The sequence below is a fragment of the Artemia sp. Qi Xiang Cuo genome, chromosome 20 (assembly GCF_049724085.1).
Source record: "Artemia sp. Qi Xiang Cuo chromosome 20, ASM4972408v1, whole genome shotgun sequence".
NCBI lineage: Eukaryota > Metazoa > Arthropoda > Branchiopoda > Anostraca > Artemiidae > Artemia > Artemia sp. Qi Xiang Cuo.
Window position 1 is genome coordinate 4,054,379 of NC_142813.1, and position 144,179 is coordinate 4,198,557.

At 35.6% G+C, this 144,179-nt stretch overlaps 3 protein-coding genes, 2 non-coding genes and 1 pseudogene across 5 annotated transcripts in view; 5 read left to right on the top strand and 1 right to left on the bottom strand.

Moving 5' to 3' along the window:
• The first annotated feature begins 9,893 nt into the window (after window positions 1–9,893).
• LOC148939780 (uncharacterized) lies at window positions 9,894–24,263 on the top strand. The gene is made up of 3 exons (XM_089105952.1): window positions 9,894–10,051; window positions 14,426–15,451; window positions 19,760–24,263. Exons 1-3 carry the CDS (start codon window positions 9,974–9,976, stop codon window positions 19,874–19,876), a joined length of 1,221 nt encoding a protein of 406 aa, XP_088962078.1. The 5' UTR covers window positions 9,894–9,973; the 3' UTR covers window positions 19,877–24,263.
• A 10,884-nt stretch (window positions 24,264–35,147) lies between these two features.
• On the top strand, window positions 35,148–116,417 carry SCOT (Succinyl-CoA:3-ketoacid CoA transferase). The gene is made up of 11 exons (XM_089106450.1): window positions 35,148–35,252; window positions 46,938–47,046; window positions 61,618–61,826; window positions 68,096–68,177; window positions 72,153–72,345; window positions 74,985–75,153; window positions 83,844–83,958; window positions 90,418–90,572; window positions 101,858–101,995; window positions 108,839–109,009; window positions 112,113–116,417. The coding sequence occupies exons 1-11, from the start codon at window positions 35,199–35,201 to the stop codon at window positions 112,260–112,262; spliced, it is 1,545 nt and encodes a 514-aa protein (XP_088962576.1). The 5' UTR covers window positions 35,148–35,198; the 3' UTR covers window positions 112,263–116,417.
• TRNAY-GUA (transfer RNA tyrosine (anticodon GUA)) lies at window positions 78,136–78,221 on the top strand. Its single transcript is given in 2 exon segments — window positions 78,136–78,172; window positions 78,186–78,221. It is a non-coding gene; the product is annotated as a tRNA-Tyr (tRNA).
• On the bottom strand, window positions 88,433–88,518 carry TRNAY-GUA (transfer RNA tyrosine (anticodon GUA)). Its single transcript is given in 2 exon segments — window positions 88,433–88,468; window positions 88,482–88,518. It is a non-coding gene; the product is annotated as a tRNA-Tyr (tRNA).
• A 9,109-nt stretch (window positions 116,418–125,526) lies between the features above and the next one.
• Window positions 125,527–125,997, top strand: LOC148939784 (protein cornichon pseudogene; annotated as a pseudogene).
• A 10,959-nt stretch (window positions 125,998–136,956) lies between these two features.
• Window positions 136,957–144,179, top strand: part of LOC148939785 (uncharacterized) — a 26,383-nt gene continuing 19,160 nt past the window's right edge. The window contains exons 1-2 of the mRNA XM_089105725.1: window positions 136,957–137,114; window positions 140,040–141,047. Of these exons, the coding sequence (XP_088961851.1) occupies window positions 137,001–137,114; window positions 140,040–141,047 (1,122 nt within the window). The 5' untranslated portion in view covers window positions 136,957–137,000. The remainder of the gene's footprint in view (window positions 137,115–140,039; window positions 141,048–144,179) is intronic.

Sequence of the window (144,179 nt, forward strand, 5' to 3'; positions counted from 1 at the left end):
CAGCATATCAGAAAATCCTACTATAAAGGTTTAAAGTTCCTATCTACAAAAATGTGGAATTTCGTATTTTTCGCCAGAAGAAAGATCACGGATAAATGTTTTTTTGTTGTTGTTTTTTTTCCAGGGGTAATTGTATCGATCCAGTAGTCCTGGAATATCGCTGGAGGGCTCATTCGAACGGAAATTAAAAGTTCTAAGGCCCTTTTTAAGTGATCAAAAGAATGGGAGGGCAAATTGGCCCCTTCCCACGCTCATTTTTCCCCAAAAGTCATCCAATCAAAATTTTTAGATAGCCATTTTGTTCAGCATAGTCGAAAATCTAATTAATATGTCTTTGAGGAAGACTAAATCCCCCACTGTTCCCGGGGGAAGGGCTGCAATTTATAAGCTTTGCCCATTGTTTACATGTATAGTATTGGTTATTGGGAAGTATACAGGCGTTTTCAGGAGGATTGTTCTTCTAGTGGGGGGGGGGGGGTCGGGGTCAGAGTAGGGGTTACGGGGGAGGATCTTTCCATGAAGGATATTTCCTTGGGGGGAGGGATATTTCTATGAAGGGGGCGCCAGATTTCCCAGCATTATTTGAAGAACGATCAGAAATTAAATAAAAAAACAAGTTTTTTTCAACTGAAAGTAAGAAGGAACATTAAAACTTAAAACAAACAGAGGTTAAAACGAGGTAGTAAATACTTCGCTCTTTGCGCTAAAGTTTTTTTAGTACTTTCAAAAGAGCTATGTATTCTAATTAACCGGCCTTTGTGATTCAGGGGTTTGTGATTCGAACAAAACTCGAACTTCAGTGTAAAGAGCGAGTTATTGACTGGGGAGCGAACTCCCTAATATACATAATAAAAACATACGAATATAGAAATTCGTTAAGTAAGTTAATTCGTAAGTTACGTCAGAACAAAATTTCGAGAAAACCAATTAGCCAAAAAAAGAAAAATTAATATACAAATTTCGTTTTAATTATTCATGTACGGTGAGCCAAAATCAAAGCTGCATTAATTCAAAAACGTTACGAAATTAAATAAAAAAAAACAAGTATTTTTTAACTGAAAGTAAGGAGCAACATTAAAACTTAAAAAGAACTGAAATTATTCCGTATATGAAAGGGGCTGTCCCCTCCTCAACGCCTAGCTCTTTACGCTAAAGTTTGACTCTGTCTCACAGCTTTACTTTTTAACAAACAACAAAAGTACGAAGAACAATAGGGAAATCTTTTTGCAAGATAGTGGAGATAGTTTTGAAAAAGTTTTAATTTTTGGTTTTATTGGTTGCATGTTGTTGTGAGTCTTTTATCTTTTATATATTTTTGTCTTGCCGAAAACGGCCTTGGACATAGGGCCAAAATATTCATTCAAATTATCTCCACTGTTTTGCCAAAAGATTTCCCTTATTGTTCTTCGTACTTTTGTTGTTTGTTATGGAAAGTCAGTGTGGTCTTCGTCGCTATTTTTTTACTTTTTAAAACAATAAAAAACTTTAGCGTAAAGAGCGAGACGTTAAGGAGGGGACAGCCCCTTTAATATAGGGATTAATTTCTGTTCGTTTTAAGTTTTAATGTCGCTTCTTGCTTTCAGTTAAAAAAATTTCAGTTAAAAAAACTTTGTATTAGTTAATCCAGGTAGAAACCAAGGTATCGCGTTTCGTGCACTTGCTTCACTGGCTCCTTCGCAAACAAAATTTTTCCATTAATATCCTGGCACTCACCTACTCTTGAATATAATATAAAACTAGTTTTCACATTATTAACAGAGAGTAAGCTTAAACTAGTAAAACCATGAAAACTTTTTAAGACGTGATTAACCTTCAGAGTTAAACTGTGTAACCACCGACTAGAAAATTTTAATGTAATGACATTAGATAATGAGGTGAGACACAAGCCTGGCAGATACAACATCGTTGTATCAATATGTACCAAATACAGTAGAGGACCAAACACCGAGCCTTGTGGGACTCCATAAGCCACAGGAAATAGGGCAGAAGCGACATCATCAATCACAACATTAATAAACCTACCATTCTAGAGGATATTTCTAGAGGAATTTTGCCCCTTTCTAGACAATTATTTACGAAATCAACGAGGTGAATAGCACCGAAAAACAAACTGTGTCTCACTTAATAGGCCATGCTTTGTAAGATGACCATAAAGGCGTTGGTGGACCACATTCTCAAGTATCTTGGAGAACAACGGCAATATTGATATTGGTCTCCAGTTACCCATATCTGACTTCAAACCTCCTTTGAACAGAGGTATTACTTTAGCTTTTTTCAAGGCATCTGGGAAGGTGTCTGTTGCCAGGAATATGTTAATAATTTGAAGCAAGGAAGTAAGAAGAAACATCATTATAGCTTTAAATGTCCTTAGATTTACACCATCAATCCCAGCAGAATTTGATTTAAACAGACGTGCCATTAATGTCAATACATGGAGAATGGCTGCAATTTTTTCTTCTCATGAATTCATTAATAACCTGCCACGTTGCCTTAGTATCACCCTTGTGCTCACTGAACTTTTCACTAAAATACCTCCTTTTAGCATGGCGTCGCAGAAAGTTTACTCTGTTTCCTCCCTTTCTGAAATCCTCGAAGTCAGTCGGGTCCTGAGTATTTAGAGCTTGTTCGTATAGCAGATTTCGTTTATTTCTCTCACTTTTGATTTGGTCAATTATCCATGGCTTTCGTGGTTCATCCTTCTTCTGTCAGACAGCTCGTAAGAGACACGTTTTGTCATAAGTTGGCTTTAAAATAGACATAAACTTATTGTAACCAAGGGAAGAATCATCAGTTATTTCCAACACAGTGTCCCAGCTGAGATAGCTCAGTTCCTCGGCAAATTTATTCAGGACTTAATTTATTCAGTGGACTTAATTAAATTTATTCAGTGACTTAATGTACGGGTTGGAACACAAGCTACGGGGTAAGGATCATTTGAAATTATATAATTAAAAAGATAAAAATTATCAGCTGTAAGTTTTCCGTAAAGCGCTAGTTTTCTGTAATCTTACAAACACAGGGGAATGTCCCCAGTTGATTTATTTGCATTAGTTTTATTGATATATGTTAGACAGGCTGTGAAGTAATAACTTTTGTTCATTTTAATTTTCAACTTCGCTCTTTACTTCCCTCGGAAAAACTTCGTTTTTTTAAAAATTAATTCTTTAGTAAGACAGACCCTTTTATTAAACCAGCAAAAACTATCTAAGGAGCAAAAACTATCTAAATTGAGCGAAACTTACACAGACTGAATTAATATTTACTGACGAAATTATCGACATAATCAATGAGCCTTACATATGATATATTTTACTGTCAGATGAGTAAAACTCTTTTCTTTTAGATTCACTGCCATAGTATGTTTAACATATGGTATAACATTAATGATCTCGAAAATAGTTGGTAATATATTTTGACTCGGTTGAACGAATAAAATTCAAACCACTTTCAAAAGACCATTTTTCAATCATAAGTGAGTCTGTACCCATTTCTATGAGCCAAATTCTAATTTAATCCCATAGCTCTCAGCATAGATTGCACACCCCCTTCCTTAAGGAGGGGGTATTATCAGCCATGAATACGCATTCAAGGCAATCATTTTTGGGTGACGAGGAGGAAGGGTACGAACATTAAAAATAAAATATTGGCAAATTTCGAGAAACATATAAAGAATTCTAGAATGTTATGAACTCACTGGATTGAGCTCCCCGTTCCTTTTCCTGACACCGCTGATTTATTAAATTTTAGATATTTCAAATCCGATACAGAATGGCAATTAAAACAAAGATCTGGAAAAACGGGATACACCCAAGGGTGGTTTAAACGGGGGTACTCTCCGGCTAAAGAAACTAAAGAAACGTCTAGGGAGCCTCACCCAAAAATGACCAGTGAAATTTGTTCATTTTGGTTCTAAGAGGCCTAAAAATTGGAAATTAGGGGGGGGGGAGTAACTGACCAACTCACATATTTTTAAAAATAAACAAAACAATACTTTAAAATAATATATTTTTCATAGAAAAGTTTAGTTCAAAGATTGTCGAAATATTCAATAAATATGCCTCGGGGGATGGCATGACCCTAGCCTGGGTAAAGAGTCGTAAATAATACAAATCTCCAATTGTCCATGAATAGGTTATATGATGCTATTGACTATTGGCCTCCGGGCCAATATGATATTGGCCCGGAACTTTCAGGGATATTTATCAGGGTAAAAATAATCAAACAGTTCTCTTGTGGGAGAGGGGGATAGGGGGCCCAGAAGTGAATTTGTTTAAAGCTTACACACGTAACTCTTGGGGTGAAGACAAGTCTAATGTACAAATATTTGTCCAAAACACGTCCCCCTCCCCCTAAGAAGATGGAGTAAAATCTCAAACTATGTTTAAATCCTTTGTGATAGAAGGTTCACAGAAATTCGCAAAAAATACCATGTATTTTGGTTACATATACTGTATCTGTCAGCCGTAATGAAACTAACCGACATTAGTATAAAACATAAGTTTAAAATATAACTGATTCAGAATTACATATGTTTTAATTCTCTGAATCTTATCAAAGCAAAGGCGGAAGCTAGCCTCTTTGACCTTCTTGGATTCGGTTCATTAGCGTTCAATGATATAACATTTGGACAAAGGTCAACCACATTTGGTGAATTGAACTTTACTCTGTCAGATTTTAATAAATTATCATAGATAGAGTTCAGGCCAAATTTACCTGTATCCCGATTCAGAGCAATATTCTTGAATAAGATTTTCTTTATTTCAAGAGTTTTACAGAAAATTTTTGCTTTAAACCCCGATCGCTAACAATAAAAGAGACATTATCGAACAAAATAAAACGGCCTGGAGAATTGAAAATGTGTTCTGAAAGGGCTGAAGTAAAATCTTCAGACTTAGAATCTTGCTTTAAAGGTGAAGAAATAGAATCTTTATGTTGTAATAATCTCATTTCCATACTCTGGTTAGTACGTCCCACATATGAGCTTCAGCAAGTACGTGGGATCTGATAAACCCCACTTTGTTGCCCCAATGAAGTTAGATCCTTCCCAGAATTTAGAAAACTACCCAAAGTATTATTATTCTTTAAAGCTACCCTTAGATCGTTGGTTTGTAAAATTCTTTTAAGTTTGTCACTTAGCTCGGGTACATATGGTAAGGTACAAAAAACATCCTTCTCCCGAGTTGTCTCAAAGAATTCTTTAGAAATCTCCATAAGCCTTTTTATTCTTTTTTAAAAAGTCTGGCTAATTAACGACTCTGGATACATTTTGCTTATTAGTATTTTCCTTAGAAGAGACCACTCCTCCTCAAAAAATTTTGGAGAGCAAATATTAAAGATCCGGTCAGTTAAAGAAATGATCAAACCAATTTTTACTTGGCGAGCGTGACCGGAACTATAAGACAAAAATATGTTGTTATTTGTCGGTTTTCAGTAAATTTTGAAATCCAGACTATTTTGATTTTTCAAAAGAAGAACATCAAGAAAAGGGAGTTCCCCATTCTCTTCCAATTCAACAGTAAAGTTTAAAAGTAAGAAAATGGCCCCCAAAAGTCTATTTCTTTTCTCTATTAACGCAAATTTTTTACGTTTGAGCCTTTGGAAAAAGTAGATCCCAATGAAAAAGGAAAAATAAAGAAAAATAAATATTAAATCTCTTCAGAGCTAGCCCGAAAAAGGGACAGAAAAGGCCAATAAATCTTTTGGCCCGGCCACTTTTTCTAAAAGGATGATTGTGAAAACTTGACAAGGGGTGCTATCGAATAAAATTTTAAGTTCTATTGCCCCTTTACAGGACCAAAAATGACTGGAAAGGAGCCAAACTGTCTAACATACCCTTTTCTGCTACCTCTACCTACCTACACTACCACTACCTATAAAATTGCAAGAAAATCTTTAGCTATTCCTTTTGTTCAGAAACATTGAAAGGTTTACTAATTACAGGAATAATTTTGGTTTGGGGTCGTCTTAAATTCAAATTTCTACAGATTCAGCTTACGATATTTTTGCAACGATGGGCAATCTCTAAGCTTCCATTTAAGTCAAATTAAGTTAAAGCATATTGAAGCATATCTATTTAAATTTAAAGCTCTCGTTGAAGCAAATCAAAACTAAACCACATTTCGAGAAAAAATCATTTTTGAACATACCTACGATTTACAATGTTGATCGTAAAATATAACGCAGAAATACGTCACAACCTATTCTTTGACGTCACAAATTGAAATGAACTACTTTCTTGAACTACTTGATTTTTTGTTTACATTAATCTCCCCTTTACCCTGCCTATACGTAGGTTTAATGCTGATCGGGGACAATTTATGGCTTTCCAAAAAATGATTTTGGAAAAATTTTTTTTAGCTCCATGGCACCATGTTTTCCAACATATTTTATCTTGTGCTAGGCTCCCTTTGGCCCATGAAATTACGGCTTCAAGCTCCAAACTTATCAGGGGAAAAAAATTTAAAAAATGTGTGCCCCTAGCACCCTCTTTCTCCTAACAAAATGCGTAGTCCCCTTAGCCCAGGCGACGATCCTTAAAGGTTACAAGCAAATCGACAAAAAAATTCCCCCTTTTAACCCCGTTTTTGGAGGGTAGGAACGCGCTTATGGGCTGAAATTTTTCTTGAAAATTCGGGTCATTTGGCACCAGGTATTACGGTTATTTTTTTAATCTGTTCAGAGAAAACATTTAGTTGGCCTTTTTTGGGCCGACTTCTTAGGCAAACTATTATTTTCTTTTTTTGTGAGTTGACATTTGACCTAGGAGTAATTTCTAATATAAGCATCAGGGCTATCAAAAAACTATTTTTGATGGGAAGGACTATTTTTTGAATGGCTATTTCTTCTTTTTTTCAAGGGGGGGGATCTTCTTTCTATTAATATAGACCGAACTGTAGTTCCAGAAGAAAAGTCATTATTAAATCTTGCTTTTCCTTATGGAGAAACTCTTCATGATACAAGACACTTCATTATCCATAGTCTCAAAGAAAAATCAGAAAGACATATGGAGTACTTGCCCAAGTCAGAGGGCAGTTGGTCCGACATGCACTAAGCAGCCTTTATAACGCTTTCTTTGGCCCACATTTGTTTTTGGCCCCTGTTTGGTGTTTTTTTCTCCAGTCGAGAAAAAAGATCCATTTGTTCCTTGAACCTTTTCTGGCTCTATTTTTGGGGGACCATGTGCCTAAACTCCCTTTTTTATGGTATGCTCCTGTTGGCCTAGGTACTTATGATGGCTGCAAGTTTCAGACTGACCGGAGAAAACAAGATTTTTTTTCTGTCCCTTTTCTGAGCCAAATCCCAGAAAAAGGGGGCGTTCCCCTTATCCAGGGTAACGATTCTTAGAAGTGTCAAACTAAATCAGGAATAAAGTTTCTTAGTCCTTTTTGGGTCACAATTTTTAGGGATACTTTTATCCCATAAAAGAATTTTCTTGTAAATTAGGGTCAATTTGGCCAGGGACTCTCAGTTTTAACTTCAAGCCTTCCGCATCAATGAAATTAAAATTTCAGAGGAACTAAATTTATTTTCCTGTCGTTTTGTGAATCAGGGCTCCATTGATCCAAGGAATTTTAAATAGAAACTTAAATTCAATCGACAAATATAGTTTTCGGGATTCCATGCACCCAATTTAAATATTTCTTTTGTGCTTAAGGTCTAATTTGCACCACGAATTTATCGAAGTTTTCAGTTTTTCGGAGAAAAAAAATATTTGAAATTTTCTTGGGAAGAGAAAGCTTGGCCCTTCTCATCTCGAAGCAATAGGTCCCTTTGCCTTTTCTCTTTTTACTTTATTCAACGGGGTCTCTTGATCCGACTATTTTAGGATATACGAGTAAGTTATAAATCCACCAGAAAAGCATGTTTTAGATGCTTTTTGGCCCAAATTTCCGGAAGCCGTGTCCCCAAATAATTTATTATACATTAAGTTGCCTTTGGCTCGTGGACTTAAAGCTAATATTTTCAGACTGATCAGGGCCAGCGACTTTTTCCGCCCATTTCCAGGTCCCCAAGCACCTTCTTTTTACCAAACAGAATTGTCGGTCCCCTTATCCTTGGAATCGGTTCTCAAAATCTTTTAACAACCCCCAAACTATCTTTTTTACGATTTTCCTTGCCAAGAACTGAATTTCTAAGTTTTAACTTGTTATGGGTGAAAAATTTTTTGACCCTCTTTCGGGTCCCGTTAATTGGGAAACAATATTTTTTCTATTTTTACTTCTGCTTAGGGATCTCCTTAGCCCAAGGACATAGGGACCCGAAAAAATTGAAAAAAGTTTCTCGCCCTTTTTTATGCTCTTTTATGGGGAGACCGTACGCCCAAACAATTTTTACTTTTACATTAGGTTTCTCTCGGCCAAAAAGCCTATGGTTACATGTTTTAAACTGATCAGGGACAAACAATTTTTGAGTCCTCCTTAGCATTCCTCCCTCCCGAAAAATGCGTGCTCCCTTTAGTCTAGGGAACGACTCCCGAAAGTTTCGACCCGGTACATAAGCCACTGTAAAATATGTTGTCTTTTTATTATGAAATACATTTAAAAGTAATTGGCAATTTGCATAGTTTACAACCTTTATCCCAGAGGCTATTAGGGTAATGCCCCAGAGGCAAATTTACTGGATCTTCCAACAATTTTTGATCAAAATCGCTTTTTAATATGTGTCTGGTATCGGAGAGGGGGGGGGTTGAGACCTTGACAGCAAAAACAGGCAAGGGAGGAGGACTGATTGCCCTCCAACTACTTTCGACTCTTAAAAATGGTATTAGAAGCTCCAATGTCCAATTAAATTATTATAATAAAAAATTGTAAAATCTCCCCTTTCCTACAAAGTGGCTAGAAAAAAAATGATAATACAAAAAAGGTGCATGCCTCTTTATTTAGGCAGTGCTAAAGCGTTGCTTCTGATTGCATTTGTGATTTGTTCATACCTTTATCTAATTTTCTAATTTATGTTAGCTATTTAAGCTACTCATTTTTCTATTACTCATCTTGCTTTCGTTAAATTTTTATCGGGCATTTTATTTTCATTTCATTTAGATAATAAATGAAAAGGCGGTATACCCAAAAAACTGTTTGAACTTACATACACTCCCTACTTTTAAGGTTTTAAAGATCCTAGAAATGTTTTTCCCATCTTTGAAAATATACCCACTGAACTATAATTTCACCCGAATCTTTATAGGCCCGTCCCCTTGTAAGAAGAAAAGAGGGGTTCAGATTTGTTATTTAATTAAACAAAATAAGCTCATGGCCAGTTCTCCAATTTTTTTTTAAATTAAATTTTTTAATATTGTGAACACTTTTTATACGGTAGGCTGTATGTACGCTGGAATAATTTTTCCGGTTGGGGGGGGGGAGTTGAAGAATGAAAAAATAATTTTAAAAAATGATTAAGAAGCGCCCAGAAATTCAGGAGGGTTTAGGATCTGGAGGAGGTGGCAGCTAGGTGCGTCAAAGCACGAAAATTTAGGGGGAAATGTATTTGTCATAATCTAGGGGTGAAAATTCTTTCAAGTTTTCCCATGATAATACCAAAAATGTTATCCTTCAAAATCGCTCCTGTCCAATTGACGTGCCTAGGACGAACCCTGACACTCTCCTGCGTACGCCCTTGATCCTACGGGGTCATCGGGGCCTAAAAACCTTTCCCCTGAATATATACCCGACAGAAGTAACATATTACGCCTCAACTCTTGGTATAATTGACAGCATGTCAAGTTAATGCTCAAACATCTGTTGAGATCTCACTTATTGCTCCCTAGAGGCTTCATCTTAAACCTTCACTAAAAATAAGTGAAACCTGTTACTTAACTAGAGAAAGCATCACTGCGTTAAAATTATGCGAATTTGTGCGGAAATACATTTTAAATCTTCCGCCAGTTCAAACTGATCATGTCCTTGATGTAGACAAATTTTGATAATCACAGGAATGCTTATACATTGATCAGTGTGGCGGTGTCAGTTCTACAAAAATGCCCGGAATTAAAACAATTCTTGTGATACTAGCTTGTTTGGCTTTATGTGAAGGCTTCTCTCGAAAAAAGAAACCGGTAAGGACCTAAGAATACACTTTGCCTCGTGCAACTAGGGGACTTTGTGTTATCGCGTAGTGTACAATAACTCATCCTCAGAAAGGACTGTATAAAATTCTGAAAACAACTTTAAAAACTCAAAATACTTACTTATATCATTCCTAAGGTGCTTCACTTTACTATACCCAGTGGCGGATCAAGGGGGCGAGGGGGGCACCCCCTGGCGTAGTCTAAAGTAGTGTAATTTACTTAATTAAACCGAGTTTGCGTTAACTAAACTTGCTCTTAACGCTAGTTTATCGGATCAACCTATGTTGTTCCTCTCACCCTAAAAATATTTTATCGGATCAGCCTATTTTGCGACCCCCCCCCCTAAAAAAATCCTGGATCCTCCCCTGACTATACCCCCTCCCTTAATATGCATATATATAGCTCAATTTTCATTCATTTTTTCGTACGTCACCTTTCTTCAAATAAATTTAAGGTCAAAGAAGCAGTGTCGATACTTTTGGATTTGGGAGGTTTTGGATATATAATTGCACACAGGGCCGAATCCAGGATTTTTTTTGGGGGGGGGGGGAGGGTGGTACAAATAACTTTTGAAAACGCAGGAAATTTTTTTTTAGTCATTTATGTTATGTTTTTGCGAGTCGGACACAAATTTGGGGGGGGGTTCGAACCCCCTAACCCCACTGCATATGGCCTTGTTTTCACACTAGAAGGTGTTGGGGGAAGGTGTTGGTAATGTAAAGTGAAGTGCTCTTAGAATTGATATAAGTAAGTACTTTATATATTTTTTGTAATCTGTTTCCGAAATTGTATGGAGTTTCCTTCTGAGAGGGTGGGTATTGTCACTAGTAGCCTACCCGGTCTTTTCATGTAGTTTGTACTATTTACTTCTTTCGAGGATTTTGATTAACTCTCCCCTCGATAACTGAGGCCTCTAAAACAAATTTCTACATGAGAGTGTGTATAAGTGGGCCAGTTTTGGAGGTGAATTTGGTCCAATGCCATGAAGGCCACATAGGTTCCTAGGGAAGAAAAAGGCTGGGGTGGTGGCTAGTTGCCATAGAATCGTCCCTAACTTTTAAAAAGAGCAGTAGAACTTTAAATTTCGAGTGAACACGTCCTCTCCCAAATTCTTGTAGTCACCCCTTCCAAGGCAAAAAATAGATTCATGCAAGGCCCTATCCAGGGGGGTGGGTTAGGGGGTTGGAAATCCCCCACCCCAAAATATTTGTCCAACTCGTAAAAACGTAACAAAATGATTATAAACAAATTTTTAATGCGTTTTTTCGAAGTTTTTTTGTAAACTCCTCTCCGAAAAATATCCTTTTATACCCCCCACGCCCCGAAAAAAATCCTGGATACTGCCCTGAATCCTTGGGAGACATATGGCTCTATACTGTATTTCACGACACACGACTATTATGGCAACACTGATTTTGGCAAATTAATATATTGTACCTTCAATGTTAAATGTGGTCTGTCTTTGTGTTACAGGCCATTACGCAGAAATCTTGAGTTCAAGCTTTTGCACACAAATGGAATTTCTTTGGGGGAAGGGGGTATAAATAAAAATCAAAGAAATAAAATTGAATTATAGGGATAATCTGTGAGATTACTCATAAAAATCATGAAATTTCTGTTGGGGAGGAGGTGAGGCACTGGCCCAACAGTCTTCCTTGCGTGTGTGTTTGCTTGAATACTCAAAACGGCGCTCCTTATCAGTGGTGCCAATTCATGACATAGTGGGGGAAGTTGTATTTTCAAAGTCTATGGGGAACAATTTTTTCAAGGAAATTGCGCAAAAGTTGCATTTGTCAGGGAAAGTACCAAAACTAAAGCTATTTCTCAAAATCTAAGGCGGGGAGGTAAAACATTGGGGGGAGGCAATTGCTACCCCCAATTTGTGCCACTGCTCCTTTTTAATGTGTTTCACTGAACCATTTATTGGTCAGTACATTTTTATGATTAAGAAACCATATTAAAAGGTATGCATGCATACAGAATGGTAGAGATCTTTTGTCTTTACTGCACTTCATGAACTATTATCTTCATTTGACGGTAAGTGAAATGCAACGAGCCTCACAGCTTAACACCCGTGAACAAAATTCTACCTTACCCACCTATGGGTGTCCGATAAATGTTTGGTAAGATACTTTATTCCCGTGAAACTTCATTTTATTTCGGAATTAAACATAATTGAAACTTTTCATATTCAGGCTTCTAAGTGCATAGGGCTAACGCCTAGTTCCCTTCCCCTTCTCCTTCCCCCTTTGGGCAAGCTTATTTCGCGGTTTCGAAAAAAGTGAATGTCATATTTAGTGTAAAGTGTTAAATTATTTTAAAGAGTATCCTCAAAATTGTCTGTTGTGCCCTTTTGGAAGAACTATCATTTGCCAATTCTAAGGTTAAAATAGAATTGTTTAAAAATAAATGTCTATTATACACTTAGAGAAAAGCATGTCTTATTTCCTTGGCACTGTGTAAAGTAGGGGTAGGGGTAGGGGTGAGCCAAAAAAACGACACATTTTATAAAAGTTCAAAACTTCAGAAAGATGCAGAGACAGAAATCGCCCATGGTTTGTAAGGAATATTCCTTAAGAATTTGTCTGGAGTCTGAACTTGCCTGAGGTTCCCCCTGGTAATTAAACATTGAAAATTAAAACCAATCACGTAATGATTTTGACACAGAAAAAAGAGCTAACAAAAATTAATTTGCATTGTGGTGTTGAGGTGTTCTCACCTCAACACCATTAATTAATTTGCATTAAAATTAATTAATTGCATTAATGCACAAAAATTAATTTGCATTGTGGTGCTGAGGTGTTGTCACCTCAACACCATTAATTAATTTGCATTAAAATTAATTAATTGCATTAATGCACAAAAATTAATTTGCATTAAAATTAATTAATTGCATTAATGCACAAAAATTAATTTGCATTGTGGTGTTCTAATAAGTCAAGTAGAAACGATAAATGCCACCTAAATTTTTTTTAATTAAACTAGAGATTCTCGTTGATTGAACTTGATTCAATCTATCCTGACATAATGTAAATATTAGCAAAATAAGCACACATTTTGAATGAGATGGCAACATTTTAATGTCACAAGGATAAAAGAGATTTCTAAGTCTTACTATAAGTTTTCGTAATAATTTAGTAGTTTTTGCAACAATCATGTCTTCCTTCTTAATTGTCTATGTCTTGGTGTTAAAGTGAGTTAAAATCGTATTTAGTAAAAAAAAACTTAGGTTTTCTTGACCTCTAAGAAATCATATCTGGAAGTATATTGACGTCAAAAGCTTTTTACACCAAAGTTCTTTAGGGAAAATCTGAATTACTACTACAAACAATTCACCGCAGGACCTAGCCACCTGAGATCAACAGCTACCTACACTCCTTCTCCATCATAATTTTTTCAAATTCTCCCTCTTTAAAGCCTCAAAGGGAGTTCCCATTTCAATTAAATCTTTATTTACGACATCCTCCCACCTCAACCGCGGAAGACCTGCTTTCCGTTTAACCCTAGACGGGTTGGCCAAAAGGACAATATTTAGCAATCTGTCATCCTTAATCCGCAAAACGTCCACTAGCATCTCAACCTTTCTCTTATTACAGCCCTAAAAAGCAGGATTGAACCACACTTTTCGTACAGCCTACTGTTTTAAATATTTTACGGGCAGTCAGCCGGGTACCCAAAACAATCCGTCAATAATTTCCCTGTAAAAAATCTAGCTAATCTTACTCCGTTTTTCGGAGAACCTTGCCCCAAACTTTCCTTGAATGAAAGTAATTTTGTAAAATTTATATACTGAAAGTCACATTTATCGGAATAACCTCCCAGAGTTGAGATACTGATAAGTCGCTTAGATATAGAAAATATAAACATGTTTTAGCATTTCCTTCAGGCTCGCAACGAAGCAGTATTTTGAAAAAAAATCCTGAAAAAAATTATAACTGAAATATACGTAACGTATGAATTTTCATCAATGAATTTCTCTCTCGCAGGACATGCGAGATGTCATCTCCACTGCAGTATGAAACCCCTGCGGGGAGCCGCATAGAAAGACAGTGAAATATCAATTCTTTTAACAAGCATTCCACAATCCTGCTTTCTGTAGCTGCCTCACTTGACAAAGTGATCTGGTGAAAAACGAATCACTGCCCCCTCTACATTTTTTAAATTTTTGACCCTGAATGTAAAGGTAATCATTCAATCAAGTGCATCTACGACGTAATATCAATGAAGGATGTAGCTTTTTCCATTTTTAGACTCTTCTTTTACTATTAACATGTGGGATTCTTTGGTCTACTCTTTGACCCCAAAAAACCCTTTTCCTTGTTACATCTTGACAATCACTTTCTAATGGTAATATTATTTTAGGAGGCTGATCGAAGACAAATATATCGTGAGGATGTCCGGACGAAAATACCACCCCCTCCAGGACCGGTTTTTGATGATGATCCAAATATTGGCACTGACGACGAGTCTGCGTGGTTCGTTGACAAAAACAAAGCACAGATTAATGATGGAGGAGCTAGTGAAGGAGATGACTTCACTCAACTTGTCAAAGACATTTTTGGCAATGATTATGAGGAACAGAAGTCTTATAAACCAGGCTATAAACCTAATTCATATGAAGATTCCTATGAGGAGAAGCCATACAAGGAGGACTTGTATGATGGTCCTCCTCCCTCCTCCTTGTATGATGGTCATGTGAAAGATAGACCGTATAACGAATATAATCAAATTAATTCACAAGAAGAATACAAGTCAGAATACAATGAAAGGCCTTACCAGCCAAAAAGGCCATATGATGGTTACAAAGAAATAGACTCTCAGGAACAATATAGGCCAACGTACGAAAACGAGCCATATCGACCTGACGAGGTGAAATCATATGAGCCATCTTACGATAGTAAACCGTACCGACCAGAGGACGAAAAATCTTACCAACCATCATATAATGATAAGCCATATGAAGATAGCTATGAAGACCAACCAGTTTACCAGGAACAACCTTATAAAGTAGTATACGAAGAACCAAAGCCCTACAAGCCAGATTACAAGCCAACTTATACTGAAAAGCCATATGATGTGTACATAGAGCCATATGAAAGACCTTACGACAAGCCATACGAACAACTGAAATATACACCGGCATTCAAAGAGCCTGTTCTACTCAAACCCAGTGCAGCTTTAAGTCCAGCTGAACACCAAAAAGAGGATTATCATCATATTCATCAGCAACATGGCTATAAAGCACAGTATAAGACTAATAGCATCCCAGGGAAAGCTGGGGATGACTATCCTGACTATACAGCTATACCAAAGACTAGCTATGTTTGTCCTTATGACAAGAGTTATGGTGACAAAGTCCGTTTTGCTGACCCAGAAACGAGATGCCAGGTAAGCCTTAAATAGGCATCTCCAATTCTTCTAATGAGACTAAATAAAAAAAAACTTTTCCGACTGAAAGTAAGGGGCAACATTAAAACTTAAAACGAACAGAAATAATTACGTACATGAAGGAGGTTGTCCCCTCCTCAATACATTACTCTTCGTGCTAAAGTTTTTTTTGTACTTTCTAAAAGCTTTTTATTGTTCTAATTGAACAACCCGTGTGTTCTAGGATTCGCTCTTAAAGAATTGTGACAAAAGTCAAACTTTAGCGTAAAGAGCGAGGTGTTGAGAAGGGGGTAGCCCACCTCATATACGTAATAGTTTCTGTTCGTTTTAAGTTTTTAACGTTGTGCCTTACTTTTAGTTAAAAAAACTTTTGTTTTTCATTTAAGTTCTGATGGTTTTTAAATAATGCCAGGAAATTCGGCTCTCCTCCATGGAAAGTTCCCTCCCCCCACGTAAAATCTCTCCATTGAAAATTCCTCCTACGTTAAATACCCGCCACCAGGAAAATTTCCCCTCCCCTGGACAATTCCATTCTCGTTCAAAATTCACCCCGGAAAACTTCTTTCGGACGATTGAGTAGAATGTTGCTCCCTCGGAAAATTCACCCATGGAGAATTTTCTTCCGTGGACTTCCCCCGCCCCACCACAGAAAAACCACCCTGACAATTCCAGCTCTCTGAAAATCTCCTCTGGAAAATTATCCTTAACATCTATGCATGTAAAATTGAGTTGGCAAAGTGAAAGTAAGAAAAATAAAAAGAATTTTGTATATGAATCCTGGCAAATGCTTCCAGTGTAACATTTCCCCTAGAAATATCATACCCTCAAAGCTTCCTTTCCCGCGGAAAATTATCCCCGTAGAAATTCCCCTTAGCAGAAAATTTACCTCCCTCCCTTTATATACCTCCAAATAACAAATACTATACGTAAACAATGAGCGAAATTCATAACTTGCACATCATTTCCCAGGAGCGAGCTGTGGGGGGTCATGTTATTCCCAAAGGCACAACTGTTTGAACCTTTCAATTGTGCTAAATTTAAAAAGGCTAATTTTGTCACTTAAAAAGGCTACTAGAAACTTAAATTTCCATTTGAAGTATCCCTCTCCCGATATTTTATGACCTTTGGTTTGATACGATCACCTCTGGAGAAAAAATACACATAAACACGCATTCGTGATCTTTCTTCTGCTGAATCTGATGGTGTGATTTGTTATTTAGATTCCTTGAATCTTCAGGGATATTTTTCATCTTTTTCGAAAATAAGGTAAATTTTTTCAGGTTCAGTAACACTTTTGATCAGTAACACTAAATTTTATGAATTTTATTTATTCAGAATCAGCACAATAGGCCAATTCTTTCGATGTATCCAATGATATCAAAATCCCGTTTTTAGAGTTTTGGTTACTATTGAGCCGAGTTGCTCGGCAGTTCGTTACCACGAACTTTTTGATATCACAAGGGAAATTTGTTTTTATGGAACCAAGATCATCAGAATATTTTATCTGGCCAATCCGCCATAGATAATTATAGACGTTGTCCTGTGGAATGGTTTAAAGTAATTTTTATGTACAAAATCATGCAGTAGTCATCAAAGATGCTGATGAACAAAAAAATCCTAACAAAAGTCTTAATTCGCAAATTCCTCCTGCCTCTTTTGAGAAAACTTCTGCGGTTGAAAATAAATTTTTGTGGTTGAAAATAAAAGTGGTATTGAATGGCAACTGCCTGCTTTAATCGTTTTCTATTTACATATGTGTTGAATACTTTCACAAAAGTGGACGACAGTAGTTCCAAAGTAGTTCACAAAAGTAGTTCATTCCTCCTCCTCTTGAAGGAAATGCAGCTTGAAAGAATGGAAATGTATTAAACAAAATTTTGAATTTAGATAGGAAAAAATGTATAAGACTCCGGGTAACACCTGTGTTTTCTTAGGGGTAGGGGGGAACATTTTAGGGAGAACTAAAAACATATAAATGTTTTTACTTTTATAACTTTAATAAATGAAATAATATTAACATTTTGATTAATAAATATCAGTATATGTATATTAAACTGGCAATGAATTTTTATTCTATTTTTTTCTGTTTTTTTTTAGTAGTGCCATAATGGAATTGTTGGTTGTGTTGTTTTGTTAGCCCGTCGGCGGGGGATATTGTTTTGTTTTTGTCTATTTATATTGGAATATGTGTTGGAAGTTGGAGTTGGCCTAACGAACCGAAAGGCACCTTGGCGTTTGTTTTTTGTAAATTAGGTGTAAATAAAATTATACTCCTGAAAAAAAATGCACATTCATTTGTATTTTTTTCGGTAAAGTGCAAATTGTGTTCTGGCCTTGGGAAGGTAGAGGGGTTTTGAGCCCTGCTCATGTTAATTTCTGTTCGTTTTGGGTTTCATTTATTTATCGCTGCTGATTTATGGTAGTTTCACGCTTGGTAGATTATTTGATTTTATTTTTGCTCATTTTTTGTTCAATGGAGTTCTTCACTTTTCTTTGAAAAACTTATTTTGTGGAAAAAGTTTTTTTTAATTAATTTATGTTCCTTTTATATTGACATAATCTTTTCAGAGAAAAAGAAAATAATACTTTAAATCTTTTCGTTTTTTTTAAGACTTTATAGTTTGGCCTGCTATTTGCATGCTGGAGAAAATTTTTCAGCAATTTTTAACAGCATACACCCTTTTAAAATTCTGGACACAAATAGTAGTGTTAAATATAGTTTCATAACTCCTTTAGTTGACCTGAAATAGAAAACTTGATACCATTCGCGAAAAAATCTGTTTACTTTCTTTGATAGCTCGAATACACTTAGGCTATTTTGATTTGGCGAAACTTTAAGAGCTGAAATGACCCTAAAAGTCTGAAAACAATACCGTAAGTCGTTCTTGGGATACTGCTGAGATGCCTTTTCGGGAGTTAGTATTAATAGAATACATTTCCATTTAATCTTAAGGAAACATTTAGTTTTGAAACATAATGGGCGAATGGGAGGGTGAACGTGGGAGGGGGATTAGGTGCCCTCCCATCACTTTCAACTATTGAAAAGGGCACTAACCCTTTCTATTTTCAATCGAATGAGTCCATTTCAAAATTTCTACGACAACTCCTTCGATACGAAGAGCCCTGGTCTAAAAAAAAAATAATAATAATACATTTTACCCACATCGCTCTTTACAGAGCGATGTGGGTATTCTCCAGTTGACAGGAAACTCAAAATAAGGTATAATAGAAAGCGAAGAACTAAGATAAATGTTTACTTTGATTAGTTAGAAGCCGGAAATTTTCACAGAACAGCTTTAAAGCCTATTAAATGGTTTTGGTTACTATGTGCTATCAAGTCATGGACTGTCTTAGAATTACACGGTTTCTGAACATTTGTAGTTTTACGCTTTTCTAACTATTCATAATCCACGTGCTATTTTGTGACATCATTGCAGTTAAGGCCAGATATTGCCTCCCCAGACTATACCCCTCAACAGACCTATACAGAGACACTGTAACAATAGATATAACAGAGATAATTAACGTTAGTAATTTGCGTTTAGCACACTCGGCAATATCGAATAGAATTCTTCAAGGTCTTTCCAGGTACTTCGAACTTTGCAGCACAATTCAGCGAGGAAGAGCTCTCCGCTGCAACAAGCACAATTTTATGCTACCGAGAATAAAGCTTACAAGGTCTCAACACTCTCCAGTTTATAGAAGTATTTCTGTGTGGAATTCAATTAATGAATCTATTAAATCCATAAAATAATTTGGTACACTCCAAAAACGATACCTCTCTCACACAGTATTGAATACTGCATGAGTTAATGTCTCAATTTTTCGTTTGTATCTTATCCTCTCACTCTCCTTCTTTGACTCCACCTCGTCTCAATTCTTTCCTTTCTAATTCTTATGTTATCAGCTCTTCTCTTTTCATTTCATAGTGTGATATAAATCTGTTTACCAATATCTGTGTGACTCGTACAAGCATTGCTTTGAGTCGAAATGTTCATGTTAATTGTTTTGTTTGTTCATTTATTTAAAAATAAAAGGTTGATTGATTGATTGATTGATTGATCATCTTTGATTTGAAGGAAATGAAGTTTTTGTCAAAATTTACATTTTACTTCAGTGCTACAAAAACAAATTCATAAAAACTACGTAGATATGATCAGTAGCTTTTAAAAGAGTCTCCACGACCTTGAAGTAGCCTTTCAGCCTTGGTGGAGGAAAATTATCGTTTATACTTCTCTTACCATGCCTAACTAACATGACGTAACTCACTATCTTTCATACCTGACTAACTGCTACTTCTCTTTTTAGGTCTTCCACGTTTGCCAATATGACCGGATGGAGTCCTTTTTGTGTCCTCTTGGAACAATTTTTGATCAAGAACTGCAGCAATGTGGATGGTGGTACGAAGTGAAGTGCAAATATTAACTATAGTTAATTGTAAAAATAAGGACGCCTTCCAGTGGGCAATTATCATTAATGTTCTTTAAATAATTTCTCGAACCTATGGTGGAACATCGGATTGATGCTCATCTTGGCAAGACTGGCTCCAGAGATCAATCCCCTATGTCGCAAGGCTGAGTGACAGGCTTGCTACTTGTCCTTGTAAATAAGAACCCATAACTGAAACGTCTATTCAACGCCTTATGCATCAGCAATGAGTCTTGAAGATCCTTATCCTTTATTTATTTTTTAGTATATTACTCATTAGCTTCATCATAAGACTACGGATAGTAATAAGAATTTTTATACCCTGAGTAAGTAAAAGGGGCCATCATCTTAGATCATTTAGGACTTACAATTTAAAGAATGGATAAAATTTTAGCTATTTATAATTTGAACTGAATCTAATGCCAAACTAGGCACATATGTGGATAGAGGTACCGAAATCTATAATAAATCTTAATTTCTATGCACTTCTTTTCCAAATGATCAAATAAGATATGTTATTATTGTAGGAATACCCTAAAAACAACGCTGCGAACGAGCCTTGAATCGCTAATTAAGTATGATTACGTATCATAGCTAGTATTACACCAATGTTTGGAACGTACCCCATATGTATCTTATGTTACGTTTGAAAAGACAACTAACAAACCCGGGTGCTTGTACCTTGTTAAAGAGATATTTATAACACACCTTATTGAGTGGAATATGCATAATCAATTTATCAAATCCGCTTTCCTACATCGAATTTAGTTCTCAAGTTAATTAGAAGTTTTAATTTAATTACCTAAATTTTAAATTTTAATTTTATTCAAATTAATTTAATTTTAATTAATTAATTTAAATTGATTAATTTAATTTTTTAATTTTAAAGGTAATTAGAAGTATTAATCTAATGACCTAAATTTTAAATTTTAATTTTATTTAAATTAGTTTAATTTTTAATTAATTAATTTAATAAATTAATTTAAAATTATTTTAAATTTTTAATTTTAAAGGTAATTAGAAGTTTCCCCAAAATGAGTTATACCTCCTTGTCTCCAACGCAATGATCTTTGCACTCTCATGCTTTAGACATCAAATCGTATCTTGAAGACCAGATAAAGACCTTCCTTGAATAAACAACTGCTCATTAACAACAACTGAAAAAAAGCACTTTCAGTTTTCTATCTCTCCAGTAAGATTTATATGGTGAGTTACCACGTCTTCAATTACCTTTTACATGGTGAAATTCCTTTACATGTGGAATTACCAAGTCTTAAATTACCTTTTACATTGTGAATTGCCTTTATATGATGAATTACCTTTTGAATTACTACAGCTGTTCTTATCGAGATGGTGAGTTCTACGAGCCACTGTTTAACGTTTTTTATATGTTAGCGTCTCGAATGTCTTGTCGAAGAACGTCTCGTTCTTTGCAGTTTAACCTGTTTCAGGAAACTAGCTTACACACTGTTGAAGTACTAATGACATCACAGTAAAAAAAAATCCGTCTGGACCTATTTTGCGTCTATTAATACTTGAAAACTGTAATTTTCCACTAATTTTCTATTGTTTTTTTTTAACAATGCAGTTCTTACGGCAGTTTTTATTATTACGCTGCACAGTATTAATATGGATACGAACAGTAGCAAAAAGCCCTATACTCTCCATTTAAGATAATTGAAACACATCTAATATCACACAGGCTAAACCGCTCTTCATGACCTAGTCTTCGCGCACGCGCAATAACAAATGGTTAGCGCATCACGACGAGCTTATGGCAAAGAATGCTCTGACGGTCTGGGAACTTCCCAGATTACGCGCTATGAAATGTGTGTTATGTTTGGAGAAACTTTTTGCTACTGCTCGTATATATATATATATATATATATATATATATATATATATATATATATATATATATATATATATATATATATATATATATATATATACTTATACTGTGGTAGGATGTTAGGATTATGGTCATTGTTAGGATATTAAACCATCAAAATCAACATGTATTCATAATTAGTTAAAAAATTTAACTAATTTAAATTTAACTAATTTTAGCCATAATTAGTTAAATTTTAACAACGCTTTTTGCCGTAAAACTTTCAACATTAATAATCTTTTGACTCCTAAAGCCAACTACACCTTCAAACAAAAACTTCACTTTCTTAACTACATAGTACTATATTTTTTTTAGCTTATCTTTTGCTGATTTTTTGCACGTTTTTTCTTAGATTTGCTGTCCGCTGCTACCAAAAACTCTATCACTGTATGCGGAGGTTTTTTCCACAAGATATTGAATTCAAGAGTTTTCCTAACTTTTTAAATTATATTTTCGTTCTGTCAAATTCATCTCGACAATATCAAATCATTCGATTCCCTTTTCAGTGTCCTTAGCCCTTTTAGAAGTCGCAAGTGTAGAAGCTGTTAAAGGGATGAAATAGCCGAATGGTAAGCGCGCAAGACTTGCAAGCCTGTGCCTCAAAGGGCAGGGGCTCAAGATCTGATGTCACTCATTACTTGGCTTGGAATGGGGGTCAGTGGCGTGGCTCTCTAAATTCCAGCCAGGATCGACTGGAGAAACCTGGGGAAGATAGAAAGAAATAGTATGCGAAAACACAGGACGGCTGTTCCCCAGTAGTACCGCATCCTTTACCTTTTTTTTAAGGCTATTGATAAGAATACCATTTTTACTGGAAATACGCCTTTCCAGAAATCCTTATCTGAAATATAATAGTGTACATATTACATAAACGTATTATAGAAATGGCCACTTCGTTTGATTATTGTTAGTTCATTCTGCTCGTTTAAGTCGTTACGATTGGTAGTTTCTTTTAGATCCAGCTTTTCCGGGTCTTGGAAAGGAAAAATTATACTTTGTGATTTTTTCTTACTTTAAGAGTCAATCTAAAATTACCAAAACTTTGAAAAACTAAAACTTTTTATGACGAATTATCAACTATATCTTGGTAAACTGGTATCAAAAAAACAAAACGCTCTTTGCTTAGAACTTGCCTACTTTAAATTGGAATAAATAAAAGTTCAAATATGGATAAATCCTTTAATTAGACAGTGATATTTCTAAAAAAAAAATACCGTATATTCTAGTCACAGATGCAGTGATGGTCATCAGCAGAAATACTCTGCTGTTTATATACAGTGAAATTATCAGTGTCTATTAAAAGGATTTACCCCTGTCTAAGCTTTTATTTATCGTCATGGAAAAGCAGTGTGGTCTTCGAAATTACATAAGTTAAATTGGAATAAAATTTTCTGTTGCTTTAGAAATAAGAATTTATACCAAAAATTGCTAATTTACATTGGCTACTGAATTGTTGTTATTACAAAAACTATGTTTACTAATTTATGTTTTAGCGCTATGATAGACCGATAGACTTCCAAACGCTTTTTGTTTTTGAGTATTTTGAATATTTGAGTATCAAATAGCATATCACTTTTTGCTTAACTACTACTACTACTACAGCTAACAACTTACCGCACCACCAAGCCGCCTGAGGCCAACACAGCTCCGCACGCTCCTCCTCCATCCCAATATATCCAAAGCCTCCCTTTTAACACCCTTCCAGGAAGTTCCCATTTCCTTTAAATATTTCTTTATGACATCCTCCCACCCCAGACGAGGACGACCTGCTTTCCGTTTAGCCTTAGACGGTTGGCTGAAAAGGACAATCTTCGGCATAATCTTTTCTTAAACTCAGAAAAAAAAATTTTTTTTTCCTTTACTAATGACGGGATTGAACGAGAGGCTTGAGGTAATATCCACTCGGAATTAAAGCAGTTTCCTTCCGGTCAACAAATTTAAATTCCACTCTGAATATTTGTATAGTCTATTCTCAATTTAATTGTGTTCAGACGGTATACTTGCAAATTATAAAACAAGGATGCAGAACAAGTATTTAGTGCAAATTTTATTGCAAACAGTTAGTGGATATTTCAATTTAAATACATAAATGTATTTGTAATTTACCTTTAAAGTAATAGGTTGATATTTTCAACCAAGATAAATAAAGAATTTCAATTTTGTGGGTTAGTGCTACTTTTCCAAAGCTTAATCATTCTCCTAAGAAATTGGTTTAAATTTTACCAGGCAATTTGGTTTAAATTGGATTTTATTTTCCAATTTTGGTTTGAATTGAATATATTATTGTGTTGTTTTATAATGAACTAGAGGTACTGATTTATCAAATGCTATCTATAATTTGTTTTATGAAACCAGGGCATTATATATGATATTTGACGCTGTTTTAGTGTTTGTTTTAAGATTCGACCCTAGTTTTGACAAAAAGATTATTTAATTTGTATATAGTTGCACATTTTTGTGTAATATTTTTGGAAAAATAGATTATATCTTTATTATGAGTCTACTTTTTTAACATTGAATCTGATTTAGGACAGATTAGCTTCAATTAAGAAATACAATGGCTGTTGTCCTTAAGGAATGTTAGTAGGCTGTGATGAGAAATTGTTTTGACTTTTTTTTTTGTCTGAAAAGAAAGGAATTAATTTTTGTGTTACTAATTATTGAATAATTTTTTGTTGAAAGGTGATTAGGAGATACAGCCAACCACAGGACTTTTGTTTTTTTGCGGCTCTTGATATTTTTTTTTTATATAATATAATTATTTTTTTTCTATATATAATTTAATTACGTTCTAAATAACGTATCTGAATCTGAAATCGTCAGTAGAAGTAACAAAATAGGGAAAATCAAAGTATTACTCCCATAACACAGCTACTGCCGATAATCGCAAGGGCTGCCTCTTTAGAATTATTAATCCCTCTAAAATTTATAACACATTCAAGCTTTCTGAAAAAAAATTGGCATTTCCAGCAGTGTGTTTTTATCGGTCTCGCAAGTTTCTATGACCAAGCCTTCAATAAAACGTGTTTGGAGGAAACAACTACTACTAGCAACTCATCGCAGCACCAAGCCGCCTGAGGCCAACACAGCTACGCACACTCCTCCTCCATCGCAATCTATTCAAAGCCTCCCTCTTTGCACCCACCCAGGAAGTTCACATTTCCTTTTATTCTTTCTTTATGACGTCCTCCCACCCGAGACGGGGACGACCTGCTTTCCGTTTAGCCCTAGATGGTCGGCCGAATAGAACAATCTGTCATCCTTCATCCTCACAACGTGTCCTAACCACCTCAACCTTTCTTTCATTATAGACCTAGAAAGCGGTATTGAACAACATTTTTCGTATAGCCTATTGTTTGCAATACAGTCAGTCAGCCAGGTACCCAGAACAATCCTTAAGCAATTTCTCTGGAAAATATCTAGCAAATCTTCATCTGCTTTTCAGAGTGCCCATGCTTCAGAGCCATATTTGACCAATGTCATCACTGTAGCTTCTAAGATTCTAATCTTGGTTTGCAGACTTATCTTCCTATTCTTCCAGACTTTTTTTAACTGTGAAAAAACACACTGAGCCTTGGCTATTCTATTTTTAACATCTTCACTGCTCCCACCATCTTTACTAATAATACTACCAAGGTAAGTGAAGCTGCCCACCTGATCAATCTTTTCAATACCCAACGTCACCTTTTCATCTTCACTTATTCCTAGCCTTAGTGACTTAGTCTTCCTAACATTAATTTTCAAACCAATACTAGCACCCTGAACTCGCAAAACCTCTAAATCTTCATTCATTTTGCTCACACTTTCATCTAGGATGCTTAAATCATCAGCATAATCCAAGTCCAGGAGACTTTTTCCTCCCCATTTGATTCCGTGATCTCCCATTGCCTTTCCTGTGCTCCTTAAAACAAAGTCCATCAAAATAATCCATATAAAGGGGGATACAACACAACCCTGCTTAAATCCTGATTTAATACGAAATCAGCTGCTAACCTCATTTCCTACCTTAACCGCAGCAGTGTTATTCTAGTACATAGCACTAATCACTTTAATGTATTTGTCTGGTATACCATACAAGGATAAGACCTTTACTAAAGCTCCTCTATCAACAGAATCGAACGCTGTTTGAAAACTTAGGCACTTCTCAATTATTAACCTAAGAGTGAAAATTTGGTCAACACATCCTCTACCTTTTTTAAAACCGCACTGTTCTTCTATTAAAACGTTGTCTACGGTATCTCTCATTCCAAAAAATATCATATTACTAAGTAGTTTGTTATCTACAGAGACCAAACGAAAACCTCGATAATTACCACGTTAAGTTTTATCACCTTTTTTATAAAGCGACTTAGTTAATATTTTCCTAATATTGTTTGGGACGTCCCCTTTTTCAAAAATCATATTCATAATCTTCAATAACTTATTTCTAACCTCAGAGCCACCATATTTAAGAAACTCAGTTACTACCCTATCAGCACCTGGAACCTTATTATTCTTTAATCCTTTTAGTAATGTTGCTAATTCCTCCTCACAAAACAAATCTTCCTTCACATCCTAGGTATCACAAACTTTTTTATTTTCCTCTATATTTTTTCCTGAAACTCTATCTCGGTTAAGCAATTTCTCAAAATGTTAGGCCCATTTCGCTTTAGATTTTTCCTTATCGCTAATTGCCACCCCATTCCTATCTTTAACTGGGACAAGTCCGGATTTACTACCACCTCTCAATTTGCTAACTTGCCAGTACAATATTTTACTATTATGCCGTCTAGCTGCATCTTCTAAATCCTCGGCAATTTTATCCATGGCCTCCACTTCACACCTCCTTAGTTCATATTTCAATGCTTTCTCCACTTTCTTTACATTTCTTTTGTTTTCATGCGATCTATCACTCAGATAATTCTTGTATAAGTCCTTTCTCCTTTCTATTAAACATAAAGCTTTTTCACTAATATTCTTAGCTGCAGTCCTAGCTTTCTTCCCTAATACACCTTCAGCAACTTCACAAATTATTTTTCTAAAATTATTCCAACCATCTTCCACATTATCAAATCTTAAACTCTCAAGTTTAGTATTCAACTGTTCCTGGAAAGTTTCTCTCAAATTCTCATCCTGGAGCCTACTAACATCATAACTTCCCGGGAGGCAATTACCCTTCCGATATTTCAGCTTTAAATTAACCCTTGACACTACTAGATGGTGATCTTTACTTTTAACATCAATAACAGCACTCCTATATACCCTAGTATCTTGTATTGATCCTGCCAGTCTTCGGTTTACTATAACACAATCAATAAGGTTTGCTGTCTTACCATCACGTGAATACCATTCTAGCTTATGAGCCATTTTATGACCAAACACCGTATTGGTTATAACTAGATTGTTATGCCTACAAAATTGCAAAAGTCTGTATCCATTACTGTTTTCTTTTCCTACACCAAATTTACCTAAGCTGGGATACCATCTATCCTTATTTCTACAAACCTGGGCGTTAAAATCTCCTAGTAAAAGCACCATATTTCTACCTGGGACCTTGTCTATTTGCTCCTATAACTGTAAGTAAAATTCATCTGAGTCACTAATATCTCCATCAGTCGGTTCTACAGGGGCGCATACTACTATAACTGATACTCTGCACTCTTTAGTCATAAAATGAGCAATTAGCATTCTATTATTAATACCTTCTCAACCTAAACAGGACTTAGCAGCGTCCTTATGAGCCCTACTCCCTCTCTCTGTACCCCATCCTTCGTGCCTGAGTAAATAAATCTATATCATCTACTTTCATGCTTCCTACCCCTGGGATATGAGTTTCTGAAACTCCTAATAAATCCAGTTCAAATCGTCTGAATTCGTCAGTCAAAATGTCGATACAATAGTCATTTTTTAATGTCGTAACATTCCAAGTTCCAATTTTCATGTTCTTTAAATCACTGAAATTTTTTTCGCCTCAGGAAAAGCAATGACCCCGGATACCAGTGCAGGACGGGGGTCACATATCTTCTCAAGTCTACACCGAAGTGCTTCAGCCGGCTTAGAACAGGACAGCAAGAAGTCCCTGGGATCGCCATGAACGGAGGCTTTGTGCAATCCTGGGCCCATCTTGGTCACAACATGGTTTTCAGCACTTGGAAATGCTCTTCTATCAGCAAGAGTCAAAATCCTGCACAGATAATCTTAAGCCTATTTCCTCTGACTTATTACATATTCATGCTTACAAATATTATGCTACTACGGGGAGGCAACCCGTAATAGATAAATTAGCCAGGAAGAGGTTTTTCAGCTCAAAGACGCCCATCACAACATACCAATCCCAGAAGAATTGTCCATTAGTCAGAATCCCGTGCGAATGCTGTGTCGTTTACTAGGCTATAATTTCCTCGAGGGGTGCCACTCCTCAATTGGGAATAGAGTTGACCGCAAGGTCCCCAGTCTTCCAGGTATCCCGAAAGGGTCCATGCAGCCCTTTGTAGAGGTCGTTGTTCATAGATCTGGATCTTACGCCCTGCCATCGTTGTTCTCCTATAGAGGATCCTCCCGTGATGATGTTCTGCGTCACCATGCAATTTAACCCATTGCTGGGAGAAGGTTTGCAACAAAAGCAGCAGTTTTACCGTTTCCTGCCGTGATTTTACAGATGGTGCCACAAATTTCCATTTAATTAAGTAATCAGCATTAAAATAGTGACATGGTATGTAACGAAATCTAAATCCCGGCTGGTAAATGCAGTTGTTTCACGGACTCGTCCGGTGATTTTACGTATCGTATTCGAAACGGATATTTCCGAGAAAAAACGGGAAAATTTCCTGGCAAGATTTGAAAAAGGGTCAGGAATTAAATTGTAATAAAAAAAATCCACTGAAGTGAGGAGCAGTATGAAAACTTAAACTGAACAGGGGAACTGCCCCTCTCTCAGCCCTCGCTCTTGACACTAAAGTGTCACTTTTGGCCCTAATTCCTTAAGAATGACTCCTGAAACACAAGGGTCATCAAATTTGAATGAGAAGTATTTCTAAAGAACTATAAAACTTTAGCGCAAGGAGCGAGGGTCGAGGAAGGGGCGAATCTCCAGCATTTATATTGGGGGGGGGGAAAGAGGGGTCCATATCTGGATAGTCAAAGGGAAATGTATGTATAATATTTTCTTCTCCACATTATTTTGGGGGCAACGGCCCCCCCCCCCAGCCACCCTCAAACGACGCCCCTGAGGAAGAGACCGTTCCTATCATATAATTTCTGTTTGTTTTAATGCTATCCTTATATTCAGGTGAATATCTTAGTAAGTTAATCTGTTTTCAATACATGGTCTGGGGAGTTATTCACTGCTCCAGTTTAAGATCTTGCAATTTCACTTATTGCTTGACAAAATGAATTTCCGTTGAGTTTTTGATTATTACATTAAACCTCATTCTCAGTTTGGTCGGTTTTCAAAAAACACTAAATTAATTGTCAAATTATTCCGAAATCTCGGAAGAATCCAGCTAATATTGGATTTTTATCAAATTCAAAGTTATTGAGAGAAATTTAGTCATTTTTTGAAGAACTGCAGTCACATTATTGAGGATATAATAATGGTATTTTCAAATTTCAGAACATATCAGATAAGGCTTCTTCTTAGAGGTTAATGTAAATTCCAAGAGTATTCAAGAATTTTTGGAAAATTCTGTTTACTGCACATCAAGGAGGCACACTTGTGCCTCTATAAAGAGATGACCCACCACAATGTTAAGCGATTTCCGGTCCTAGCGGTCGCAGAGAGTCAGCGGCGATTGCATTTTGTAGCCCAAGCTCCAACTAAGACAAGTGCAAAATTTAATCCCCCTCCGACTTTATCTTCATGGGTAAAAGTGGGCCGGAAGTTTCAACCCTCCGACCACAGCCCCCCTTTAACGTTTTTCGATTGGGCTGAAATTTAGAGGTTAGGCTTTCCTAGGGCCCGAGAGCTTATCCTTGAAATTTCAGCTCAATCCGATCACTCCTTCCCTGTTTTCCAAAAACCAAATATAGCCACTTAAAGTTCATTTCTCTTTTTTTTTTATTAGCCACGCCTACAGGCTACAGCTGGCACCGGATCCGAGTGAATGAAGACTCATTCGAAGCGTAATTTGACTTGTTAGGGCTTTTTGATATTTTCAGACCGAAAAAATTGTCTCCCGAATTTACATTTACGAAAAACCTCGTTTTCCTATAAGAGCCCATGTTAATTTTTCCCACCACAGCCCCCCTTTAACGTTGTCTGATCGGGCTGAAATCTAGAGGATTAGCTTTACTGGGGCCTGGGAGCTTATCCTTAAAATTTCAGCTCAATCCGATCTCTCCTTCCCTGTTTTCCAAAAACCAAATATCAAGTTTTGTGGGTGTTTGCTTGCGTCAAAAATACATCGCACAGAATAAAAATAATGTAATGTCTCTGTGGTACAGTGGTCGCTATTCCTGACTGTCAGGCGGAAGATCCGAGTTCGATTCTCCGTCAGAGAAATTTTTTTATATATTAAATTTAAAGTTTAAAAAAGAAACTCAGTTTCTTTTTTAAATCCAATCTGTTAAATCCTTCGGCTCAACAGGCGTCTCCAGAAGAATATTACAGTCGGCCTTCAGGTTACAGGTAAGTCTCCACTGCTTTGATAACATGGGGCCTGGGGTGGCTGATAAAAATCTTACTGTGCATTTGATTTGAGTATTCAGGAATTAAAAGCCTTAACAGAAGAATCTTCAAAAGCGGGGGGTTTTGGAGGTGGCAGCCCCCCATCTTTAACTCCTCAAAAGATCAGCTAATAGTTAGTCAAACAATAATAAGAAATAAACTGTACAAAAACGTGCAGAAGTTATTTGAAAAAAAACTACGTTTTCTAAAGAGTTAAAGAAGCTGAGTCACACGTTCGAACCTGAAAATGTACCGGGATGCGGAGGTACTGTTGGGGGGAGGCTGCTCCCCAAAACCTTTTCTTCCATATATGAAAGGGGATGTGCCCTCCTCAACGCCTCGCTCTTTATGCTAAAGTTTTTATTGTTATAAAAAAAGAGTTGTGAGAAATTCAAACTTTAGCTTAAAGAGTAAGGCGTTGAGGAGGGCACAGCCCCTTTCATATACGGAAGCGGGTGTTGGGGGGCAGCAGCCCCCCAACTGCACCTCCTAATCCCTGTACGTTTTAAGGTTCGAACATGTGACTCAGCCTCTTTAACTCTTTAGAAAACGTAGTTTTTTTCAAATAATTCATAAAAAGTACGTAGATATGATCAGTAGCTTTTAAAAGAGTCTCCACGACCTTGAAGTAGCCTTTTAGCCTTGGTGGAAAAATTTATCGTTTATACTTCTCTTACCATGCCTAACTAACCTGACGTAGCTCACTATCTTTCATACCTGACTAACTGCTACTTCTCTTTTTAGGTCTTCCATGTTTGCCAATATGACCGGATGAAGTCCTTTTTGTGTCCTCTTGGAAAAATTTTTGATCAAGAACTGCAGCAATGCGGATGGTGGTACGAAGTAAAGTGCAAATACTGACTATAATTAATTGTAAAAATAAGGACGCCTTCCAGTGGGCAATTATCATTAATGTTCTTTAAATAATTCTCGAACCTATGGTGGAACATCGGATTGATGCTCATCCTGGCAACACGGGGTCCAGAGATCAATCGGTTATGCCGCAAGGCTGAGTGATAGGCTTACTACTTGTCCTTGTAAATAAGAACCAATAACTGAAATGTCTATCCAACGCCTTATGCATCAGCAGTGAGTCTGGAAGATCCATATCCTTTATTTATTTTTTAGTATATTACTCATTAGTTTCATCATAAGACTACGGTTAGTAATAGGCATTTTTATACCCTGAGTAAGTAAAAGGGTCAATCATCTTAGATCATTTAGGACTTACAATTTAAAGAATGGATAACATTTTAGCTACTTATTTGAACTGAAACTAATGCCAAACTAGGCACACATGTGGACAGAGGTACCAAAATTTATAATAAATCTTAATTTCTGGGCAATTCTTATCCAAATGATTAAATAAAATGTGTTATTATTATTGGAATTATTTGAAAAAAACTACGTTTTCTAAAGAGTTAAAGAGGCTGAGTCACAAGTTCGAACCTTAAAACGTACAGGGATTAGGAGGTGCTGTTGGGGGGCTGCCGCCCCCCAAACCCCCGCTTCCGTATATGAAAGGGGCTGTGCCCTCCTCAACGCCTCGCTCTTTACGCTAAAGTTTTTATTGTTTAAAAAAAAGAGTTGTGAGAAAGTCAAACTTTAGCGTAAAGAGCGAGGCGTTGAGGAGGGCACAGCCCCTTTCATATTCAGAAGCGGGGGTTTGGGGGGCGGTAGCCCCCCAACTGCACCTCCTAATCCCTGTACGTTTTAAGGTTCGAACTTGTGACTCAGCCTCTTTAACTCTTTAGAAAACGTAGTTTTTTTTCAAATAATTATTAGTAAAGACGGTGAATGCAGTGAAGATGTTAAAAGTAAAATAGCCAAGGGCCAGGGTGTTTTTTTCACAGTTGAAAAAAGTTTGGAAGAATAGGAAGATCAACCTGCGAAGCAAGATTAAAATATTGGAAGCTACGGTGATGACAGTGGTCAAGTATGTTTTTGAAGAGTGGGTGCTCCGAAAGAAGGAGGAGGATTTGCTAGATGTTTTCCATAGAAATTGTTTACAGGCTGTTTTGCATATCCAACTGACTGACTGTTTTTCAAACAGTAAGCTGCACGAAAAATGTGCAGCAAAAAGCTGCACGAAACTTTCTAAGGATATAATGCGAGAAAAGTCAAAATGGCTAGAGCAAGTTCTGCGAATGAAGGATGACAAGTTGCCAAAGATTGTCCTTGTCGTCCAACCATTTAGAGCCAAACGAAAAGCAGATCGTCCCCGAGTTTGGCGGGAGAATTTCGTAAGGGAAGAATTAAGGGAAATGAGAACTTCTTGGGAGGGTGTAAAAAGGGAGGCTATGAATAGATTAGGATGGAGGAGGAGCGTGCGTTGCCGTGTTGGCCTCAGGCGGCTTGGTGCTGCAGTGAGTTGTTAGTAGCAGTAGTAGTGTTTTAATATTAAACTTTCCATGAATTTGAATTAAATAATCGACTTACTTGAGTAAATAGTTCACCTTCAGGGCGCTGATTCAGTGTACTAAGAGAGCATTTAACAACTAAATGACTATCATCCAATACGGTGTTGAAGAACCTTCGAGTAGGTAACAGTGCTTCAAGGTCAACCAAGAGCTCCAGAAACCTTTCACAGTAGTGCAAAGCTGCTTCGTCTATTCTGCCTTTAAAATTGTGAAAACAATTTAATATAGCTTCAAAAAATGACTCATAATTAAAAATATACAATAATATAAGACACAAAATGGACCATAACATTAAAGTGAAGTCTTAAGGTTAAAGAGAAAACTGGAATTGGGAGAGGGAGAGGGAGAGAGAGAGAGGGTGATAGAGAGGGAGAGAGATAGAACTGCATAAGAAAAGGCTAGAACTGGGAGAAAGATAGAGAAAAAAAGAAGAAAGAGATAGAGAGAATTGAATTGTCTCATGACGAAACATAAACTGTCTACCCTCTTTACAGGATACATTTGTTCTCCTCCCTTTTTTAATTTTGAATGTGAATTTTTGTGATATTGAATTATACAGTATCTTTCAGTACCCACAGTACGATTGTGTTCGTTAGTATCCTTCAGGTGTTCACTCAGCCTACACAATTTAGATATATTTAACTTAATAATATTTCATTTACTTAACTACATTTAACTATAATGCATTCTTAACTTTTAAGGAGAAAAGGTATACATGGTATAAAGCGTTTACGTGGTATTGGTCGGTATAAAGCACACCTTTATACCGAAAGTATTTTAAAGTGTGTCAAAATATTGCCAAATCATTGCTCTCACAGATCTCCCCCCCCACCCCCACTTGAAGAAAATTGTATATAGAAGGATTGACTTTTTTCTTGAACCTGGATTTTCCAAACAGCTGTCGGAACCGAAGCGTGTTTTCATTCGTGTTTGCATTTTGACTTTGGTTTTTAGGCTTTGCACCTAACCTCAGTTTGAAAAGATGTTAGCCTCTTTAAAATATATTTTTTTTTATTTATTTTATTTTCTGCTGCATCAACTATTAAATATATGGCCAAAATTTTCGATTTTGAATTTTGCTTAGTTTTAATTCAGTGTATTATCCTGAAAATTCCTACTTGAGAAAACATTCCCCTTCCAGTTTTACAAGTAATTTTTCTTTTCTTTCTTGTTCCTTTAAGGTTTTCTTAGATACAGGAAGTCTTTACCTTTAAGGTTCGTTCTTACTAATTTTGCAACTTTAAATGAACAAGACCATCTTATGAACTAGGGGACAAGGATCCTTAAATTTAAGCTCCTTAATTCTTTCTTAACTTGAAACTAATCTAAAAAAGAAGTATTTAAAGGCAAGGGTATGGCCCAAAACTGACAAGAATTGCGAATTTCCTGAAACATTCTTCTGACCAACCGGGGGGAAATACTTTTCCCCTATTTCCCTTTCTATGTTCAGATATAGCTCGAAAGCTTTACCGTTTCGCAATGTGACCTGGCACGCGTACAAGAACGTATGCATGAAGCAGCCTCTCGTCAAAGGTATATGCACCATATTAAGCACTATACTCATACTGTGAATACTCTACCATATTCATTACTGCTACACCAAGGGTATATACCACCATATTACGCACCATACTCGTCAAGTATTCATACCTATTACACTAAGGGTATATGCCACCATATTCCGCACCGTACACCATATCATCAAGGGTATATGCACCATATTCATACTATGGATACTACACCATATTCATAACTAATACACCAAGGGTATATTTACATATAAATCAGTAAAGTGCAAATTTTGTTCTGGCCTTGGGAAGGCATAGGGGATTTTGAACCCAACTTATGTTAAGTCAAACGTCAAACTTGGATTAGGAGGTGCAGTTGGGGGGCTGCCGCCCCCTAAACCCCCGCTTCCGTATATGAAAGGGGCTGTGCCCTCCTCAACACCTCGCTCTTTAAGCTAAAGTTTGACTTTCTCACAGCTCTTTTTTTTAAACGATAAAAACTTTAGCGTAAAGAGCGAGGCGTTGAAGAGGGCACAGCCCCTTTCATATAAGGAAGCGGGGGTTTGGGGGGCGGCAGCCCCCCAACTGCACCTCCTAATCCCTGTACGTTTTAAGGTTCGAACTTGTGACTTAACCTCTTTAACTCTTTAGAAAACGTAGTTTTTTTCAAATAATACTGTAAAAAGCCAGCTTTTCGTTTACACTCCCATACTTTTTAAATTTCATAAAAAAGTACGGTATCTTTTTGCCTTTTCAATTATTAATAGATGGCACTTGAGAGAACAGTCAGCTGGACAATATTCAAATTTGGCAAAACTTTTTTTAACCTGAAAACGGGGGAACATTGACTGAAAATATGTTTAAATTTGTTGCAGACGTTTTCATCAAGAATGGGAATGCTCATAATAAGGTTAACAGATTTTCCTAGCAATGTTTTTCCTTCTTATGTCTTTCAGTCCACTTAAAAAAGTTCATTGTCTCCCTGACAGGCTATCCTAGGACACAGAGTTAAGGTTAGATAAACAGTAAAAAATTTGGATAAAGTTTAAGCTTAAGAACACACTTAAAACTTTAAAATTCTGAAACCTGATTTTGAAGGAAACCCTTAAAAACTCTGAAAATGTAGGTGCTATTTATGGGTTGGCCTCTCCATAAAGAAACATTGGTAAACTACTCCTACTACTACTAACAATTCACTGCAGTGCCAAGCCTCCTGAGGCTAACACAGCTATGCATGCTCCTCCTCCATCCCAATCTATTCAAAGCCTCCTCTTTACACCCTCCCAGGAAATTCCCATTTCCTTTAAATCTTTCTTTATGATGTCCTCCCATCCCAGACAAGGACAATCTGCTTTAGCCCTAGACAGTTGGCCAAAAAGGACAATCTTTGGCAATCTGTCATCCTTCATCTGCAGAACCTGGCCTAGCCACCTCAACCTTTCTTTCAATATACCCCCTGAAAGCAGTAGGCTAGCATATTGAACTAAAGTTTTTAGTAATTTTTTTGTTATTCATGTTAGGCCTATTGAGTTATGAATAAAATAAACATACTATTTGATGCCTTTTTTTATGCTCTTTCCAAATATAATAATCATTTTTGTTGGAAATGAATTTTATTCCCACCCTTATATATACCAATTCAGGGTATAGGCTATATTTGCACATTAGGGGGGGATAGGGGAAAGTTTAAACTTACCTCTCATTTACATAAGAAATAAAATTTACCCCCACCCCTTTAATGTGCAAATATATACCCTGAATTGGTATATATATAGTTGTGGGGGTAAAATTCATTTCTGACAAAAATGATTATTATATTTAGAAAGAGCATAAAAAAGGCATTGAGTGGTATATTTATTTTATTCATAAGTCAATAGTATGAATAACAAAAAATTTACAATTTTTTGTATAGCCTACTGATCAAAATACTGTCAGTCAGCCAGTTACCCAGAACAATCCATAAGCAATTTCTCTGGAAAACATCTAGCAAATCTTTGTCTGCTTTTCAGAGCACCTATGCTTCAGAGCCATATTTAACCACTGTCATCACTGTAGCTTCTAATATTCTAATCTTGGTTTGCAGACTTATCTTCCTATTTTTCCAAACTTTTTTTTAACTGTGGAAAAACACCCTGAGCCTTGGCTGTTCTACTTTTAACATTTTCTCTACTCCCACCATCTTCACTAATAATACTACCAAGGTAAGTAAAGTTGCCCACCTGATCAATCTTTTCATTACCCAATGTCACCTTCACTTATTCCTAGCCTTAGTGACAGAGTCTTCTTAACATTAATTTTCAAACCTATTCTAGCACCCCAAACTCGTAAAACCTCTAAAAGCTCATTCATTTTGCTCACACTTTCATCTAGGATGCTTAAATCATCAGCATAATCTAAGTCAAGGAGACTTTTCTCCCCATTTGATTTGATGGTCTCCCATTGCCTTTCCTGTGCTCCTTAAGACAATGTCCATCAAAATGATCTATATAAAGGGGGATAGAACACAACCCTGCTTAATTCCTGGTTTAATACAAAATCGGCTGCTAACCTCCTTTCCTACCTTAACTGCAGCAGTGTTGTTCTTGTACATAGCACTAATCACTTCAATGTATTTATCTGGTATATTGTACAAGGATAAAACCTTTGCGAAAACTCTTATGTCAACAGAATCAAGTGCTTGCTCATAATATATAAAACTGAGGACCAAAGATGTTTGGCAACTCAGGCAGTTCTCAATTATTAACCTAAGAGTGAAAATTTTGTCAACACATCCTCTACCATTTCTGAAACTGCACTGTTCTTTACTTAAAACTTTGCCTACAGCATCTCTCAGTCTTAAAAGTATTTTATTATTAAGTAATTTGCTACCTACAGAGACCAGACTAATGCCTTGATAATTACCACACTCACTCTTATCACCTTTCTTTATAAAGTGGCTTAATTAAGGTTTTCCTAAAATTGTTAGGTACTTCCCCTTTTAAAAAAATCACATTCATTATCTTCAGTAACTTATTTCTAACCTCAGAGCCACCATATTTAAGAAACTCATTTAGCACCCTATCAGCACCTAAAGCCTTATAATTTTTTAATTCCTTTAGTACTGTCGCTTATTCCTCCTTACAGAGAAAATCTTCCCTCACATCAAAGCTATCCCAAACTTTTTCATTTTCCTCTATATCTTTTCCTGCAACTCTATCTTGGTTTAGCAAATTCTCAAAATGTTCTGTCCATCTTTCTTTAACTCTTTCCTTATCACTACTTGTGGCCTATTCCTATCTTTAATTGGGACAAGTCCTGATTAACTACTATTTCTCAATTTATTAACATGCCAGTACAATATTTGACTATTATGCTGTCTAGCTGCATCTTCCAGGTCCTTGGAAATTTTATTTATGGCCTCCACTTCACACCTCCTTAGTTCATATTTTAATGCTTTCTCCACTAACTTTACATTCCTTTTGCTTTTGTATGATCTATCACTCAGATAGTTCTTGTTCAAGTCCTTTCTCCTTTCTATTAAACATAAAGCTTTTTCACTAATACTCTTAGCTGCAGTCCTAGATTTTTCCCCTAAGACAGCTTCAGCAACTTCTAAATTTATTCCAACAATCCTCCACATTATCAAATTTTAAACTGTTAAGTTTAGTATTCAACTGTTCCTGGAAAGTTTCTCTCAAATTCTCATTCTGGGGTATACCAACATCATAACTTCCTGGGATGTAGTTACCCTTCCAAAATTTCAGCTTTAAATTAACCCTAGACATGACTAGATGGTGATCTATACTTTTAACATCAATAACAGCACCCCTATGTACCGTAGTATTTTGTATTGATCCTGCCATTCTTAGGTTTACTATAACATAATCAATAAGTCCTACACCAAATTTACCTAGGCTAGGATACCATCTATCCTTATTTTTACCAACCTGGGGCATTAAAATCTCCTAGTAAAAAAAAAAATCATATTTCTATCTGGGACCCTGTCTATTTGCTCCTGTAAGTGTAAGTAAAATTCATCTGAGTCACTAGTATCTATGTCAGTCAGTTCTACAGGGGCATATACTACTATAAATCTGGCCTTTTTAGTCATAAAATGAGCAATTAGTATTATATTATTAATACCTTCCCAGCCTAAACAAGACTTAGCAGCTTCCTTGTTCATCATGATCCCTACTCCCTGTCTATGTACCCCATCTTTCCTGCCTGAGTAAACAAATTCTATATCACCTAATTTTGTACTTCCTATCCCTGGAATATGAGTTTCTGAAACTCCTAATAAGTCCAGTTTGAATTGTCTGAATTCATCAGTCAATCGTTGATATGATAGTCATTTTTTAATGTTGTAACATTCCAAGTTCCAATTTTCATATTCTTTAAACCATTAAAATTATTTTGGCCTCAGGAAAAGCAATGATTCCAAATATCAGTGCAGGACGGGGATCACATATCTTCTCAAGTCTACACCAAAGTGCTTAAGCCGGCTTAGAACCAGAGAGCAAGAAGTCCCTGGGACCTCTAGTATGAATAGAGGCTTTGTGCAATCCTGGACCCATCTTGGTCCCAACATGGTTTTAAGTAAGCTTGTCAATTTGGTAAATTATTGGTGCCCTTGTCACATTGCCTCCCCCCCCCCCCCCCTAGATTTTGCTCTAGATCTGTCCTTGCCTCATGGGAAGATATTTTGAAGTACCTAACTCCATTCCTTCTCCCTCTAGTGGGTACTGACATTTAATGACCTTTAATAAGGTTTATGTGATAAAAGTGAAACATTTGCAAAATAGATATTTTGATCAATTGAAGCACAAAAAAGTGTTTGTAAGCCTCATAGGGTTCCTTTGCTCAACTCCAATTTGCAAGGTTTTGAAGATCTGTTTCTTAAATTTAGGGAAAAAACCCTTGATATGACTTCAAATTTTATTATCTTAGATTAGATTTACTAGCAAGATAAGGTGGTGTTTAACCTCGTGTAGAGAATCTTGCTGGGGGTGTAAGCTTCAACAAGGTTAGGCAGCATCCCCAGTTAGCTTCCATTCCTCATTTATCCAGTCCCAATCAACACCCTCCTTGGATGGATCAGTAGTTTTGGACTGAACAGTGGCATCTGAGAGACTATTGCATAGTGATACGGGTGTGAGCTTATATAGAAGCCTTTCACATTGGTGTCCAGATGCTTAGATTATCCATTCATCTTATATTGCAAACTGACCACACCATGATGGTATCAAAGAGCAATCAGAAATATTATAACTCACCAAATTTAACAGGCAACAAGAGACCTTTTTGACTGGGGTTTCCTCTGATTGGCCAATGGATTAGTGCCATGTTTAGTGGCAATCTTGACCTTGACAAAGCTTCTCAATGCCTTTTGCAAGTGGCAAAGTGATCCAGTTGATCTCCTGTTGCATTGCATTATGTCAATAATAAACCCAGGCTTAATTCAATTATTTTAAACAAAATTTTAAAGGGGGGGGGTTGATGTTCCACTTTTTCCTTTTGGTACTGCTGCCCCTCCCAAGCTAAGGCTCTGGATCTGTGCCTGAAACAAATTAGGCCCTAAGATGGTTCCACACAGGACACCAATGAGAACTACAGCTGACTCAGAGGAGCTGATACCATTTTTAGTATTTGTGGGAACCCTCTGAGTTCTATTTGACAAAAAGCCTCAATCCAACCTATAAACTCAACATGGACTCTATAAGCATTTAACAAGCAGTAACAAGTAACATAACATAAGCAAGTAACATTAACAATAGCAGTAACAAGAGGTCATGGTGCACCTTGTCAAATGCTTTTGTTTGTTTTTCTTTCTCCCTTCATTCCTGGCCATAAAGCTTTGCTGGGGGTGTTTTATTTTGGATGTGTTTTTTGTATTAATAAATCTTATTACCTGAAATTGCATCTTCTAGTGACTACAGTTGAAGAACCTGTAAATGTCACTAGATAACATTGAATTGACAATCTTCATGTCACATTTCATGAGTATCTTAAGAACACAGTTTGCATGCAACATTGCCCCCCCCCCCCAAAAAAAAAAAAAAAAAAAAATGGACCAAGGACCCAATTCTAGCTACAGCTTTAACTGTCTTGTCATTTATAAGTTATTTTTACCTCATGAATAAAAGTAATTTGTCAACATTCAGAAAAATACAGACTGATTCTTGATGGCTGACATTAAAAAGACAAAGGAAAAAGGCTTTTTCCCTTTTTGAAAAAGCGCTCCAGGTATGCGACCCCGAAAAAGCCTTGGATCACCCAAGGCTTACTAACCAGTATTGAACACAAAAATATGCTATTCAGGCAATATATTGATAATCCTGATGTACTTGGAATGGAATTCAAGAATTATAAAATTACTCTGACAACCCTGCTCAGGAAAGCTAAACAGGCTTACTACCATAATTAGTTTCAAAAAGCAGAGGGATTGCCAAAGTGTACATGGAAATTGATAAGTGAATGCTTGAATCAACAAAAAACTAATGTGTTTCCTAAGAACTTAGCCAAGCCTGATGGAACATCCTCAATATCCCCACAAAAAGTTGCCAACACGTTAAGTGAATTTTTTGCATGCATTGGAGAAGCAACCATAGAGGAAGCTTATGACCTTTCAACTGTCGTCATGGATAATTACAAAAAATATCTACCTTCGCCGTCCTGCTCCTCTATGTTTCTGTCGCCAGTCACTGAAGACGAACTGCTGAAGATTGTTCAAGCCATGAAAAACGGTCACTCCAAAGGTCCAGATGGGTCGTCAAAATACCTCATAAAGAAGACCATTGATTGCTATGTCAGTGTTATCGCACACATCATCAATTCTTCATTTAAAGATGGCATCTTTCCTACTGTCTTCAAGTCAGCAAAGGTTATACCCCTCCACAAAGGTAGTGACCCCAAGCTGCCTTCAAACTACTGGCCTATCTCTATTCTATCTGCTTTTTCGAAAATTATGGAGCATTGCATCTACAACAGACTGATGAATTACCTGACTAGGTCTAACTTCTTCAACAAGTATCAGTTTGGATTTAGGCCTGGGCACTCAACCGCACATTCTATATTGGCTTTGCTACAGTTTTTGAATGATGCAATGGACCATGATATGATACCAGCTACAATATTTGTGGATGTAAAAAAAGCGTTTGACACAATTTGTCATCTGATTCTTCTGGATATAAGATTGGTAAAAACGCCATGTTCTGAAAAGGTAGGAGTACCACAAGGTTCAACTCTTGGACCACTACTATTTTTAATATACGCCAATGACTTTCTGGACACTATCACTGATGATGGACTTGCTCTACTATTCACAGACGACGCGGCTAATTCTGTCACAGGTACAGATGAACCATCCGTCAGAGAAAACCTCTGTTTTGGTCTAAAGAAGCTATTGCAGTGGTTTGTTGACAACCTCATGATGTTAAACTCTTCGAAGACCCATTTTATCATCTTCTCTCGAATTTCACATGCAGTACCGTCGACTTCCCAAATATCTGTCCGTTTCAACGGAGAACTAGTTACACAAGTCTTGTAAGTATCTAGGGCTAACAGTTGATGAAAATTTATCTTGGAAACTTCATCTTGATAGGCTAAGGATACAGCTAGGAAGGAATGTGGGGTTACTGCGGTATCTAAAATTCAACCTCCCTTTCCCTGCTCTTAAGTCAGTTTATTATTCTCTAATCCATGCTTGTTTTAATTATTGTCCAATTGCTTATTTAAATACTTTCAAATCTCTAATTAAGCCCCTTCAACGTCTTCAAAATAACGCCCTTTGTACATTAAAAGCACTCCTTCCTTCCCCATCTTCCCTCTCCAATAAATCCCCTACTAAGAGCCTTTATATATTTTTAAGAATATTGCCAGTTGATCTAGTCCTTCCTGCACATTGTGTCCTTCTCAGACTAAAACAAATAAAAGAATTATTACCATTGGCTTTAAATTCTAGTAACTTCTCTTTAGTTTCTTTTGTCCAGAATAATTACTGTTTAAGAAGAAGTTCAGCCAAATTACATTGCCCTAGAATCCGAACTAAAAGATCCAGAGTTTCTCCTAAAAATTCAATAATAAAGTTCTGGAATATTTATGAAAGTAATATAGATTCGCGTTTTTCTATTCCAGTTTCTAAAGCTAAATTCAAACTATATCTAATAAGTAATTATAGATAACTATTTATTTATTTGAAGTCATGTTGGCTGGTGCTATTGTTGATAAATATTTAATTATGTGGTAATATATTGATTTGAGGTGTGGGCTGTGGGTTCAGTGTGGTGTCTCATTTTCTTCCGAGTATATCTAGTGTATTATTATTTCTTTTCATCATTTGCTATTATTATTATTATTATTTCTTTAATTTTTTTTTTGTGCTTGTTTTCGAGTATAACTCACTGTGTAGGCACCCTCTGTAAATATTTTCTTTTCCATTGATTCATATTGTACAAGTGTTATTCTGTCTTGTAGTGATTTAATGAGAAATTAAATGAACTTGAACTAAATTAAATTGAATGAACTTGAACTTGAGGATTATATTTAAACAGGATAATATAAAGTAAACTACTACTACTAACAACTCACCACAGCATCAAGCCGTCTGAGGCCAACACAGCTATGCATGCTCCTCCTCCATCCCAATCTATTTGAAGCCTCCCTTTTTACATTCGCCCACAAAGTTGCCATTTCCTTTAAATCTTTCTTTATGACGTCCTCCCACACCAGACGAGGACAACCTGCTTTCCGTTTAGCCCTAGACGGTTGGCCAAAAAGGACAATCTTCAGCAATCTTTCATCATTCATCTGCACAACATGCCCTAGCCACCTCAACCTTTCTTTCATAATAGCCCTAGAGGGCGGTATTGAACCACATTTTTCGTATAGCCTATTGTTTGAAATACGGTCAGTCAGCCAGGTACCCAGAACAATCCTTAAGCAATTTCTCTGGAAAACATCTAGCAAATCTTCATCCGTTTATCGGAGCGCCCATGCTTCAGAGCCATCTTTGACCACTGTCATCACTGTAGCTTCTAATATTCCAATCTTGGTTTGCAGACTTATCTTCCTATTCTTCCAAACTATTTTTAACTGTGAAGAAACACCCTGAGCCTTGGCTATTCTCCTTTTAACATTTTCACAGCTCCCACCATCTTTACTCATAATACTACCAAGGTAAGTGAAGCTGTCCACCTGATTAATCTTGTCATTGCCCAACGTCACCTTTTCATCTTCTCTTATTCCTAGCCTTAGTGACTTAGCCTTCTTAACGTTAATTTTCAAACCTATTCTTGCACCCTGAACTTGCAAAACCTCTAAAACTTCATTCATTTTCTCACACCTTCATCTAGGATGCTTAAATCATCAGCATAATCTAAGTCCAGGAAAATTTTTCTTCCGCACATGGCTCCGTGTTCTCCCATTGCCTTTCCTGTGCACCTTAGGACAAAGTCCATCAAAATGATCCATATTAATGGGGAAAGAGCACATCCCTGCTTAACTCCTAATTTAATACGAAACCAGCTACTAACCTCATTTCCTAGCTTAAGTGCAGCAGTGTTATTCTTGTACATAGCACTAATCACATTAATGTATTTTTCTGGTATACAATACAAGGATATAACCTTTACTAAAGCTCTTCTATCAACAGAATCGAACGCTTGCTCATAATCTATAAAACTAAGGACCAAAGGTGGTTGAAAACTCAGGCACTTCTCAATTATTAGCCGTGAAAGAGTGAAAATTTGGTTGACACACCCTCTACCTTTTCTAAAACCACACTGTTCTTCCCTTAAAACTTTGTCTACGGTATCTCTCAGTCTAAAAAGTATCATATTACTAAGTAATTTACTACCTACAGAGACCAGACTAATGCCTTGATAATTACCACACTCACTCTTATCACCTTTTTTATAAAGTGGCTTAATGAAGGTTTTCCTAAAATCATTAGGTACTTCCCCTTTTTCAAAAATCATATTCATAATCTTCAGTAACTTATTTCTAACTTCAGAGCCACTATATTTAAGAAACTCAATTACCACCCTATCAGCACCTGGAGCCTTATTATTTTTTAATCCTTTTAGTACTGTCGCTAATTCCTCTTCACAAAATAAATCTTCCTTCACATCCATGGTATCAGAAACTTTCTCATTTTCCTCTATTTCTTTTCTTGCAACTCTATCTTGGTTAATCAGGTATTAAATCAGGAGTTAAGCAGGGTTGTGTTCTATCCCCCTTTATATGGATTATTTTGATGGACTGTGTCTTAAGGAGCACAGGAAAGGCAATGGGAGACCCTGGAATCAAATGGGGAGGAAAAAGTCTCCTGGACTTAGATTATGCGGATGATTTAAGCATCCTAGATGAAAGTGTGAGCAAAATGAATAAAATTTTAGAGGCTTTCCGAGTTCAGGGTGCTAGAATAGTTTTGAAAATGAATGTTAAGAAGACTAAGTTACTAAGGCTAGGAATAAGTGAAGATGAAAAGGTGACGTTGGGTAACGAAAAGATTGATCAAGTGGGCAGCTTCACTTACCTTGGTAGTATTATTAGTAATGATGGTGGGAGCAGTGAAGATGTTAAAAGTAGAATAGCCGAGGCTCAGGATGTTTTTTCACAGTTAAAAAAAGTTTGGAAGAACAGGAAGATAAGTCTGCAAACCAAGATTAGAATATTAGAAGCTACAGTGATGACAGTGGTCAAAGATGGCTCTGAAGCATGGGCGCTCCGATAAGCGGATGAAGATTTGCTAGATGGTTTCCTGAGAAATTGCTTAAGGATTGTTTTGGGTACCCGGCTGACTGACCGTATGTCAAACGATAGGCTATACGAAAAATGTGGTTCAATACCGCTCTATAGGGCTATAATGAAAGAATTGTTGAGGTGGCTAGGGCAAGTTGTGCGGATGAGTGATGACAGATTGCTGAAGATTGTTGTTTTTGGCCAACCGTCTAGGGCTAAACGGAAAGCAGGTCGTCCTCGTCTGGGGTGGAAGGATGTCATAAAGAAGGATTTAAAGGAAATGGGAACTTCGTGGGCGGGTGTAAAAAGGGAGGCTTTGAATAGATTGGGATGGAGGAGAAGCGTGCGTAGTTGTGTTGGCCTCAGGCGGCTTGGTGCTGTGGTGAGTTGTTAGTAGTTGTAGTAGTATCTCGGTTAAGCAATTTTTCAAAATGTTCGGCCCATCTCTCTTTTGTTTTTGTTTTTTATCGCTAATTGTGGCCCAATTCCTATCTTTAACTGGGCCAAGTCCGGATTTACTACTCCCTCTCAATTTTTTAACATGCCAGTACAATATTTTACTATTATGCTGTCTAGCTGCATCTTCCAGAACCTCGGCAATTTTATCCTTGGTCCCCATATAAAGTAAAACTGGTTCACATATATTTCTCATCAGCCATATTTGCCATAGACAATTGATAGATACCACTATACATGCATTCCATATAGCCTTATAAGTGGTATAAGGTCTTTAGTGACAAATGTGTATTGATGTCTGATAAATGTCTGAAAAATATGGCTAATCAGGAATATATGTATATCTGTGAACCAGCTTTACCTTGTATCATCCTGTATGAATAAAATTCAAATGAACAATTTTGGGAAGCCCCCCCCCCCCCTAATTTAAGAAAATAGTTTTTTTTTTCATATCTGCATAATAAAATTATAAACATTATGCCTTTTTTGATTGGCTATGTGCGTTCTAGAGTAGCTATGTAAAGAGTAACTATGTATACACAGACAATAACAATACTATGCCTTATTCAGCCTAATTGGGTTAGGACAACCAGATAGTATCATTAAAAAGTTTATAAAATAAAATATAATCAAGTCAAATAATGGTACAATAATATTATATCAATAAGAGGGACCAAAATTAATTTTATATTGATTTTTGTGGTCTCTGTCCTATTTTTGATTATCTGCAGAGTTCAATTATATGCCACCCAATTGTTGAGATTAATGAGAATTCATTGCATGTAGGCTTCACATGCAAAAATTTAGAAAAGAAAATATTTAGGAAGAAAATATTGCGATAAAAATATTATAAAAATATTTACTCGATATTATATTTATTCGATATAGGTTAAAAATACCTATGTATTAATCAAAGATGGTTTCGATAATTAGGCAGTACAGCTCAAACAAATAACTAGCCTCAAACTAATATTTATTACAATGGGTTTGTTAGGGGATTGACTTTGTTTTTAACCTATTTTAGGAGATCTTGAAAAGGTTTAGAAGCAGTCTGCAACATGAACAGTCTGTTGTTGCTGCCTAGATCTTGCTGCTTAATCATTTTTGTAAATGGTAGAAAACCATCAAAGATTTATAATTTGATCTTGTGGAGTCTCACTTGCAAGGTATGAAAATCAGTTTAATGGATAATTAAATTCAGTTTAATTAATTATTTAAATTTATCAAATTAATTATTTAAAGCAATTTGAATAGTTATTTAAATCTTTTTAAGTAATCATAGTTTTCTTTCTAGGGATTTTTTTTTCAGCTTCTGTTAAGCTACACATTCTGTGAAGATCCAATTAAAGCTGTTAATTTGATTAGTAATTTATTAAATAGTGATTATTTAAATACAAAAAAATTTACTCTTTCTTTGCAGAGAATTATTTCATTTTTTTCAACGTCTGTAAGCAAAGCTGCACATTTTTATGAAGACCCAGTTGAGGCTGTAAAAGATATTCCAGATGGCTCTAAACTTCTTGTTGGAGGTAATTTGTCTATTAATTCTTTTTTTTTATTCATTCATCTGTTTAGATTTAAATTTACCAAAAATTACTATAAGATAGAACGACTCTTGTGTAATAAAAGATTTAAAGCTAATTTGGACATTTATGAGAATATTCCAAAAAGATAATGAGAAGTCAGGTCTAAGGCTATTGAATTCACAAATGAATAATTATATAAAATATACATTTATAAGTTTTTGATCATTAAGCCATCTTTAGCACAAATGAAGTAGAAAACGAAAATTAAAGCAAGGAGAAACTGAAAACAATACTGATTTAAAAGGGATAGAACAAATCAATAAAAAAGAAAATTAAAATCAAGTTGCAATAAAGTTTTTTTTTCGATCAAGGAAGTAAGGTAAAACGGAATGTGCAGTAAAGTTAATTGGCTAGGCCATGTTTTAAAGAGAAATGACGATAAATTGCCTAAAATTGGAGTTTTTGCCCATCCACCAGAGGTTGAATGAAGAGAACGTTGCCCCTGAATGGGTAGCAAGAGGTCATAAAAAAAGGATTTAAAAGAAATTGAAACTTCATAGGAGGGAATAGAGAGTTTCGAAAAGGTTGGAGCAGAGGAATAGCATGTGCAGCTGTGTTGCACTCGTGCAGCTTTGTGCTGCCATGAATTTTGGTATTAGTAGCAGTCATAGAGTTGTTTCTGTCCAATTCAGAAGGTATGTTTCTGGATTGGACAGAAGTGATTCTATTGTATATGGAACTCTGATTTGTTGCTATTGTTTTTGGGTAGGGCAAGAATAGCCAATGTGTTTTTTTTATCTTGATAAAAAAACATCTTGATTTTATTTTCGGTTTTCATCTTTTTAATTAGTTGTATTGCTCTTGAAGCCCATATTATTTTTTTTTTCATTTTTGCTTTCTCTTTGCTTGCATGGAGGATGTCTTTTGATCATAAAAGTAAATAAAAGTAAATGATCATATGATCAATGATCAGTGATCATAAAAGTAAAATAAATTCAAAACTGTCATTGTTTTTGGATAGGACAAGAATAACTATTGTGTTTTTATTTTATCTTGATTTTAATTTTGGTTTTCATCTTTTTGATTAGTTTTATTGTTTTTTAAGCCCATGTTATTTTGAGTTTCTTGTTGTTTTTATGTCCTTTTTCTCTTTGCTTGCATAGAGGACATCTTTTGAACATGGGTGAAATACCTACAAAACAATAAGCTTTTTCAAGTGAATATAAAGAGTAACGAAATTATTTGAAAACAGTCTGTCACTAAATCTTAAAATTCTCGAATATATAGATGGGGCTCACCCTCCTCACCCCCCTTCTGCTTGTGCTGAAAACATTTTACAATGCACAAATAGTCAGTTGATAATTTACAACTATTTTATTTTCCGAATGCCTTGCGATTTTTGAACTGAAAATGTTACTGTTTAAGCAAATGCAAGTTTAATAAGACCTATCATTCTAAAAGTTTTGTGATAAAGAACTGAAGTTTTTATCACTTTTTGATTTTATCACATTGTGCTTAGTATTTAAAATGAAGAGTCAAATTTTAGTAAAAAGAATGAGTTTATAAGGAATGAGGTTATGAGGAATAATCTCTTTTTGGTTTAAGTTTTAATGTCTCATTTTACTTAATTTTTTTGTTTATTTAACCTATGCGTGTTTATATATAAGATTTATCCCAAGTATAAGTACAACCTCTTATACTTGCTTATAACCTCTTGCTTATAACCAAGTATAACCTCTTCACAACCTCCCGATTTGTGTGTTAAATCTCAAGTTTTTATCACAATCATTAAATTTATAAGACTACAATTTTTTTTAAAAACTGCCATCTTTCAACTGCCAATCATCATTCCCTCAACACCTGTATTGCATGCTAGTCCAAATATACTTCACAAAATGAAGGGAAGCTAGGAGGCGAATTCCCCCTTCATGTTGGCCTGAATGACCTATCATGCGAAGTTAGGAAATTTGGACCTAAAAATCCCTCTTGATGCTTTCAAGGTCAAAATTCCTTCCTTTATTGATATTAGTCCTACAAATGAAGGGCAAAACCTATAACATATCCATAGAACGGCTGAGGGCAGGTAAGGCTATGATTAATAAGTGCAAATTCTGAACAAAAAAATAAATAGCATTCAAAGCGAAGACTATTATCGTATTTTCGAAACCAGAATGAACTTGGTGCCATGATTGCCATGATTGCCATGGTGCAAAGTCTTAAGCTTTGAAATGATGCATTTCTAAGCACGTTAACCAATTCATTGAAAAAAAATTAACCCAACGAGAAAGAATCTGACCAAATTAGAATAGCCAGGAGGTCTCTAACCATGATTAGGCGTATCATATTTTTAAAGTCGGTAGCAAAACCAGTTGTAAAACCTCAATAAAACCGGAATGAACAGGACAGAAGTGGAGCCAGGAGGTCCTAAGCTTTGACATACTACATTTCTAAATGGGTTTATATAGCCACTAAAAGCACAAAACAATATTGGCACAACGAGAAAGAAGCTGACTAAATCAGAGAAGCCATGCCATGACTAAAAATATAATATCTTTAAAGTTGGTAACAAAACAAGTTAAAAAACCTCAATAAAACCAGAACGAATCTGACCAAATTGAAGCCAGGTTGTCTCTGCCTTTGTCAAACTGCATTTCCAAATGGGTTAACCTAACTATTGAAAAAAAGTTACTTGTTAATTAAAGGAAACACACTCAATAATTGCGCTTAGGTTAGATCTGAGAAAACCGGTTTCATAGCCACAAAGACAGGTGGTGGGTGATAAAATGCATTGGACTTGTATAATTTGGCCTATATATTTGCACATTAGGGGGAGGGGGGGTAGGTTATGTTAGGTTAGGGGAGCTGTCCAAATATCTTACAACCCACCTGTCCCTAATGTGCAAATATATAGCTCCAATTATATAATTACATGAACTAAAGGTTATATTTCGTTAGAATAACCTAACTTTACTTCTTGGGTGTGTTTTTTTTAATTAACAAGTACCAAAAAATAGACAGAACGAGAAAGAATCTGACCAAATCGGCAAAGCCAGGATGTCTCAAGCCATGATTCGACCTATCATATTTTTAAAGTTGGTAACCAAACTAGTTGGGAAACCTTAATAAAACCAGAAAGGATTTGGCTGGATTGGGAAGGCCAGGAAGTATTGATTTGATGCCAGGAAGCCATGATTTGATAAATTATATTTCTAAGGGTATTAAACCTAACCAGTTAGATAATCTCCCCGAAACTAGAAAGAATTTGACCAAATCGGAAAAGCCAGGGTGTCTCTAGCCATCATTAGACCTATCATATTTTTAAAGTTGGTAACCAAACCAGTTGAAAACCTTAATAAAACCAGAAATGATTTGGCCGAAATGGTAAAGCCAGGAAGTACTGCTTTGATGCCATGAAGCCATGATTTGATATATTATATTTCTAATGGCATTGATCTTTAAATAATCTCGCCAAAACTAGAAAGAATCTGACCAAATCGGCAAAGCCAGGATGTCTCAAGCCGTGATTTGACCTATCATATTTTTAAAGTTGGTAACCAAACCAGTTGGGAAACATTAATAAAAACAGAAATGATTTGGCTGGATTGGGAAGGCCAGGAAGTATTGATTTGATGCCATGAAGCCATGATTTGATAAAATTATATTTCTAAGGGTATTAAACCTAACCAGTTAGATAATCTCCCCGAAACTAGAAAGAATTTGACCAAATCGGAAAAGCCAGGATGTCTCTAGCCATCATTAGACCTATCATATTTTTAAAGTTGGTAACCAAATCAGTTGAAAACCTTAATAAAACCAGAAATGATTTGGAAAAATTGGTAAAGCCAGGAAGTACTGCTTTGATGCCATGAAGCCATGATTTGATATATTATATTTCTAATGGCATTGAACCTAACCAGTTAAATAATCTCGCCAAAACTAGAAAGAATCTGACCAAATCGGAAAAGCCAGGATGTCTCTTGCCATGATTAGACCTATCATAATTTTAAAGTTGGTAACCAAACAGTTAAAAACCTTAATAAAACCAGAAATGATTTGGCCGAATAGGTAAAGCCAGGAAGTATTGATTTGATGCCATGAAGCCATGATTTGATATATTATATTTGTGATGATATTGAACCTAACCGGTTAAATAATCTCGCCAAAAATAGAAAAAATCTGACCAAGTCGGAAAAGCCAGGTTGTCTCTAGCCATCATTAGACCTATCATATTTTTAAAGTTGGTAACTAAACCAGTTGAAAACCTTAATAAAACCAGAAATGATTTGGCTGAATTGGTAAAGTCAGGAAGTATTGATTTGATGCCAAGAAGCCATGATTTGACATACCATATTTCTAAAAGTATTAAACCTAACCAGTCAAATAATCTGGCCAAAACTAGAAAGAATCTGACCAAATCCGGAAACCCAGAAACCTGTTAAAAATCTTAATAAAACCAGAAATAATTTGGCGGAATTTGTAAAGCCAGGAAGTATTGATTTGATGCCATGATTTGATGTACCATATTTCTAAAGGAATTAAACCAAACGAGTTAAATTTTCTCGCCAAAACTAGAAAGAATCTAACCAAATTGGAAAAGCCATGATGTCTCTAGCCATGATGGTAAAGCCAGGAAGTATTGATTTGATGCCATGATTTGATATACCATATTTCTAAGGGAATTAAACCTAACGAGTTAAATATTTTTTCCAAAACTAGAAAGAATCTAATCAAATTGTAAAAGCCAGGATGTCTCTAGCCATGATTAGACCTATCTTATTTTTAAAGTTGGTAACCAAACCAGTTAAAAAATCTCGATTAAACCAGAAATGATTTTGCTGAATTGGTAAAGCCAGGGAGTATTGATTTGATGCCATGAAGCCATGTTTTGATGTACCATATTTCTAGAAGTATTAAACCTTACTAGTTAAATAATCTGGCCAAAACTATAAAGAATCTGATCAAATCGGAAGATCCAGGATGTCTCTAGCCATGGTTACACCTATTATATTTTTAAAATTGGTAACCAAACCAGTTAAAACACCTTAATAAGACCAGAAATAATTTGGATGGATTGGTAAAGCCAGGAAGTATTGATTTGATGCCAAGAAGCCATGATTTGACATACCATATTTCTAAAAGTATTAAACCTAACCAGTTAAATAATCTGGCCGAAACTAGAAAAAATCTGACCAAATCCGAAAACCCAGAAACCAGTTACCAATCTTAGTAAAACCAGAAATAATTTGGCGGAATTGGCAAAGCCAGGAAGTATTGATTTGATGCCATCAAGCCTTGATTTGATATACTGTGTTTCTAAGGATATTGAACCTAACCAGTTAAATAATCTCGCCAAAACTAGAAAGAATCTAACCAAATTGGAAAAGCCATGATGTCTCTTGCCATGATGGTAAAGCCAGGAAGTATTGATTTGATATACCATATTTCTAAGGCAATTAAACCTAACAAGTTAAATATTTTCGCCAAAACTAGAAAGAATCTAATCAAATTGGAAAATCCAGGATTTCTCTAGCCATGATTAGACCTATCTTATTTTTAAAGTTGGTAACCAAAGCAGTTAAAAAACCTTGGTTGAACCAGAAATGATGTACCATATTTCTAAAAGTATTAAACCTAACTAGTTAAATAATCTCGCCAAAACTAGAAAGAATCTGACCAAATCGGCAAAGCCAGGATGTCTCAAGCCGTGATTCGACCTATCATATTTTTAAAGTTGGTAACCAAACCAGTTGGGAAACATTAATAAAACCAGAAATGATTTGGCTGGATTGGGAAGGCCAGGAAGTATTGATTTGATGACATGAAGCCATGATTTGATAAATTATATTTCTAAGGGTATTAAACCTAACCAGTTAGATATACGCCCCGAAACTAGAAAGAATTTGACCAAATCGGAAAAGCCAGGATGTCTCTAGCCATCATTAGACCTATCATATTTTTAAAGTTGGTAACCAAATCAGTTGAAAACCTTAATAAAACCAGAAATGATTTGGCAAAATTGGTAAAGCCAGGAAGTACTGCTTTGATGCCATGAAGCCATGATTTGATATATTATATTTCTAATGGCATTGAACCTAACCAGTTGAATAATCTCGCCAAAACTAGAAAGAATCTGACCAAATCGGAAAAGCCAGGATGTCTCTTGCCATGATTAGACCTATCATAATTTTAAAGTTGGTAACCAAACAGTTAAAAACCTTAATAAAACCAGAAATGATTTGGCCGAATAGGTAAAGCCAGGAAGTATTGATTTGATGCCATGAAGCCATGATTTGATATATTATATTTATAATGATATTGAACCTAACCGGTTAAATAATCTCGCCAAAAATAGAAAAAATCTGACCAAGTCGGAAAAGCCAGGTTGTCTCTAGCCATCATTAGACCTATCATATTTTTAAAGTTGGTAACTAAACCAGTTGAAAACCTTAATAAAACCAGAAATGATTTGGCTGAATTGGTAAAGTCAGGAAGTATTGATTTGATGCCAAGAAGCCATGATTTGACATACCATATTTCTAAAAGTATTAAACCTAACCAGTCAAATAATCTGGCCAAAACTAGAAAGAATCTGACCAAATCCGGAAACCCAGAAACCTGTTAAAAATCTTAATAAAACCAGAAATAATTTGGCGGAATTTGTAAAGCCAGGAAGTATTGATTTGATGCCATGATTTGATGTACCATATTTCTAAAGTAATTAAACCAAACGAGTTAAATTTTCTCGCCAAAACTAGAAAGAATCTAACCAAATTGGAAAAGCCATGATGTCTCTAGCCATGATGGTAAAGCCAGGAAGTATTGATTTGATGCCATGATTTGATATACCATATTTCTAAGGGAATTAAACCTAACGAGTTAAATATTTTCGCCAAAACTAGAAAGAATCTAATCAAATTGTAAAAGCCAGGATGTCTCTAGCCATGATTAGACCTATCTTATTTTTAAAGTTGGTAACCAAACCAGTTAAAAAATCTCGATTAAACCAGAAATGATTTTGCTGAATTGGTAAAGCCAGGGAGTATTGATTTGATGCCATGAAGCCATGTTTTGATGTACCATATTTCTAGAAGTATTAAACCTTACTAGTTAAATAATCTGGCCAAAACTAGAAAGAATCTGATCAAATCGGAAGATCCAGGATGTCTCTAGCCATGGTTACACCTATTATATTTTTAAAATTGGTAACCAAACCAGTTAAAACACCTTAATAAGACCAGAAATAATTTGGATGGATTGGTAAAGCCAGGAAGTATTGATTTGATGCCAAGAAGCCATGATTTGACATACCATATTTCTAAAAGTATTAAACCTAACCAGTTAAATAATCTGGCCGAAACTAGAAAAAATCTGACCAAATCCGAAAACCCAGAAACCAGTTAAAAATCTTAGTAAAACCAGAAATAATTTGGCGGAATTGGCAAAGCCAGGAAGTATTGATTTGATGCCATCAAGCCTTGATTTGATATACTGTGTTTCTAAGGATATTGAACCTAACCAGTTAAATAATCTCGCCAAAACTAGAAAGAATCTAACCAAATTGGAAAAGCCATGATGTCTCTTGCCATGATGGTAAAGCCAGGAAGTATTGATTTGATATACCATATTTCTAAGGCAATTAAACCTAACAAGTTAAATATTTTCGCCAAAACTAGAAAGAATCTAATCAAATTGGAAAAGCCAGGATTTCTCTAGCCATGATTAGACCTATCTTATTTTTAAAGTTGGTAACCAAAGCAGTTAAAAAACCTTGGTTGAACCAGAAATGATGTACCATATTTCTAAAAGTATTAAACCTAACTAGTTAAATAATCTCGCCAAAACTAGAAAGAATCTGACCAAATCAGAAGATCCAGGATGTCTCTAGCCATGGTTACACCTATCATATTTTTAAAGTTGGAAACCAAACCAGTTAAAACACCTTAATAAGACCAGAAATAATTTGGCAGGATTGGTAAAGCCAGGAAGTACTGATTTGATGCCAAGAAGCCATGATTTGACATACCATATTTCTAAAAGTATTAAAGCTAACCAGTTAAATAATCTGGCCAAAACTAGAAAGAATCTGACCAAATCCGAAAACCCAGAAACCAGTTAAAAATCTTAAAAAATACAGAAATAAATTGGCGGAATTGGTAAAGCCAGGAAGTATTGATTTGATGCCATGAAGCCTTGATTTGATATACTGTGTTTCTAAGGATATTGAACCTAACCAGTTAACTAATCTCGCCAAAACTAGAAAGAATCTGACCAAATCTGAAAAGCCATGATGTCTCTAGCCATGATTAGACCTATCATATTTTTAAAGTTGGTAACCAAACCAGTTAAAAAACCTTAATAAAACCAGAAATGGTCTGGCTGAATTGGTAAAGCCAGGAAGTATTGATTTGATGCCATTATTTGAGATACCATATTTCGAAAAGTGTTAAACCTAACCAGTTAAATAATCTCGCCAAAACTAGAAAGAATCTGACCAAATCGGAAATGCCAGGATGTCTCTAGCCATGATTAGACCTATCATATTTTTAAAGTTGGTAACCAAACCAGTTAAAAAATCTTAATAAAACAAGAAATGGTCTGGCTGAATTGGTAAAGCCAGGAAGTATTGATTTGATGCCATTATTTGAGATACCATATTTCGAAAAGTGTTAAACCTAACCAGTTAAATAATTTCGCCAAAACTAGAAAGAATCTGACCAAATCGGAAAATCCAGGATGTCTCTAGCCATGATGAGACCTATCATATTTTTTAAGTTGGTAACCAAGCCAGATAATAAACCTTAGTAAAATCAAAAATGATTTGGCTAAATTGGTAAAGCCAGGAAGTATTGATTCTATACCCTGATTTGATATACCATATTTCTAAGGGAATTAAACCTAACCAGTTAAATAATCTCGCCAAAACTAGAAAGAATCTGACTAAATCGGAAAAGCCAGGATGTTTCAGCCATGATTAGACCTATCATATTTTTAAAGTTGGTAACCAAACCAGTTAAAAAACCTTAATAAAACCAGAAATGGTCTGGCTAAATTGGTAAAGCCAGGAAGTATTGATTTGATGCCATTATTTGAGATACCATATTTCGAAAAGTGTTAAACCAAACCAGTTAAATAATCTCGCCAAAACTAGAAAGAATCTGACCAAATCGGAAAAGCCAGGATGTCTCTAGCCATGATTAGACCTATCTTTTTTTTTAAGTTGGTATCCAAACCAGATAAAAAACTTTAGTAAAATCAAAAGTGATTTGGCTAAATTCGTAAAGCCATGAAGTATTGATTCTATGACATGATTTGATATACCGTATTTCTAAGGGAATTAAACCTAACCAGTTAAATAATCTCGCCAAAACTAGAAAGAATCTGACCAAATCGGAAAAGCCAGGATATCTCTAGCCATGATTAGACCTATCATATTTTTAAAGTTGGTAACCAAGCCAGTTAAAAAACCTTAATAAAACCAGAAATGATTTGGCTGAATTGGTAAAGCCAGGAAGTATTGATGTAATCTTATGAAGCCATGATTTGATATACCATATTTCTAAGGTTATTAAACCTAACCAGTTAAATAATCTCGCCAAAACTAGAAAAATTTTTACCAAATCGGAAAAGCCAGGATGTCTCTAGCCATGATTAGACCTATCATATTTTTAAAGTTGGTAACCAAGCCAGTTAAAAAACCTTAATAAAACCAGAAATGATCTGGCTGAATTGGTAAAGCCAGGAATTATTGACTAAATCCCATGAAACCATGATTTGATATAACATATTTCTCAGGGTATTAAACCTAACCAGTTAAATAATCTTGCCAAAACTAGAAAGAATCTAACCAAATTGGAAAAGCCAGGATGTTTCTAGCCATGATTAGACCTATCATTTTTTTAATGCTGGTAACCAAGCCAGTTAAAAAACTTTAACAAAACCAGGAAGGGTTCGGGTTCGGAGGAATTAGCGACTGTACTAAAAGGATTAAAAAATAATGAGGCGGTGCTGATAGGGTGGTAAATGAGTTTCTTAAATATGGTGGCTCTGAGGTTAGAAATAAGCTATTGAAGATTATGAATATGAACTTGGAAAAAGGTGAAGTACCTAATGATTTTAGGAAAACCTTAATTAATCCACTTTATAAGAAAGGTGATAAAAGTGAGTCTGGTAATTATGGATGCATTAGTCTGGTATCTGTAGGTGGTAAATTACATTGTAATTTTGATACTTTTTAGATTGAGAGATGCTGTAGAGCAGGCCTTAAGTGAAGAACAATTCGGTTTCAGAAAAGATACAGGACGCGTCGACCACATTTTTACTCTTGAGCTAATGACTCATAAGTTCCAGAGTTTCCAAACAGCTTTGGCGCTTACCCTTACAGATTATTAGCAAGTGTTCGATTCTGTTGATAGAAGAGCTTTGGTAAAGGCTTTATCCTTGTATGGTCTACCAGACAAATACGTTAAAGTGATTAGTGCTATATACGAGAATAACACTGCTGCGGTTAAGGTAGGAAATGAGGTTAACAGCTGGTTTTGTATTAAATCAGGAGTTAAGCAGGGTTGTGTTCTATCCCCCTTTATATGGATTATTTTGATGGACTGTGTTTTAAGGAGCACAGGAAAGGCAATGGGAGACCACGGAATCAAATGGGGAGGAAAAGGTCTCCTGGACTTAGATTATGCTGATGATTTAAGCATCCTAGATGAAAGTGTGAGCAAAACGAATGAAGTTTTGGAGGTTTTGCGAGTTCAGGGTGCTAGAATAGGTTTGAAAATTAATGTCAAGAAGACTAAGTCACTAAGGCTAGGAATAAATGAAGATGAAAAGGGGAAGTTGGGTAATGAAAAGATTGATCAGGTCGACAGCTTCACTTACCTTGGTAGTATTATTAATAAAGATGGTGGGAGCAGTGAAGATGTCAAAAGTAGAACAGCCAAGGTTCAGGGTGTTTTTACACAGTAAGAAAAAGTTTGAAGGAGTAGGAAAATAAGTTTGCAAACCAAGATTAGAATATTAGAAGCTACAGTGATGACAGTAGTGAAATATTGCTCTGAAGCATGGGCGCTCCGAAAAGCGGATGAAGATTTGCTAGATATTTACCAGAAAAATTTCTTACGGATTGTTCTGGGTACCAGGTACCCGGCTGACTGACCGTATTCCAAACAATAGGCTGTATGGAAGATGTGGTTCAATACCGCTCTCTAGGGCTATAATGAAAGAAAGGTTGAGGTGGCTAGGGCACGTTGTGCGGATGAAGGATGACAGATTGCCGAAGATTGTTCTTTTCGGCCAACCTTCTAGGGCTAAACGGAAAGCAGGTCGTCATCGTCTGAGGTGGGAGGACGTCATAAATAAAGATATAACGGAAGGCTTTGAATAGATTGGGATGGAGGAGGAGCGTGCGTAGCTGTGTTGGCCTCAGGCGGCTCGGTGCTGCGGTGAGTTTTTAGTAGTAGTAATAATGATTCGGATGAATTGGTGCTGCCGGGTGCTGCCGGGCTAGTGCCCTTTTTAATAGTCGAAAGTAATAGGAGGGCAACTAACCCCCCTCTAATACCCACCTTTTCCCCAAACACATCCAATCAAAATTTTGAGATAGACATTTGGTTCAACGTAGTTGAAAGTTCTCGAAATTAGGTCTATGAGGCTGACACCCCCCCCCCACATCCCTCAGGGAAATGATTGTAAGTTATGACCTTGGGGACATATAAGGATTTTATAGTAAGCGTTCTCGTAGAAACTTCAAAAAGGGCTCATTCGATTGGAAATGGAAATGGCTAGTGCCCTTTTTAATGGTAGAAAGTGATTGGAAGGCATCTAACACCCCTTCCACGCCCACCATTTCCCCATACACATCCAATCAAAATTTTGAGATAGCCATTTTGTTCAACGCAGTTGAAAGTTCTGGAAATTATATCTTTGAGCAGGACATTCTCCCCAAAGTCTTCAGGTTAAGGGTTATAAGTTATGCCCTGGGGGGCATATAAGGTTTTTATTGAAAGCTTTGTTATAGAAACTTGAAAAAGGGCTCATTCGATTGGAAATTCAAAGGGCTAGTGCCCTTTTTGATAGTTGGAAGTGATTTGAGGGCAACTAACCCCTCTCTCACTTCCCCAAACACATCCAATCAAAGTTTTTATATATCCATTTCGTTCAGCGTAGTTGAAAGTACTAGAAATTAGGTCTTCGAGGATGATAACCCCCTCAGAGCCCTCAGTGCAAGGGTTGTGAGTTATGCCCTGGGGGCATATAAGGTTCTTATAGAAAGTTTTGTCATAGACACTTCTAAAGGGGCTCATTTGATTGGAAAACGAAAGGGCTAGTGCCCTTTTAAATAGTTGAAAGTGAATGGAGAGAAACTAACCCCCCTCTCACGCCCACCCTGTCCCCAAACGCATTCAATTAAAATTTAGAGATATGCATTTTGTTCAACGTTGTTGAAAGTTCTGGAAATTAGAACTGGAATTTAGGACGAACACCCCCCCCACTCACACCCATTATTTCCCCAAACACTTCCGATCAACATTTTGATATAGCCATTTTGTTGAAGGTAGTTGAAGGGTCCGAGAATTATGTCTTTGAGTATAACGACCCCCCCCCCACAACTCTCAGTGCTAAGGTTGTAAGTTATGCCCTGGGGGCGTAAAATGTTTTTATAAGAAGCGTTGTCGTAATAAGTTCAAAAAGGACTATTTTTTGGAAATCGAGAGGCCTATTGTTCTTTTTAATAGTCGAAAGTAAACGGAGGGAGAATCCCCCCCCCCACGCCCATCATTTCCCCAGCCATTTTCGATCAACATTTTGATATATTCATGTTGTTAAACGTGGTTGAAAGGTCTGGAAATTTGAGGATGATATCGCCATCCCCCCATAGCCCTCAGGACAAGGGTCTTAAGTTGTACTCTCAGGGTATATAAAGTTTTTATAGATATTTTATTCGTAGAAGGGTCAAAAAGGGCTCATTCGATTGGATATTGAGAGGACTAGTGCATTTTTTATTAGTCGAAAGTGATCAGAGGGCAAATTCCCCCCCACGCCCATAGTTTCCCCAAACACTTACAATTAAAATTTGAGATAGCCATTTTGTTCAACGTATTAAAAAAAGCTTATTCGTAAAATGAGCTGAAGAAATCAAAAATTAAACACTACTATTTGTGTCATAATTTTGAAAAGAGTCTATGTCGTTAAAAATTGCTCAAGAAGTTTCTCCAGTATATAAATAGCAGGCCAAACTATAAAATTCTTAAGAGAAAACCGGAATGATTCAAAATATTATTTTCTTTTTCGCTTAAAAAAAATATTTCAATGTAAAACGAACAGAAATTAATTAAAAAAAACTTTTTCCACAAAATAAGTTTTTCAACAAAAAAGAAAGAACTCCATCAAACCAAAAATGAACGAAAATAGAATCAACCAATCTACCAAGCATACAACTACCACAAATCAGTATCAATAAATAAATGAAACCCAAAACGAACAGAAATTAAAATAGATAACAGAGTCAAACTCAAAACGAGCAAAAATTAATATGAGTAGGGTTCAATACCCCTATGATTACTAAAAGCCAGAATAGAATTTGCGCTTTACTGAAAAATTCTTTTAAATGTTTTCACTTTTATAACTTTAAGATATCATTTTTTAAGGAATAAATATCAGCATATGTATATTAAACTGACAATGCACATTTTTTTCAGTAAATTCGTCTGAATTTTTTTCAGTTAAGTACAAATTATATTCTGGCTTATAGAAATCATATGGGTTTTGAACCCAACTCATGTTAATTTCTGCTCGTTTTGAGTTTGACTCTTGTTATCTATTTTAATTTCTGTTCGTTTTGGGTTTCATTTATTTATTGATACTGATTTGTGGTAGTTGTATGCTTGGTAGATTGTTTGATTCTATTTTCGTTAATTTTGGGTTTGATGGGAGTTGTTTACTTTTTGATGAAAAACTAATTTTGTGGAAAAAGTTTTTTTTTAATTAATCACATAGAAGATCAAATATTCCATAACGCCTGAATATGTCCCTTTCTCTTCCATCCATTCCTTCTTTTCTTTCTCCTCCCCCCTCTCTCTGCATCTTTCATAAGTCTTCTATCCCTGTCTGTATGTCAACATTGTTTCTGTATGTCATTGTAACATTTTTCTGTATGTCAACACAACTTTTTGGATTGTACTTTAACCACAGTGTATATAATTATCCAGTATGATCTTTCCCTATCTCACCCATTATAAAAACCCGGACCGAGGTGCGAGTGCTCCAGAGAACGTTTTTGCAGATATAAACATAAGCGGCATTAGATCTTTTCACGGGTAGACAAAGAATATTCACCTACGGAACAAGTACTGACAAAACCACTTGGCCGGTTCAACCAATAAGTGGACATTAAGTGCAGAAATAAGTGGGAGGAGCTTTTTGTTCACACCGAGAATGAAGAGCCAGAAATCATTTGCGGTAAACTTACTGGATAATTTTATAAACTGTGACTTTAACTTACTGTTCAGTATTTCTGTTTTTAGAGCGTTTGTGTTTTAGATGTATTTTACTATCTAGTGTATTTGTGTATTTTAGGTTTTGGTCTGTGTGGAATTCCAGATAACTTGATCAATGCCCTATTGACAACCAAACCAAAAGATCTGATAGTAGTGTCGAATAATGCAGGTGTTGATGATTTTGGCCTTGGTCTACTTCTGAAACAAAGACAAATCAAAAGAATGATTTCGTCCTATGTTGGAGAGAATGCCGAATTTGAAAGGCAATATCTTTCTGGCGAGCTTGAGGTTTTTTTTTTTTTTTTTTTTTTTTTTTTTTTTTTTTTTTTTTATTCCCTCAACAATTTAAAGAGGACTTATAATAATGTAAATTAATTTTTTCAAATTAATTTAATACCTTACTGTGGATTAGATCTGACCATTAATTATAACATACAGTTATTTATATTGTAGTTAATTAATTACCACATCCTTTATGATAATACAGTGTGTGTATTTTATAATTATGATGTATTTATTGTAATGGAACAATATTTAATAATGTTTATTTAATAACAATAATTTAACAGTACTATAATATAATATTAATAACAGGGAGTATATCGTCAAAATAATTTTAAATCAGATAACTGTATTTAGAATCAATTATTTTGAGGTGGACTCAGCTACTGCTACTGCTATAATTTTCTTATGTACACTTCTTGTTACTTTACAGATGAAATCAATATGTCATTTTACTTTAATGACAAATTATTCATTTTATTTTATAAAATTACGGGAATTTGGTGTAAGAAGTTTGCAATCTATGGCTGAGCACAAACATGATATTGGAAAAGAGCATACAACAAATAATTCTGTTTGTTGATTAGCTATGTCTTCTGCAGATAAAGAAATTTCTATTGAGGGCTAAAAAAAAATTATAGGCTGATTTTTTTCCTACAAAGTAATTTCCAACTTAATCGGGGTAATGAGTATTTGAAAAGGAAAAGGTTTTTCCCTTTGTTATACTGCAAAGAGGTTGATAACAAATGTACTAGGTTGGGCTCATTTGCACCAATGTCATCCAATTTTTCTTTACAAAAAAGAGAAAAAAAATCTTTTCAGTTCGTTCGATCAATAGTATTCCTTTTTTTATATTGTTTCTTCTCTATGACATGGAAATCCAGATCTCATATCTGATTACAGGCACTCGATTATTTGATTAATGATCTGAAGCCGTCACGCTCACGGCTTCCTGCGAACGTCGTAGGCTTATATGATAATAGATTTTGGATTAAAAACCAACGAATTCTTTTTAAGAAAAATGAAATTGCCTTTTTTTTTTTTTTTTTTTTTTTTTCACCACTACCTAATCACCGTTGGAAAATTTCTATAAGATACTATAAGATATATAAGATACTATAAGATATATAAAATAGCCTCTTGTTAAATGTTATTTGTTTTTAAATATAATTCGGTTTTGTTTTTCTTCGGACTTTATCCAATTTTTAGTTACAAAAACAAAAATAAATCAAATTGTTTATCAATTCTTTAATCGATTATTTAAAAAAAAAAAAATCTTATTTGTTTATAGTTGTTCTTTATCGCAAGAAATGGCTTGTATTAGATTTATTAAATTGTTTGGACAACGAGTTAAAATTCAAATGAATGGCAGTTTAATGGTATATCATAAAGTTTTGAGAGATGAAGTCTTGGCAGGCACCAAATTGGAAAACTTATTTTGTCAGTGATCTGAAATTGACTCGCCAATGGGTTTGTGATGATTGTTTGGTTTTTATTTGTGATTGGGTATTTGTGAATGGGTTTGTGAGGCTTTTGGTTTTTATTTACAGTTAGGAAAGGAGGCAGTATCCAAACACTTGTTTGCAGTGAAACTATATTCGTCTTGAATAATTTTAGAAAGAACTAATAAATTAAACTGAATATTTGATGTATAATAATATTAATTGCTGAAAGGTCATCAGTTCAAAATTTTACTCTAATTTTAATGCTTATTTTCAATATTAAGTACAAAAGAAAATATTTGTGATAAAATTAGTTTTCAGTAAAGCGCCAATGACACAGTCTTAGCAGGCACCATATTGGAAAACTTGATTTGTCAGTTGATTTGAAAACTTGATTTGAAACTTGATATGTCAAAACTTGATTGGAAAACTTCAGCTGAAATTGACTCGCCGACGGGTTTGTGATGATTGTTTGGTTTTTATTTGTGATTGGGTATTTGTGAATGGGTTTGTGAGGCTTTTGGTTTTTATTTACAGTTAAGAAAGGAGGCAGTATCCAAACACTTGTTTGTAGTGAAACTATATTCGTCTTGAATAATTTTAGAAAGAACTAATAAATTAAACTGAATATTTGATGTATAATGATATTAATTGCTGACAGTTCATCAGTTCAAAATTTTACTATAATTTTAATGCTTATTTTCAATAATAAGTACAAAAGAAAATATTGTCATAAAATTGGTTTTCAGTAAAGCGGCAATGACACAGTCTTAGCAGGCACCATATTGGAAAGCTTGATTTGTCAGTTGATTTGAAAACTTGATTTGAAACTTGATATGTCAAAACTTGATTGGAAAACTTCAGCTGAAATTGACTCGCCGATGGGTTTGTGATGATTGTTTGCTACTTCATAGGTCAGAGAAATCATGCTACCATGCATGATTATATAAAAAATGCCATATAACATCATACCCTAAAGAAGCAACAACAAAGAAAAAAAAATTGAAGAAGAAGAAGATGTATAAGAACAAGAAGAAGAAGAAGACTAAACTTTTTTGCAGTACTGGAAACTAGTGGGAACAGAAAGATATTAACTTATATATGACACATGAAATCATGCCAGAGGGAAGCAACAAGAAGAACAAGCGGAAAGAGAAAAGGAAGAAAACAAGAGAAAGAAGAACAAGCAAAAGAAACTAGAAGAAGAAAATGAAGAGCTATTGCTGTAACCATGATGTAGAAAAACAGTGGAAACGCAAAGTGATAACCAAGCGACTTTTTTAATTATTTTAGAGTCTTCTTTTTTTAATTTCATTCGGCTCTTGTTGTTGCAGTGAGACTTACAGCAATAGATCACAGCGTCTGAACTCGAGTTTATTCAGCAAACTTATTGACATTAAGAAAAATACTAAAAATAAAGAATAAGTTTTTACTTCGAAAAAAATAAAAGCGTAAGATTCTAGAACCCGTATTTTTCGAAAAATACTGGTTAATTTGATAGAAACAAAAGCTACTTTCATCCCCAATGTATTATGTTTTTATTCAAGAAGCTCATAAATCTGATTGATTTGTCCGAAGTATGAAAATAATGTAAAAAATTGAAACCAACATTTTCTTCAGAAAACAAAAAAATGCTTAAATCACGACTATTATTCACAATTTCTTATCATATAAACGATATTATTGGATAAAAGTTACGGAGATTAGTCTTAAGCAGGCAATAGAAATACTCTAGACGGCTATAACGAGTTAATTCTAAAGGAAGAAAGTGGACTTTATGATGAAATTTATGAGAATTAATGAGTATTAAGGCATTAACCAGGGTCGGATCCAGGATTTTTTTTCGGGTGGTGGTGGGGGGGGGCGGTTTGACTGAAGGATTTTTTTTGGGGGGGGGGGGGGTAAAAATAACTTTTAAAAACGCATCAAAAATTTGTTCATACTCATTTTTGTTACGTTTTTACGAGTCGGGAAAAATTTATAGGGGGGGGGGGGTCAAACACCCTACCTCACCCCCGGCTTTGGCATTAACACTGACGTTTTCAAATGTTACTTATTACTCATTAAGATTATTCATGACTGCATTCCAGTTGGAAATCAAAATTGAATTCGTATTTACTTAAAATTTAATACAAATTAAATTTGAAGCTGGATCGGTTTATTTAATAATGTTTAATATGTATCATAATGATTATTAAAGTATGATTACATTTAATGAGTATTAAATAAAATGTGAAAACTATGGGTGTTGTTCCCTGAATATTCATCAATTCTCATTGGATCAGTCATTTGCCTCGATTTCGCAAAAAGTTAACCGCATTCACAAACTTCAATTTGAAGTTAATTTTTGATCGTTCCGGCTGTTAAATTGCTGTCATATTGAACCCAAAAATTTAATTTTCATTAAATATAATTAACTTTTTGTCAAACCTGGAATGCACCCCATATTTTAATAATCGTTATAACTCGTATTAAGGCATTAGTTAATAAATTGTTCCAGGTTCAACGTTAACTCGTATTATATCTGCAGTAAATTCGTATTATATTACAATTTCCATCTGGAACATACCCTGTGTCAACTACCTCCATCGGTATGGTTCAGCCTGCTCTGTAGCATCTATAGCACCACGTCTTTGGTTTTATATTAGCTGGTGTTTGGCTGGTGTTATATCAGCTATATTAGCTTGTGTTTGGCTGGTGTTATATTAGCTATATTAGCTGGTGTTGGCTGGCTTTTACCAACGGTGTCAGTCTCGTAAAGCAAGAAGCTTGTTAATGAGAAGAAAAAGCTAAAGTTTAATTCAAAAAAACAACGCATTCATTTGGGCTATCACTGTGGTTCAAGTACTGCTACTCAACTCCAGGGGCAGGGTAGAGATAAAATTTTTGTTTTAGTGCTGCTGGTTAGTTAGTCCGTTACATTAGTCCGTTCCATGCTGCTGGTTAGTTACTCCGTTTCATTAGTCCGTTCCGTGCTGCTGGTTAGTTAGTCTGTTACATTAGTCCGTTCCGTGCTGGTGGTTAGTTAGTCCGTTACATTAGTCCGTTCCGTGCTGCTGGTTAGTTAGTCCGTTACATTAGTCCGTTCCATGCTGGTGGTTAGTTAGTCTGTTTCATTAGTCCGTTCCGTGCTGCTCGTTTGTTAGTCTGTTTCATTGGTCCGTTCCGTGCTGCTGATTAGTTAGTCCGTTTCATTAGTCCGTTCCGTGCTGCTGGTTAGTTAGTCCGTTACATTAGTCCGTTCCGTGCTGGTGGTTAGTTAGTCAGTTACATTAGTCCGTTCCGTGCTGCTGGTTAGTTAGTCTGTTTCATTAGTCCGTTCCGTGCTGGTGATTAGTTAGTCCGTTTCATTGGTCCGTTACGTGCTGGTTGTTTGTTAGTCTGTTTCATTAGTCCGTTCCGTGCTGGTGGTTAGTTAGTCTGTTTCATTAGTCCGTTCCGTGCTGCTCGTTAGTTAGTCTGTTTCATTAGTCCGTTCCGTGCTGGTGGTTAGTTAGTCCGTTACATTAGTCCGTTCCATGCTGCTGGATAGTTACTCCGTTTCATTAGTCCGTTCCGTGCTGCTGGTTAGTTAGTCCGTTTATATATTCTTATTAAACATATTGTTTGCCTTTTTTTGCTTCCACACACTTTATCGTCCATTAATTTGTACAATTTTTGCGCGTAATAAATCTACATCATATCGTAACTGGGGCATCAAAACGTCTTGACTGAACGTCAAGACGTTCAGAACGTCTTGAGCGTCAAGAACGTTTTGACAAAATGTCGTGATAAGACTCGAAATGCCTTTAGTGAGGATAACCATTTAGTGGTGCTATGTGCATTAATTTCTATTTGCCATCCTTATCCTCATCCTTATTATTTGGGGTATGACTTTTATTATCACTTTACGCAGAACCAAATGACAAAAAATACTTTGCTACAGCGTTGCCACCGAGTATTTCTTGAAGAATTTCAAAGCTTGCCATAATTTTGTTCATCTTGTTTTTTTATTGTTGGTCTTTTATGGTCTATTGTGGTAGCAAAATAAGCCAAAATACTTTTGTATGATTGTATGTTTCAAACTGGGAATGATCTTTTCTTTAATGAAAAACGTTCTTTTCATCATTTGTCATTAGTTTAAAAATTCTATTCCAGAAGTTTTGCAATTATTAATGATGGTGAGAAAATGGGGATATAATCTAAGCTCATTCACTAGCGGCATCTCGCCTAATGTAATTAGCAAAATAATTATTTAAATTAGCGAAATCTTGTGAATTATTAGAACAGTGAAATATTTATTCAAAATGTTATATTTGAAAGTACGTTTAGCGCTTCTTTGTTTTTCTTTGGTACGTGAAACATTTTAATGATCTTTTTCGCTGTTGAGGAAATATGTTAAAATTCTACCATCAATTGTAATTATGCCAAATTAAATGTTTTCAGTAAATCGTCTAGTGGTAGCCTAAAAGAAAACAGAAGAAAAACCCAAAATGTAGCTAATAATAAAACATTGAAAAATTCTAAAAAAAAAAACTTGAAAAAATGTCTGCTTTAATGAAAAATGAATGTTCTTCTCATCACTTGTCGTCAAGTTAAAAATTCTATTTCAAATTTTTTTTAATTATTGATGACGGTGAGAAAATTAATCAAAACAAATTAAGTATATTTTAATAATCATTATAATTCGTATTAAGGCATTAATTAAGGCATTAGTTAATAAATCGTTCGGAATTTTTAGTTAACTCCTATTAAATTTGTAGTCAATATGCATTAAATTAAAATTTCAACCTGGAATGTCCACAAAGAAAAGCCAAAACTCTAGCTTTTAATTAATTTTTCTGTTGCCTTTAGGTTGAACTGACTCCGCAAGGCACATTGGCTGAAAGAATTCGGGCAGGTGGTGCTGGAGTACCAGCCTTTTTCACGCCAACTGGTAAGTTACATTACAGTCTCTAACATTTATTTTAAAATTACAACCTTGAGTTTTTACTTATCTTATTTGCTATATGCAGTTTCTAAAGTTATATCAGTGACTACAACTTCGAAAACTGAATGAATTTCCTTAAAAATCGTCTACTTTATAAACTTTTTTTTTTAACTTTTTAACTTTTTTTAACCTTTTAACTACTTTTATAATTTTTCTGTTTATAGAATAAATAATTAAATATTGAAAAAAAAACTGTTTTAAACATAGTATTCGTCAAAGGCAAGCAATCGTATACCTATTTTATTTTGGAAAACCCGCGGCTTCGTGGAATCCTCTCCCCTGAGCATCTCCCTTCACGCCAAAGGCTCCCGCGAAATGTAGCTCAACCGGTACCAAAAATTCAGCCCGTACCAGTGCGGCATATGCGGTACGCAAGTAGTTTTGTTCCCTCCTTCGTCAAGATTTTTAATTCTGCACCCACTCATCAATAATTGTATTTTTTTTATTTTCTTCAGTTCATTATTCCTTTTAAACTTGACTCTGTTTGACTCTGTTTAGTGTGAATTTGTGATATTTCCAATCAATTTATATTTTTGCATAACGATGGCTGTGGCTGTGATTTTTATATGTTTTAATGTCTAGTGTCTTATTATGGCAAAACTGCCGCTGATCGGCATGACCGTTTTTATGGCGTTTGAAAATAATAATCGTTATCTATATCCATCTACCTATTGCTTGTATTAAAGAGAGGTAGGTGGGGTCTTGGCATGGAGTCTGATTAGGATAATTTGTTAGTATCAAGTATAAATCGTTAGGATGAAATATGAGAAGATTTCCCTTTCAGTCCTAAAAGACTTACCAAAGACTAAAGAGAGTAAAATGGGAATGAACTTACACACAAAAGAAAAAAATAATTTCTGAATGCACTTAAAAAAAAACATCTGCAATCTAGAAAAGAATGGCTTACTTTTTAGTGGATTTGGAGATCAAAGTGTTTTTTGTTGTTGTTTTTTTAACCTTTATTGGCATTTAATTGACTTATATATGTAAAAAGTTTTTTTCCCCATGCATCACTTTTGTTCATGACAAAAAAAGAAAGTTAACATTAGTTTTTTCTTTTTCCTGATATATATATTGATTTATTTTATAACCCATCAAAAATACAAAGCATGACGATGGAGTGTAACAAAAAGAAAGAAAATGAAAGAAAAAAAAACAAGTCTAAAAAAAGGAGCAAATACGTGCAAATTAAAAGAAAGAAAGAAAGAAAATGAAAGAAAAAAAAAACACAACGAAAAAAAGGAGCAAATACGTGCAAATTAAAAGAAAGAAAGAAAGGAAAGAAAAAAAACACATCGAAAAACAGGAGAAAATAAGTGCAAATTAAAAGAAAGAAAGAAAGAAAATGAAAGAAAAAAAAAACACATCGAAAAACAGGAGCAAATACGTGCAAATTAAAAGAAAGAAAGAAAGAAAATGAAAAAAAAAAAACAACGAAAAAAAGGAGCAAATACGTGCAAATTAAAAGAAAGAAAGAAAGAAAATGAAAGAAAAAAAAACACATCGAAAAACAGGAGCAAATACGTGCAAATTAAAAGAAAGAAAGAAAGAAAATGAAAGAAAAAAAAAACACATCGAAAAAAGAGCAAATACGTGCAAATTAAAAGAAAGAAAGAAAGAAAATGAAATAAAAAAAAAACACATCGAAAAACAGGAGCAAATACGTGCAAATTAAAAGAAAGAAAGAAAGAAAATGAAAGAAAAAAACACATCGAAAAACAGGAGCAAATACGTGCAAATTAAAAGAAAGAAAGAAAGAAAATGAAAGAAAAAAAACACATCGAAAAACAGGAGCAAATACGTCAATAAACATCGAAAAAAATAACTCAATAAACCAAACAATTCAGAAATTTAAGCCACTCCAAGGGTTGTAAACCTCTTTAAACGTATCATACAAATAAATAATACAATATAAAAAAAATAATAGTAACCCAGCAAAAAAAATAAATAAATAAAAGGGAACTAGCATTAAAACAAAAAATGCTTCAAAGGTTGGTTCGACGGATAACCCGTCAGCTTGGAGAAAAGCTTATCTGCAGCATCAAGCTGCATATATACATGTAGGACATTTTGTGTTTGTAGAAATCAGCAATAATGTAGACCAAGTCCATTTTTCTACATTTTCTAAGTAACAATATGCGTAACATTACTGGAGTCTCAGTATCTTTTAATAGGTTTTCTGTGTTCAGTGTGTTTTTTTTTTCTTGTCGAAAGTAATACAGCATAACCTATCATTTTTCCTCCTTCAAGGTGTAGGAGAGGGGTAAAATTAAAAATGGTGCCCCATCCCCTTCTACTTTTGTAAATGAACAGTTCCATGAAGGTCCAAAGTCACTTAAGTCATAACTTGTTTAGTAATCTTAGAACGGCCCGGAGAAATCTATACTGTGTATGATATATGACTTATATATGAGCCGGAATAATTAAAAGGACAGTAGGATGATCATACTACCTTGGCCTACCCGTCGAGCTTATATGAAAACTGATTTTATTTGCTTTTTGGGACTTGGAGATAGGCTTTTTGGTACTTGGAGATGGGACTTGATAGGCTATTAATGAGGAATATTAATTAAGTTAAATAATTATTAATAACTAAATTAAATAGCAAGGAAAGAAAAGAACACCAGTTATATGCTGGTGAGCAAAAGGGCCTCACCCCCCAAAATCTTGTGATTTTTCTATTTCTGGTGTTCTTCTATTTCTGATCCCTCCTCCCTTTGAATTTTCGGTCCCTCCCTTCTCCAATGTATAAGGTAGATATTGCTTTCCTATTCAGGTATTAAGCTGATTGGAACACCATATAAAAACACCGTCTACACTAAACACAGCAAAAACACTGCCTACACTAAACACAGCAAAAACACCGTCTACACGAAACACAGCAGCATGTAAGATATCGGATTTACTATAGAGTTGGTGTGATAGTGATAGAGAATCCTGGTGCGAATCGGCTTGACCCTCAGACTAGGCATCTGTTTGAGTAGTTTCTATTTTAGGAAGAATATATTTCGTGTTTTTAAGTGTTTGACGCGAGTTTGCTGGATAAACTGTTGCCAAAAATACTTTTGGTAAAAAATACTGTCTAAATAAGTTACGTACGTCAACTGATTTTTTGTCAATTGACAAGCCGCCTGAAGCCGACATAGCTATGCCCTCTGCTCCTCCATCCCAGTCTATTCAAAGCCTCCCTCTTTACACCCTCCTGAGAAGTTTCATTCTCCGTTAAATATATCCTTACGACTTCCTTTTACCCCATTCGAAGACGACCAGCACATTGTTTGTTTCTAGATGGTTGGCCGACATGAACGATCTTTGGCAATTTGTCATTCTTTATCCGAGAATGTGTCCTAGCCATCTCCACCTTTATACTCCTAGAAAGTGGTATTATACTCCATATACAAGGCCGTACCCGGAGGGGGGGTTAGGGGGTTTTGAACCCCCCTCCGAAATGTTTTTTTGACTCGTAAAAAAGTAACAAAAATGGATATAAGCAAATTTTGTGTGTGTTTTTTGAGCTCTTTTTTTTGTGTAACCCTCCCCTCCCCCAAAAAAATCTTTGAGTAAAACCCCCTCCGAAAAAAAACCTAGGTACGGCCTTGCCCCTATACCCCATTATACCCCTAGAAAGTGGTACTGATCCACATTTTTTCATGCAGCCTACTGTTTGAAATACGGCCAGTCAGTCGGGTACCCAGAACAATTTGTAGGCAATTTCTCTGGAAAACACATTTGTTTTCCATGGCTGTAAAAATTACAATTAAAATGCTCAGTAAAAACTCTATAGTAATAAAATACTCCATAGTACTGTTTGATACACCGTCGGTCAGACAGGTTGACGGCCAGTCAGGATATACCTAACGCGCATCCGTTGAAAATGCAATTTTTATTTGTGTAATTTCCATTTTCTTTGATTGTTTTCAGGCTATGGCACCCTTATACATATGGGCGGTGTTCCTATTAAGTATACTAATGACGGAAGGCCTGAAATTACTAGCAAGCCAAGAGAGGAGCGAGAATTCAACGGTAAGAAATATATCTTAGAAGAAGCCATCACTGGAGATTTTTCTTTGGTCAAAGCGTGGAAAGCTGATCGTTCTGGGAACGTTACCTTTAGGTAATGTTAGGTTTAAATTAGTTAAAATTTCCACTTAAAGAAATTGTTTGGATGAAAGTTAGTGATTTTTTGTTTGCGTAAAGTATCTAGTAAAGTGAAAATAGAATAGGATGACTGGAAATTAAAAATTATAAACGGTATATTCTAAATTACTGCTACTACTACTAACAGCTCACCGCTGCACCAAGCCGTCTGAAGTCAACACAGCTACGCACGCTCCTTCTCCATCCCAATATATTCAGAGCCTACCTCTTTACACTCTCCCAGGAAGTTCGCATTTCCCTTAAATCTTTTCGTACGAGATCCTGCCACCCCAACCGCGGAAGACCTGCTTTCCGTTTAGCCTTAGACGGTTGGCCGAAAGGACTATCTTCGGCAATCTGTAATTTTTCATCCGCAGAATGTGCCCTAGCCATCTCAACCCTTTTCTCATTATAGTCGTAGAAAGTGGGATGGAACCACACCCTTCGTACAGCCTTTCTAAATTATAATCTTTAAAATTCTAAATTCTAACCTTAAAAGTTGTAAACGACTGGAAATTTAATTTTCAATGAGTGAGATGAGCTCCAACAGTTCATTTCTCGAGTCTAGAAATTCGTTCCATTTTCCTAAAAAATGTATGTTTTTCTACGTCTTAAAGACAATATGCTGCGCCGAGTAGTGTTAATTTTTAGTAACTTTAATACATCTGTTCAAATCTTCTGATAACAAAGTTTTAACTTGAGTCTTGACATTGAATGTCAATGCTGTAATGATTTGATGTTAGTGTTGGTAGATAAGACGTCTTATCGTGTCTGTCAGTGGTAAGCTATGGTCAGAATTAATACTCCAAAATCTGCGTAGTAGAAAATTATTCTATAGAAAATTTGCCCACTGTCTAATAATTCTAGTTCTGATGATTTAAGATTGATTCACCGTGCGTAGTTTAGCTTAGCCCTGGTATATATATTTGAAAGGGGTTTAAGAAAGACCAGTTTAGAATCAGAAATTATTCTGGAAATACTATCAGCCTAAAATTAACCTGTGTATCGTGAATTGGTTTAATGAAATAGTATTCATTTCATTAAACCATTAATTCATTTCATTAAATTCATTTCATTAAACGTGAAATAGTAGAATTAAAATTACCACAATATGTGCTCGTTAATTTTAGGACTATTATACAAGTATAAGTAAAAAATTATCCGCAATGTTGGCATAGCTCTTCTTAAATTGTTACTACTGACCCCTGTCCGTGTTTATTTTATTGTTATGCTGTTGTGGTCCTGCTAAGAATTTTGGCCCTAATTCCTCAATTTATGCTTCACATATTACAGATAGAACATGGCCGCTTCATTGAAGGTTTGTACCAATGGGGAACATTGATCTGTTTTTTTAACTTCACCCCCGAAACCGGTAATGGTTTGGTAATGGTATCAGGAACTGTGGCGGGTCATATAATTCCCAAAGAAATATTTATTGGACCTTTCAACTATGCTGAACAAATTAAGTATCTCAGTGTTTCGATCAGATGGCTTAAGGGTAAAAAAGGCGTGGGAACGGGGCTAGTTGTCCTCGAATTTTTTTGGTCACTTAAAAAGGGCACTAGAACTTTTACTTTTCATTCAAATGAGTCCTCTCCTGATCTTTTTGGACAGTTGGTTTGATACGATCACCCATGGGAAGAACAAACACAAACAAATAAACTCTCATCCATGATCTTTGTTCTGGCAAAAAATACAAAATCTTCACTTTTACAGATGGGAGCTTGAAACCTCTACAGTAGGGTTACACATTCTCTGTTACGCAGAATCTGATGGTGCGGTAAAATTCCTTGACTTTTTGTGGATGTTTCCACCCCTTGTCGAAAATCTGGCAAAGTTTCTCAGACTTGTAGCTGTTGTAGGATAACATTAAACTTAATGAACATTATATGTTTGGAATCATTATAAAAAGTCAGGTCTTTTGATTTATCTATTTTTTTATCAAAGTTCCGTTTTTAGAGTTTCGGTTACTATTGGGCCGAGCTTGCTCCTTAATTATAGTTCTTTACCACGAACTGTTTGATTCTAGCTTCTTCAAATATTATTCACATCCTTTAATTTATGGCCTGAGCAATATTATCAGTTCTTAAAAACAAATATTTGAAACTTTGGGATATTACTATTATTGGTAATTGAGCTTGCAAACAGATAAACCAAATATTAGTAAAATTTCAAAAATTTGTTGTTGTTCCACGCGTACACTCAGTCTTTTTTCAGAAACTTAAATCCAATGCATATTTCTACGGTCATGATAATTTTCACTTTTTATTTTTCTATAATTCATTCGATAAGTTGTATATTATTTGATATTGAGTGCATTTTTATTTTTTCATGCATGAAAAAATAAAAATGCATAATTTCTGCAAATAAAAATGTATAATTTCTGCAAATAGAAATAATTTCTGCAAATAAAAATAAAAATGCATAGTTTCTGCAAATAAAAATAATTTCTGCATAATATCTACAAATAAAAATGTATAATGTCTGCAAATAAAAATGCATAATTTCTGCAAATAAAAATAATTTCTGCAAATAAAAATAACAATGCGTAATTTCTGCAAATAAAAATAATTTCTGCAAATAAAATTAAAATGCATAATTTCTTTTGTCTTCCAGGAAAACTGCCAGGAACTTTAATCCTCCTATGTGCAAAGCCGCTAAACTAACCATAGTTGAAGTGGAAGAAATAGTGGAAAATGGTGATATTGCCCCTGAGGATGTTCACATCCCCTCGATATACGTGCACAGGGTTGTTCTTGCTAAGAACAACGAAAAACGGATTGAGGTAACCGAAGGAATTTACTCTCCTTGGATTCGACGTAGTCTTCAGCTAGTATGGATTGGTTCAGATCCAAAGACCCGAACAGTTGAATATGTTCTGGCAAAAAAAAGCCCTCTTCTCCAATATTTGCCCCTCCCTCTTCAAAAAATTTGCATACATTGGTTTTCCCCTAACCTGAGAAAATTAGGGTACTCTTGTATAAGAAGTGCCTTGGTGAGAGAAAAAATATATTGTCACGCAACCTTACTGATTAAAATTTTTTTTTTACCTTGAAAAGATAGAAAAAAAATATCTAAAAATTAATGAAAAAACCTCTATTTTTAGTTATGCAGTTTGTGGTAGTAGCTGGCACCAAATAAATAAAAAGCATGGTTTCAAAATACAGAAAAAAATAGTCGCATGGTGGCGCAACGGGTTTGACCTCAATTTACCAGACACAGAGATGGAACCCAGCTGTAAAAACACATTGCAGGACCGACGCAAGAACCTTAGTTGTCAAGAAGCGTCGTTACTCCGATGTCGAAGCGTCGTGTAATGCAAATTGGCAAAAAAAGAAGCAAAAGCACATGCAACAATACAACTTACGAAGTTACCAACTTGTCGAAGTTTGTAGATATCACCATCTAGTGATGGTGTATGTTTCTTCATGATTCTTCCAGATGTCACCATCACCATCTACCGTTTGGGGATTTTTTATTTTTACTCAGAACTACCGCTAGTCCTTTCAGGTGCTTTAAAATGGAGAGGACGGTAAAAGAAGCAGAATTATGTCCCTAGTAGGCCTACCATCTGAAAATCAACTATCCTACTTAGATTAATAGGATTTTCCTAAGCGATACAAGGTCTACTTTGTGCAGACTGGATTGTGACTTAAGATAGTAATTAAAGTGAAAAATGCTGATTAGTATTCAATCGCAGAAGATTTTCATCTCTAATCCTATTTTATTGCAGAATAATCTTATCAAATATAAAACTGTGTTTGAAATTATCCACTCTGCTAAAAATATCGTTTGACACTGCACAATAATTGGCGCTACTAATTTTTAATCCCTATCTGCCTATGTTGAATCGTTGAAGATCTGACTTTTATCAATTTCCCTTTCTTTGCTTCTCCTTCCCTTTCCCTTCTCTTTTAGTCAACTTATAGCTGCCCCCCCCCTCTAGAACTTCAAATTTACACTATATATTAACGAGAAATTTTTATATGTTGGAATTTTTCTGTTGGACTGGTAGATGGTTGAAAAAGCTGGAAATAAACAGAAATTTCCAAATATTGGTATGATCTGGGCCCTCACGTATGAAGTGAGGGGGGCACCCCCCCCCCACAATTTTTGGTCAGTCGGTAAAAAAATAATTTGGTAAAATCGTGGCACTTTGCGCCAAGATTTTGCCGATGCCGTTAAAATTCTTTGTTCGGTTCAATAAAGACTACGAAAATACTAACGCGTCATCAACAGAAATTTCGAACTTAGTCGGAAAACGCAGCAATTTTACCGACTCCTGCCGTGATTCTATAGATGGTGCCACAACTTTCCATTTGGTTAAATAAACAGCATAAAAATAGTGACATGATTTGTACCGGAATCTAAATCTCGGTTTGTAAATGCAGCTGTTTTACAGACCCGTACAGTGATTTTACGTATTGTATTCGAAACGGGTATTATGCTGATTATTTACAAAAAACAGTCGGTAAAAATGATCAGCCAGTCGGTAAAATCTCTTGTCCCCCCCCCCCAAAAAAAAAAATTGGCTAGTAACGACACTGGTGCCGGTATATCAATCTTGATATTTAGTATCGTCCAACTTTAAACTTTTGAATTGCATTCTTAGAAAGAGAAGCTGTTATCAAACCGTAATGTAATTCGGGATTTTGAAAAAAGGTAGAAGATATAAATAAAAGCATGGGCTGCCTTTTTGCCGTGTTCGCTCCGAAAGATCGGCGCTAAGTTTGAAATAACCAGACATGAAAGACTAAAATTTTTACCTAAAGCTAATCCAAGTACACTTAAACGGATCCTGCGTGTGCCGTGGTGTAAGTCGTAACACGCGCAAATTTTTTTTACTCTAGCACCAAAAATTGTTGGGTAGCACGCAAAATTTGGCCAATTTAGGAACTGGCCGTAGTGGCAACCCTGTACACAACACTGCCTCGTGGTATTTCAAATAAACTTAATGAAAAGAACAAAGAGATGTTACCGATATAACTTCATCTCCGTCCCCCCTCTATCACAGAATCGGCTGCCCCCTCACCCCCCCTAGACACGGTGCTGCCTACGCCCATGCTTGCAACAGCGTATAACTGTTAGAAGAAGGAATAAAGGAACCAAGAAGTTGCCTAAGAAAGTACCAAACACATTAACACATATATAAAGTGATAATCCGTAAGTTTTTTTAGTAATAGTAAAGTAATTAAAGTAATTATACTATAGTAAAATAATATAAGTAAAATATAGTAAAATAATATAAGTAATTATAAAGTAGTAGTAAAGTATAGTAAGAAGTAAAGTAATAGTAAAGTAATAATAAAGTAATTTTTTACCAAAACACATATATAAAGTAATAATCAGTCTTGTAATAAATTTGATAGTTTATATTAAGTAATAATCAACCTTGTCAATATAATGTTCTTATACGCAGAATAATTTTCTGTTAGATCTGAACATATGATAAATTTCTAAAGGTGGAATAGTTAGTTCTTTAAAAGTAAAATGTCCACTATAAGACCTAGTGCGATTCTTATTAGGGATTGCATGCCCCCCCCCCCCCCACAATCCATACCCACCGAAAAACTATCTGAACACCTTCTTCTCCCATTGTCAGAGTACAGCAACGAATAAAAAGGTCTCAATCTAAGAAGCTAACAACGATACTTGTAAAGAAAAAGCTTAGTTCTCGTAATTTATAGCATGTAACATAATCGACCACGCCCTACCTGTTAGGTATTTTGGTATTTAATGTCTATGTTATTTTCTTTTATTGAATAAGCCTTCGATAGCTCAGTTGGTAGAGCGGTGGACTGTAGTGGTTAAATTGACATCCATAGGTTGCTGGTTCAAATCCGGCTCGAAGGATTTTGCCTATTTAATGGTCTCTTGTGACAATTGTTGCAATTACAAAATGGTCCCTAAGGGCTGTGGGGGGTCTTGTCATCCCGAGAGACATATTTAATAGACCTTTCAATTAGCAAGTGCCGAATGGCTACCTATGAATTTAATTCGGATGTTTTTGGGGGAAAAGGATACAGGGAAAGGATGCTTGTTGCTCTCCATTCTATTTGGTCACTTGAGAAGGCATTTAAACTTTAAATTTTTGTTCGAATGAGCCTCCCTATCTTCTAGGACCCCTAGTTTGATACGAGCATCCATGGGGAAAATTTTTGTAAGTTTTACTTAATTTAGATAGATACAAAATTAGTTGTAAGGGAGAGACGAGATGAGGGTGGAAGCAGAAATTGATGTATAATCCCATGGGCCGTACCAAAAAGTTTCGTTTTGGAGGGTTATTTTTTCGGGAGGGGGGAGGGATACAAAAACTTTAAAAACGCATAAAATATGCATTTTGATGCATTTTTGTTACGTTTTTTCAAGTCGGACAAACATTTCCACCCCTTATTCAGCTTTCAGGTAAATACAGGGTTAGTTCTAAGGAAGGGGTGGGGGGAGTGAGTGGGAGGTACATGTTGATATTTAATCCCTCTTGATTTCTGGGAATATTCCTCTTGATTTCTGAAAATATTTCTGGTCTTCGCTGTTATGAAAGTACAGAGTAGCATTAAATCCCAAATTGAGTAGAATTTATTCCATATAGGAGGGGGACTGTCCCTTCCTTATCCCCACCTGCGCCTCATAGTCGTAGAAACGCGGAGAATGCTCATTCGATCAGAAATTGAGATATCGAAGAGTGACTAAAGGGCAACCAGCCCCCTCCTTCCCCTTTGTATGTGCCCTCTGTACTTGCCGATGGTCAAAATTTTGTATTTGTCATGTTGTTCAAACTAGTCAAAAAATCTAATAGTTAGGATGGTGGCAAATGCCTCAAAGCTTGTATTTTAATGTCAAAACATCCTAACTCTGATTGAGTTTTCAGATAAATACAGAGTTAGCTCTAAGGAAGGGGCAGATGGCGGTGGTGGAGGTGGAAACTGATATGCAATCCCACTGGATTTCCGGGAATATTTCTGGTTTACGGTGTTATTATGGATGTAAGGAGCAATATGAAACCCGAAAATGAGCAAAACTTATTTCGTAAAGAAGGGCGGCTGCTCCTTCCTCAACCCCAAGCTCCTCCTCATGGTTGTAGAAACTTCGGAGGATGCTCATTCGATAGGAAATATATAGTTCTAGTCCCGTTTTGTAATCCCACTTGATTTCCGAGAACATTTCTGGCTTACGGTGTTATTATGGAAGTAAGGAGTAATATTAAACCCCAAAGTGAGCAAAACTTATTCCGTAAAGGAGGGCGGCTGCTCCTTCCTCAACCCCAACCTCCTCCTCATGGTTGTAGAAACTTCGGAGGATGCTCATTCGATAGGAAATATAAAGTTCTAGTCCCGTTTTGTAATCCCACTTGATTCCCGATAACATTTCTGGTTTACGGTGTTATTATGGAAGTAAGGAGTAATATTAAACCCCAAAGTGAGCAAAACTTATTCCGTAAAGGAGGGCGGCTGCTCCTTCCTCAACCCCAACCTCCTCCTCATGGTTGTAGAAACTTCGGAGGATGCTCATTCGATAGGAAATATAAAGTTCTAGTCCCGTTTTGTAATCCCACTTGATTCCCGAGATCATTTCTGGCTTACGGTGTTATTATGTAAGTAAGGAGTTATATTAATCCCCAAAGTGAGCAAAATTTATTCCGTAAAGTAGGGCGGCTGCTCCTTCCTCAACCCGAACCTCCTCCTCATGGTTGTAGAAACTTCGGAGGATGCTCATTCGATAGGAAATATAAAGTTCTAGTCCCGTTTTGTAATCCCACTTGATTACCGAGAACATTTCTGGTGTACGGTGTTATTATGGAAGTAAGGAGTAATATTAAACCCCAAAGTGAGCAAAACTTATTCCGTAAAGGAGGGCGGCTGCTCCTTCCTCAACCCCAAGCTCCTCCTCATGGTTGTAGAAACTTCGGAGGATGCTCATTCGATAGGAAATATAAAGTTCTAGTCCCGTTTTGTAATCCCACTTGATTTCCGAGAACATTTCTGGCTTACGGTGTTATTATGGAAGTAAGGAGTAATATTAAACCCCAAAGTGAGCAAAACTTATTCCGTAAAGGAGGGCGGCTGCTCCTTCCTCAACCCCAACCTCCTCCTCATGGTTGTAGAAACTTCGGAGGATGCTCATTCGATATGAAATATAAAGTTCTAGTCCCGTTTTGTAATCCCACTTGATTCCCGATATCATTTCTGGCGTACGGTGTTATTATGGAAGTAATGAGTTATATTAAACCCCAAATTGAGCAAAACTTATTCCGTAAATTAGGGCGGCTACTCCTTCCCCAAGCTCCTCCTCATGGTTGTAGAAACTTCGGAGGATGCTCATTCGATAGGAAATATAAAGTTCTAGTCCCGTTTTGTAAGTCAAAAGTGATTGGAGACCAAATATCCATTCATAGTCTGGCATATTTTCGCTGAAAGAAAAAGAAGGAACAAAATAGTATGTTTGAAATTATTATACGAGCTGTCTTTCTTAGCTTTAAATAAACACATCAACTTTTGCATGTTCTAGTTTATATGTCCACCCATACAATAATTATCAGCCCGTAGACCAACCAGCCTCTGTCTTAAAATTGTTTTTGATATCTTGTCTTTTTGTTACCCCTTAGGACATCTGATCGACAGGTACTGATTTTTATATTTTCTCTTTGGCTGGTCAATTTTGCGTTTGGGGGAATTCTCTGCGGGGGGGGGGGTGATTTCCTGCGGGAGTTATTTTCCGTCGGCGGGGCCTAAAAACCTAGACGCCAGATATTTAATTAGTCATGAAAAAGGCCACAGGACGAAAAACAAAACACTGCATAATTTGATTTGGTTTTGTCTGACGTTCCCCTCAACATTTCTTGAACATACCCTGAGCCTCTTTTGAGAGCTATATCAAACATACCCGCTTTTCATAATAATAAATCTTAAGTTTAAACAATATGCAACAATGTTGCCTTTTTCGCCTGATTTGGGAAAAAGGCCACAGGACGAACATTATCTGCATTACTATGATCATACAAGTTGTTTTTCTGTATAGGGAATACGGTTATCTGTATAGTCACGGTGGCTGTATAGGGTTCTGTATAGGGAACACGGTAAGTGCTATTGAAGAATCAGGCACTATTCAAATGGTTAATAAATACGGAAAAAAGAATTGCAAAAACGGGAGAAGCAACCCCAGTAGAATTTCGTAAGGTATCAAGATAAGCAATCAGAACTTCAACCTGGATTTTTTATTTTTACTTTTATAATTACATAATTTACTTTTATAATTTACTTTTATATTTTATAGTTTACTTTTATAATTACTTTATAATCACTTTTATAATTACAGTTTTACTTTTATATTTTTACTTTTATAATTATATAATTTACTTTTATATTTTATAATTTTATAATTTACCTTTATAATTACTTTTCTGATTACATTTTCACTTTTATATTTTTACTTTAATAATTAGTTTTATAATTACTTTTGTAATTACATTTTTACATTTATAAATACATAATTTACGTTTCATATTTTATAATTTACTTTTATAATTAGTTTTATAATTAATAATTAATAATTATTATAATAATAAATAATAATAATTAATTAATTTTATAATTAATATAATTACTTTTGTAATTATATTTTTACTTTTATAATTACGTAATTTACTTTTATAGTTTACTTTTATATTTTTACTTTTATAATTACTTTTATAATTACTATATAATTACTTTTATATTTTATAATTTTATAATATACTATTATTATTACTTTTATTATTACTTTTATAATTACGTTTTTACTTTTATATTTTTAATTTTATAATTACAATTATTTCGCACAGATTCAATATTGAAACTTAAACATAGTGAATCAAAGGGTGTCACTTGGTTGGATGGTAGGTAATTCCCCCCTTAAGGATTAAAACATGCCTTCTTGGCATCTTCATTATAAAAAGTGAAGTTATTCCTGCCCACTCCAACTGTATTCTTATGAATTGGCACTGCTGACTGATTCTTCAACCGAATGAAAGATAATTTTAAAATAATCTCCCCAGAATGCACAGATTTTTGAGGTGACGAAATGCCCTTATTATCGAGGGGAAGGAACTAGAGTTACAATTTGAAGCAAAAATATCGGACTAAAACGCACCAAAATTTTGTACGAGAAAGTTGTGGCTAGCACGTGTCTTAGATTAGTAATTTGCTACTAGTATTAATACAGATACTGGATACATCTTTTTACCCCAGCATGCTTGATGCCACAGCAGTTAGCTAGAAGTTGGCTTGGTGCCACTTATTTCGATAATGTCATTATCACAAAGAATTTTAGACCATTCATTTTATCACGATAATTCGTCTGGATCTAATGTACTTGCCTTTTGAACATTAAATGAACTGGAAGTATTAGTTAATTTAAATATTCTGACTTAAATAAATATTTAATAAATTAATTAGTTACTAAAACTATTTACTTATAAACTACTCCTAGGAGCCCTGGCGTAACTCCTACGCTAGCAGCCATTTGTTTAAGCATTTATCTTTAATTAATAATAATTAATCAATTATTTCTTAATCGCTTTATGACAAAGATAGTGAGGTGAAAATAAAATACTTTTGTACGGCAAATATTAACACACTATTTTATATTGTATGTGTTTTTTAGCAGGACTCGAACCCCTGACCTTAATATTTCAATTTTAGAGCTTTAGCCACTCTGCTGAGACAACTCAATAAAGAGCAACTACAAATAAAAAAAAAACAAGAAAAATTACCCAAAGCCACCCCTTTCTTATGAATTTTATGACTTTATTTTTGTTCAAATTTGATTTTGATTTGGTATGAAAATAAAACAATAGGATGGAGTTTTTAGTTTTAGATTATAAAAAAAGTACTTGGCGATTAAAAAAGCTGGCTTTCAAAGGGTGATTTGAATAAATCTTGAAATAATAACACAATTGATTTATCGATTAATAATTAGATACTTGTGTGATACAGGATGGCTGGCCCCCAGCCCCCTTGACTCCCTAACACTACACCGGTGATCTTAAGTTGTTCATGCATTGATGCACTGTAAACCGGTTTCTTTCGCTAGTTTCTTTCAACTTAGCGTGAGAAAAGGCAAAGAGAAGTGACAGAATAGATGAGAAATATATAATTTGGGCTATATATTTGCACATTAGGGGTGGGGGTAAAGTATTTGGACGGTATGAAGTCAAAAAACAATTCTCATTTCATAATATCAGAAAAATTGTAGCTAATACATTTTGCATGCAGACCCGCTGTACTTTAAAGCCCCCTCCCCCCCCCCCCCCACAAAAGTGCAATTATAGCCCAAAGTTGTTTCTAAAGTATTATATTTTTATTATACTTAGGTATATTTTATTAGGATTAATCTCATTTCTCTTCTTGAGTGGTAGAGAGTATATCATACAAGTACCAATAATTATCTCATTAATATATAAATAAAATATATCATCAGTTAATTTATTTTATTTTTCAGAGGCTGACATTAAAGAAAGAGTCGGGCAAATCTGTTGCGAACTCCACTCCTGCCAAATTGATGAGAGAGAAAATTGTAAGACGAGCAGCTTTAGAGTTTAAAGACGGGATGTTCGGTACGAACATTTTGATACTTTCAGTAATTACTGCTCAGTAATTCGACTTTTGCTGTTGATAGCTCTACCACGTAACAACATCAAAGACGAAATGGACGAAATGGTCCGTGGAAACGAAATGGTGTCGTTGAAACGACATCATTTTCTAATGTACTCTATCATTCAAATATTTTGTCAAATCCTACTGAAATTACCATTTCAGCGGTGTTAGAAATCGCTGCTACAAAATGATCGAAAAAACTAAATTCTGCACTTTCGAAGACTAGCGTAAGTGCAGTAAGGGCGTAAGAGACGTACCAGATTAAACTTAGTTTATAAATAAATTGTTGTTTGTGTGAACTTCGGCCATTTTTTCTCTTACTACTGCTACTAACAACTCACCGCAGCACCAAGCCGCCTGAGGCCAACACAGCTATGCACGCTCCTCCTCCATCCCAATCTATTCAAAGCCTCCCTTTTTACACCCACCCATGAAGTTCCCATTTCCTTTAAATCTTGCTTTATGACGTCTGCCCACCCCAGACGGGGACGACCTGCTTTCCGTTTAGCCCTAGATGGTTGGCCGAAAAGAACAATCTTCGGCAATCTGTCATCCTTCATCCGCACAACGTGCCCTAACCACCTCAACCTTTCTTTTATTATAGCCCTGGAGAGCGGTATTGAACCACATTTTTTGTATAGCCTATTGTTTGAAATACGGTCAGTCAGCCGGGTACCCAGAACAATCTTTAAGCAATTTCTCTGGAAAACATCTAGCAAATCTTCAATCCGCTTTTCGGAGCGTCCATGCTTCAGAGCCATATTTGACCACTGTCATCACTGTAGCTTCTAATATTCTAATCTTGGTTTGCAGACTTATCTTCCTATTCTTCCAGACTTTTTTGAACTGTGAAAAAAAAACCTGAGCCTTGGCTATTCTACTTTTAACATCTTCACTGCTCCCACTATCTTTATTAATAATACTACCAAGGTAAGTGAAGCTGCCCAGTTGATCAATCTTATCATTACCCAACGTCACTTTTTCATCTTCACTTATTCCTAGCCTTAGTGACTAAGTCTTCTTAACATTAATTTTCAAACCAATTCTAGCACCCTGAACTCGCAAAACCTCTAAAACTTCATTCATTTTGCTCACACTTTCATCTAGGATGCTTAAATCATCAGCATAATCCAAGTCCAGGAGACTTTCCTCCCCATTTGATTCCGTGGTCTCCCATTGCCTTTCCTATCCTCCTTAAAACAAAGTCCATCAAAATAATCCATATAAAGAGGGGTAGAATACAACCCTGCTTAACTCCTGATTTAATACAAAACCAGCTGCTAACCTCATTTCCTACCTTAACCGCAGCAGTGTTATTCTCGTACATAGCACTAATCACTTTAATGTATTTGTCTGGTATACTATCCAAGGATAAAACCTTTAATAAAGCTCTTCTATCAACAGAATCGAACGCTTGCTCATAATCTATAAAACTGAGGACCAAAGGTGTTTGACAACTCAGGCACTTTTCAATTATTAGCCTGAGAGTGAAAATCTGGTCAACACATCCCTACCTTTTCTAGAACCGCACTGTTCTTCTCTTAAAAATTTGTCTACGGCATCTCTCAGTCTAAAAAGTATCATATTATTAAGTAATTTGCTACCTACAGAGACCAGACTAGTGCCTCGATAATTACCACACTCACTTTTATCACCTTTCTTATAAAGTGGCTTAATTAAGGTGTTCCTAAAATTATTATGTACTTCCCCTTTTTCAAAAATCATATTCATAACCTTCAATAACCTATTTCTAGCCTACGTACCACCATATTTAAGAAACTCATTTACAACCCTATCAGCATCTGGAGCCTTATTATTCTTTTATCCTTTTAGTACTGTTGCTAATTCCTCCTCACAAAACAAATCTTCCTTCACGTCCAAAGTATCACAAACTTTTTCATTTTCTTCTATATTTTTTCCTGCAACTCTATCTCGGTTAAGCAAGTTCTCAAAATGTTCGGCCCATCTCGCTTTAGTGTTTTCCTTATCACTAATTACGACCCCATTCCTATCTTTAACTCTCAATTTGTTAACGTGCCAGTACAAAATTTTACTATTACGCCGTTGAGCTGCATCTTCCAGATCCTCAGCAATTTTATCCATGGCCTCCACTTCACACCTCCTTAGTTCATATTTTAATGCTTTCTCCACTTTCTTTACATTTCTATTGTTTTTATACGATCTATCACTCAGATCACTCAGGACTTGTACAAGTCCTTTCTCCTTTCTATTAAACATAAAGCTTTTTCAATAATATTCTTAGCTGCAGTTCTAGCTTTCTTCCCTAATACACCTTCAGCAACTTCACAGATTATTTTCTAAAATTATTCCAACCATCTTCCACATTATCAACTTTTAAACTCTCAAGTTTAGTATTCAACTGTTCCTGGAAAGTTTCTCTCAAATTCTCATCCTGGAGTCTACCAACATCATAACTTCCCGGGAGGTAGTTACCCTTCCGATACTTCAGCTTCAAGTTAACCCTTGACACTACTAGTTGGTGATCTTTACTTTTAGCATCAATTACGGCGTTCATACAGACCGCAGTATCTTGCGTTGATCCTGCAAGTATTCAGATAACCATCGCACAATAAGTAAAAACTGCTGTCCTGTCGTCACGTGAACACTGAGCTCAATTACAAGCCATTTTATGACCGAACACTATATTGACTGAAACTAGATTGTTATACCTACGAAACTGCAAAAGTCTGTATCCGTTAATGTCTTCTTTTCCTACACCAAATTTACCTAGGCCGGGATTCCATCTATCATTTTTTCTACCGACCCGGGCGCTAGAATCTCTTAGTAAAAACATCGTATTTCTACATGGAATCCTATCTATTTGCTTCGTTAGTTGTAAATAAAATTTACCTCAGTCCCTAGTATTTCTATCAGTTGGTTCTACAGGGGCGTATACTACTGTTACTAATACCCTGAGCTCTTTAGTCATAAACTGAGCAATTAGTGTTCTATTATTAATACCTTCCCAGCCTAAACAAGACTAAGCAGCTTCCTCATTCATCATGAGCCCTACTCCCTGTCTATGTACCCCATCCCTTCTGCCTGAGTAAACAAATTCTATGTCACCTAATATCATGCTTCCTACCCCTCGGATATGAGTTTCTGAAAGTCCTAATAAATCCAGTCCGAATCGTCTGAATTCGTCAGACAAAATGTCGGTACAATAGTCATTTTTTAATGTCGTACCATTCCTAATTCCGATTTTCATGTTCTTTAAATCATTGTAATTTTTTTCGCCTCAGGAAAAGCAGTGATCCCGTGTACCAATGCAGGACAGGGATCACATATCTTCTCAAGTCTACACCGAAGTGCTTAAGCCGGCTTAGAACCGGACAGCAAGAAGTCCCAGGGACCTCAATGAATGGAGGCTTTGTGCAATCCTGGGCCCATCTTGGTCACAACATGGTTTTCAGCACTTGGCGATGCTCTTCTATCAACAAGAGTCGAAATCCTGCACAGACAGTCTCAAGCCCATTACCTCCGACTCATTATATATTCATGCCTAGAAATATTATGCTACTATGGGGAGGCAACCCATAATAGATAAATTATCTAGGAAGAGGTTTTTCAGCCCGAACACGCCCATCAAAACATACCAAGCCCAGAAAAATTGCCCATTAGTCAGAATCCCGTGCGAATGCTGTGTCGTTTATTTTTTTTCTTTTTTTAGTTTATTTTTTTTATTTAGTTTATTTTGATTTTTTTTTTCTTAAGCTTCGCTAAAGGCTTGAAATATGGTTTCTTAACAACCAAGTCCTAAATTTGGAATGCAAGAGAAATATACAACTGTAGAAATATACAATGTAGAAGCATGCCATTAAAATGCTGCAGGTGATTAGAGTAGGCCTACTGGAGCGATTTGGTTGCAAATGTTATTTTGAAAATTTGAAATCAAAACCAATCAAAACCAAATTAGATTTGTACCATGGACATCGGCAAATCTAGGCCTGGGGGTAATGAAAGCCTCTTGAAAAAAAGGAACATTAAAAAAATATGCTAGAATTAGAAAATATTCGGATGTAAATCTTGGTAAAAACTAGGCTTCTGATAGTAACCCCCCCCCCCCTCACTCCCTGGGAAACTTAGTACTTCTTGGGAAATTTTAGTGGTTGGGTTATTTCGGTATTGTCGATTTTTTTTTCTTTTTTTCTTTTTTTTTTTTCTTTTTTTCTTTTTTTCTTTTTTTTTTCTTTTTTTTCTTTTTTTCTTTTTTTCTGTTTTTTCTTTTTCTATTCTTTTTTTCAATTTCTATTCTATTGCAATATTGGCAATTCAACAATTCCTCGGTATGACGGGGAATAATTCCAAAAATATTATCAACAGAGTAGAAGTACCTCATTTATGGATTCAATGAAAAATAACCAAGAGAGTAAAATAAATAAAATTGCCAAGGGACCATTAAATGCGCAAAAATCCTTCGAGCCGGATTTGAACCAGCGACCTATGGATGTCAATTTAACCACTACAGTCCACCGCTCTACCAACTGAGCTATCGAAGGCTTATTCAATAAATGAAAATAACATAGACATTAAATACCAAAATACCTAACAGGTAGGGCGTGGTCGATTATGTTACATGCTATAAATTACGAGAACTAAGCTTTTTCTTTACAAGTATCTTTGTTAGCTTCTTAGATTGAGACCTTTTTATTCGTTGCTGCACTCTGACAAAGGGCGAAGAAGGTGTTCAGATAGTTTGTCGGTGGGTATGGGTTGTGGAGGGGGGTATGTAATCCCTAATAGGAATTGTATTAGGCTTTATAGTGGAAATTTTACTTTTAAAGAACTAACTATCCTACCTTTAGAAATTTGTCATATGTTCAGATCTACGAAATTATTCTGCGTATGAAACTATATTGCAAGGTTGATTATTATTATGCAGAAAGAAGGATTTGGGGGTGTGTTTTAGTAAAAAAAAAATATGAAAAGGTACTTCCTTAGGCAACTTCCTGCTTCTTTTATTCCTTCCTCCAACAGTTGTAAGCTGTTGCAAGCATGGACGTAAGCAGCATTTTGTCTGGGGGGGGGGCAGCCGATTCTGTGATGGAGAGGGGGGGGAGATAAAGTTATATCGGTAATATCTCTTTTTTTCATTAAATTTGTTTGAAATACCACGAGCTAGTGTTGTCTACAGGGTTGCCACCACGGTCAGTTCCTAAAGTGTTCAAATTACCCAATTTAGCGTGCTACCCAGCAGTTTTCGGTGCTATAGTAAAAATTTTGCGTGCGTCGCGACTTGCATCGCGGCCCACGCAGGGCCTGTTTAAGTATACTTGGATTAATTTTAGGTAAATATTTTAATCTTTTATGTGCCGTCTTAATCTATTTTAATCTTTTGTGCCGTCTTAAAAAGACGGCACATGTTTTTCCTTATTTCTTCTACTTCTTTTCAAAATCCTAAATCCCATTACGTTTTGATAACAGCTTCTTATTCTAAGAATTCAATTCAAAAGTTTAAAGTTGGGCGATATTAAATATCAAAATTGTATATATCTGTATATTGGACCAAAAATCAATATTGAATACCGAAACGGAAATATCGATATTGGAACCAATATTTGGAAATTTCTGTTTATTTCCAGCTTTTCAACCATCTACCAGTGATCATCCAACAAAAAAATTCTACCATGCGAAAAGTTCTCTTTAATATCTAGTTAAAATTTGAAGTTCTAGGGGGGGAGGGCAGCAGCTGCCCACCCCTACCCCCCTTCCCTAGGCTATAAGAGTTGCATGACTATTGTATTATGGTATTCACTACCTAACTATATGATGTTTGGCGGGAGGAGAAATAAGGGGTCTAATGGGGGTTCTCAAATAGACAAAGAGCGAGATCATATTCAAGTATATCCATTTTGGAAGGTAAAACTTCATTTATCTTTATGCTAGTTTTGTGCTCTACATGGTTTATGAAGAACTTAAATAAAATATATAGATTAAATAACTAAACTAAGATAAATAATTTAATATTTAGAATTTTGTATTCAAAAGAACAGCTGCTTATTGGAGCATCTGTAAATTACATAGATTCTAACTACTCTTCATATTTACATTTGGACGGATTAAAAATACAGATTTTGTGGCTAAATACCTTTTCAAAAAGTGAGCCAATCTAAACTTGAAGAATCCTAACGGGAAATTTGCTTTCTATTTACTCTGCTAAAGAAGGCGAGCAAGATATTTAGCGGTTGCTGCTTTCAAACAACATTGAACCTCTAAATGGCTTGGATTCCTGCAATTTGCCTCTCTAACATTTAGCTATGATTGGGAATGAGGTAGCTGGGACTAAATGAGTATTGGTTTCAGGTGACTTAACTTCCTCCTATTTTCTAGTAATAATAGACATTTAGTTCTAAGACCCACATATAGTTCTTGCTAATTATTATTAATTTTATTTTTAGCAAACTTGGGAATCGGTATGCCAATGCTTGCTAGTAATTACATTCCTCCTGGAATGAATGTTGTTCTCCAGTCAGAAAACGGAGTCCTGGGACTTGGACCTTTTCCAACTAAAGCAGAAGTAGATCCGGATTTGATCAATGCAGGAAAAGAGACCGTAAGTAGTATGTGGTTTGGGGGTTGACATAGTCCGCAACATACACATAAAACATATAACCAACATATAAACATATAAAACATATAAACCAACATACACAAGATACTAGTTTGAATGCCCCTCTCCTGAAAAATGGTGTTGTGAAATTTGCTGCGATTTGGTCCCCTCCTCCCCATAGACTAGTGAAAAATACACTATTTCCCCGTACACTAGGGAAAAATTGGAGAGGAGAATGTTATTTCCTTGATACTGGTTTTATAACTTCCTCCCTCCTTAAATATTGAGGCCAAAATTTTACTAGTTTGCGTGCCCTTATCCTGAAAAAATGGTGTTGTGAAATTTGCTGCGATTTGGTCCCAACGCCCCCCCCCCCCATAGACTAGGGAAAAATATACAATTTCCCCTTACACTAGGGAAAAATTGGAGGAGGAGGATTTTCTTTCCGTGATACTGGTTTTATAACTTCCTCCCCCCTTAAAAATTGACGCCAAAATTTTAGTAGTGTGAGTGCCCCTCTCCTGAAAAAATGGTGTTGTGAAATTTGCTGTGATTTGGTCCCCCCCCCCCATAGACTAGGGAAAAATATACTATTTCCCCGCACACTAGGGAAAAATTGGAGGAGGAGGATTTTCTTTCCTTGATACTGGTTTTATAACTTCCTCCCCCCTTAAAAATTGAGGCCAAAATTTTACTAGTTTTAGTTCCCCTCTCCTGAAAAAGTGGTGTTGTGAAATTTGCTGCGATTTGGTCCCCCCGCCCCCCCCCCCATAGACTAGGTGAAAATGCACTATTTCCCGTACACGAGGGAAAAATTGGAGGAGGAGGATTTTCTTTCCTTGATAGTGGTTTTATAACTGCCTCCCCCTTAAAAATTGAGGCCAAAATTTTACTAGTTTGAATGCCCCTCCTGAAAAAAATGGTGTTGTGAAATTTGCTGCGATTTGATACCCCCCCCCCATAGACTAGGGAAAAATACACTATTTCCCCGTACACCAGGGAAAAATTGGAGGAGGAGGATTTTCTTTCCTTGATACAGGTCTTATAACTTCCTCCCTCCCTTAAAAATTGAGGCCAAAATTTTACTAGTTTGAATGCCCTTCTCCTGAAAAAATTGTGTTGTGATATTTGCTGCGATTTGATCCCCCCCCACCCCCACCCATAGTAAAGCATGTACACAAGGAAAGAATTGAAGGAGGGAGATAAGAAGGGGAGGGTCAATAGTCAAAATACACACCAAGAAATTTCACCATAGTAGCTTGCGGAATAATATCATTTCCATTAGTCAGGTTCATTCGTCTCTCATACGATTTTTCCCCATTTTATCTGTTTTGAATCAGTTTTCATCAAGTTTTATATAAATTTTTATATTAGCAGTTGACCCTACCGCCCAATAATTTGAAAAAACAAAATTATAATTTATTAAGTAGCTTTAAAACTGTTGTTCGTTTTAAGTGTTAAATTTGCTCTTTAATTATATTATTTTATTATATTGTATTTTTATCATTATATATTATATTATGTAATTTAAGTGCGGTTATTTGTATATTATTTGTTTTAGTTGTTAAAAAAAATGCAAGTTATATACCATACAGTTATGTAATATAGTTATGTAAAGTTATGTACCGTGCAATACAGTTATGTACCGGTAGGTACCAGTTACCGGCACCTAAAACGAACTTTTGACTTTAAATTAATTGAAAAATTTGTTTTCCCAAAAAAAGCTAAAAAAAAAGAAAAAAATGAAGAGGTATACTGAACCAAAGACGAACAGAAATCTTGCCTTAATCTTGCTAATCTTACTAATCTTGCTTTAATAAAGCTAATCTTGCTCGTAAAGCTAATCTGTAATTGTTTCTTATTTCATCTGAATGAACTTTCTTTTTCACTTCGCTTGATGTACCAGTCCTGGTTGAACTTCCTTGACGTAATGATGCTAGGGCTGTTTAAAAAAAACATTTTAGTTTCAACGATTGAATTTTCAAGTGAGTTCTTTTATATTTGTTTTTCTTAATTTGTTTTTGCTGAGGACGGCCCTTGGATACAGGGTCGAAATATTCATTTAAAGTTGCGTTCCACTGTCTTAAATAAAAAATTTCCCTATTGGTCTACTTATTTGCTTATAAATCACTATCAATAAAAAAATGAAACCCAAAGCTAACAGTTATTAGAGGATGATGGAGTCAAACTTAGAACTAACAGGAAACGCCACAGACAAAAGTAGGGCTAAAACTCTCTAACCCTTCTAATAGCCAGATTGTCATTTGGGCTTTACTCAAAATTTCTTTTTGTTTTATCATTGTGGTTTATTTATACTAGCATCAACAAAAAACAAACAAATCACCATAACATGCAAGATTGCTGAAAAGAAAGAATGAACGTAGATTGACAGTTTAATATATATTAATATTTAATATATTAAATATTAGATTACATTAATTAAATTACAGTTTAGCATATATTAATATTCGATTTTGAAAGTCTCAGCAATCTTGGATGTGTTAGCGTTATAAAAGAGAAGACGTTCAAAATGTGTATTGTTTTCAGTAAAGAGCAATTGACGATCTGGTCTTCAGAAAACTTTGGGAGGCGTTTTTTTTGTCCCCTTTTGGGGGCTTGGTGGGCGTACTCCTCTTTGTGGTAATTCTTGTTCGTTTTAAGTTTGAATTGGTTGTTTATTATAGTATCTGTTTGTTTTGGGTTTCATGATTTATTAGTAGGGATTTATATTCGTTTAAGGCTCTGAATTATTATTTGACTTTGTTTCTGCTCACCTTTGGTTTAATGTACTTTTTTTGAAAAATTTGCTTTTTTGAAAAATTTTTAAAATAATTCTGGTTCGTTTTTAATTAACATAGTGTTTTTCATTGCTTGATAAAAGGGGTATTTTTAAAACTATTTTTTGCAATTTCTCCTTAAAAATCAAGATATTAGATTGATACTCACATTTTGGAAAAAGTTTTGCACTAAATTTTCATAATAGTTACCTATAGGGCTGAAGCCATTCTGACCTCTATCATGTTGGAAGCTTGGGTAGAGATGAATATTCATCGACCATTTTAATGTAACTACTACTACTACTAACAACTCACCGCGGCACCAAGCCACCTGCGGCCAACACAGCTACGCACGCTTCTCCTCCGCCTTAATCCATTAAATCTTTCTTTATGACGTCCTCCCACCCCAGACGAGGACGACCTGCTTTCTGTTTAGCCCTAGACGGTTGGCCGAAAAGAAAATTCTTTGACAATCTGTCATCCCTCATCCTAACACCGTGCACTAGCGATCTTAACCTTTCTTTCTTTATAGCCATAGAGAGCGGTATTGAACCTTGTTTTTCGTATAGTCTATTGTTTGACATACGGTTAGTCAGCCAGGTACCCAGAACAAATCCTTAAGCAATTTCTCTGGAAAACATCTAGCAAATCTTCATCCGTTTTTCGGAGCGTCCATGCTTCAGAGCCATATTTGACCACTGTCATCACTGTAGCTTCTAATATTCTAATCTTGGTATGCAGACTTATCTTCCTATTCTTCCAAACTTTTTTTTAACTGTGAAAAAAACCTCAGCCTTGACTACTCTTCTTTTAACATCTTCAATGCTCCTACTATCTTTACTAATATTGCTACCAAGATAAATGAAGCTGCCAACTTGATCGATCTTTTCGTTACCCAACGTCAGCTTTTAATCTTAACTTATTCCTAGCCTCATTGACTTAGTCATCTTGATATTAATTTTCAAACCTATTCTAGAACCCTGAATTCGCAAAACCTCTAAAACTTCATTCATTTTGCTCACACTTTCACCTAGGATGCTTAAATAGTCAGCATAATCTAAGTCCAGGAGACAAGGGTCTTATTCCGTGTTAATCCGTGTTACTGATTCCGTGTTAAATCCTCTTTTAACTGCATGTTTGTTTTAATTAAGTGCATTTTGACCTCATTTATAAAAAAGAGTTCTGACTTATAATGGAGGTTTTCAGTTGAAGTCTCCTTGGTTCTAAAAATTTAATTGAGGTGTCAAAATTTAATTTAGTGAGGTGTCATGAGGTGTCGTGAAATTTAATCAGATTAACAAATAAGTATCGTTAATAAGCTTCGCTTGATCCTCTAAAGTGAAAATTTAAAATGTACTTGATTTCCCTGTCCAATTTTTCCTCACAGTTTGAGCTGGGTCGCTTAAGCCGTTAGTTTATATCCTTAGTTAATTTGTAGTATAGGGTATATGTATGGTATAGTTACACCGTACCTGAGATATTGCAGATTTTATAACCTTTGTACAACCTGGATTTACACAGTGTCTTTCGGTTTAGTTCGTTTCCTCCCGGAAAGTTTCCACGAAGTTTCAACTAAATACTCTAGGCGTTGCCTACATATTGCATGTGTGCTATTTTCATAACCTGCATGCATTTACATAGTTACTTTAGATTTAGTTACACACATTACTCCACGTTCACTGAAAGTTTTAAGTTAACAAATTTAGTTTCACCTGAGATTTTGCAGATATACCCTTTTGATAACCCAGATGCATGGGATGTCTTTTGATTTAGTTCAACATCCTCCTAAACGGCATTAACTGAAATGTGAACTAAATTTTGCAAGCCGTTCTTGAAATATTTTCAGATACACCCTTTTGACAACCAAGATTTACATAGCTCAATATGCCCTTCAATTTTCCTTCAAAGTTTTAACTCAATTTCTTTAGCTGCTCTTGAGATATTGCTGGTTTACTATTTTCCTATTTTGACAGTCTTGATGCACTTAATGTCTTCTTATTTAATTCAATTTCCCCCTCCACATTCCCTGAAAATTTTATCTAAACAACCATAGCCTTTTCCATAGCATTGTAAATGCACCTTGTTGACGATCTTGACACATATAGTGTCTTTTGATTTTGTTCAACACCTTCCCTACTGTTCCAATTTTTTCAACATGGATTGATAGTTCAAACTTAATGCCCTTTGTCGCACTTGAAACATTGCAAATATGACCTTTTTACCACCTGGGGCACATAGTTTTTTTTTATAATTCAGTTCAAAATTCTCTCAACATTATGTGTTTCAACTTAATATTCTTAGCTATTCCTTAGATGTTGCAGATACTCCCCCATCAATTCAACATCCCCTGGAAGTTTTAACTTAATGACCTACCGAGGTATTGTAGATATTCCCTTTTAACAACCTAGACGCGCACAGTGCTTTGGTTTTATTTCAGCACCCTCCCTTCTTAATATTCCCTGAAAAGTTTAAACTTAATGTCTTTATTCGTTCAAGAGATATTGCAGATTTGGCCTTTTGACAACCTGGATGTACATAGTATCCTTTGATTTAGTTTAACATGCTCTGAAAGTTTCCTCTTAATACCCTTAGCTGTTTCTGCAATGTTGCAGCTATGGTCGTTCAAGAGATATTGCAGATTTCCCTTTTGACAACCTGGGTGTACATAGTATCCATTGATTTAGTTCAACATGCTCTGAAAGTTTCCTCTTGATACTCTTAGCTGTTTCTGCAATGTTGCAGATATGGTCGTGCAAGAGATATTGCAGATTTTCCTTTTGACAACCTGGGTATACATAGTATCCATTGATTTAGTTCAACATGCTCTGAAAGTTTCCTCTTGATACCCTTAGCTGTTTCTGCAATGTTGCAGATATGGTCGTTCAAGAGATATTGCAGATTTGCCCTTTTGACAACCTGGGTATACATAGTATCCATTGATTTAGTTCAACATGCTCTGAAAGTTTCCTCTTGATACCCTTAGCTGTTTCTGCAATGTTGCAGATATGGTGTGTGAAAATATTGATGCATATAGTGTCTTTTGGATTAGTTCAACGTTCCTGAGTAGCTAACATTAACTTGTTACTGAGATGTTACAAATGCGCTGTATTTACGATATTGATGGGGATAGCGTATTTTGATTTTGTTCAGCACTCTCCTTATCATTTCTTCAAATTCTCAACTTATTCACCCTTAGAAGCTCCTGAAATATTGCCCTATTGATGCCGAGTTGCTTGCAATGTCTTTTGATTCAATTTAATTTCCCCCTAAGCTTTCCCTGAAAGTTACAACCTATTACCCTCGATGCATGTAATGTTTTTGGATTCAGTTTCAATTTCCCCCTCCGCCTTCCCCAAGAGTTACAACCTAGTACACTGAGCTGCTCCTGAGCTATTGCATAGATACTGTTTTTACAAATATGATAAATTTAGTGTCTTTTTGTTTAGTCTGATACCCCCTCACTATTCCCTAAAAATTTAAACTTAATACCCTTGACCGTTCCTGAGATTTTGCAAATATGCCCTTTTTACAATCTGCATGGATATAGTGACTTATGATTTAGTTCAATACTCCCTCACAATCTCCTTGAAGTTTCAACTTAGTATCCTTAGCCGTTCCTGAAGTGTTGCGGTTCCGCCCTTTTAACAACTTGGAAGCACAAAGTGCCTTCTGATTTTTCTCAACATCCTCTGAAAGTCCTGGATGCAAATTAGTCGTCAACACATCCTGACCAAGACTCATGACCAAGTAGAAAGTTCAACATCTTGAAACTGAAGCAGACGGTCCATTGATGATGTTCATATTGGATTGTGTCAAGCACGTACTCCACTGCTTCATATTTCTCTTTGGGAGTTGTGGATTGCGCAAGAGGGATTGTGGCGAACTGGTTCCCGTTGTGGAGGAGCACACACTTCAAAGAGCGCTTGTTGCTGTCAATGAAGAGTCGCCAATCTCTCGTATCGTATTGACGAGCGCCGAGTTTACCAAGAAGACCGGTGGCATCTCGGTAGTACTCGAGGTCTTCCTCCTGGCAGAAATAGCCCTTGTAGTCCTCATGCCTTCTATGAAAGAAAGTGATACCTGCATCCTCACCAAGTAGATTTTTCTCTTTGAGTCTAGAGGCCACTAGCTCGGAGGAAGTCTTCGGCAAGCTGAGATTCCGAATCAGTTCATTTAAGATAACATTGTGAAAAGGGCTGCGCACCATTTTGTGTATCCTCCTTTTCTTGCACTGGTGGCCTCGTTGTCGCTATCGAGAAGCTATGTGACCGTTGTTACAGGAATTTCTTTGCAGTGAGCAACTGGACGGTGGGCAGATGGAAGGTTGGGATACTGGAGGCTGTGCCGATTCTTCCGGTTGATGCTAGTAGTATTGACGAGCGCAGAAGTTACAATCCAATGAAGTTACATGGTCTTTCGGCTCCCTCCAAACCGTCGGAATCCCAATCTTCAGAGAAGTTTTCGCACCCTTCGTCCACTGCCGGTGGTATTCAACCCACGTCTTGCACATCGTGTGTGGTGCCCAGGACTTATCCTGGTCGCTCAGCTTGACTTCAAAGTAAGCCTTTTAGGTGCGCTTTACAAATCCTGTGATGTTCTTCCTGTCCACTGACAACGTGTAATCTCCGCAGATGTAGCAGAAAACGTTAGGATCATTCCTGCATGACCGTCGCGCCGAAGCCATATCAATCAACGGACAGAAATGAAAAAAAAACAGGTTAATGCCAGGCAATGAAATTTGGAATAAATTTGATTGGCTAGGGTTTAATTAAATAACCTTGCAATCGCGCATAATCGTATGCAGCTACTTTAGAGAAATAAGTTAATGTTGTAATTCGATATATTCTTCAAGCAAAATATGATTGAACTCGAAACCACTTATATTAGCATATGTATAGCACGTCAGGTTGGCCTATGGCTGTATCTCAAAAAGTTGACTTGATAGAGCAAAATCAATGTGATATTCGGACTCAGAACACCAAAATTAGTCTAAATCAGTTGAGAAACTACTGACGATTTTTTGGCTGTTACCCAGTGTAATTGACGTGGTCAATTCGGAAAAAATATTTTTAAATGCCACTTATACCTGGTGTTTCAATTTTTGTTGGTGGATGCGATCAAGCCTCTTAGAGGTTCAGTTATGAATTACTATTCGTTTGCTTCTCAGAGCAACTTTTTTAGGTTAAAGTTGCATATCTTGTCTCCTTTTTTTAAGTAAAGATAATTGACATGGTCAATTCGGAAAAATATTTTTAAATGCCGTTTATTACTGGTGCCCCAAATTTTTGTTGGTAGATGAGATCAATTTAGCCTCTTAGAGTCTCAGTTAGGAATTACTATTTGTGTGCTTCTCAGAGCAACTTTTTTAGGTGTAAGCTGCATATCTTGTCTCCTTTTTTTAAGTAAAGATAACTTACATGGTCAATTCGGGAAAATATTTTTATATGCCGTTTATTCCTGGTTGCCCAAATTTTTGTTGGTAGATGCGATCAATTTAGCCTCTTAGTGGCTCAGTTATGAATTACTATTCGTTTGCTTCTCAGAGCAACTTTTTTAGCTTTAAGCTGCATATCTTGTCTCCTTTTTTTAAGTAAAGTTAATTGACATGGTTAATTTCGAAAAATATTTTTAAATGCCGTTTATTTCTGGTGCCCCAAATTTTTGTTGGTAGATGTGATCAATTTAGCCTCTTAGTGGCTCAGTTATGAATTACTATTCGTTTGCTTCTCAGAGCAGCTTTTTTAGCTTTAAGCTGCATATCTTGTCTCCTATTTTAAATAAAGATAATTGACATGGTCAATTCGAAAAAATATTTTTAAATGCCGTTTATTCCTGGTGCCCCAATTTTTGTTGGTAGATGCGATCAATTTAGCCTCTTAGTGGTTCAGTTATGAATTACTATTCGTTTGCTTCTCAGATCAACTTTTTTAGGTTAAAGTTGCATATCTTGTCTCCTTTTTTTAAATAAAGATAATTGACATGGTCAATTATAAAAAATATTTTTTAATGAAGTTTATTCCTGGTGCCCCAATTTTTGTTGGTAGATGAGATCACTTTAGCCTCTTAGAGTCTCAGTTAGGAATTACTATTCGTTTGCTTCTCAGAGCAACTTTTTTAGCTTTAAGCTGCATATCTTGTCTCCTTTTTTTAAGTAAAGATAACTTACATGGTCAATTCGGGAAAATATTTTTATATGCCGTTTATTCCTGGTTGCCCAAATTTTTGTTGGTAGATGCGATCAATTTAGCCTCTTAGTGGCTCAGTTATGAATTACTATTCGTTTGCTTCTCAGAGCAACTTTTTTAGGATAAAGTTGCATATCTTGTCTCCTTTTTTTTATTAAAGATAATTGACATGGTGAATTTCGAAAAATATATTTGAATGCCGTTTATTCCTGGTGCCCAAAATTTTTGTTGGTATTTGTGATCAATTTAGACTTTTAGAGGCTCAGTTATGAATTACTATTCGTTTTCTTCTCAGAGCAACTTTTTCAGCGTAAAGTTGAATATCTTGTCTCCTTTTTTTAAATAAAGATAATTGACATGGTTAATTCCGAAAAATATTTTTGAATGCCGTTTATTTCTGGTGCCCCAAATTTTTGTTGGTAGATGCGATCAATTTAGCCTCTTAGTGGCTCAGTTACTGTACTTACTACTTACTGTACTTACTACATGTACTTACTACTGTTAAATGTATATTTTGTTTACCTGTTTTACCCCACGTCATCCATTTGGTTTTGGGTGAATCATATTGATTCACCGAAAACCAAACATGTTGATTCATTCAAACATGGAATGAGTGCCGTTGTCTTTTAAATCGTATAGTGTCTTTTTGTCCAATATCATTTTGAATTCCAATTCGTTTCCTTGTCAGAGCAAATTTTTTAGCTTTAAGCTGCATATCTTGTCTCCTATTTTAAGTAAAGATAATTGACATGGTCAATTCGGAAAAATATTTTTAAATGCCGTTTATTTCTGGTGCCCCAAATTTTTCTTGGTAGATGCGATCAATTTAGCCTCTTAGTGGCTCAGTTATGAATTACTATTCGTTTTCTTCTCAGAGCAGCTGTTTTAGGTGAAAGCTGCATATCTTGTCTCCTTTTTTTAAATAAAGTTAATTGACATTTTTAATTTGAATATATATTTTTAAATGCCGTTTATTCCTGGTGCCCCAATGATTGTTGGTAGATGCGATCAATTTAGCCTTTTAGAGGCTCAGTTATGAATTACTGTTCGTTTTAGTCTCAGAGCAACTTTTTCAGCTTTATGTTGCATAATTTGTCTCCTTTTTTTAAGTAAAGTTAATTGACATGGTTAATTTCGAAAAATATTTTTAAATGCCGTTTATTCCTGGTGCCCCAAATTTTTGTTGGTAGATGTGATCAATTTAGCCTTTTAGTGGCTCAGTTATGAATTACTATTCGTTTGCTTCTCAGAGCAGCTTTTTTAGGATAAAGATGAATAATTTGTCTACTTTTTTTAATTAAAGTTAATTGACATTTTTAATTTAGAAAAATATATTTGAATGCCGTTTATTCCTGGTGCCCCAATTTTTTCTTGGTATTTGTGATCAATTTAGACTTTTAGAGTATCATTTAGTAATTAATATTCGATTTCTTCACAGATAAACATATTCAGGGTACATATGAATAACTTGTATCCTTTTTTTAAATAAAGATAATTGACATGGTTAATTCCGAAAAATATTTTTGAATGCAGTTTATTTCTGGTGCCCAAAATTTGTCTTGGTAGATGAGATCAATTTAGCCTTTTAGAGTCTCAGTTATGAATTACTATTCGTGTGCGTCTCAGAGCAACTGTTTTAGCTTTAAGCTGCATATCTTGTCTCCTTTTTTTAAGTAAAGATAATTGACATGGTTAATTTCGAAAAATATTTTTAAATGCCGTTTATTCCTGGTGCCCCAATTTTTTCTTGGTAGATGCGATCAATTTAGTCTCTTAGTGGTTCAGTTAGGAATTACTATTCGTTTGATTCTCAGAGAAACTTTTTCAGGTTAATGCTGCATATCTTGTCTCCTTTTTTTAAGTAAAGATAATTGATATGGTCAATTCGTTTTTTTTTTTTTTTTTTTTTTTTTTTTTTTTTTTTTTTTTTTAATGCCGTTTATACCTGGTGCCTCAATTTTAGTTGGTAGATGCGATCAGTTTGATGTAACTTGATCAGCAGACTTAATTCACAGTTGAGTGGCTGATTGCGAATTAATATATGTATGCTTCCAAGAATAACATTTTGTTAGGTGGCAGTTGTATCTAGTGCCTCCTTTTTTAAGGACAGATATATTTGGCATGGCCTCTCGGTGACTGAACTGTATAATACCTATAGGAACAAATATTTTTTAGATACCTGTTATACCTAGCAGTTTGTTTTTTTGTTCTTTAATAATTTTTTTATATAAATGGTGCCTTTTTTTAGAGATAAAGTGAATTGGCATCTGAGTGGCTTAGTTGAGAATTAGTTTTTGAATGCCTTTTAACGGCAGATCTTTTTTAGGTTACCGTTATACCTGGTGCCTCGTATTTTTCAAGTGATGAAAGTTTCGCTATGATCCGAGGTGGACATGTTGACCTGACCATTCTTGGTGCCATGCAGGTTTCCCAGTATGGTAACCTGGCTAACTGGATGATCCCAGTAAGTAATGGCTTTTTTTAAATTAAGATAACGCCATTAATCAACGAGACTTAGTCTCGCAGTCCAGTTCTTCGATTCGCAATTCTCATTAACGTTATAACGTTAATTATCATTAACGTTATCTCTCGTTATCTGCTCAATGCGAAATATACCTTTGCAAAAAGCTCACTACCCAGATAGATAACCGTTTCATCCACTAAAAATTCTTTGAATATATGTGCTGAACATGACCAACAGAGAGAATAAGTTACCTTTTCTAAATTGATTGTATAGTTGCATTAACTCGTTAATGAGTTAGACATAGTAATTAACAAGTTTATTCACTAGCTAATTAACTATGGTTTGAAAACCGCACCTGACTATGAATCATTCTCTTGCTCAGACAGAGTTTTTGCATCGTCTGGGAGGGTTTACTTACGAAGGGGCTTGGGGAGAAAAAAGTAGATTTGTTTTGGTGATGTGGTTAAATCGCGTCTACTGCTCATCCCTGATTTGTAAGAACGCCAAAGTGTTTCATCACACAGTGGAAATTTGGAAAAGAATATTTTTGTAATTTTTCATTAACTTCTGTAATCTTAAATCAATAAATTAGTTCTGTGAGTGTATTACTGAGTTTTTGTTTTCCCTCGTTACTGACTAGTGTTGAAGTACTGAGATCTATATCTGACATATTTCTCTGTGAGGATTAACCTCCCAGTTTGAGTTTTGTTTACCTTAACGCAGAGGTACCTTGAAATACGACATTGTAGGTTAAAGTGGTTTTGCCTGTAGGTATAACTCCCGTTTGGTTATACCGCGCACCTTCTTCTAAACCACCTACAGGTGCGGCAGATCGAGTCGATGTGATACCAGGTTGAGGTATTAGCAGCTTGGTTTAACCCGAGCCTAAGTTGTGTTTTTGCCAGATGGTATTAAGGTATAAAAGTAGCCTACAGCATTACGTAGGGCACCACAGTAATACTCATGGCACATCTACATCTCAAATAGTGGTGGCGGCCATGGGCGCCCATGTGGGGGGCAGGGGGGGGGTTCCCGCCCCCCTGGCTGAATGATGCTGCCTTATTTTTATATTTTTGTTTGAGATTTCTATTATATAGCATTAAAAGTGCCAATTAGACGAGAATTGCAACCCCCCCTGGAATCCAGCTTATGGGAGCCAATGGTGGCAGCTGTGTCTTGTACCTTAATTTCTTAGATTTTAAAGCTGCAAGGATTTTTCGAGGTTTTAGACTACGAGTTTAGCCAATAATACTATTGTTGCATTTTTCTACTTTCCGCTACGGTTGCACGCCTACGGATACCGTAGAGTGGTGGTAGCTGTTCATTATCCTTGTTTCTGACGATTTAGTCTAGTTTAACCTTTAAAAATCGCCACTACTCAAATACCCACGAAATAAAATCTTTATTTTTGGTTATCTGGACAAATTCTAGGAACAGTTTCTTAAGTAATTGCTATGTTGGACTCGTAATTAAGGAGAATTTGTAGGCATAGCCTATGGGGATTATGCTAATCAGGTAATAAGTGAACGCAATCTCGGTTAATTGATTATCAGGAAGGTAATTATTGTGAGAGAATTTAGGAAGTTATTTGTTTTCGAGGTTGGAAAAAGAGTAGAGTGTTTATCGGGAGGAATTATTGAGTCTTTGTTACAAGTTGTTTTGGTAGGTAAAATGACCTCCCATGGAGGTTCCAAGGACGAGGTTTTGGTAAACTTCGGTGAAAATGGGGGTGGGGGTGGGAATAGCAACCCGCAGGCAATATGGGAATTCAGCAATAGCGAGGCTACTCGGTTTAGATCATGAAACAAGTGATATTTCAGTCCCGAATGAAAATGCTTCGGTGTTTTAGGCAGTGCCGTATCCTGTATTTTTTAGGGGCTTGTGGGGGGGGGGGGGTTTACAAAAGGATTTTTTGGTGGGGGGAGGCTTACGGAAAAAAAACATATATACGAGTTGGCGTAATAATATAAACGGTGATATTTTACGGGAATCATTTTTTTTTAATTTACAACTGCATAAAAGGAGAAGATCTTAGATTGGGTGGGTGGGGTTCTACCTTCTTTACGGAAAACAGAGATAAGCATAAGCCAGAATTGGAAAGACCACAGTTGGTATTGGAGTCAATGGAGTAATTGGTCAATGGAGTCAATTGGAGTAATTGGAGCCAATTACCACAATTGGTAGTTGGATTCAATTGGAAAAGTCAAATGGAAATGTCAAATATTTGGGAGTATTGGGAGAGCCTAGGAAGGGACTGGAGGCCAGTCCTATCCATTTTTTGAGGCTTTGGCCTCCCCGATTGAGGGTGGGGAGGAGTCAGTCCCTCAACCTACAAATAGTTTTGGTCTTTCATTGCCAATGACGATTACCTTACTAAGGCCTAGTTTTTCCAAACTACGGTCCCTGGGTGATGCTCTCTCCCTTTACAGTTAGTACCTATTCCCCCCAAGCCTGTATCTCCTAGCCAATACCCAATCTTCATCTTTAGTTGAGATTGGCATTCGTTGCTTATTTGACTATCCCATGGATTGGGACCCAGAAGAAATCTCTTCAGGTTTCCCTCAGATTTGTACCTCATACCCCTGTATTTTTTTGTATTGTATCAGATTAACGACGCTTAAACCCACTGCACCACCACAGGCACACACTGCACACCACCTTTGACCCTTTGAATTTCTTGCTATTTAATTTTAAACTATTCCTAAGGGAAACTCCTAGGGGAGTTTTCTTCTTCAGGTGTGCTACATGTCTCTTATAATTGAATGACTTAGAAACCATACGATTTTATCGTTTGTTGTTTGTGGATGGTTTCGTAAATGCATTTCACTCTCAGATGGCAGGCCAAGCCCTGGCCTGCCATCTAATGTAGACTAATATAGATGGCACTATATTTAGTAAATATTATCGTCTGCTAATTCTTTGGACTTACTTTTTCCATACCCAAACCTATTGGCGATGATTCTGCATCCAATTATTCTAGTGGTTCTGTACTGGAGAGACGTTGAATGGCAGTTCATCCTCAGCGAAGTAGGATTGGTAGTCCACAGTTTGGAAACTGACTGTAGATGGGAGATAAGAAGGATTATAAAGTTTAAGATTTAGAGTTTCACTTTGTGTATTTTGTTTCTTTCTTGGTGTTCTGACCAGTAGGACGATGTTATTTTCATAATATCCCCTTTCTCTTTAACTTTTGTCCCCCTTTTCCGTTGTGAAGTTTCTCACGCCTCTTAACCAAGGTTAAGAAACTGCACCTGGCTTAGAATCATCTCCTTTCCCAGACGTATTTTTTTCATCGTCTGGAAGGGTTTAGTTACGAAGCGGTTTGGAGCTAAAAAAGTCGTAGATTAATTTCAATGAGATGAATAGCTCGTGTTCATCGCTCGTCCCCGATTAGTCAGAAAGCCAAGTGTTACATCCCACGGGAGTCAGTATTTTCCCCGAAAAATCCCTCCCGCCAAAAATCTCCCTTCTGCGAAAAATCTCCTCGGAAAATCCCCCCGTAGAAAATTTCCCATACGCAAAATTGAGCAGCCACAGAGAAAGTACAAAAGAGACACCTCAAAATTTCGATCAGATGTCCTAAGGGATAACAAAAAGACCAGATATCAGAAGCAGTTTTAGGAAACCTGGTTGGTCTCCAATCACTTTCGACTTACAAAAAAAATACTAGAACTCTAAATTTCCGATCGAATGAGCATCATCCGAAGTTTCTAAAACCATGAGGGGGAGATTGGGGATGAGGAAGGCGCGGCCTCCCTCGTTTACGGAATAAATTTGGCTCATTTTGGGATTTGATGCTACTCTTTACTTTGATAATAACAGTGGAAACTAGGAATGTTCCCAGAAATCAAGAGGGGATGTATACAAATTTTTGTCTTTCACCCTCCCCCCCCCCGCCCGTTTCTTAGTGCTAACTTTGTATTTATCTTAATTCTCAATGAGAGTTAGAGTATTTTAGTGTTAAAATGCACGCTTTGAGGCATTTGCCCCCATCCCTGGCTATTAGATCTTTTGACTAGTTTGAACAAAATTACAGTAAAAAATTTTGAACTTTGTTAAGGAGAGAGAACACATAACAAGTACAAGGGGGAGGGGCTGGTTGCTCTCCAATCTATCTTCAACTCCCACTCTACATACTTTGAAAATTTCAACCTAATACTATCAGCCGTTGCTTAGATATTGCAGATATTCTCTTTTCACCACCAGCAAGATCAAAGTGTGTTTTGATTGTGTTTGGCATCCCTCTCAACATTTCCTTAAATTTTCACCTTAATACTCCAAGCCTTTTTTAGAGAGCCAGGGCCAAACAGGCCCTCTTTTCTTACTAAAAAAAACAACCTTGTATGTTAACAATGATCAATTTGCATAGCTAAAATTCCTTGCACCGGGGCTACGCGAGCGGGGGGGGAGGTCTCAACCCTGGAGGCAATTATTTAATCTTTGGACTAATTTGAACAAAACGGCTTAAAATTTTGATCAAATACATTTCGGTAAAAAAAAGCATGTGAGGAGGTGGTTTGCGCTCCGATCACTTTTTAGCCTACGAGCTCGAGAACTTTCGATTTCTAATTGAAATGAGCCCCCGCTAATGTTTATATTCCGACCCTTACCTTAAAAACCTTATATCTTAACAATGGCCAACTTGCATAGCTTACAGCCCTTGTCCTGAGGGCTGGAACGGGGGTTCTCAAACTCGTATGCATGGCTGTTGGACCTTTGGACTATTTTGAACAAAATGGGTTTCTCAAAATTTTGACGAGTGCATTTGGGAAATAAATGGTGTGGGTGGTGGCTTGCTGTCCTCAAATCGCTTTTTACTTAAAAACGCACTACAGCTTTTAATTTGCAATCCAATGAGCCCCTCCAAAGTTTGTGTAACGACCGCTTCCATATGAAGTGCCTCAGGGGAAAAGAATAATGCATTGAACCCTTACGGCTCTTTACTATAGGTAACTAGAAGTTTCATTTTTCCTTCTAATGAACATCCGAAATTATTCAGGGGGAATATGGGAGGGGGGAGAGAATTATCCAGGAGGAATATGTTTTTTTTGCGACAGGTGTTTCCGCGGGGGGGGGGGGCTAGACCCATATCCCTCAATGGAAATTGGGAAAAGAAGATTTTCACCATTTTTAGTTAGTATCTTTTGTGACTTGTAATTAACAACTAAGATCTCTAATTATATTATTCATTTCTTCATTTATCCGTCGCTACAGGTTAGTGTTGAAGTAATGAGATTTATATCGGACACAGTTCTCTAGGATTATTAACCTCCCAAGTTGAATTCGATGTACCTATGTCCGAAATCTAGTTATTTATAATAGTCCGAAACCTATGTCCGAAATTTAGTCCGAAATGTCGACATTCGCCGGTGATTGTTCGAAATTCCTTTTTCTCTGCTTGGGTTCAATTAGCTTTGCGAGTCAGCTTTTTCAGTCTTGTGCAACCTATGATGGTAAAAATTAAAGTTAGGTTATGTTAGATTATGTTATGTGTTTAGATTGGGTTAGGTTAAATTATATTAGGTTAGGTTTAATTTGGTTCTAAATATCAGAAATCGGTTAAAAACATAACTTAAGCTAACCTTAACGAACCTAATCTTGTCTCACCTAATCTAATCTAATCTACCCTCCTATTATCAAACCTTGCATTAAATTGAAAAAATTGACTGGCAATGGTGACTAAATCCGAGAAGAAAAAAAGGTGTTTCGGACATCTACCGGTGAATATATATATATATATATATATATATATATATATATATATATATATATATATATATATATATATATATATATATATATATATATATATATATATATATATATATATATATATATATATATATATATATATATATGTATATATATATATATATATATATATATATATGTATATATATATATATATATATATATGTATATATATGTATATGTATATATATGTATATATATATATATATATATATATATGTATATATATATTATATATATATGTATATATGTATATATATATATATATATATATATATATATATATATATATATTTATATATATATATATATATATATATATATATATATATATATATATATATATATATATATATATATATATATATTTTTTTATATATATATATATATATATACATTAGATAGCTATACGAATTCCCGACTACTATACATCGCATTTAATAATATCCCTTTTATTTACTTTTTGTTACTATCCCCCCCTCAAACGCAAAGGATAATTTTGAACCCATGTCTTGATGATTTGTCCCTCTATTCCCTCTTAATGGCTTGAGCAGTCTGACCTAATATGTTTTTTTTTAATAACATGGATGTCCATTTAATAGCGTATCCAGTATTTCGTTTGACTGATAGGTCCATAAATAGTCGAATGTTCTTAAAGGAAAGCATTCTAATATGCACATCTGTGGTGTTTTCTTGGCTTGGGGAGGACAGGTAGATAAATTACTGAAAACAGGTAGATAATGTGAATATGAAACCTACAAAATTATGGTGTTTTCGGTCTATGAAATATTAGATTAACCATTAGTTAGTTTTCCGCTTAAAATAAGGACTAGTTTTCCCCTAGTCCTTGATATTGCTCACCTCTAGTCAAACAGAGGGTCTAAACACCACCATTTCTTTTTTTTTCTTTCGCTTAATTTTGAAAAAACGAAGGTTGTCCTCCCCTGGCTATTCTTGATTCTTTAGCGCCGTGATCACTTTGATAGTTTTAGTGGGCTACAAAACTGGAAATACTCAGAGTGGTTATTGCGTCTGGCCCTTTGTAACCCTTAACCCTTTGCACCCATCATTAAGATAAAACTATTTCTTTAGGGGAAGCTGGTGAAAGGAATGGGCGGAGCTATGGACTTAGTTGCAGCTCCAGGAACAAAGGTCGTTGTTGCTATGGAACACACAGCTAAAGGAGGCGCTCATAAAATACTAGATGAGTGTACCCTGCCTTTGACAGGACAGCGGTGCGTTGATATGATTATTACCGAAAAGGTAAGGGGCTCATTTTTGAGATATTTTTGTCTATATTTTTGATATTTTTGAGATATTTTTGTATATATATATATATATATATATATATATATATATATATATATATATATATATATATATATATATATATATATATATATATATATATATATATATATATATATATATATATATATATATATATATATGTATACATATTTATTGAAAAACTCTTTATGCATTTACAGTAACACTGCAAACAATGGAGGAAAAGAAAAACACTAAAAAAAAAAAAAAAAAAAAATTCAGTATCAAACGATTATACGCTGCGCTGACATGAACAACAAACAAAGATTTTTTCTTTTTAAATATATTATATATAAACTTATAATTCTAAAATAAACATGACGCGTTACTGATGTTTAACTGTCTTTGCGTGGCGTTCCCAGTTTATTCAAAATACAGCTATCTCAGGATTAGCTACTACAAACCTCTGAACTATCCCAGAATTTCGTGACCATGGAGGGAATTGAAGTTGGTGCTTAGCGAACCTGAAGAAATTTGAACGGATTTTTCTTATATTGGACTAGGTAATAATCTCCCAAAAAGGGACAACACATTGAATGTAAGGTAAAAAAAAGTAAAGAATACGGCATTGGACATTACAGGCCCTACCGGCGGTGCTGATCCCCTTTTCTTGGCCCTTCAGCCAGGAAGTGCAATTGGGGGCCAACCATCCTGTGCTTTCACATACCTTTCCTGTTCACCTTCCCCAGATTTCTCCAGGTACCCATTTATGGATGGGTCGACTCTGGCTGAGCTTACAGAGTCACGCCACTGACAGTAATTGAGTACAATAGGATTCGAACCCTCGTCCTCTCGGACAAAGGATCCTAAATCCAGCGCACCAATCCACTTGGCTAGGAATACGGGGAAGAACAAATGAATTAAAATGAAATGCCAGAATGTGTGGGTTGAAACGCAATTTCGCAGTAATTATGGATGCATTTGCATTGACAATTCTACGAGAAATAAGGCTTATCAGAAGTTCTCGGATGTGAGAGAGTTGAACAGATGGTGAGGCCAAGATAGGGGATACTTTTAACTGGCCGAGCCATAGAGGGATCAAGAGTCACAGTCACAGATGGGACGGAGCTGCTTGCACGCCAGTTGAAAACGAGGAACTCCCAATTCCTGGTGTTGTTCCTCCCGGTTCCTTTCATTTCGAAGCGTTCCAACACTTTTCAGTGTTTAATTTATGACCAAGGTATAGACCATTGTGACTTATGGTGTAATAGACCATTGTCTATTTATGACCAAGGTATGACCAAGGTATAGGTATTCATCTTGTAGGTTTTTAAAAATTTTAGAAAGTCGTTGAGTAGTTCAGCTGATATTAAGGATATCAGTAGCATATGACACCTTGATACCATTAAAAATGCAGGAAAATGGAGATTTTTCTTGGTGATCAACAGCATAGTTGTTAAATAGAATGGGAGAAGAAAATGCGCCTTGGTGGGCTCTTCTTCGGACGAAAAATCTTCTAGCCCAGGGGATCGGCTCCTTAGGGTTAAAATCAGATCCTAAGACGGATTTGGAGGCAAGAATACATGTCAGGAAAAGCGTTAATGGTGCATTAATCCCATTTTGCAGCAAGGAGGAGCATTGCCGCATGGATAAAGGAGTCGAAATCTTGACTAACAGCAAGTCCCCCAAGAAACGGAGAAGACCTGAAGCACCAGATTCAATGAGCATGTTGGCAACAGCAGAAAGTGCCTCAGGATAACCGAATCCACGCTGAAAGCCGATCTAATGGGGTGGAGCATAACATTTAGTCTCAAACTGTCAGCCATCAAAGCAGACGCGAAGGCACACAACTCGGTCCAGTTATCTAAAGGAGGACACGCCAAGAGCAGAGTACTTGAGAAACAGCTTCATCTGGCGTTGCACCATGTTCCTGGGGATATTATTCCTGAAAATCCCTCTGCTGACTCCTTCAGAAGAAGGTTCAACGGGTATTTAAAACCTCAAGGTTTCGGAACGAGTTTTCGATAAATTATTTCGGTAAATATGGCAAATTAATAGCGGCGCATCAGTTACCATTAAGTACCTGGCGCCGTGAATACAGAATAAGGCAAATTCTGGTAAAATGACAGTTATTACAAACCGCTCAAGTTATAGTTGAAGTTCTCGTCTAAATTATGTTAAGGTTATCCAAAACTAAAGGGCATGTATTAATATGTTCATAATTAATATATATTCATTAACACCTACCCCATCTCTCAATTCTGATATATCTTTTCATCTATCTAAGTGTAAAATTCTCTGAAAATTTCAGATGGTACAGTACAATTTTTTTACACTCCATATTTTTCTATATATTTTTCAGAAATTCCTTTAACTTCGATAATTGTTTTTATTACGTATAGCAACTTTTGTGCTTTTGAAAAATTTGAAATAATTTTGTGGGAATTGTCTTCCTTTCAGTTGCATTTCAGTTTAAATTATTGTTGTGGTATCTCCAAATAGGGTCTTTGAATTAGAGACAATATTCCATGTTGTCAATTGTTTGTTTATTTTCAATGCACCACACCCCGAGGAACATGAACCCCTCCCCCTAGAAATTCTATGTCTCTGTTTGGTTATCCGAGGTTTCACAGTCCCACTTTTCTCCAAAAACATGGTTAAAGTAAGGGCGGACGGTGTACGCGTGTTCCTGGTATTCTAGTGTTGTGGTGCACCTGGTGGCGCTAGTTGACAGGAACACTGGCTCAACTAGTTTGTCTCAGGAGCCACAGGCCCTCTTTCTTTTAAAACGTGGCTACGAGAGGGACGGAATGGGGGGTTGAGGGGGGACAATCAATCGTGTGGAATGAAAGCGCCCGACACCGGCGTATCACAGAAACTGAATCAGAATAGGGGTATTTTCTTGTTTGTTTCTTTTTTCTATTTTTACCTCAAAAGTACTTATGACGGTCAAGGGTCGTATATTTTTTATTAAAATGGCACAGTTAATTTTCACATAAAAAAGGTAAAATCTGTTTTTTTTAAATTGATTATAATCGGAATATTTTAATTACAATGTTGCCGTTTTAATTTTATTTTAAAAACTTTTTTCTTACAGTGTGTCTTTGAAGTAGACAAGATGAAGGGACTTATTTTGACTGAGATCGCAGAGGGTGTCGAAATGGCAGAAATTGTTGCCGCAACAGGTTGCCTTTTTGAAGTTTCCAAAGACCTAAAACCCATGGGCCAAATTGCCGTTGATGAGTGATTTTTCTGTTCAACCAATAAAAATGGAGTATTTTGTAAATTAATATTAGGTTGCGCAAATTAGAATCATTTTAGGAGGGTTATCAATTATTGTTTAAATTTGTATTCCTTTTTTAATGCCGCTAGATTTTTCGATATTATTATGCTCTAAAAAAAGTAGACTGCTGATGTTTATATTCTCTGCAAAAAGTGTTGCTGTGCGACAACCCTACAGCTGTATTGTACCGAAAGGACACGATATTTATATAATAGGATTCATTGCTTTTACATCTATCCATTTATTGAGCCAAAACATATTATTAAGACTTTTTCCTTGAGAATGATTTAACTCGATAAGAAAATAGGAAAATCCCACATCTGAAGAAAACCTTTTCAACGCATTTTTCACTCTTAAATTAATTGTGTATCAAGAATCTAACTCGGTAGATGGATAAACTTGAATCTCAGCTATCGAACGATAGCAAAATTATTATCTTGCGTTGTAATATTAAAACTGCAGGACCACAGGAAAATAATTTGCGCTCGTGGCAAAATCTTAATTAACGCTCCCCCCCCCTTCCCATTTCTCCTGCAAAATTTTCAGGCCAAATTTTAACAAATTTTCATTCGATTAAGAAAATTGTTTTCAATTTAGAAATTAATTAATAACTTATTGTTGATTATTTTTTATTAATTATTTAAATTATATGATTATTATTAATCATTTTTATTTATTTATTTTATTTATTATGATTGGTAATCGTTAATTAAATAAAAGACACTCAAGAAATACGCTTACGTTAGATCTGAGAAAACAGGTTTCTTAGCCACAAAGACAAGTGACAGAATAGATGGGAAAAATATAATTTGGGTTATATATTTGCACATTAGGGGGGGGGGGTTAAATTATAGCAAAATGTTTTAGCTGTAATTATTCTGCATACTATGAAGTAAGAATCCTTTTCTAACTTCACACTGTCTAAATAATTTACTCCCCCCCCCCACCTCTCTCTCTAATGTGCAAATAAATAGTATATGTTTCCCATCTATTCTGTCCCTTGTCTTCGTGGCTATGAAATCAGTCTTTTCAGGTCTAACCTAAGCATAATTCTTGAGTGTGTTTCGTTTAATTAACAAATACCTTATTATTTAACAATCTCTAGCAAATATACTTTGATCTAATAAAAATTTTCTTTCAAAACAACATAGGTATTTTTGTTCTTTCTTTTTTCGAAGACCACACTGCCTTTCTATGACGAACAAATAAAATTTCAAATAGGGATAAGTCGTATTAGTAGACAGTGAAAACAGATACAAAAACCTCTGGATATTTCGATCACATACAGTAGCGATCGTCATCAGCAGATTTCATCAGCAACAGTGGTCATTTATCTGCTGATGATCACTGTTGTATCTGATCAAAATATCCGGAGCTTTTGCATCTGTTTTCACTAGCTAATAAAAGGACTTATCCCTGTTCGACCTTCCATTTGTTCAAAAATTACAAAATGATCACAACCAGTAGATTTATTTATTTGAAATATGGAGCTCCTAAAATTTCTGTGTCTGGGGCAAATGCCCCCTTTATTAATCCCTAAAACTGCCACAACCCTTTGGCTCATCTTAGGTGTATTCTCACCTGAAAACTATTATTTTCTAAGATTTTTCTTTTCGGTGTTCCAAAACGAAGAAGTGTATGGGCAATTAAGCATTTTTGCCAGTTTTGCCACACGGAACTTAAAACTTGAAACTTTTTTTGGATGCTGACCAATGGTCTGAGTTGTGCAAGTATAGATCTCCCGATTCAATACCTTCGGCCGGGAGTATAATGCGCGGTTGGGGGCAAATTATCCGACGCTTCCCGTGTTTCTCTTCCAGATTCTCCCGGTACCCATTTATTGCATGATCGACTTTAGCTGAGCTTAGGAAGTCACACTGCTGACCCTTGTTTCAAACCGAATAACCAGCTACACCAGGACTCGAACCCCTGACCTCAGGCTTTCAAGTCCGGAGCGCTAACAACTCGCCTAGGACGGCCACACGGAAGGTTAAAAATAAATGAACAAAACTAGTTAGGAAACAAGTTAGCGTTTCAAGGTCTTTGCGAAGTTTCTGAGTTATATTTTTCGTAATTAACTTTCGACGGTAAGGTAAATATAAATAACAATTATTATTTCTGAATCAAATTTGGACGATTTTTTTAACCCCGAGTAGGGTAACATTGAAGGACTCTACGATCAGTAGGAGAAGTATTTTGTTCTAAGTTACAGTTGTAATCTCTCTGTTGAGGGTATATGTTTTTTGTTATGTTGATTTTCAAATAAACAGTTAAACAGTTAATAAAACTAGAACTGCCAGTGAATTTGCATTTTATTTACTAAATTATATCAATTTTTAGCTTGTTGTAAGCAGTGTTTATTAAATCTTTTTTTGTTTTTGCTATTTGTGTTTTTGGGTTATAAAGTTTGTCTAGAATATTATTGTACACTACTAATACTACAAACAACTCAGTGTAGGATCAATCCACCTGAGCCTCCTCCAGCCCAGTCTATTGAAATGAGCAAAACTACTTAGTTATATTTGACAGTGCTATTGTCTGGGAAAATTCAAACATTAAATGGCTGTTGGCTCCGAAAGAGAAGCACACCGTCTTAAACCGTTTGATGCCATATGTCTATGCCATATGGTTTATGGTGCCTTAAACCGTATGGTGCCGTTTGGTGCCATATGTGCCATATATTTGAACCCCTTTTTTTCCTCTAATATGGAGCTGCTGCTATGAAAAACTTCATTATGGAAGTCCTTTTAATTATAATTGAACGCCACATTTTTCTTATTTTTTCAAGATATAAATTTGGTTGTGTACATTTCCGCTTATCTGTTTCGAACTATCAAGTCTAATTTTCACTGTCCTTTGTGCTTTTAACTATTTTCAGACAGGAATATATACCTCGCCTTCTTACTGGGTAATTTTCAGAAGGCTCCTGTCTTGGTTCAGAGCTGAAAAATTTGTTTCTTTGGCCGGTAAGGTTGTGTTCAGAATAAATAAAATTCTCTGTAGAGGCACAAGTAAAAATATACTTTTAGTATTATTTTTAAGATAGGCTATCAAAAGAGAGACTTCAGTGAGACTTTTTTTAAGATATTTTCAAGGGTAACTTCAGGAAATTTCGCTATGAATCAGACATACCAGGTGAAATCCAAATAGTAACATCCCTTAGTCGTTATCGCTTGAAACAAATTCAGAATGGTGTGCCAAAATTTAGCATTAGTCAGCATAAATATGTTTTTTGCAAAACTGAGCATAAATATGTTTTTTGAAAGTGGATATTTTTTAGTAGAATGTTTACATATATTCAAAATCGTTAAATATTTTGAATAGTATCCCTTTTTCTAAATACAAACAACAAGTAGAGACTTGTGGAACCTTTGTTCCACAAAGGTTCTTAAGCAAGTAGAGACTTGCTTAAGACAGTGGAACCTTTACCCTAAATTAATATTTCGACCCAATATCCTCACCAAAACAAAGAAAAAGTAAAACGAAGCTCACATTAAAATACGACTATGAAAACTAAAATTTTTTAAAATAGTCCTTACTATCCTTAGAATAGTCCTTAAAATAGTCCTTACTAGTCCTTACTAATAGCATCCTTACTTTCAGGTGAGTTCAACCAGGAATGGTTGAATTTTAGTTTTAATATTCGTATTTTAATGTAAGTTTCTTTGATATTTTCATTCCCCCCCCCCCCGGCCATTTACATGTTTAAAGGGAAAATCGTGTGAATAAAGTATATACGGATATTCGAGGATGAAAAGTATTCTTTTATAATACAATAGCACCCCTCTCACCTATATCTTATAGCATATAGCGTGTAATATCGTATAGCACCGACGATTCGAGGATGAAAAGTATTCTTCATAGCACCCCTCTCACCCTAAAATTCAGCTTATGGGTGCACGTGCCTTTTAATAAAGCTATAAATAGCCTAATGATTGAGTAGGCTACCATTAAAGGACCCCGCGATCAATACCAACAGTATTTTGTTCTAAGTTGCAGTTATAATCTGTTTTTAATAATAAAAACTATAATTACCAGTGAAATTTCTTTATTTACTAAACTATATCAATTTTTATCTTGTTGTAAAAACTTTTCATTAAATCCTTTTTGTTTTATCGATTTGTGTTTTCGGTTTATAAAGTTCGTCTAGAATATTATTATGCAGTACTACTAATACAACCAAGTCAGTGCAGCATCATCTGAGCTCAAGACAGCTGCATACGCCCCCTCCACCCCTATTTAAAGCTTCGTCCTGTACCCCTTACTATAGAGATCCAAATTTCTCTAAATGCTTTCTTGCGATCTCTTGCCATCCCACTCGGGGCCATTGGTGAAATGAACAGATGGGACCGCCCTGTCTAAAAAATGGGAAACATGAAACTCCAGTTCCGAGTAAAAAAATGTTTCTAAAATTCGTATTTTTTCATGTCACATTTTAGAAAATGATAAAGCTAAAACCTTGTGATTGAAGATAAATTTGGGATGCATAGGTTCCCTCGAAAAGTTCAAGAAAATATAGTCCAGCGTGAAAAATCCAGTGAGGGATTGATGTTCCATTTAGTGACAATTTACTTATTTCCTTGGCAGAAGCAAAGAAAACTAAAAGAGGTGAAAGATGCGAAATGAACTACCATATAAAAATTCAGTCTGATGTAGCATGCACTAGAGTCCAATTCACATTTGATTATGATTTATTTTGCGTGACTGGAAAATTGAAGAAAAGTAGAAGAAAAAAAAGAACTGATAATAAAAAGACTAATGAATAAATTGAAAATTCAGTCTGCAATGGTGGACAGTAAAATTTAAGGAAATTGGTATCTGTTAGCTCAACAGTGTGATAGGACAAAAGAGCCTTCGGGGAAGGAGGATGTGTTTGCGCTTATGGGTAGAAACAAAGATGAGGAGGAGGTAGGAAGAATTGGAATAGCTGGTTAGTATTGAAGATTGGGATGGATTGGGAGAGCCTGGGTAGGAGTTTGGGATCTGTCTTACCGACTTTTTGGGGCATTTGGCCTAGACTGAGTCCCTTCAGGAGACAAATGACGTAAATTACGTGACGTGGGATTTATATTCTTTCAAAAAGTAAAAATTACATCATTTTCCCCTTTGTCATAAGTATTCTAACCGTATGTTTCTTTGTTCTTCAAATTCGTTTAGTATTAATTCAGACATCTTATCAATACCCTTTACCTAAGCTGTGATAAGCTGTGTTCACATTTAATGGTTTAGGTTCGTAATTTGTCCTCTAGGCACCATCAAACTGCTTAAAACGCTTGCGTAAATATACCCATTATACTTGATATCTTAAATTTAGCTATGTTTCTTTTGTAGTGTCTTTTGTGTCATAGATACTAAAAGCGATACGATCACTAGAACTACTACTACTAGCAACTCACCGCAGCACCAAGCCGCCTGAGGCTAACACAACTATGCACGCATCTCCTCCATGCTAAACTATTCAAGCCTTCCTCTTTACACACTCCCAGGAACTTCTCATTTCCTTCAAATCTTTCTTTCTGACATTATCCCACCCCAACCGTGGACGACCTGTTTTCTGTTTAGCTCTACACGATTGGCCGAAAAGGATAATATTCGGCAATCTATCATCCTTCATACGCAGAACGTGCCCTAGCTATCTCAACCTTTCTCTCATTATCGCCCTAGAAAACGGGATTAAAACACAGATTCCGTACAGTCTACTATTTGAAATACGGTCAGTCAGCCGGGTACTCAGAACAATCCGTCGGCAATTTCTCTGGGAAACATCTAGCAAATCTTCATCTGTTTTTCGGAGCACCCATGCTTCTCAGCCATATTTGACCACTGTGATCACTATAGCTTCCAATATTCTAATCTTGGTTTGCAGACTTATCTTCCTATTCTTCCAAACTTTTTTTAATTGTGAAAAAACACTCTGACCCTTGGCTATTCCACTTTTAACGTCTTCACTGCTCCCATCGTCTCTACCACTGTGTATAAATATAATATATCATATATTATATATTATAAATAATATATTATATTATTTATATACAGTGTCTCTACTAATAATACTACCAAAGTAAATGAAACTATCCACCTGATCAATCTTTTCGTTACCCAACGCCACCTTTTTATCTTCCCTTATTCCTAGCCTTAGTCACTTAGCCCTCTTGACATTAATTTTTAAGCCTATTCTAGCACCCTGAATTCAAAAATCCTCGAAAAATTCGTTCATTATACTCAAAATTTCATCTAGGATGCTTACACCATCAGCATAATCTAAGTCAAGCAACATTTTTCCTCCCCATTTGTTTCCGTGTTTGCCAATATCTTCTCTGGGCTCCTTAAGACAAAGTCCATCAAAATAATCCATACAAAGGGGGATAGAACACAACCCCGCTTAACTCCTGTTTTAATACAAAACCAGCTGCTAACCTCATTTTCTAGGATAGGACCACTCCTGGAGTGAAATGATGCAATATATTCTCTGAAAATGTGTTCATAAATATGACGTCGCTCATGGGACCCTTTTTTCCAAAATTAAGGCTTTTAACGAGTTTTCTCAAACTCATGACTTATATAGATCGGTTTTTTAGGCCAAGAATGCCAGGATGCCAATCCCCCCCACAAAAAAAAATATATGGCGTTGTTTTCGGGAAAAATACATACATAAATCACTAAATAAACATACAATTATTGATCGCTGAAAAAGATAATATAAGATATTCAGAGTACTAAAAGACTTCAGCTCTTCTTAAGAGCACTAAAAGAAAGACTTACTTGTGGAAGGCATTCAAATCCTCCAAGTCTCATCATCATCTTGAAAGGTATAAAAAAATATAGACATTTATTGAATTCCTTAATTCGTAAAGCCAAGTATATTTATTACTCCCAGATGTTCTCTAAATTCGGCAAGAATATGAGAGAAACCTGGCAACTTATAAATACAGTTCTTCTTCCCAATTCCAAAATAAATAACTTACCAAATTAATTAATTTGTAAGGGTGTAGAGATAACTAATTGTAAGATCATAATGGATAAATTTTGCTCTTACTTTGCATCCATTGGGAAATTAATTTCTTAAGATATTTTAGCTAGTGCTTCTTCTATTAGTGACTTTTAAAAGTGCCTCAGTCTTTCTTATCAAAAAGCAAAGGCTTTGGATCTTGTTTTTGAGTCTGAAGTCAATAGAATCGTCTTTGAGCCGATAGAACCGTCTTCTTGTAGACCCTGCCAAACTTCTGCCAAGGCTTATAAGCTAATTCTATCCTCTATTCTATCTCCTCTCACCATTCTTGTTAACTTATCATTTTTGAATGGAACTTTTCATAGCGCCCTATAATCTGCCAGATTAGTGTTTCTCCTTAAGGTTGGTTCTAGACATAATCCTTCAAATTATTGACCAATTTCTCTTTTATCAGCTTTTAGTAAAAATATTGAAAAATATATGTTCTCTAGACTTTTGTCGTTTCTTGATAGGAAACAATTCATTACAATCAGTTTGGTTTTCGCCCTAAACACTCAACAGAACATGCTTGCATGGCCTTGCTGAAGTTCATTCACAAGGCACTTGATGAGGGTAAAATTCTAGCTGCAATTTTCTTTGATGTCAGAAAAGCGTTCAACAGCATATCACATACTCTCCTACTCTCAAAATGGAGGACATAGGGATACGGGGAATCAGTTATCATTGGTTTGAAACTTATTTATCTGGAAGGTCTATCAGTATTGACCCTAAGCTTCAAGATCAATTCCGTGTTAATTTTGGTGTCCCTCAAGGGTCTATCCTCGGACCTGTTCATGGGCGTAGGGAGGGGGCAGCGGCCCCCCCCCCCCTAGACCTTCAAATTGAAATTAGATAAGGCTGAAAAAGTAGATGGTTTGGAAAAAGCGGTTGATAAAACTCCATCACACTATTGACTGCCCCCCCTAGACAATATCTGCCCCCCCTAGACAATATGCTGCCTACGCCCATGGACCTGTTTTATTCCTCCTATTCATCAATGATCTTTTTATTACTGTATCCGAACAAACTAAAAGAAGCTGCTGTGGTATTTGTGATCACAATTTTATTCCACCTAATGATGCAGCTTCAGATCCAGTGCTATTTGCATTAGCAGATGATAGTACTCTTGGGTGTTCAGAAATTTAGGATTCCTCTCTCATCAAGAAAGTGTATTCTGTTCTAGAAAGAACCTTTGCTTGGTTCGATGCAAATTATCTTGCCCTAAATCTAGCTAAATCTAGTCTACTTATGTTTTTCCAGATCAAGTACTTCTTGTCCTTTGGTTCGAACTATTTCTACCACTTAAGGTGATATAAAGCGGCCCCCTGATAGACATGTTCGATTCCTGGTTATTTTATTAAACGAAAATCTCTCTTTCAAACATCACTGTGCTCTCGTGATACTTAAGCTCTCCAGAAACCTAGGAGTTCTTCCGAAGCTTCGTCATTGCTTCCCTGGTACAATAATAAAGATCCTCTTTCACTCTCTCATTCAAGCTTATATATACTACTGTCCAACAGTATAGCTATCAACATTCTCTTCTTTTACCTTTCCTGTTTTCAAAATATATAACAAAGCAATTAAATTAGTGTCTGAGGTGACAGACCAGCTCAGCTTGAGTTTATTGCATGGTCTATCCGCATACATCTTTCTTTTTTCTTGTTTCATTTTTAAGTATTTTCATGGACTCCTCCCTAATTTGTTCAAACAATTATATCTTTTGAATTCTGAATTACGCATTGAATCTTGTATTTATTTTTCTCTCAGAAATGACATGGATATGTCCTTTCACAAAGTCAAAACCATAAGATCAGAGTTCAATCCAGTTTTAAGGTGTGTCTCCTTCTGGGATTCCCCACCCATTAAAACTCGGCTATATCATTCCTATGGACAATTTAAAAAACAGCTTACTAGCTACCAACTATGCCTAGACAGTTAGTTCTCTCCTCCCTTTTTTTCCCCTCTATGTTTCCTTTTTAATTTTTTTATTTCATATATTCTGATTGGCATGGTAGTTTTTGGTGTTGTTTAGTTGTTTTTTTTTCTTTTTTTCTTCTTGTCCTTCTGTTTGATTTTAGCACTATTATTTAATGTTATGTTTAGTCTCCCACTCTCACAGGCCAAAGGGCCTTTGTGGGGGTCTAAAGTTCTGTAATTTTTTCTGTGTTTCATTTAAATAAATTGATTGATTGATGTATGTATGTATGCATTTTTGGAAGGAGATGGCCCTCCAATAAATATTATAAATGACAGTAAACTCCAAATAGTCTTTTTCCCAGCCCTAGCCGGGATCTGGTGATAACCACAATATAGTTATATCACTATATAGTGATATACTGATCATTATAATAATCAATAGTGATCTTAGAAAATATAGCTCATTTTTACTGACCAACGTGTCAAATCCAACTCAAAACTGTTTGTATATCTTAGTTGGACTCTCAAGATTAACTGCTAGGATGAACTCTAAAAATGAACTAACTACAAAACATCGGTAAAAAAAAAGGCCAACCCACTTCTTAGCCAATGAGTGTTGAGGTTGACCAATCAGCCCAAAGTAGCCCTAAAATTTATTTTACAGTATCCGTAAATTAAGAATCGATCGGCCAGGATTCAGTTAGCTGGCAATGAATTGTCTGAAGTTACTAGTAAGCTTTTTTTCCTTCAATTTTTAAGTTGATTTTTACTGAGCGTTCCCGTTCAATTACATAGTGTTTTTCAAACAGTTCGTGGTAACGAACTGTAAGTAAGGAGCGACCCGGCTCAATAGTAACCGAAACTCTAAAAACCGGAATTTTGATACCCATAGATACATCAATAGAATCATATTTTTATGCTGATTTCAAATATATAAGTTTCATTAAGTTTAGATATACCCATCAAAAATTACGCACCTGAGAAAATTTGCCTTATTTTCGAAAAAAGGAGGACACACCCCCAAAAATTCATAGAACTTTTGAAAATCACACTATCGGATTCAGCGTATCAGAAAACTCAACTGCGGAAGTTTCAAACTGCGGAAGTTTCAAGCTCCTATCTGAAAAAATGTGGAATTTTGTATTTTTTGACAGAAGAAAGATCACGAATGCGTGTTAATTTGTTTTTTTTTTTTGCTTGTTTTTTTTTTTTTATTTATTTGCCCAAAGGTAATCGTATCGATCCAGTAGTCCTAGAATATCGTGAGAGGGCTCATTCGAACGGAAATTAAAAGTTCTTGTGCCCTTTTTAAGTGACCAAAAAAATTGGAGGGCAACTTGGCCCCCTCGAATACTCATTTTTTTCCGAAGTCACCCAATTAAAATTTTGAGATAGCCATTATGATCAACATGGTCGAAAATTTAATTAATATATTTTTGATGATGACTTAAACCCCCACAGTCCCTGGGGGAAGGACTGCAATTTATGAACTTAGCCCATTGTTTACATTTAGTATTGTTTATTGGTAGGTATAAAGACGTTTCTGGTGGTATATTTTTATACTGGGGAAGGGGGACGTCGAAGGAGGGGGTTCCGGGGGAGATCCTTCCATGGAGGATTTTTCCTTGGGGGAAGGGACATTTCTATGAAGGGGGTGCCGGATTTCCCAGCATTATTTGAAAAACGATCAGAAATTAAATAAAAAAACTAGTTTTTTCAACTGAAAGTAAGGAGCAACATTAAATATTAAAACAAACAGAAATTATTGCGTAGATGAGGGGGTTCTCCCCCTAGTCAACACCTCGCCCTTTACGCTAAAGTTTTTTTTAGTAGTTTCAAAAGAGCAATCTATTCTAATTAACTGGCCTTTGTGATTCAGGGGTTAGTGATTCGAACAGAATTCGAACTTTATCGTAAAGAGTGAGGTATTGACTAGGGAGTGAACTCCCTAATATACGTAATAAAAACATACGAATATAGAAATTCGTTACGTAAGTTAATTCGTAAGTTACGTCTGAAGAAAATTTCGAGAGAGCCAATTAGCCAAAAAAAAGGAAAATTAATATGCGAATTTCGTTTTAATTATTCATGTACGGTGAGCCAAAATCAAAGCTGCATTAATTCAAAAACGTTCAGAAATTAACTAAAAAAAAACAAGTTTTGTTAACTGAAAGTAAGGAGCGACATTAAAACTTAAAAAGAACAGAAATTATTCTGTATATGAAAGGGGCTGTCCCCTCCTCAACGTCTCGCTCTTTACACTAAAGTTTTTTATTGTTTTAAAAAATAGAGTTGTGAGACAGAGTCAAACTTTAACGTAAAGAGCGAGGTGTTGAGGAGAGGACAGCCCCTTTCATATACGGAATAATTTCTGTTCGTATTAAGTTTTAATGTCGCTCCTTACTTTCAGTTAAAAAAAACTTGTTTTTTTTAGTTAATTTAAATAAAGGGAGATATTTTCATGTTATGAGTTTATTGGTAAGAATTCAAGGTTTTATTTTTTATGGTCTTATTCCGTATTTTATTTCTTATTAGATATGTGCCTATATATCTCACGTCATATCATCACATAATCTGACGATTTAAATGTCTGAAAAAGCTAGGTTTAAGGGTTAATTTTTTAATTAATCAATTAAGACTTTAATTAACATCCTGTATATGACCATCAAAACTTAGTCTCAACTAGCAAGTAAAAAAAACTTTGTGGGGTCAAACTTTACTCCTAATTTATAATACGACTTCTTGACAAGTTAAGTGTTTAACTAAATAAGATAGTCCGAATGTGGGTGTTGATTAAGGTTGTATTCCAGTTTGCAAACCGTAGTAACTTTAATCAGCTATAGAACTTTCTTTAACGGTCATCAAGTGGGAACGGTTGTAGGGCAGTGTTGTCAGTCGCTTGGTCTAAAGTTGCACCACCTGAAAGTGAAGATACGCCAAAAGCTCTATTTTTCTGGTGAAAATGCGCTAAATTAACGATTTTCCAAAAAAAAAAGCGACGATTCGACAAATTCAATGCGCCACCGACTAAAAAAAAAACACCAAAATTGCGCAAATGCGCCCCATCTTGCTACTCTGTTGTAACTTAACTATTCGCTCATTAGGTTTATAAGGGTATAATCTTGATTAGGATAATGATGCTCATTTACTAAACCAGATGCTTGTTAACTATCTTTAGTAAAAGTAACTGAAAGAGTAAATTCAAAGTTACTTTTCTGTTGTTTCAAACTACCACAGAACGTCAGTCGGAACAAAAAAGTTCGTTTTTGTAACTTTTAGTTACTTCTTGTTGAACCTGGAATGCAGCCCAGATCAGAGTCTCCTATTTTGGGTTTAAAAAATAGTTAATAGGCTTTTTCTTAATTTGTGGGAATTGAGAAAACTTAAGAGTGGGGAAACTCTAACAATATCTATCTATAAAAGGGCCATATCCAGGATTTTTTTTTTTTTGGGGGGGGGGGTTTCGCACAAGATTTTTTTCAGGGTGGAGGGGTTGCACAAAAAACGCATAAAATTTGTTTATATCCATTTTTGTTACCTTTTTACGAGTCAAACGAAATTTTTATTTTTTTTTGGGGGGGGGGGTCAAACCCCCTAGCCCTCCCCTGGAGGGCTAGATCTATAGCACATGTATCTATAGCACATGTATCTTTTGAAAAAGAATATGATACCATTACTGTTTGATTATTTATTGCAACTGGACGCTATATACATATAACGAAGCAATGTATACATTTACGTCAAATTAAAACTTACCTCATGAGGTAGCATTTATTAAAAGAAAATAGGATTGCAGCGAAGACCCAAAGGAATAATAATTGAGCTTGTTAAAAAGTGTTCTTAGTAAGTAATTTAACCCACCAAATTTTACATTTGCCCAGATGTATAAAGAGCATTGGGATATGAACCATGGCTGTCAAAGTCTAAAAAATCAGCAACTTGCTGTAAAAAGAACTAGACAGAAAATAAAGAGGCTATTAAAAGCCTTACAACAAAAATAACACAAGTGAGAAAAAAAGACTCAGACTAGAAATGAACCAAAATAATAAATTTCTAAAATAAAAACTGACAATTAAAGGTGAACTGACTGATCAAGCATTATCTTAAAAAGATAATTTGAAGACAGACTACTTTAATTTCATAAATTATTTCATATTTATAAGACTACGTATTAACAAAACAAAGTATAATAAATAGCAATAGCAAAAGAATATCTGAAAATCCTCTTTATATCCCTGTTGAAGGGAAAGTAATTAAATCAAATTGCAAAAATTCTGAAAAATAGTTCTTATTGCCAAAAGAAACAGTACATTCTAAATACAAATGAGACAATTTGTTAGTTTTGATTTGAGACGATTGACATTTGGATTTGTTTCATTAAGCTATTTGGTTGCTCTTGCATTAGATGTAATTCTGATTTTCTTCTCCATTTTTCATTTAATTGCATTTAATGATTTAAAAACAGAATTGAAAAATCCAGTTGATCAGTGCAGGGCCTTGAATCCATTAGTGTTACCTGAGTATATGGTTCACATATTTATGAACGTTTTTTTCCTTTTTGCCAGAGAATGGACAACTCTGGCTTTAAACGTCCCTTTAATTGCTTATCATTCCTATATGTATTCAAAACGGTCGCAAATGTCATCATTTAGCTTTTATGATCCAACAAATATCATGAATGCTGATGTTTTAAACTCATATATGAGAGATGAATGGATAAAAATGACATTTTATCTTCTATCCTTCCTCTTTTACTTTTACGGACTGTTTTACTCGTCAATCTCTACGAACTAGGTGAAAGTTGAAAAATAGGAATAACTCGAAATGATTGATGCCTGGGAAGTAGAGTTTTTTGGAGTTCTTTGTATTTGTCCCTTGAAGAACTCGAAGTAGGACGATTTAGAGTTCCTGCATGTATATGAGTCATAGGAAAAACACCTTTTGCTTTTTCTCAGCTGGAGTCTTGCGTGTATGGCATTATCTTTTATATGAAGAAGCAGTTTATTCCTTTCTTTTGTTACTTATAAAAGGCTCTAAATATAGCAATTTCCTTTCATAAAAGCCCGTTAACATCCCTTGATGGTGTTTTAGTGCCCCTACAGCAAGGCCATATCCAGGGAGACTAGAGGGTTTGAAACCCCATCCCTTCCTCCCCAAAAATATTGTCCAACTCTTAAAAACGTAAAAAAATACATTTAATCTAATTTTTGGTACATTTTTCAAATTTTCTGTGCCCTCTCCCCCCCCCAAAAAAAAAGTAAATATCCCTCTACCCCCTACCTTAGCAAGAATCCTGGATGCGGTGACTGCTGGTATTAAAACGGTAAAAAAGAAAAAAGAACAAAAATGAGCCAAATCACTGCTGCTTCTGATGCGAAAAAGTGATTTTCCTTGTTGCTAAGAACAAGGGGCCATCATTCCCCTCTGTATGGTTTTTTACAATGAAGACTCAAATGGTGCAGTTTTCATTTGTTATAAAACCATTTTTTTGGGATGTCAGTCCACTTTTCAAATCCATAATTTTAGTTTTCGGATTAAACTCATACACCTAAAATTAATTTAAATAATGGTTAGTTTGCCGAATAGGCTTCGAAGTGAGCTTGTGAGATTTGAGGTAAGAAGTGAATTGACTGTTTATTTTTTCACAACTCTAATCTAGGCTGGACTCAAATTCGTTTTTAGTAGGTTGCGTTCTATTCTGACTCTAAAGTTGTCATATTCGACTGGAAACAGTAAAACTCCAGGTCCCTGTAACAAATTCTGGACAGAAATCATAATCGATATCGTTGGTAAGTTATCCAAACCGTCAACAATACTTAGGGAAGTGTTCAACAAACAATAAGGCTAGATACGATATTTGGCACTCATATAACTACTGAATTATTTACTTTGTTTCTTAAGAAAGGTTTAATTAAAAATCTAGAGTAATATAAAAAAAAACATTTTTTTCTTCATTTCAACATATATTTCAATATTTCCTGAAAGCAACACCCGTTGGTGTTGAGAAATATCACCAGTTGGTTTACTTGCACTAGTTTTATCAATGCAAGTTGGATAGCCTGGGAAGTAAGACTTTTTGTTCGTTTTAAGTTTCAACTTCACTTGTTGCTTCTCTCAGAAGAACTATTTTTTCAAAATTAATATTTGCCATCAAACAGTTCTTGATAACGAACTGTATAGTAAGAGCGACTACTCTCAATAGTAACAGAAACTAAAAAACGGTATTTTGATACCAATAGATACATCATAAGAATTGGATTTTTATGTTGATTTTAAACATATAAGTTTCATCAAGTTTAGTCTTACCCATCGAAAGTTACGAGCCTGAGAAAATTTGCCTTATTTAAAAAAAATTGGAAAAACCCCTAAAAGTCTTAGAATCTTAATGAAAATCAAACCATCAGATTCAGCGTATCAGAGAACCATACTGTAGAAGTTTCAAGCTCCTGTATGCAAAAATGTGGAATTTTGTATTTTTGCCAGAAGAAAGATCACGGATGCGTGTTTATTTGTTTGTTTGTTTGTTTTTCTTTTTCCCAGGGGTGACCGATTTTATTGCCAGCTTAACCATTTCAGCTCTTAACCATTCAGCTCTTAACCAGCTCTTAACCATTAGTATACTTACCATTGTACCATTGGAGAATTAGTAAAAATAAGTTACACATGAGAATAAATTTATTAATTATAATAAAGAACGAATATAAAGTTATTATAATCACACTAAAAAGGTTATTGTTTACAATATGTTGAAAAGATACAAAGGGATTCATTTTTCTCATATAACCATATGTGGCGTAATAAGTGAATGCAATATTTATACAAACCTTTATCTTTTGACAAGAAATTTTTATTTTATTTTTGTTCTTAATTCTGGACCAGCAAGGTTATTTTGCATACTGCAAAAATAGTTATGAACAATAATTTGAATCTTAATTCAAACTAGAAACATACCATTCGTTGTATTTTTGTTAGGTTCTAACTACCCGGCGCGGGATTTAATATATATTTCCATACAAAAAATTCTTTTTTTTTATACTGGGTGAGAGCCAGCTATCCCAACCACTAGACCATGTAGGGTATATTAAAATATCTGATTAGTGAAGTTTATGTTAAAGAAACAATTATGGACTTAGCTAGCTGCTAATTCTTATGCTATTCTTTACGGATCGTCTCTTACTATTCCAAGGAAAAAAAGCTGTAGGCTCTTTCCTGTTTGTAATCAGGTTTCTTTATAAGTGATATACATCCGGGTGTCAGCGGTAGCTAGCAACCTAGTAAGAGACGATCACGCCCCATAGTATAAAATGAAAAAGGTCATAACTCCTAAAACTAGAATCAGATCAATACATAAAGGATCGAAAGAGTTCATTATATGTGGGGACTATGTAATATTACATATAGAATTGATATTATTCGTCATAGACGGTTTAAGTCAAATAGTTACTAATAAAGTTGTGTTTAGACTTTATCTTGACAAATGTGTAAAAAGTGCCTGTGGCAGGAATTGAACCTGCGACCTTTGGAGAAGCATACCAACAGGCTATCCACTGCGCAATGCATGCTTTCAAGGTTACAATTTTAAAATAGATTGTTATATTTCTAATAAAAATCACATAGAGGACACAAAACCATGATAGAAAAAAAACGATACCAATACGCCCGATATCACGTACAGCCCTTTCCCCAGGGACTTTGGAGGCATACATAGTCATAAAAAGCGTATTTATTGGACCTTTGAAATATGTTGGACAAAGTGGCTGTCTCATTATTCCTGTCAGACGACTTTAGAGGGAGGGGTCACTGATGGAGGGGAATAGCTGTACTTTAATCTGTTTAGTCACTTAAAAAGGGCACTAGCAATTTTAATTTCTGTTTAGATGACCCATTAAATATCTCTCTATGATGTTCTGGTAACTCACTCGGCATACTAATGTTGCAGGGGGAGCAAGCGTTTACGCTCCTGAAAAATAGCCCCCCCCCCAAAAAAAAATCCCTCCAGAAAATATTACCTTGCCGAAAATCCTACATAAAACCACCCCTCCCGAAAAATACCCCCGTCAGAAAACTCTTACTTCCTTACTTAGGTCCCAACCATCCTCATTGGACGTTTTTGGCCACTCTTTTTTCTATTTCATGCGTAAGGACTTTGTTCATTATTTTATCAGGTACAGTACGTGATAACTGGGCTACATTGAAATTTTCAAAATCGATGTTTTCTATTCATAGCTTTCATGGACGGAGGCCATGCAGAGATACTTCAAGTGTGATTTTCAGGAGGTGGCTCGGCTCCATTCACTTTGCGTGGCCAAACTAACGCAGTCGCAGTTTCTTGATGTTCCTGATAGTGGCTTTAGTCGATTGAAGCCTTTGGTGTGCTTCTGTATTTGTGATGCGGTCGGTGCATTTGATTCTAGCGATGCGTTGGAGACATCTCATTTTGAAAGTAAGAACTTTTCATTCGTCTTCAGTTTTCAGTGTCCATATTTCTTACCCATATATGACTATGGTAATTACTAAACTGCTAAATAGGTGCATCTTGAGTTTGTTGAATAGATAATTACTTTTTCAAAGGTTTGCTAGTCTTCGATAGCTAGAGCAAGCGAGTGGAAGTCTACAGTTCACATCAGAGCTATGGCACTTACCAGAAGAGAGTTGGCCACCAAGGTACGAGAAATGGTTGACCGTTGCAACCTGTCTCCTGCCTATGGTGATAACCCGTGGGCTGTCTAGTTCATGTCTAGTAGTTATCATGGCTCTTGTCTTGCTGATGTCAATCTCCCTGCCAAACTACTTAGTGGCATCGTAAAGCATATTAGCTTGTGCCTGCAATTCTTCTGAAGAGTTGGCTAGCATAGCAATATCTATCTTCATCGTGTGCAAGATCACCTATCACCATACAGTAGATCATCTATCATCTGTCATATTTCGAATGTATCATTCACAGATTGACATTCAGAACGAGGTTGATGAGATTTTATGATAAGTCGCAGCCCTAAAGTACTCCTGACAAAATTGTAAACTCGTCTGACAACCCATCAGCAGTTATTGCTCAGCCTTGAAACCGGTCATACAGACTCTTGATTATCAGGACTATCTCATAAGGGATCCTGTAGTGGAGGAGGATATGCCAGAGTCCTTTGCACCATTTTAGGTCAAATTCCTGACGGAAATCAACAAATATTTGCTAAAGTTCTTGGTTGAATTCGATGTATCGTTCAATAGGTTGTCGAACAACGAACATTTGATTGGTTCCGGATCATCTAGATCAGAAACTGGTCTGATATTCTCCAACGGCAATAGTAGTTGTTGCTTAACAAAGTAGTTGTTGCTTGTATTCTTCAAAGTACGACTTTTGTTAGGACAGTTGGCTTGTGAGGCTGATTGGACGGTAGTTTCCACATTCTTTCTTTGACCCATTTTTTGGATGGAAAAGTGGGAGCCTTGCACCACTCTCAGGGTATATGGCCATTTTTCACACCAGAGTCACAATGGTATGGTACATATCTGTTACCTTATTTGCCCCGATATTAATGAGTTTGGAGTTGACTATGTCTGGGCTACAGGCTTTTCCCTGCTTCAGTGTCTTGATTACAAACTCAGTTTCTGAATTGAGTGGGGGTGGTGGTCTGAGCTCTTGGTCGTGTTTGGGGAAGCGAAGTAGTATTTGATGATCAGCAGCTACAGGGGGATTGAGTCCATCTTTAAACTACGCTTTCCATCTTTCAAGTTTCATCTTTGGATTGCTGATCTCTTTTCCCTTTTGTCCAGGATCACTGATATTTGCGGTTCATTTTTCTGGCTCAACTTACGTACGATTCGGAAAACTGCTCTGCTGTTCTTCTTCCTCAACTGTATTAGCAGTCACTGCATTTCTTCTGCAGGTGGTTAATTAGCGCCTTTCTAATATCTTGCTCTATTCTTCTCTTGAGAAGCTTATAAGTACCATGGCTATTGCGGTCGGATTTATTTAACTGCTTATCTTTGCATAGCTTAAAAATCTCATCCGTAATCCATGGTTTTTCATTGAGAATTTTCCGTTCGAAGATCGTTTGAGGATTGAGTCTATTTTGCAAGCGGTGTTCAAGGGAGAAATATTTACTAGGATCTATCGGATTTTTTCAGATATAATAGAAGTGTACGTCTGCCTTTTTTCAGGGTCACGCAGGAGGTCCACCTTGAAACTAGAGCCAAAGTCTGTTCCAGGTAGTGCAACTTTGTCTAGTACAGATGGCTTCCACTGCTTTGACATCAGCACATAATCAATCATATTCTCGGTGTTACTGTCTGGGGATCTCCAGGTCACTTAATGCCGATGGTGGTTTTCGAACATTGTGTTAGCTGTGAATAACTCACTTTTCAAGGCAGAAGTCGAGCAATCGTTTGCCTCTTGCATTGAGTTCTCCATGACCAAAAGACCCCACCTGGGGCTTTTGTCGGTCACGGGCCAAAGGCCCCGTCGGTCCAACCCTACTGGACCGACGGACATTCTCCGTCCCCGCTATAACACCACAGCTACCCATGACATTCAGTACGTCTTTCTTGTGAATTTGGCCCTTGTTTTTCTCATAGCGCTCTTTTCTCCATATATTCTATACAGTAATCCAAAACGGATTACAAAGAAGGCATTTTTCTATTTCCTTGTGTTTTAATTGATTAGCGCTCTATAAGTTTAATTCAAAACAACCTATTTAATTCAACAATTAGTTCAACTTTTGCCCTAATTTATCCAAAGTAAAGTAATCGAATTAACGACTTTTCTTGACTACAAAGGTCCCTGCATCGGCCCTGCAGTGTGTTGCTACAACAAGGTTCGATATTTAGGTCCCGTAATACTAAGCTAAGCCCAAACCCCCTTTACCAGCACAGGACTCTAAGTTATCCAGGTTTATTGCCAAGCTCTGTTTAAAGAAAATTTTCCATAATGTCATGAGCTAGCCGTCTCTAAATATTATTGGGCCAGAGGTTCAACATACTCACCCCTGTGACGTCAATCTTATGAAGAATGTTTTCGAACATTATGGTGCTAAGCAAATTTTTCCAAAGTCATTATCTATCTAGATCATCTTTTCGAATCACAACAGTTAGTGTCCCAATTCTTAGAAAATGTTATTAACCCAATTTCAGGAAAAAATTGTGTTTACCAGCATAAGTATTGCTATCTTAAAGAAAGCAGAGTAGATAGATAGATCTGCAGTCTTAGATTTATCCGAAACAAACAATGACTTGGTAGCCACCTATTTAATAAATTTTGTATATGTGTACCCTAAATGTATCAGAAACAAATAATACATAAGCAAGTTGTCAGTAGTTTCCCACCCCTCTTTGGTTATTTACCTTTTCCCTTAAAATGATAAGCTCAACATAAATCAGGATTAGAATCGTTTTGTAACTATAAGTTCAACATAATCAATGATAAGCTCAACATAAATCTGGATTAGAATCGGTTTGTAACAGTAGATAGTAGAACTTTCGAAAACATGGAGGATTAAATTCTTCCATATAATTTTATTGAAGCTAATTAATATTTGGTAATTCAGAAACTGCGCCAATGTGTTTTGTTATAATTCAAAATCAATGCGTAAACACTTAATTATATATCTAAGTAGGTATTTTGCGAAACAGAAGAAAGTCGAGAGGATTTTCATTTTATCAGCGTGTTTGAGAATTTTCGAAAAGGTGCGGTGTAGAGAATATGGGGGGGGGGGGGGCAACAGTATTGAACATCGTTGACAGGTAACGGTGATTGAAACAGAGCTTAGCAGAGACTACAGAAGTATATGAAGCTGATATGCAGCGTTTAATGTGTTCTGTTAGGACATGGCGAGTATGATAAGTTGTATTTCTAACGGAATGCCAAGGTAAACAATTTGGTCAGAGGCGTGAATCTTAGTATTTTAAAGTACAATTTAAACAGGAAGTGAGCTTTTCTAGTTGAAAAGTGCTACGTCAGACTTTTTAGTGTTGAATTATAGTTTTGTTTTTATGGCAGATTTTAAGCCATTCTGTAACCAGATTTTAAGCATTCTGTTTGTGGTTTTTGGAAAGTTTCAGAGATTTTATCTAAATTTTTGCTGAGGTCAAAAATGTCATCAGCATAGATACAGCATAGATAAGGACATATTCAGACTATAAAGAACGCAAGACATCTAACACTGGTCTTGAGCTTCAAGGACATAATTATTAAAAAACAGGTGAGGACCTGGCTCCATATCTAGCTCTAATCTTAACTGGTACAGCTCTATCCAGTGGCCTTGCCATTTCATCTTTCTTGAGAGGGATTTTAAGTTTGACTCGTAGCTTAACATACATATCCCTGTGAGATCTGATGATAGCTGGATTTACTCCTTTTTTAGCAGTCCTTAAAAGCATGAGGGGATGGATCAGTGAGTTGAAGGCGTGGTAAACATCATGACTCACCAAGGTGAGTGAACTACCTATACAAGAAGCATCATTCAGAGCAATAGCAACAATTGCAAGAGCATCAATTTCATGTTGAAAGCCAAATTGTTGTGGATGTGTGTAACATTTTCTTTCAAGCTCTCTTATGAACAGTAGTTCCTGAAGCTCGCATAAACTTGTTGATACTGTTATGAGCATGAAAGATGTGTGTTGATCGGAGGTTTTTATTTTCGTCGGAATAGGAGGAAGATCTCTTACATAGAATAATGACGGAGCCAAACCTTGTGTAAAAATCATCTGCAGTAGTAACGTAAGATGTTCAAAAGTGCGGGGCCACCGTTTTTATATATAGAGCGTAAATTCAATCTATGCCTCATGAAAGTTTTGGCTTAAAACAAACAATAGCATCAGCCAAAGACGTTACAGAAAGTCTACAATCAGAATCAGGGAGTGCATGCAAAAGTTGGTCTAGCTCTTCAACATACTTATGCTCAAATTACGGGTCTTGGTCTTAGGGGTCTTGTGGAGATGATATAGCCTCATAGAAAGAACACCGATCAAATAAAGGAACATCGGCACTGGAAAGAGAAGTTTTAAGGATCCTTTGACAGAGCGACTACCAAAGGAAATGACGGTTATCTTTAAATTTTGTGCTGTCAGTTCTGTTATTTTCTTGCGCTGATTCTGAAGTTCACTGGCAAGCTTCTTCTTTGTTGCAATGCGGATAGAATTAACAGGACTGGACCGTGGTTGGTCTCATTTAATTCATAAATGTAGCCAAAACATTGCCGAATCATGGGATTGAGAGAAAATTCGATTTTCCTTCCTGCCACTTAGGAACAGTTCCAAAATGGTGACGCTTCAATGGAACAGCACAAGACTCTGCATATTGTAAACTCTGCAATATAAATATCTAGGAGAACACATCTTTTTTCAGTTGGCAGTAGTGGGTATTTCATTAGCAGGGAAAATGATACATTAATCTTGGCAAATATTATAGAAACACAATCCTGATACACTTCAGTGTTGATTGGCGCCCTAATGCACATACACGATTTATATGCTGCTGTTGGGTGATTATTGACCAAATGATTATTGGCACTTTGACCATGTGGATTAGACTGATTCTTGGCAGGATGATTTTTTGATGTTTCACACTGCAAAAGGTGTAGCAAAAAGCCTTGCATAACACTCAGGACTACTAGCTTTAAAAGCGTCTGAATGGTCAAATACGTGATTGACAGAACCATGTCGGCCACAAAAAGCACTTGATTGGCATTCTACCGCTAGGTGGCCTACCTCCTGACGCTCAAAGCATCGACAAGGAAGAAAAATAAATTCCTGGACAGGCAGAAGTTAATAGCCAATGTGAACTGATTCTTCTAGGAAAAATTCGAGGTTGCTAGGTGTCTCAAATTGGAGTTTAAAGATGGGGGAATTACCATACTGACTTTCTTTGTGCTCTTAAGGATTATTTGCTGAAATGCTGAAAAGTCTAAGAATTGGGACACTTGTTTAATGACGGCTGCAAAAACTATTCCACTCGTAGAAGTGCTCATAGACGATTGAGTGTCTTTCGCACTCTTGACTATTCTACTATCCTCTGATTTGGAGCACACAGCGATTTTCCAGTCACTATTCGATTGCTTCAGATCCGTAAGATCATTTGTAGCTTCTTTGTCAATAAACTGTAAATATACTGTCAATAGACTGTCAATAGACAAAACTGTCAATAAACTGTCAATATATGTCAATCTACTCTCAATAAACTGTTTACAGTCATGAGGATCCTTAATATCTAGGGGGCAATTATTTAGCACTACAGCATACGATGGTTTTACGTTTTTCCAATTGTAAGCAGCAAATAATGACACATTGTTGTTCAGCAGCACAGTACACAGAATATACAGTGTCAACAAAGGCTATAGTCTTCATTCAAAATAAGTGACACAGATTTAAAACCACACAAGATTCATACTCCGCCTCCGTGCACGCGCGATTCCGATGTACACATCACGAGAAGCCTATGGAAAAACCTGTTTTTTTATCCGACTACTAGCAACTAAACGTTCTGACGTACATTCCCAGGGTCAGTACTCGCGGTATCAAAATGTGCGTCATGTCTGGAAAAAGAAGACGCTACAGTCTACAGTGTTCAGCAGTCGAAGAGTTGACATCGAAGAGTGCACGGTTCGTGATGTGTATAAATGCATATAGCTCAGGAGAAATCTTGTTTATTTTTGTAGAGACTGTTGCAAAAATCAGCATTGCCAACAACTGAAGTTGCATAGGGATTGAATATAATAAAACCCATTATATTTTCTTTCTATTTGGCAGCTGATATGAGGAGCTTACACATGTCAATAATCTTTTCGTCATCTTTGACATAACCAAGTTCAGATTAAAGAAGTCTTTTCCTGAAAATATCGCATCATACGTAAAGAAATTCACAGCTTAGGTTACACTGCAGTCTATTTTCGCATTCTCGGGTAGTGATTGCGCAAGACAATTCAACACAACATTCAAAATGAGTTTTTCCCTTATGATTAATTTCCCATTGTCCTATTATCCCTAATGCCTTTCAGTAATTACACATAATTCAAGAATCATAGTCCAGGGGTTGTCCAAAAAATACTTCACAAAATAGAAGGAGAGATGATATGTGAAGGTGACTGGACTGTCACCTTCGCATATAAAAAATGCTCAGATACCAATCATCAGGGAAATGTAAGATTTTGCTGTTTCCCACATAGGTCTTTTGATTCTATTGGGCACCCCAATGTAGTCTCAAAAATCAATGGTTCTTAAGTTTTTTGGTTTTTAAGGGTTTTTTCCTTAATTTAAGAGAGTAGGCAAAACTTTTAGACTTGCAACCATTGACATTTACATTAAAATCTGATAAATTTCCCTCAAATTGAACTTAATAAAAAATTTTTTAATGTTTTTTGTAGTTTGTCAGTTACTGTCAATGGTCAAGCATAAATCCTTTTTAGTTTGAGTCATTTTCTAGCCAAAGTTTGTAACCATGAACTGCTTAATTTAATAAGTTGCCTATAATAAATAGGTAAGTTTATTTGCTATGCTGTTCAAATTCTTTCTACGAAAAGTTCAAGTTTGTTTACAAAGCACTTTCCTCATCTAAGCTTTAATCTAATCCTAAAAAATTTGGCAAATAAAATGGTCATAGTCAAATAAAATGGTTGATAAATGGCAAAGTTTATTACTATGTTGTTCAAATTGTTTCTATGAAAAGTTCAAGTTTGTTTACAATGCACTTTCCTTTTCTAAGCTCTAATGCTAAAGAATTTGGTGGGTAAACATGATCTTAGATAATTTTGAGAGGCTTATAAGAGAAGAACTTAAAAAAACTTCTCGAATTCACTTACAAAGTGTCTATAATGTTATTCGCAAATGTTGTGTCAATTTCGGTTATCGCCCTTGTACTAACTCTCCCAACATGTATGTCAAATGTCCAATGTATATCTGAAGGTGCAAAACTAACAATTATTGATGTAAGTAAAGTTTTTATATTCCGTTGGTTAACTTAATTAAAAAAGAACTCGCTGAAAAAATAATCAAATAATTCTATAGAAGGATACTAAATTTAAGACCAGGAGGAATAGAGTAGGCTATAAAATAGACACATTAAATGTTACATATATATAATATATATATAGTATTACATATACGATAGTCAAATCCAGAAATGACCAGACATTATTATCAAAGAATAAATAAAACCCAAAAAATAAAAAATTTGGCGTTCTTGAGATATTATAGCTACGCCTACCCCTCGATATTCTCTGAGTGCATCAACCTGATAATCTTTGCGCAAACAGTACAAGCTGGAAGCAGTGGCAGTAGCAGTTGAGCCGCAAAAATATTCGTAGTCTGAATTAATCGCAGTCGCAGGTAGTCATGGAGTCATATTCATTTAGTCATATTCGCAATTAGTCATATTCGCAGGCTGTCAAAGTCGCAAGAAGCCTGAGTTGCAAATAGTAACAGTTGTTATCGCAGCTAGTCATAGTTGGTGTCACAATTGATAGTTTACTGAAGTTTAAATATTTTAGCTTACTAATAGATAAAACCGTGAATAGTTGCTGTTTCAGATATCAGTCGCAGTTCAGTTTCAGTTGCAGTTTTTTTCAGAGCTGTAGTCAAAGTTGAAGTCATGAGTTGTCACAGTCCTAAGCAATGGTAACTTCAGTCGCAGTTGCATATAGTCACAATAACCTTGACAAATTGTCTGACACAAGTAGTTGCAGTCTATAAGTAGTCATGGTCAAAGTAAGAAAAGTCACACTTGCAAACAATCGCAAGTAGACATGTTTACAGCTGCTGTCACTGCTGTTGATTTTGCAGTCAAGTAATAGACAAAAGCATAAGAGCTTCAAAACTCCGCTGCTTAAAAGAGACAAATCTCTTTTAAGCAATGGAGTAAACCCTTTTATATTTTCTTGCATTTGGAACTTTTATCAGAACTCTCCAGTTTGTGTGAAGTCTAGTAGCCAAATCAGTGATCTCAATTATGTTCGTCGTTGAGTAAAACAGATCTCTGTTTTGAGTCATGTAGTTTTTAACAGTGTTGTTCAAGTCACTACACTTCGCATTCTCCTTTACCTCATTGAGTCCTAAATATGTGCAAGAAACCTTTCCTACACCGAGGAAAATAATTTGTGAGACCTCACTGGCTAAGCATGACAAAACAAAAAAAATACTAGAAAAAATGGGGATAATAACAGCCAAGGAAAAATTGAAGAGTTATCTCATATTTTTCGCTCAAGATGAAAATGGAATTTTCTTTTGTTTAGGTTTTTTACATTTTTCCCGCGTGGATGACATTTTCAACATTCCCCTTATGTGTGAAGAGCTTTAGACACTACAGCTTGCTGTGAATAGTGCTTACAGTTGACGGAAAGGGATAATGCTTTCAGCTGCACCTTCAAAACTAAATTATTCATTTTCAGTTTCAAATAACTTCCAAATATAATTGCTCATGTTGGCCCCGTCAAATTTTTTGCCTCCACTTCACTTTAGCAGCTTGATAAGTCGAAAATGAAATTTTCTCACGCTTTATCCGTCAGAATCAAAGGTCAATATGATAAAAGAGCATCGAGTAAACTTTACAATAAATTTATTGCACTCTATGCTTTTTGCAACAATTGTTGCTCTTTGCAAAAATTTAGCATTTTTTGTCTCCGAATACAATAAATTCTGTTCTGTCTTTTTGTTATTTTGAAAATATTTTCTTGTGTTTCCTATTTGGACTAAAAACAGTTATATTTCTAGTCGTTAAGATGTTTGGACAATTTATGAACAGTTTGATAACCTATTCATTAGATTCCGTATCAGACTTGACTTAACACTTAACTTTTCTTTAAGTTGTACCAGGCCTGGTTAAATTAATTTTGTATTAAGAATGTATAAATATGTTTTAAACATGTATTTACACATTTACACATATATCTAACATATTAAAATGTGTGAAAAATATATGAAAATTTTGGTGATATTTTGATTAAATTCTGGAAGAGGTCTGACTTAATACTTAATTTTTTCACAGTTTGTACAAGGACTATTTAAAGTCATTTTGAATTAAGAATGTTTAAAATATTTCTATGTGGTAAGACGTGGTAAGATACAATGAAAAATTATCGGAACCAAAACTGTGTTAATTGAAAAATGTGTGAAAATTAGGTGACCTATTGATTTTATTCCATAAGAGGTCTGATTTAATACTTAACTTATTGATTAGATTTTGTAAGACGTCTGAATCAATGCTTAACTTTCTGACTAGCCGTACCAGGTTCAGTTTAAGTAACTTTGTATTAAGAATATTTTCAATATTTTTAGGCTGCAAGTTAGGCTATTCAAAAAGTATATGAATAGTTTGATGACCTGTGTAATAAGATTGGGAAAGAGGTGTGACATACTGCTTAAATTGTCCATAAGTTGTACCAGGCCTAGTTAAAGTAAGCAAATCAAGCTTAAAACGAACGAATTATTTTTTACTGTTAATAATAATTGAAACTCAAAACGAACAGAAATTATATAAACAATCATGGCAAACAAACATACGACAGGTACTAATATAAAAGAATAAATAGATCTTAAAACGAGTAAAACTTAAATTGAACATGTAAATCAAGCTTAAAACGAAGGAATTTTTTTACTATTAACAATAATTCGTGTGATTATACCTGAAAGCCTCTGAAGAAAAATCTGTACTGGAGTTCACAACGTACCGTGCGTTCGGACTTTTCTTTTAGCAGACAAATATAAAAAAAATATTCTTCCAATCTTTTGATATATTTTTTAGATATTGTCATTTAAATGCTTACATGTATTAATGTATCATGTATCATGTACTAATGGGATAATGTATTAAAAGCCCATATTGGATTCTATTATCAAGCACTAAATTTCTCTTTTAGGCCATATCAAGTGAAGAAGTAACAGATTGTATTCGTCAGTTTAAAAGCAATATTTCTAGCCTTTATATATCTTCCCCGTTTCTGACAGAACTAAAAACAGACTCATTGAATCTTCGCTCCTTAAGGTATTTGCTTAGACTTAATATTACTGCTGAAAACTTGCATACAATACACCCACAGGTTATTGATTGCCCTATTGAGGTACGGAGTTCGTTGTATCTCCACATAAAAAGTAATAAACTTATTGCACTCACAGAAGACCAATTCAAAGGCTGTGATAGATATATTGAAGTTTCATTAGACGGAGGAGTAATGGAGTCTATATCTCTTGATTATAGCCCTTACCGAAGTGAGAATATGAGAGGGTTGTATATAAGAAATATGCCAAATCTTAAAACAATAAATCCACTCAAGGCTAACATAACGGGCCAAGTGATAATTGAAAATACAGGAATTGAACAACTTCCTCCATATATGCTTGCATCAGCTTGGGTAACTATACCCCATACTTTTTTTAGAAACAACCCACGTTTGAAAGTTGTACCAAGTCATTTTCTGTCCGGTGGAAATGTGCACTGTAGAGTATCTTTTGAAGCGGTTCCTCTTGAAGAATTCGAACCATTTTTCATAGATAATACTTTTGAAACGGTAATTCTTCAATTGGGAGGACACAACATAAGACATATCAATAAAACTGTTTTTGAACCGATTTTTGAAAATTGGAACAAAAGGTTGATCGACAAAACTGGTTATCACTACTATATTAACTGGACACGCTGGGACGCCCCGGACCTAATTTGTGATTGTTCAATTAACTGGCTCGCCACTGACGAAGCACTCAAAAAATTTGTCGGGGGAGCTCAATGTGAAGGAATAGGACCACTGGAACAAATGACAGCTGAGCACTTTTTTCACTGTTTTAACTGTCCTACCCCTGATGGCCTTTTTTCAGATCCAAGTGAATGCAGATACTTTTACCAATGCTCTTCTGGACGTCCATATTTAAAGGTTAGCCAAAATTTAATTTTTCATAAAAAATAACCATATTTTTAAGCCCTTTAAAGCTGTTACCTCTGATTTTAATTTTATAAGTGCAAAACAGTTGTATTTTTGTTGTATTTTTTTCAATATTGCTGTATTGAATTAAGAGTCTATTGCTTGCAAGGTTTAAGATCAAGAGCTATGAATGATAAAAATACGTAAGAGCAGGAGCTATGATGAAGAGTAATGTAAAGTCTCTTCCTGATTTAAATTGTGTTAATAGATTAACCTAGCTGTCAATATTTCTGTTACAACTTCCGCTTGTCACGGAATCCAAGGGATTTGCTTGAATATGTGTTTAACCATAGTAATGTGAAAAGTGATTTGATTCCTAGAAAATATTCATAAACCCATAGAAAGATACATATATATTGGTGCGTTTAGCCTTTGGATAGGCAGAGTATGTAGAGTATGCAGAGTATGTAGAAAGCTATGGCTTTGATATAAATAAAGACTGTTTATATGAAACATCTATGGACTTGAATATCTAGCTCTGCAAAATGGTATACTAGTTTGTAAGCACCTTTGAATGGACTCGCCCAACTCTTTAACATTAAAGATAAAGCTTACAGTAAGATTAGAATCATATAATACTCCGGCTTAAAACAAACCGAAGTTTTGTACTATCAATTGATTTAAAAAAAAAACTAAAACGAACATATAGAGAAAACATTGATTTAGTCAATCCGCTCATGGTACAAAACATGGTACAAAACAGTTTCATTCCAAAAGTAACTGAAACTCTAAAAAGGTGTATTTTCATAAACAATAGGCACATAAAATTTTTATCGTTTTATGATGATCCTAAATATATAACAATTATTAAGTTTAATTCTACCTGTCAAAGCTACAAGCCTGACGAAATCTGCTGATTTTCAGAAAATTTTAGGAAAGGTTCTTTGAAATAGAAATCGAAAGTTCTAGTGCCCCTTTTGAGTGACCAAAAAGATTAGAGAACAACTAGCCCCCCTCTCGTACCTTCCTTTTTGCTAGAGAGATGTGATTAAAATATTTAAACTAGCTTTTTGATTTAGTTTAGTTGAAAAGTTCGCTAACTCTTCCTTTGGGGAGGACGTAACCACCCAGAGTCCTTAGGGAAAAGTCATGAAGTTACACAATCTGCCTATTGTTCACATATAGAATGTCCTGATGGGAAACATAGAAACGTCTTTTTTTTTGGGGGGGGGGGGTGAGATATTCTGTAGTATAAATTTAGCAAAGGGAGAATTTTCTGTGGGGAAAAAGGATCATGGGAAATTTTCCAGGGGAAGATTCACACAGGGGTTAGAGGTGGAAAGATATTTTTCTGAAATGCTTTGAAAAATGGTTAGAAATAAAAAGACTTACTTTTAGTTTTTTCAACTAAAAGTAAGGAGAAACATTGAAACTTGTGACAAAAATAAATTATTCTGCATAAAAGGGGGGTAGCCCCTTTTGATCCCTTGCTCTTTGTGTTAAAATTTGAGTTCTATCACAAGTCCTTAAGAAAAACTGCTTATACACTAGGTCCGTTGAAATTGTAGGAAATCATTTTTAAAGAACTTTAAGACTTAAACGTAATTATCAAGAGCTTAGGAATGGGAAGCGCAATCGGCAGCCTATATATCTGGAAAAATTTAAGTTCATTCTTTGCTGTTTTATGGTTTCTTCTTGCCAGTTGAAGAAAAAAACTGCCAAACATCTAGCAGTGGTATTGAATCTACATATGAGTTACCCTTTATTATTCACAAGAGTGCCTTTTCTTATAAGGAAAAACTCATCTTTTATTTTTTAAATCGATACTAAGAAATTCGATGTCTAAGGCTATCAGTTTGCTAGCTTAGACATATGTTATTTTCTATGTCTTTGGGGTTCTAAAAACTAGCATTTTACTGAAAACTGTGTTTAATTGAATTTCTTAGAGAATTATAAATTTCTTCTAGAAATTATTGATATCATGGTTATTAGCAGTCTGGTAAGAGACTTGCAAATTAGTATTTGCTTTCTTCAGGCTAGACGTAGAATTTTTTACTCCATCCTGTTTAGAGAAGTCCAGCTCGGGTTTTCAGTGACTTACCGGCTATTAAAGATATTGGTGAATATATTGGTAAATCTGGTGAAATATTGGTAAATTGGTGATTAGATTTACCAATATTGGCAAAATTGGTGAAAAATTTGTAAATCTCCAATATACTTTGTTTGATTGGTCAAATAAAAAAAGATTATATTAAGTTTCAACTTGCTCTTTGCTTCCGTAAGAAAAATTTCTTTCTTTAGTTGATAAATCCCAGAAAAGTGTGCTTATTCAGTTCAAACGTAGCGCATAAGTTATCATGCCTGGAGGCTCGATTTGACAATTCCAAGACATTTTATTTGGGGTATTGAGCTTCCAATATAAGCCAATGGGAGGATGAGGAAGCAAAGGTTTCTTTGTGTATTCCATTCGTTTAAAAGGTTTATGCTATGAGTCTCTGTTAGGATATGTTGGAAACCTATGGTATGATTGCTGAACATTATTGTCCTATTTTTGCAACTTTGAAACTGTTTGAAACTTGGTTATACGACCTTTCAAGGTTTTCGCCCATTACAAAAACTGAGATATAAGTACTTACTGAGAAACCTTTGAGCACCTAGGGGGTCACAATTACAGAGAGAAGGAGGGGAAAGGTCTCTGTGATGCAGACCGTGAAGGATCAACCTGTGTTTAGACAGGTCCCGTCAGCTGCATATCTTCTCGCATCAACGATTAAATGGCATAGTACTACAGGATACCATCGTGGGAGGATTCTTTAGGAGGAAAACTGCAAAAGAGCCTAAGATCCATACAAGGACAACAGTTTCGGCTAGTTAATGGAGAGGATTGGCCTACCACTGGGAACTAGTCAGATGCGTAGTCTCAGAATAACCCAATAGGACAAGTTCATTTGCTTATACTACTGGCTAGTAAAACTATTAGCCTGACTAAATGTTTTTATTGTGTAGTAATTAATTTTGGTCCGAGATGACTTGCCACAGTTGATAAAGTTTTGAGGGCAATAAGACATATTGATTTGAAATAAACAGAAGTATTCCAGCTTTGGCACCTTTTTGAATACATATTCTACCATTTCTTGCCCTAGA

Bases quoted from the DNA above. Each gene is read 5' to 3' on its own strand.
- LOC148939780 (XM_089105952.1), top strand. From the start codon at position 9,974: ATGCCCGGAATTAAAACAATTCTTGTGATACTAGCTTGTTTGGCTTTA. The intron at 10,052-14,425 runs GTAAGGACCTAA...ATATTATTTTAG, and splicing joins TCTCTCGAAAAAAGAAACCG to GAGGCTGATCGAAGACAAAT. The intron at 15,452-19,759 runs GTAAGCCTTAAA...TTCTCTTTTTAG, and splicing joins ACCCAGAAACGAGATGCCAG to GTCTTCCACGTTTGCCAATA.
- SCOT (XM_089106450.1), top strand. From the start codon at position 35,199: ATGTTTAAATTTGTTGCAGACGTTTTCATCAAGAATGGGAATGCTCAT. The intron at 47,047-61,617 runs GTAATTTGTCTA...TGTGTATTTTAG, and splicing joins CTCTAAACTTCTTGTTGGAG to GTTTTGGTCTGTGTGGAATT. The intron at 90,573-101,857 runs GTAAGTAGTATG...GATCTTTTTTAG, and splicing joins TCAATGCAGGAAAAGAGACC to GTTACCGTTATACCTGGTGC.